Genomic DNA, 144,179 nt, shown 5'->3' with positions numbered 1-144,179 from the left:
AGTATATGGGACATAAAAAAAATTTACAATATGATAAAAAAAATATTAGTTCTTTTGGAAAACTTATTTGCGTCAATCTCCTAGATACAAATTAAATTTTTCAAAACATTCACACAATCTCTCCCACGAAAAAAAGACATGTTGCTTATAATAATCGTGCATGAAAATTATTTCCAAAGTCAAACATAAAAATAGTTCTAAATTAAATAAATAAATAAATAAAACATTAACCTAACATAAACACATTGCCAAATCTTCTTCTTCACTCAGGTGTTAATTTCTTCTGCAATATACTTCTGCCGCAGCTTACGTATCCATCCCGTTTCCTTCTTTTTCTCGATCAATTGGAGATTCGACATTAAATTTCATTATCTCAAAAGATATAATATTATTTTAAGTTTTAGATTAATATTAAAATAAAGAAAACATTGGTAGCTCAATATCAATTATCGAAATAAACTACAAAACTCAAACTTACATGAAATGATTTAAAATTTATGCTTAAACAATTACCTCCAACACCACATTCCACGTAGTGTATATAATTCCTGCATTTACATAAATAATGATAATTAATCAAATCTATCCAATTGAAAGATGAACCCAAAGAATAAAGTTTATCGAAAATTCAGTGACATGTAATAGAAAATAAAGAGTGAAAGAATTTATAACTACCACATGTCATATTTTTATAGTCCAAAAAAAGAATTCGGATCTTAATTTAAATGAAATAAATATCAAATAAGACGTTATAGATATAACTAATCACAAAATGTTATTTTATTTTTTGCTGATTACATTCTCCATCCAAGCTTCATTGAACTCAACGATGAACTACAACTGGGCAATTAGGGTCATCTACACACCCAAATACCACCATAATAATCTCACCATTTACATTTTACATACAAAATTCACTCTTCAACGTTAGGGGTGTGCATTTGGGTTCGGTTCGGTTTTTCACCCTAACCGAACCGAACCCGAAAAACCGAATTTCGCCTAAAACTAAAACCGAACCGAAACCGAAAACCGAAAAACCGAACTTAAAAACCCGAACTAAACCAAAAAACCGAAATTATATAAAAAACCGAAAAATCGAAAAACCTTAAACCGAAAACCGAATTAAAAAACCAAAAATCTGGAGAGAAAGAAAACAGTACAGAAACTTAGAAATTTTCAACCTACAAAACATAACATGATAAAAATGATAATATTCCTAATCCATCAAAGGCATCAACCAACAAATACAAATATGCAATCAACATTCCACAATAAAAAATATCAACCAAAATGTCTTCAATAGTTTCAACACATTACATCAAAATAAATCCAAAAATGAAGTTCCATGACAAGTCTTCAAAACTGAACCGAACCGAAAAATCAAAATAACCGAACCGAATTTCGGTTATAATTAAATAATAGTAACATATATATATATATATATATATAAAATAAATAATTAAATAAATTCGGTTATTCGGTTATTTGGTTTTTTCTTCGCCCGAACCGAAAAACCGAAATTTTTGAATTTTCAAAACCGAACCGAACCGAAAAACCGAAATAACCGAACCGAATTTTAAATTTTCGGTTTGGTTCGGTTCGGATATTCGGTTTCCGGTTTTTTTACTCACCCCTATCCAACGTATCAAAAAATATGAAATGAACAGGTTGTTTGAAAATTCTTGTCACACAATTACAATACTCAACTATTGCAATGAAGACAACTCTAACGGCCATTCTCTTTTCCCAAACTTGTAGTAAGAATTTTGCCGAATACAATATAGTATTTGCATCTATGGACCATATATTTATAGCCATGAATTTAAATAGGATAGGTTAATTCTCTAATTATGTAACGGTGCTAAATTTATATAATTCAATGCTAGTTAATTTCTACAATTAAACGCTAGTTATTTGTATGTAATTTAATATTTTAATTAGTGGAAAACCGTTACATTAATCATTGAGAATTTGAATGAAAATTAGTATTACTTTATTTTATGGTGATTACAATTACATTGATATCAAATTCATAAGAAACGTTCAATAACAATGAATATTTAAAATTTCACCCAAAACTTTTAAATGTTCAATATTTAACCCAAAACTCGTTTTTTAGATAGATAGATAGATTAGAGATCCTTAATTCTATATCCATTCCCCTATGTATATTTGGGTATTAAATATCATTAGAGACCCTTAATTCCCTATCTAATGGATATCAGGATATCTATGGGGGTGTAGGACTCTATCATTCCATATCTAGCAACCGCCCAATTTATTGGTAATACGAATATTTATTTTGTGTCATAACTAGCAAGAAATACATGTTGAAATTAAAAATAAAAATGTAATTAGTTGATATTGTTTTTCCTTTATTAGTTAGTCTTTAGCATTTTTTCCTAGGCTATAAAAGGCATTTTATTGTAATTTGTAAGTAATTTTGGCAAAATGTAGTCATTAATGAAAATTTTCCCACTCTCTCTTTTCCCTTTTGTCGATGGTTTCTCCCTATTTCCAGCAGCTTTCTCCATCACCTTCAATGGAGTTTTCTTCATCCATTCCACTTCCCCAATTTCAACAACACAAAAGTTTAGAATTAAAATTGATAGATTTATAAGTCCAAAAAATTATAGCCATAATAACCATAATTGAATAATTTAATATTATGTTAGAATTGACTCGATGGATATCCTTAATGACATAAATATGTAAGTGTCATAATTTATTTATATTTTTACAAAACGTATATGATACTACTAGAAACAAGATGCTCACACAATATATATATATATATATATATATATATATATATAGGGTTCCGTTAAAGATAGAACCATTCTTAAGTGTAGAACCTAGAACTCTACATATTTTATTCATTGGATGAGGAAAAAATGACGGTCAAGATTAAAAATCATACATATTAGACTATGTTTTCACGACATTCCGGACTCAACATGTGAAAAAACTCACATGTTGATGGAAGAATGAATGAAACGAAGAAGAGTCCATGCATGCTTTATTTTTTCACTTCTCTGCATTCACCTATTAATAATAGTTTTGGTTGTAATGGGAAGTTGCTGTGCAAATCAACACCATTGGATTAAAATGCCAAACGACCTCCGTTTGGCATTTGTTCTACGTTTAAGAATGGTTCTACGTTTAAGAATGATTCTATCTTGATCACAATCCTATATATATATATATATATATATATTCGAATTATATTCATATTTAATGCTATATTTAACTTTAAATGTTTTATACTCCATATTTATTTTAATTCTAACATATGAAATGGGATAGGTCTGATCCATAAGTCATGTTAGAAAGAAAGATTGGATTATATAAAGTTGACAAATAGAGTAAATTAATTAATAATGAACAAGCAAAAAAGTGTGCAATTTGAGGTAGCATTGTAGGTGAGAGTGTAGGGAAGAAATCACACCACTCTACACCTATTGCTACGCTACGCTCATATGCACATATTATCATTCTACCTTTATTTTATACGGAGTAAAATTATCAAACATGTCCTAGCTTCAACTGCAAATTAATTTGCTAAAGTTAAAAATTTTGGGCCACATTTGATTGTTAATACGAAATTTGTTTTTAATTTTATTTCAATTAGTCGTTACAGATATGATTTTATCGAATTTACCTTGAAGGTAAAATCAAATGTAATGAATTTACCCAAATTGAATATCTTTGTAGACGTCTAAATTCATACATTAATTAGCATTGACAATAGACATTCAATTCACGTAGAATTTCGTGGAATGCTCTCTTTGGCATAGGAAAAAATGATGAAGCTGTCACAATCGCGTGCGTGTACATTCCATTTTCAACAATATCTCGAAAGTAGTAGGAGCATATTCCAAATTTTCTTTATTCAGAAGCTTCGACAAAATCGGATGCGTGGTGGACTCTACTACTATAATAACAAAAATGTACCAATTTTGTTATTTCTTCCATCTATTTAAGTAAATACGCCAACCAATACGATGTTTCACGATTAATTTTTGATTTTATGTAAATACAATATTTATTGAAACACGCCAACCACGTTGGCGTGTTTAAGTAGAAAACGGAAGTCTTGTTGGCGTTTTTATAAGTAATTAAAAAAATAAAAATTTGAACACACGCCAATGAGGTTGGCGTGTTTCCCTCTTCACAGATTCAGGAGAGTATTTCTCCCCAAATCGCGAACCCTACCTCCATCTCTTCTCCCAAATCAAATTCTCCCCAAATCGCGAATCCTACCTCCATTTCTTCTCCCAAATCGAAAACCCTTTTTCCTGCCTGCGCGATAACCTTCTCCAGCCTATGCTCATCAATGGCGGATTCATTACCTATGTGGTGATTCCTTTCGCTGCATAGAAGAAGAGGGCCAATTTCCCAAGCCTTCCTTCCAATATCATTTTTGTAGTGAGTAGGATAAGCGGGCGGATTCGAGCTCGTTGAAGCTATTTACAACCTCTCTGTACGTCTTCTTCCAAGCCTCATTAATTTTGTCAAACATTTTGGGGAAGTCATTCGAGCTCGTTGAAGCTATTCGCAATTTCTTCAAGAAAAAAAAAGGGAAAAGCTGCGCGAATTCGAGCAGAAACTGAACCCTCGAAGTCGAAGTGCTACGGTTAGAGTAATTGAGAGGTATGATAAGGATTTGCATTCTACAATTTACTTATAATTAGTATAATTTTTGTTTTTGGTTAAATGGCCGCATACTTCTGAAAATGTATCGTTGTTGATTAATTCCTTACAAAATATTTGGACAGCATGTTGCAACATCTGTTTCCCTTCCCCTCTCTCTACTTGCAATGCAATTTTGAGTGTACAAAGTGATTTGACTGGTTTCTTGTTGAGGACTTTGAAACTTTAGATTACTTAGACTATCATTATCAATGAACTTTGGCTTAATTTATGAAATCCAGTATTCTTTTACTTAAATATAGTACACGCCAACCTGATTGGCGTTTTATACTTTTAAAAAACCGACGAGAAACATTCTGGAAAAAAACGCCTTCGAGGACAGCGTTTCAAGCGTTTAATGTTTTAATTTTTTTAATTTTTTTAAAAAACGCCGACGTAGATGGCGTGTTTAAGATATATTTTACATTTTTTATTTTTTTAGTAACACGCCAACCGGGATGGCATTTTACACTTGGTTTCGGTTTTTAAAAAATCGACGGGAAGAATCATTTTGTAAAGAAACGCCAACCGGGTTGGCGTTTTTAGGCATAATTTTTTTTCCTTATCCATTTTCGTGTCTAACAAGCCCTATGGCTTCCAATAAATATTACATTTACATAAAATCAAAAAATAAATTGGAAAACGCCTTCTTGGTTGGCGTTTTTACTTAATAAGACGCCAACTCGGATGACGTTTTTTCCATAGATGAAAGAAATAATAAAGTGAGTACATTTATGTTATTGTAGTAGTAGAGTGCCTCACGCATCCGAAAAACTCCAGAAGCTTCTACCTTCACTTAAATTAATTCTATATGTGCCTTACTTCCTAGAGTTTGTATTCCTATTAAATAAGAGAGTTTTTTTGTTATTAAAATCAACATTTTTAATTTTTAAAATCTTATTCTTTCTATATTTTTTCCTCAACGCCAAGAATAAATTTGGGGTTGGACTGCTCCAATGGTATGGGAAAGATACGATCCCATCAGCATCTACTTCTTCTTCATCATCGTCTAAATTCCAGCGAACAAGAATGGGATGCATTTATGTTGCTGCTGCATTCCTGAAATATTATAAATCAACTAATGGAATGGAGTATGATATTGTGTATATGTTAAGGGGGCGAGTTCCCTTAACAAGGATCCGGCGAACAAGAATGATCGTCGGTGGGAAATAAGGCAGTCACGGGCATTTCCCGTCGATTACGCCGATAAATTCTAATAAAGGAAAAGCATAAAAGATAAAATAGGGTTTTGATATTTCTTTATTATTTAATATGAAGGTTCCATAATATGTGGGATACGATAATACCCTAACATAATACATAAATCATGGAGTATTATCTAATAATATCCTAAGCAACAAATATGCTAGATCAAAACTAACTTAAATATTATGAGGGAATTCAAGGAGATATGCTCGTGTCAACTCTCCCGGTTGAAATCCACCTTGTCCTCAAGGCGGTCACCGGGTTAAAAATGTGATGTTGTTTTTTCAACACTTGATTTTATCTTTAAATACCTCCATTATGCTTCTATTAGTAGTATTCTATGTTATTTGTTTTTATATCAAAAATTAAAATAATAAAATATGAAAAATGATGAAATAAGGCGTAGAGGATTTTGGGATTGTCAAATTATGACTGAAATTAAAAACGCTCACAGAGGAAAAACTGGTTATAGCTAATTTTGGGGGGATTTTTGAGTCCACTAGCATCATCCTTCATCACCTGTCATCGAATCACTAATTTTACTATAATAAATTCAAATTTAAAAGAATTTTACTCTATCTAATCACTTGAGTACCCTCGCAATCTCAAAAAATAATTTGGTTATGTTACAGTGTAAACCCAAAAATTGGCAATTTGAGAAAAACCCAAAATGAGATGTATTTTGTGGTTTCCTTACTCTGATTTTGGGTTTCGGAGATGAGTAAATTATATATATATATGAGTCCCATTCATTATTCACAAATCCACTCTTAAAGACCGAACCACCGAACCATACCAAATTAGGGTTTTTAGATCTAGTTTTTTATGGATGAGATGCACAAATTTATCAATTATTTTCGCCTTCATCACGAGCCTATTTTAATTCATCCGAAGGTAAATAAGTCATACTTAGTGGCGGAGCCAGAGATTTCATAATGGGGGGTCCAAAATTAAACTTTAAAAAAAATTACATAAATTAAATTATAAGGTTCAAATGTAAAAGTCAAATGCAATCACATCATAACATTTGTCTTCTATTCTTCATCTTCTGAAACCGCTGCATAATAGTTTCATTGGTAACTTTAACAAACACATCCTTTTATGGTTTCCAACATGATCTCTTAATCTTTCTTTCTTGCGCCAGACCGTAAATCCCCCTGATACAAAAGCATCTTGTCCATTTCCGTGGAGTCTTGAAAAAAGATAGCAATATAAACAAAAAGCTGCTTCCTTTGTAACACTATATTCCAACCAATCCTTAAATTCATCAAACCAATGTGAGACAAATTTACGTTTTCGATTTCCATCTACTGTAGGACGAAAATCATGATTACGTGGTTGACACGGACCTTTAAGTAAGTAAGCTCTGCGAACTTGTTCTATTAAATTTGGTGGATAACTCATTATATCAGGTCGTTCTCCTGGATCACTTGGAAGATTCTTTAAATCAACCTTACTTTTATCTTCATTCGATAATTCTTGAGGTTGAAGAAGTGAAGGTTCAACTGATGAAGAATCAACGGAAGAAAGTTTCTTGAAATAACGATCCATATACCTACAAAAATAGTCAACACTGATTAAGTTCAAAATATTTGATATTTTCTGTATGCAAAACTATTAACACACACATCAAATAAAGAATTGGAGTTATAAAATTCCAACTACAGAACCACCGTAGTCCGTAGCCATTGAATTACATAAGCTATCTTCTTTCTCCCCCTTTGAATTATTATTGCAGCCAAACAAAAAAACAACCTATGTAGAAAAATTAATTGAATTATATTTGAGTTTTGAATATACCTAGTTCTAGTTTACCAGATTTCAGACTTTGAACGGCAGAATGAATACGTTAAATTCAGACTTGGAATACGCTAAATTAAGAGGCACGATTCATATATATTTTGCTGAAACCTATCTCTAATATTATATTTATTATAAATTATAATTATTGTGAAATTACTAAAATACCCCTAAGTTTTTTAAGAATTAGTGGGGTGACCATGGGCCCCCCTGGCCCCACCCTCCCTCCGCCCCTGGTCATACTAACATGTTACGAAGATTTAACTTCATTCCAGTAGGTTTTTACTTCATTCCAGTAGGTTGGTTTTTACTTCATTCCAGTAGGATTATTACTTCATTCTAGTACGTAAATGTGGTTTCGTCGTCGCGTGCCGTTCTTTCTCTCTACAATATCTATCACCACCACCACAATGCTGATATGGTGTAATAAACACATGGAATGATGTAATAAATTATTGGAATGAAGTATGTGTAGAAGCATTTGAAGTCCTACTTGAATAAAGTAAAAACCTTATCCAATGAAGTAATAACGTTTCTGAATGAAGTAATAAATGCCTTGAATAAATTGTATTTTTTAATGTAAATAAAGTAAAAACCCAGGTAAATGAATTCAAATGAAACATATGTTGAATAATTTCAAAACCTACTGGAAGAAAGTAAAAACATGTTTTAGTTTCAAGGTATTACGTACGGAATGAAGTAATAAACATATACAATGAAGTAAAATGGACAAGTAATGAAGATCGAAAAATTTACACAGCAGCACATCTCATCAAAAAAAACTAGATCTAATGGCCCAGATTTGATCTCTAGTTCGGTTTTTAAAATTGGTTCGACATTGATCACAACTATATATATATATATATATATATAGAGTCGTGATCATATGATAACCCCTAAATATCGTAATAACCCTATAACCAAATCTGGACCACACATATTTCTAATCATGCGGTTGAGATTCAAACTTAGATTTACTTCATAAAAAAAGCGCGGGGGTAAAACTGTCATTTCCCTCATTTAATTTCTGAATTTCGCCAAATATCACGTAAAATAATAAAATGATAGGTTTATTGCATAGAATGATAGTTTTGAGATTCAAACTTAGATTTACTTCATAAAAAAAAACGCGGGAGTAAAATTGTCATTTCCCTCATTTAATTTCTGAATTTCACCAAATTTCACGTAAAATGATAAAATGATATGTTTATTGCATAGAATGATAGTTTTGCCGGATAGAATGATACTCTGAATTGATAAAATGATACTTTTGACTGACTGATAAAATGATAGGTTTATTGCATAGAATGATAGTTTTGCCGGATAGAATGATACTCTGAGTTGATAAAATGATACTTTTGACTGACTGATAAAATGATAGGTTTATTGCATAGAATGATAGTTTTGCCAGATAGAATGATACTCTGAGTTGATAAAATGATACTTTTGACTGACTGATAAAATGATAAAATGATATATGTTAGGTTTATTGCATAGAATGATAGTTTTTCCGGATAGAATGATACTCTGAGTTGATAAAATGATACTTTTAGCTTATAAATGTTAGGTTTACTGCATAAAATGATAGTTTTGCCGGATAGAATGATACTTTCAGCCGATAGAATGATAGTTTTGCCGGGCAGAATGATACTTTCAGCCGATAGAATGATAGGTATTTTTGGTGTATAAAATGACATTTTTGTTTAATAAAATGATACTTTTACCTGATAAAATGATAATCTAAGCGGATAAAATGACAGTAACCTTATAAAAATGATACTCTGAGTTGATAAAATGATACGTTTACTGCTTTGTAGGTTTGTATATTATGTATTGTGTCGATTATATTAGGTTTATTGCATAGACTGATAGTTTTGCCGGATAGAATGATACTATGAGTTGATAAAATGATACTTTTTACTGACTGATAAAATGATATATGTTAGGTTTATTGCATAGAATGATAGTTTTGCCGGATAGAATGATATTCTGAGTTGATAAAATGATACTTTTGACTGACTGATAAAATGATAAAATGATAGGTTTATTGCATAGAATGATAGTTTTGCCGGATAGAATGATACTCTGAGTTGATAAAATGATACTTTTGACTGACTGATAAAATGGTAAAATGATATATGTTAGGTTTATTGCATAGAATGATAGTTTTGCCGGATAGAATGATACTCTGAGTTGATAAAATGATACTTTTGACTGACTGATAAAATTATATATGTTAGGTTTATTGCATAGAATGATAGTTTTGCCGGATAGAATGATACTCTGAGTTGATATAATGATACTTTTGACTGACTGATAAAATGATAAAATGAGCGAAACTCAGAAATTAAATGAGCGAAATTTGGATACGTAAATTTTATCATGAGCGAAATGACATATTTACCCCCGCGCTTTTTTTTATGAAGTAAATCTAAGTTTGAATCTACACCACGTGATTTTAAAAATGTGTGGTCCAGATTTAGTTATAGGGCTATTACGAAAATTGAGGTTATCATTATAATGCACCCATATATATATATATATATATAGGGTCATGATAATCTACAGACCCTCTATAATACAAACTATACAAACTTTAGGCATTGACATTGTTGACATTCCCCCAGTGACAGAATTTGTATTAGGCGTTGACATTGACATTCCCCCGGTGACAGAATTTGTATTAGGCGTTGACATTCCCCCATTGACATAATTTGTATTAGGCGTTGACATTGACATATGAATCTCATTGCTAACCGTTGATTACTTACAAGGAGTGTGTGGGATTAAAGTTTGTAGTTTGTATTTTAGATAGGAGTTTGTATTTGATCACACCTATATATATACTAGGGTGCTAACTATTTACAACAATAACTAATACCTATCAGTGCTATGCATTAAAACTATCAACACAAACACATAATTATATCAATACAACATGTAAATATAAATATCAATACAAAGACATAATTTATCAATACAAGAAAGATTGACAAATCTATATCTTTGTGTTGATATTTTTAACATACAATATTGATATTCAGGTATTAGTTATTACTATAAAAAGTTAGTATTTGATCACAAACATATATATGTATTAATGATGTGTTTTTGCTATAGTGATGTATTATTAACAACACTGTTGTTAATATAATGCATCACTATTAGAATACATCACTATTAGAGTGATGTGTTTTGTTAACAACAGTGAAGTAAACAACATGAAGTTCATTATAATGAACTAATAATAAACTTATAATGAACTTCAGATTTCTAAATTATGCATGATGATGTCTTTGTTTTTAAATCTCAAAATTCCCTATAATGAACTACAAATAAAGTTGTAATGAACTCCATATTATTATATAATGATGTGTTTGACGTTTAGTGTTTAAAACTAGTTTGGTATATAATACAACCATATATATATAAGGGTGTGTTAAGGTCCTTCACAACTTTTCAGTGCAATGTTCTTTTTAATCACAACCCTTGGATCATTGAATTGGATGGTTGTGATGATCTGCATTATTTGACGAAAAATCTGCATTATTGGTCGGTATACATTATTAGAACAAAAATTTGCATTATTAGTTGGTGTGCCAACTGAAAATCTGCATTATTCAACTGAAAATCTGCATTATTAAATGACATGTGACATCAATCCCGTCGGATGACAAAATCGTGGGGCTTAGATTAAAAAGAATAATAAAACAAAAGATAGAAAAATGATCTGAATATATCCCTATATATATATATAATCATATCAAAGTAATTTAATCTCGTCCGGCAGATACGGCGCTGAAGGCACAACGGCGTCGTACTGATGGGCATACTCTTCCACGGGTGGCGCCGAAGGCACAAAAGTCACAACTGGAGCAGCGGCGTAGTACTGCCTAGCATACTCTTCGATTGGTGGCGCCGAAGGCACAACAGCAGCGGCGCAGTACCGACGAGCGCACGGTGGCGCCGACGGATCGACAAACATGTAGGCCATATACAAAACTCCCCGCGGCTTCCCCGACTTGGACGATATCGGAAGCGCAATATCCAGCGGCATATTTCCCCGCGAATTCCGTCGATAATAATCCAGCAGCGCTCTCACCCCCAACTCAACCGACCCCACAGCCACACTTTTGCCGAATCCCATCCACACACTTCTCTTGCACTTGATGCATGCAACCAGGGTTTCCTCGCAACCTAATTGGCCGACCTCGAACTCCATCGGGGACCACAGTGGCGTTGCGGTGCGCATGTCCACCGTGATTCTCTGCCAAGAGGGGCCTCCCACGACGGCGTAGAGCTTCATCCTGGGGCTCTTGAAAATCTGCGCTGATCGCACCATGATTTTGAGCTTCATCTTTGGATTCAAAGATTCAGATTGGATATTTGCGCAAATATATACATTATTGAAACCCTTACCCTAATTCGATCGGGTCTCGACTTAACTCATCTCATATTTTTTAATTTTTAACTTAATTTCATGGGTTAATCAACCAATCTACCCATTTTATTATAATCAGAATTTCACTCTAAGGGTCAAACCGCAAAATGATATGTCAAAGATATTGTAATATTTGCTCCGGAAAATATGGTAGGCAACAAACTAGGTAATTTACAAACATCATAAATAATTGTAGTTTAAAAATCTATTTTCACATTCCTTTAAAAACATAATTTGGATTTTTTTTCATTTAGTTTACTGCATAGGGGAGTCGAACTATACATATTGCTGACAGTCTGACACAAACTTATGACATGCCATTTCCACAACCAACGTCTAACTCATTAGAAGTTATATTAGCCATCGATGACTAATGATGTATATATATATATATATGAAAATATATATATAAAGGAAATAGGAGAAAATATGGAAAAAGGATTTGAATACAATCCTCTATATATATATAAATCCGGAAGAAAAGTTGTAAACCACATTCACAACTCAGTCAATACTAAAACAAACTTAAGGACACAAGGGACGCATGCATTAGTGTTTGATTTTTTTTTAAATAATCATAATTTAGGAAAGAAAGCGTCCATAATTAAGGGCAAATTATCTTATATGATGTTTCTATTCGTGTCCCCTAATTTTAATTGGGACACCAACAATAAAAACACTTAATGAAGCATTGCTGGTATAATTAAATATGCAAATCAGCATCTATAATTAGGGATGGGGAAAATTATCGAAAAAATGATATATCGCTCGTATCGTATTAAAAAATATCGAAAAAATATCGGATTTTCGATATATCGTAATTTTCGATACGAAACAATACCGTATCGTAAGTTTTCGATACGATAACGATATGAATTTCCTTATATCGCGATATATCGTTTTATATCGAATATACGATATATATCGATATTTTCGATATATCGAATTTCGGTACGATATATCGTTTATATCGAATATACGATATATATCGATATTTTCGATATATCGAATTTTGATACGATATATCGAAATATCGATACGATAACGATATAGATATCCTCCATATCGAAAGTTCGATATATCGAAATTCGATATATCGAAACTTTCGATACGATAACGATATGAAATTCTTTCATATCGATATTTTCGATACGATATACGATACAACGTTTTCGATACGATATATCGTATCGACCCACCCCTATCTATAATAACATTAAAAAATATCGTTAGCCAATCTTTTTGTTGTAGCACAATGAACTTATTTCTCGTACCTAATTTTCATATCTTTTACTTTCATTCAAATGTCATTTAATATAATTTTATCCACCATATAATTCTGTAGTTCTACCTCCGTTAGGGGTGAGCATTTGGTCCTCTGTCCACGAAAAATAGATAAAATTATACTACATGACATGAGTTTAATGAGCAATTGGTAAAGTAAAAGAGAGGGTGGAAAGAGGCGATGAAAGTAGTGTTAGAGAATTATGGGTCCATATTTATAATATTTAGGGTTACTATTTGTTTAAAACTTTCTTGTCAACTGAATTGCTCTTTATGATCTTTTTATACATTTATTTATTTATTTATTTTTATTTGTGATTAGTTATTTCCTCGTATATTAACTTATTAGTATTTGTTTTGACATTAATAGCTTTGGATATATGTCATATTTAAAATGTAAAAGTTATACTTTATTGTAGTACTATCATTTAAATTTTAACGATTCACATCTAGTCAAATCATTCATATATCACTATAGTCATTACATGGTCCATTTGGAATAATTCGGAATAAGGTTCAAGGCTTGAATCCGAATTGAGATTTTGAAAAAAAGGAAACTTTTCTGGCAGCTTGGCTTGTGGACTCGGGGTTGGTGCTATGATTTTCCCTTCTCTTCAGAACAAGCTCTCGAAAAGTTAAATGATTTGAGAAGATGATCAGACAAAAGACAGGACCCATAGCTTGGACGAACTGGGGATGGTCTTTAGGTTTGGCAGCTTTATCGAATTGTCTGGTTTTGTGCTGGTGTTGGTTTGTTTTGTTACTTCTGTTAGTTTGTTGTTAGGACTTTTCGTGGGCGGCTTTTCTTTGTTTTTTGCTCTAGCTGTTTAGCTTTTGTTTTTTCATGTTCTCTGTAACACACTCGGGCTCACCTCCCTTTCAGGATTGAGCATTTTTATTTATATATAAAAAAATATATCACTATAGTGCATGCATGCATTTATCGTAGCTCATATAGAACATAGAATCATCAATTATCATCATATATATCACTCATATGATAGACAATTAAACAATAAAGCTCCACATTACTCCATCCTAGATAGACAGTTAATAATAAGATAATGACTCCTTATAGGTGTTAACATAACTTGTTCACTATCTAATCCCTCTACAAAAATAAGTGAACGAAAAACATGGATCGCTATCACATATACTAGACCACAGTCTGAAGCTTATGTGTCATTCACAACAAGTATAAGAAACACATGACATATAAAACAACAAAAAAAGACTCAATATTTGCATAAGGGTTGGATGTTTAAACGTCTTGCACCTCCTCTGATCTTGGGCTGAATTAGTGCCGTGTCACTTCTAGGTGCATGCCTTGGAGAGAGCATTAGTAGGGCCATCTCCAATCATACACCAAATTTGAATTTTTGGTATAGAAAACTTTTCCAAATCATAATGCAAAATTGCAAACTCAAACCTACTTTTCCTTTTTTCACGAAACTAACACCAAATATGAAGCTATTGCAAAAATATAGTTTATATACTAAATAGAGTAATATTTTGAGATGAATTTTTCTGCTATTTAATGTTGGTGCCACCGGCGGATCTAGGTGGGGTCGGCCCGGTGAATCGCCTGGAAACTAGGTGGGGTCGGCCTGGTGAATCGCCTGGAAACGCCTTCAATCAGCCGCCGACCCAAAGTTTGACATGGAAAAAAAGGAACCAACAATATTTGGCATGGTCTACCGACAAGAATATTTAAGAGTCAATCCAGAGTGATAGCATGATAAAAACGAAGTCAGTCATGACCAATGAAGTTGTCAGCCTTTATATGAGATGTTGGTTTATAGTTTACACCAAATGGGAGAGTTGAAGGTAACCTATTACCAACAATGTATCAAGCATCATAACCTCAAAAATGTACCGACCGGGAATCACATATGATCTATAGCATAGCAAGATACTATTGGTATTGGACCACTAGACCATGAATGCTTCTTGTTACCAATTCTAACATAGTACATATTTACTTCGTCCCACAAGAATATGCATTTTTTTACTAATAATACTTTAATTACTTTTTCTTTCTACTTTTCTCTTACTTTACCAATCGTGCATAAAAACCCGTGTCCAACCAAAAGTGCATATTCTTATGAGACGAAGTGAGTATAAATTATGACCGAACATTGGTTAACTTCATTTCTTCGTACAAGTTCAGCTTTTATTTATTGGCATGCAATTGGTCGCTAATATTAGAAACTTTGATCAAATGTTAATTTTTTTACAAACTTAAATTGATTGTAAAAGCCATGGATAATCACGCAAACTAAAAAATAAACATACCCTCTTGAAACCATGTACTTATACATAAGGCTATGCACATAAACACTGAATTATTTGGACGCACTATAGTGTAGATTAAGTCAATAAAAGCAAGTTTGGTGGAATCATATTCCACCCATTTCACTATCATTGAGTCGTATTCTTTTTTGAACTAGCTATTCCACGAGTATAAGTGAATCGTTTATTTTTTTTAGTAAAAAATAATACTTTTACTCAATCTTACTTTTATTCTCTTTTCACTTCTCTTACTAGTATCATTTTTTTTATAAATCTTGTGTCCAAAGAAATTAAAGTCCAATTTGAGAGAGTAAGTTTTTGTGAAATGCGTGGGATTGTGAACAGGAATATGTCACGACCGCCCTTTAGGGTTAGTAAAAGCGGCGATCGTGATTAAGGGACTTGATGAATAGACATAGTAAACTAGGGTTTCAATAACGGTTTGACCAAGAATTTAAGTTAAATAAATAAACGACCAAGGGTATTTATGTTTAATAAAGGAAAAGACTTAAAGGTTTGACATTATTCAAAAGATAACGAGTTTTCAACATCCAATTAAACAGTTTTAAAGTTTAACGCAAGTAAGTAAAGAAAACATCACAGCGGAAGCATCCAAGAGAAGAGTGAAGTCATGTGTGAGGACACAACGACACTCGGAGTTTCAAAACAACCATAGTAATTCATTTATTTCTGCTCAACACCACCAACCCCTCGTCGCCGCTCAACTTGCACAGAGGGAAAACACATGCAGGGCTGAGTACTATGAAAATACTCAGTGGCTCATGCCAGAAATATTTTTAAATAAGAGTATATGTTATCATGCCATATGTAAGTAACCATCGGGGTTTTAACTTTTAGAAAGGCCCGAGGCACCAAAATATTTTCCATTGTTCAAAATCTCGACTGCGCAGTCATTTTCCCATAGACGTCAACCATATCTGCTCATACATGATAAGGAATGCGGCCGCAAACCAGGTCACTAGACCGGTCAGCCCGTACGCTAGCACACGGTCTACCATAGGTGTACACTAATCCGAGTAGAGTTTGCGGCTCTACAAGGATCCGAATTCGATTTATATAAAAATGGCAAAAGCCATTTCAGATAGGCACGTAAAAATCAAAGCACGCATGATAAACATAATTTCATTTCCATTAATAAAATATTTAGGACGATGTCCTTATTTAAAAGAGAGCCCAACTCGACCTTTTAGATTTCAAGTACTGCTTTCCCTTTGTTATCACGCTTCGCGCACGAGTTATCACCTTTAGATAGTATGTATTACCAATCAGTCACAAACATTGACTCATAATTATGCATGTCCCCACGTTTTTCCCTTTTCCCCATCGACAAAAGGAAACACACCATAACATACATCCTTGAATAACACATCACTTCATCATAGAGTGGCTCTTTAACACATATATAAATCATGTATATCATTTCACATAATAACATAGTTGTTTTTTCGTAAAGACAGAAATCTGGCAGCACTGCGATATCATTTTGTAAAAATCATTAAAAATTCACCCGACTTCCGTTGGGGCTAAAATTTTACCACAAAGCAGTAGACTCATCAAATAACTTCCAGTTAAAAAGGTCACGTCAAAATAACCTTTTTAGGTTGGTCAAATCGAAAACGTCACCTACAGGTCGAGAAAACATTTTCGGGCAGAACTGCGCAGTTAACTTCAAAAATTTACCAAAAATTCATCCTTTGTCTAAAAGGGTTGAAACTCACACAAAACATAGAAGACACCATGAAGTTTACTCAGAAAAAGGAATCGAACAAAAAGGAGTTCATTTGGTCGGTCAAATACGCGTCAGAGCCTACTGTCCGAACTCGCCGTTTTTTCATGTTTCAAAATTCGAATTAGGGTTTTATCCCCATTCATTCAAACACGCCCTTTTCATGCTTCTAACACACAAACATGCTTAAAAGAGTCTTCACACTCATGTTTTCTTATAATCACACATCATTCACCAATGATCTATTTAGACTTCACGCAATTGTATTCAAACGCATACACACATACAAACACAAATTCCCCACCGATTAGATTCTTAGATTTGAAATCCCTACACTCACTATATGCATGAGGGAGTCAAAAGAATGCTTGAATGGAGAGGATGAAGAATAGAGGTTTGATTGTACCTTTCTTGATTAAAACGATCGGTAGAACAAATATAAATCTCGATTCTTCAACAACTCTTGGCAATGGAAGAGTGGAGTAGAAGAACAAGTGGAGAAGATTGGAGAGGGGAGGGGCGTATGTGAGGGAGAGAGAGACGTGAGATTTGGGGTTAGGGTTCTCCTTCCCCTCTTATTTATAGGATTAGAATAGGCTCTCAATTAATTAGGAAGATTTGGAGAATTAATTGCATGAATATTTGAAGGAGATTTGAGGGAGGGAAATCAAAGTGAATTTTGGGAGAAATAAGGAGAGATTTTCGAAAATCATAGCTAATTAATTAGCCTATCATTTTATTTGGTACTTCATGGAGTAGAATAAAATAATACGGAGTAGAAAAATAATAAAATCCTCCCAAATTAATAGGAAGTAGGCGTGTGATTTTTGGTTCCTCCCACAAGGAAAATTTCCAAATCTTTAATAGAATAAAGTAAGGCAAGACTTGCTAGGATATTCCAATTCATTCATGGAAAGAAATAAGTAAGGAATCAATTATAGAATAATTAATTTCTCCTCTCCCAAAATTAGGAGATTTCGAAAATCTCCATGAACAAGTCATAGGGGTTGAAATTTCCATGGAGGAAATAAAGAATAATTGGTTTTGGATTTAATTTGGATAATTATCCCAAACAAATAATTAAATCCAAGAAAATAGAATTCATCTCCATCAATTAACAGTGGTCGAAAATTTCTCAACAAAAGGGCAAGGTAATTATTGATGATCTTATTTAAATCTCACTCCCCAAAAAAATATAATTTACTGCAATATATATCTCATTTCGCATCAATTAATTAAAGTCACGTCATAAATCGACGAATTTGACTCGGTCAAATCAGAATTAGGTCACCAAGGCAAATACATAACAATTTGGCATTTAATTGCGGCAATCAAAGAAATAAGAGCAATCGTCTTATGGTTTAAAAATTAGGGTTCGAAAAGTGGGGCGTTACAGAATATAAGAGGAAATAGAATCGAATAAGAACAAAGGTCGCAAACACACCATGGACGGTTTGACCTGCCCAAACATGCCTGCAGTTTTTTTTATTAGTGAAAAATCGTATCTCCAATTTGAACACTACTCGTAGTATTTAATATTCTGAAAAGATAATAAATATTCTAAAGGGAGTTATGGTTGGGAATAGTCGGTATAGCTATAGCCTCTTTGAATTAGATTCTTACTTTCTTAATAAATTTGTCATAAATTTTCATTCGTTCTTTTGGGCGTTCGTTTGCATATAACATGAATGATTTTTATACTTATTCGTAAAACTATATATTCTGCATGGAATTACCTAAATATATCGATCTAATTGTGTTCATTGTATATTTAAGTAGAAAATAAGATTTCAGTAAAACTATTTTGTGCTCATGATAAAACTATTCATAAATAAGATGTTCACAAAACCAAATACTAAGACTTTTCTTTAATTAGAGTAACATCTTTTAAATCGAAAATAAGATTTTAAGATTTAATTTCTCCTTTTATTCATAAATAATATTTTAATTAAATATAAAAAGATTTTTAATCAAATGCAAATGGAGTAACACTTTCTTAATATTTAGCGTATAATTTTGCTTTTGTACATGAGAATTTTTTACATGTAAATAAGACTTTTGACAAAATCAAATACGGAGTAGTAAAACTTTTCTTTAGCACAATTAAGACTTCACAATTTAAAAACAAGACTACATAAAGACTTTATTCGTAAATAATACAGTTGCATAATTCTCTTAGGACAATTAAAACTTTGTTCCTTATAAATGATACTCCATTTATCTAAATATAAATGACTTTTTTAGAAAATCAAATACTCCTAAGACATTTATTAAGAGATATATTTAATTCTAAAAAATCTAATTTTATTTTTTGAAACTATTAATATTTACGTTCAAGCAAAGTATAATTATATTTCATCCTTTTCCATGAAAATATAAATTCTTTTCATTTTAGTTCATTACATAAAAATAGTCTATTTGTATTTTTTTAAAATATATTATTTACTGGCCATACTTTAATCACTTTTTCTTATTTAATTAATCATACATTAAAACTCATGTCATCTAAAAGATAAGATGATACTCATAAACTTATTTATTCTCTTACATTACATTTTTTAATACATCAAATGCAAAAAAAAGTGTGAAACATCTTTGCAAATATTTTGGGTTTATGACAAACTCATCTGAGATATTATGAACATAATTATTTCAATTGACACTTCATAACTAATAGTAGTAATATTTTAGAGCGCAAAAATAAAAAATGATGACGTTTTTAATGTGATATAATTTCTCCAATTAAATAAGAAAATATCAGTTCAGGTTCAATATACTCGTGTGTTTGATTCAATTAAAGGTGATGGTGAATTTTAATTTTAATTTTAATTTTAATTTTATGAAAGATAAGATGAGCATTTGTGTGGATTGCGGCGACTAAAGGTGATGGGTGAATTTTATTAATTTTATAGTATATGATAAATATCGTAAGTGGAAGATATCGTTATCAAAATTTATGACATAATTTAGACTAATCTGTAAAGGTGATGGATGAATTTTTTAATTATTTTCTGAGATATGATAATATCCAATGTGGAAGATATCATTTTCTCAATTTATGACACTGATCTCATTAAATAAGAATATATTTTTATTTTAGTATTAAAATTATCTAAACGATACTAATACAGTATGATTTTTATTTCAATATTTAGTTTTAAACTTCACAATTTTACCTCGACTATAATATCGGTTTTAATATGTTCCCACAGATCTGAAGAAACTTGCCAATGTTCCTTCCATACCATTGTTTTGGATTCATGTATAAAGAAAACTGGATATCATTATCAGATTTAATTCATATATACAATAGCTAAACATCCACTCTTATGCAGAAACAAATAAAGAAGAAAAGTAAGAAAGAAATGAATAACAAATCATCTAGAAATCAAAATCACCCATATCGCCCATGGCATCGCCGTAACCATCAGCATAAGCCGCCGATTCGCCAATATCTCCCACCAACAATCCTCCCAGCAATCCCGCCCCCAATCCCAACCCTAATCCACCGCCCATCCTATTCTTCTTCGGCTTCTGCGGCTGCGCGTACGCCGCATATCCCGCCGGCGGAGCAGCTGGGTACCCTTGCCCATACCCGCTCGTCGTTGGATACCCTCCGTACCCGTACCCAGGATGCTGCTGCGCGGGCGGGTAGGCATACTGCGGCGGCGGCGGATACGCCGTGACGGGCTCCTCCGCCGCGCGCTTGGGCTCCGCAACCTGGTGGGTGAATTTATCCCCAAATTTGTAGGCGAATTTTAGGGTTCCTTTGGATTTGCCGGAGGGCGTGATGACCTGATGGTCGACGGTGCGGTCAGCGGCGGCGGAGTCGGGGCGGAAGAGGTCGTGGACGGAGACGGTGACGGCGCCGATGTCCTTGTCGGGGCCGATGGTGCTCTGCGTGCGGAGCTGGAAGAGGAGGGAGAGGCCGGGCTTGGTGAGGTAGGGCTCGTCGACCACGAACTCCATGCGGTGGTTCCATTTGGGGGGAAGTGCCGGAGTTCTTGTCGACGAGGGTGCGCTGCATCGATTGGGGGTAGCCGGCGATGGAGACGTCGACGTAGACGTCCATTTTGGAGAAGTGGTTGACGTCCTTGAGGCCCTGCGCGGAGAGGAGGGTGATGTTCAAGCGGCGATACTCCATTTGTTGAGTTGATTAATTGGTTGGAATTAGGGATTTGAGAAAGTTTAGAATTGAGGATTTGGGAGTTGTGGGGGAGGCTATATATATAGGGAGAGGAAAGTGAGGCGGCTAAGGAAAACTACATGGCGAGGAAGGTGCATTACACCGCCTTTTAGTTTAGTTATTTCAGCCATTCAGCGTTTAGTCCGTGTTGACATCATGATTTCTGATATGCATGACGGGATATATTCAAATACTAATGTAACAATTTATATTCAATTTTTTATATAGAGTGTAGTACAAAAACAGTCCCGCCCTTAGAGCATCAACATCCGTGCTCTTGCCAACGAGCACGGATTACTCCCTACTCTTAGGTAAGAGCACAACACTCACATCCGTGCTATTCCGTAAGGACATGCTCAAGGGTTCCACCATTCTATTATTCAATTTAAATAAAAATATTTCCACAATATTAAAATGCATTAAAAATAACCGTAATATTACATAATTAAAACCCTAAAAATTAAAATTTTCTTCATTATTGTCTTAAATATTAAAAATTACATAATTAAATTCATAAAATTAAAAAAACCCACTACTCGTGGCCGAATTTTGCCCAAATGGATGATGAATGTGTGTATTTATAGATGATTTTGGGATTAATTTATTTTTAAAAAAATCAAAAAAATGGTAATAAAATCTGTATATTTTTGGGAATCCAAAAATATATTTTTTTAATTTTTGGTATTATTTTTGATTTTTTTTTAAAAAGAAAAAATATGTCAACGGCCAATAGAAACGCGCCACGTCGCCCTGCTCGCTGGCACTGACGTGCTCTTAGCTAAGAGCAGCGCCGTGCCAGCGCCAAGAGCGCAGCGGCGGACAGCGGTGTCGTGCCGCTGGCACGGACGGACGGACAGCGGTGTGCTCTCTGCTGTGGATACTCTTAGTTCCTGGACTTTCAAAATATCTCCAGATAATCCTGGACTAAGCGTTTATCTCGAAAATGGTCATTTTTTACTGTTTTGGATCGAAAAGACCCTTTTGGGGGTTTGGCCATTTTAGTCATTTTAATATTTTTACTTTTGAGTGTGGCAATGTGTAAGCTTATTATTTTATTTTGTGCAGGTTGTATCATAGATTTATCACTTTATAATTCTCTATCTTGCCTCTCTTTTAAACACCTTCTCTCTTCTATCTCTCTTCTCTTTATAAGTAAAAAATGCCCAATACTCTGCCAAGTACTACATCTGATATTTCTTTTAATACCCGATATGATATTATTTTTTGTATTACATCGTATATAGTAATCAGGGAGCCAATTTGATATTATTTTTTGAAGTTGATTTAACCGTATACTACATCTGATATTATTTCAACATCTTTTTCACTTGAGTAACATTTCTAACGAGATCCATTTAAGTACCCCACCCACTATATTACTCCTTACTAGGTACCATCAGTTTTTTTCTCGATTTCGGACTTTTCGAACGAATCATATATAGAATAATTTTGCAAATTACAAATTGGAAAACCAAGTTGATTTTATCGACAATCACCCAATTACAAATTGCTACTATTAAGGATAAGGTTTTTGTTAAACACATCTGCAAAAATACCCATCTTACCGTTATCCAATGACAACCCAAACTCCAATGAAGTAAAATCATAAAAATAAGAAGTCTTTTTCATAAAAAATGACAAAATAAATAAATTAATTAACATTGAAAATTAAATTTAATTCTAAAATCGTATTATCACTTCACATAACTAACTAAAGTTTTATGAAAATACTACACTATTAATTTTCAATATTTTGCAATAATCTATTTTATTATTTTCCATCAAAATAAGATATATCCATAGCTACGAATCCATTAGTATTTTTTTAAAATATGAATTACATTTATAATGATTAATTTAATACTACTAATATTAAATGCCTTATTTTTTCAGCCCACCAACTAAAAGTGGGTCCCGCAATAAACCTTTCTTCTTCTTCTCAACTCATCTTTTCACTTTCTGCAACTCATTTTTCGAATTTCTTCTCGGAAATGTTCAAGGTGTTACTCTCTCTCGATTTCTCGTCAAACTTATATAGACACCAAACACTGCATCTGCTATCTTCTCTGCCCCGACACACCGTGGGGTCGACGGCGATTTCAAAGATCGGAACTAATGGAGTTTCTCGGCCCGCGTTGGCCGGCGGTGGGGTCGCCGACCCCCTCCGACCCACCTAGATCCATCATTGCGGCTCGTCGTTGGCATCCGCATCCGCCGCCGCTACCACGAATAATCAAATAAAATTCACGCCAATTACAAATTTCCCCAAAACTCACAAACTGCAATGTATCTATCAAACCTACTTGCTCAAACCCATGATAATGGCTACAAATAAAACAAACAACGGAAACCAAGTCAAAATTTCCCCACCTTCGCGCCGAATATGCCCAATCAAGTCAAAATCCACACAATTCGGATAACACCACCAGAAATAAACCTTTTCTCGCAACAATCCATTTGATACCTATTTTGCGTCGACTTTTGCAGAAGGAAGAGGATGAAGAAGAAGGGAAGAGAGATGGAGGAGAGAAATATAAAAAATCAGACAACCTGTACAAATCAATAAATGTGCTGACAGTCTGAAAAAGTCAAATTTTGGAAATGAGGGAATTGCTCAAGCCCCTAAAAGGGTATTTTCGACCCAAAACAGTGAAAAATGACCATTTTCGAGATAAACGCTTAGCCCATGGTTGTCTGGGGATATTTTAAAAGTCCAGGGACTAAGGGCGAGATAAACGCATAGTCCAGAGACTGTTTTTGAAGTTCACTCTGATATATATTGAGTATTTCAATTCACTTAAGACAATCTTCACCGAATATTATTGTTATAAAACAAGTTTTACAATTTGTTATCAATTAATATATGCTTATTATTTTTATAAATCAAATCATACAATTTGTATCAATTTGACTTTTAAGGAATTAGCTCTCATAAAAAAGCTGATCACACCCCCTATGTATATTTGGGTATTAAATATCACTAGTATCATGCCCGTGCGATGCACAGCTCGATTTAATTTCATCACTGTAACTTCATATTTTAATCTCATGGTTAAAAATCACAGATGTGTAATACAATTTAAATGAACTAACCCTAAAATATATAATTAAACAACTTTATAAATCAACCAAGTGCTTTAAAAATCATAGATGTATAAAGCAATTTAAATGACCATTTTATTCTCTATCACAGAACAATAATCATAATTTTATATTATATTAATGTCTACCACAAAACAACAAACATATTTTATATTGTATTAATAGAAAATATAAATGCTTCAATACCATACACATCAATAAAAATAGAGATAATCATCAGTACTAAAGAGTCAATAAAATATAGAGATAAAGTAGTTAAGTATATGGGACATAAAAAAAATTTACAATATGATAAAAAAAATATTAGTTCTTTTGGAAAACTTATTTGCGTCAATCTCCTAGATACAAATTAAATTTTTCAAAACATTCACACAATCTCTCCCACGAAAAAAGACATGTTGCTTATAATAATCGTGCATGAAAATTATTTCCAAAGTCAAACATAAAAATAGTTCTAAATTAAATAAATAAATAAATAAAACATTAACCTAACATAAACACATTGCCAAATCTTCTTCTTCACTCAGGTGTTAATTTCTTCTGCAATATACTTCTGCCGCAGCTTACGTATCCATCCCGTTTCCTTCTTATTCTCGATCAATTGGAGATTCGACATTAAATTTCATTATCTCAAAAGATATAATATTATTTTAAGTTTTAGATTAATATTAAAATAAAGAAAACATTGGTAGCTCAATATCAATTATCGAAATAAACTACAAAACTCAAACTTACATGAAATGATTTAAAATTTATGCTTAAACAATTACCTCCAACACCACATTCCACGTAGTGTATATAATTCCTGCATTTACATAAATAATGATAATTAATCAAATCTATCCAATTGAAAGATGAACCCAAAGAATAAAGTTTATCGAAAATTCAGTGACATGTAATAGAAAATAAAGAGTGAAAGAATTTATAACTACCACATGTCATATTTTTATAGTCCAAAAAAGAATTCGGATCTTAATTTAAATGAAATAAATATCAAATAAGACGTTATAGATATAACTAATCACAAAATGTTATTTTATTTTTTGCTGATTACATTCTCCATCCAAGCTTCATTGAACTCAACGATGAACTACAACTGGGCAATTAGGGTCATCTACACACCCAAATACCACCATAATAATCTCACCATTTACATTTTACATACAAAATTCACTCTTCAACGTTAGGGGTGTGCATTTGGGTTCGGTTCGGTTTTTCACCCTAACCGAACCGAACCCGAAAAACCGAATTTCGCCTAAAACTAAAACCGAACCGAAACCGAAAACCGAAAAACCGAACTTAAAAACCCGAACTAAACCAAAAAACCGAAATTATATAAAAAACCGAAAAATCGAAAAACCTTAAACCGAAAACCGAATTAAAAAACCAAAAATCTGGAGAGAAAGAAAACAGTACAGAAACTTAGAAATTTTCAACCTACAAAACATAACATGATAAAAATGATAATATTCCTAATCCATCAAAGGCATCAACCAACAAATACAAATATGCAATCAACATTCCACAATAAAAAATATCAACCAAAATGTCTTCAATAGTTTCAACACATTACATCAAAATAAATCCAAAAATGAAGTTCCATGACAAGTCTTCAAAACTGAACCGAACCGAAAAATCAAAATAACCGAACCGAATTTCGGTTATAATTAAATAATAGTAACATATATATATATATATATATAAAATAAATAATTAAATAAATTCGGTTATTCGGTTATTTGGTTTTTTCTTCGCCCGAACCGAAAAAACCGAAATTTTTGAATTTTCAAAACCGAACCGAACCGAAAAACCGAAATAACCGAACCGAATTTTAAATTTTCGGTTTGGTTCGGTTCGGATATTCGGTTTCCGGTTTTTTTACTCACCCCTATCCAACGTATCAAAAAATATGAAATGAACAGGTTGTTTGAAAATTCTTGTCACACAATTACAATACTCAACTATTGCAATGAAGACAACTCTAACGGCCATTCTCTTTTCCCAAACTTGTAGTAAGAATTTTGCCGAATACAATATAGTATTTGCATCTATGGACCATATATTTATAGCCATGAATTTAAATAGGATAGGTTAATTCTCTAATTATGTAACGGTGCTAAATTTATATAATTCAATGCTAGTTAATTTCTACAATTAAACGCTAGTTATTTGTATGTAATTTAATATTTTAATTAGTGGAAAACCGTTACATTAATCATTGAGAATTTGAATGAAAATTAGTATTACTTTATTTTATGGTGATTACAATTACATTGATATCAAATTCATAAGAAACGTTCAATAACAATGAATATTTAAAATTTCACCCAAAACTTTTAAATGTTCAATATTTAACCCAAAACTCGTTTTTTAGATAGATAGATAGATTAGAGATCCTTAATTCTATATCCATTCCCCTATGTATATTTGGGTATTAAATATCATTAGAGACCCTTAATTCCCTATCTAATGGATATCAGGATATCTATGGGGGTGTAGGACTCTATCATTCCATATCTAGCAACCGCCCAATTTATTGGTAATACGAATATTTATTTTGTGTCATAACTAGCAAGAAATACATGTTGAAATTAAAAATAAAAATGTAATTAGTTGATATTGTTTTTCCTTTATTAGTTAGTCTTTAGCATTTTTTCCTAGGCTATAAAAGGCATTTTATTGTAATTTGTAAGTAATTTTGGCAAAATGTAGTCATTAATGAAAATTTTCCCACTCTCTCTTTTCCCTTTTGTCGATGGTTTCTCCCTATTTCCAGCAGCTTTCTCCATCACCTTCAATGGAGTTTTCTTCATCCATTCCACTTCCCCAATTTCAACAACACAAAAGTTTAGAATTAAAATTGATAGATTTATAAGTCCAAAAAATTATAGCCATAATAACCATAATTGAATAATTTAATATTATGTTAGAATTGACTCGATGGATATCCTTAATGACATAAATATGTAAGTGTCATAATTTATTTATATTTTTACAAAACGTATATGATACTACTAGAAACAAGATGCTCACACAATATATATATATATATATATATATATATATATATATATATATAGAGTCTTAATCCATCCAAAAACACCTCTTAGTACAAAAACCTAGGACAATTTCCTGCCATTGGATGTAGTAACTAACAGATATGATTGATTCTTATTTTAAACAACTTTGTGGCATAATTAAAAAGATTTCGGTCATTATAAGGGTATTTGGGTACTAACAATAAACGGGTCATTTGACCAACTTGATTTCATTCATTATGATCAATTAGCGGGATTTAATTAGACAAACTTTCCAAAAACTCTCTGTATTCCCGCTCTAAAGACAGAAGCTTTTGACGGACGATTCATCTCCTTCTCCGTGACACAAAACCCTACTTCGCCAACGCTACTCTCCAACGATTCGCCAACGCTACTCTCCGACGATTTGAATCTGGACATCGTCAGCAACAATGATTGAAACTCGGGGGTCTGCACCATCAAACAAAGAGGGGGAAGGTGAGTAATGGTGTTGTTTGGGTGTTTGCTTTTTCCAGAATCGGTACAATGCTGAAAACTGATTTCTGGTTGCCACGATTTTTACTAGTTTACGAAAGATCTACAGCAAAAAGGAAGACCGAAGCAAAAACGGAGCCCGCAAAAGGTTTTATTTGCTTCATATTGTTGAACCCTTGTGTCTACAAATTGCATGCTTTAAGCCAATGCGGATACAAACCAGTCATGATGCTATTGAATTGTTGGAAGTGTGAAATTGTTTGAAATTGTGGGTCATCGAGTGTTGTTAAAATAGAACATTACAAATTATACAAATGAGAAGAAATACTTTCTGCGTAAATCATGTTGAATTATACTCCACTATATTTGCTCTTTAGCTTTGTTTTAACCTATCAAGATGTTTCTATAAATACTCTGATTTTCTTATTGTCTGTAACATGATCTGTTTCTTGTGTCTGAATGACATATCTAGGTGTTTATGTAATAGTTTATGTTCTTGTTGTCTGGTTTATACAACAAGTTGATATATTTCCTAAATCAATTGTTGCAAAGAATCAATTTTTTAATTGGTTTAGCGATCTATTATTCCTTTAATTTGAGTTTTCTAACTACCAGATTAGGAAAAATGGCGAAATAAGAAAGCTTAATTTATGAAGGGCGGTACTCGAAGACAACATATGTAGTACTTGACATAAACTGCGATGCTATATGGCATGTTTATTTCCAAACATAATTCTGCTGCTGTAAACCTGGCTATACTATAAATGATTTGTTAGTCCAATGTGTTGATTATGCTCAAAAATGATTTTTTTGACGATTATGTGCTGTCAGGGAAAGCTGTGAAGGAGTTTTCTGGAAAGGTTCTAGCATTGGAAGGTGTAGATACTAGGAGCAAGTGTACAATACAAAATGTGAAGAAGCCACTGTCATTGAATGCGTTGCATGCAATTTCAATAAGTAAACAGGCAGAAGCAACAAAGACATCAAAACTATCCGGTGGTACAGTTGGATGCAAAGGTAATATATGAGGAGTTATGAGTTAGTTCCTGAAAACACCTGAATCACGTCTAAAAATCTGTGTTTTTCAGATGTGGACAAGGAAGCAAGTGCCAAGAATACTAAAGGTAGTGGTGTTGAGCACGAAAAGAATAGTTCTGATAGCATCCCTGAATCAAACAAGATTGCTAACAAAGAAGGTATTTAGGTTTTTAGCATGAAAAATAATTTACTGAATTTGTATACATTTGAAGCAATATAGTTTGAAATTTTTTTCTGTTGGTTATGTTGATTTGTAGATGTTTGTGGTAAACAAACCGTTGAAGATACAACTGTCAAGAACAGCAATAACAAGGGGTCCTCTTGTATGTCGGGTATGGTATAAGAATGATCTATCTATGACGTAATTAAATTTTTTTTGTATACTTTAAATTTATGTAGGTTGGGAAAAAATAAGTTAACAATAAAAAATGTGTCTTTAGAACAAGTTTCCGGCAGAGAGATGGTTGAACAGACCATCACAAAAGGTATTTTGGCGACATATAAATCTAGTTTGACCTATATGTTGATACTAATTGACATACTTCACTAGTCTCAATGATGGTTGTCGTTTCTTTGTTGGACCACTTTTTTTGTAGATGTTGTTGGTGAGAAAATAGATAGAGATATGGCTGCCGGTGAAGCTTCCGAGAAGGGGTCCTCTGGTGTGTCAGGTATGATATAGCAATGATTTACTTCTGACATATTCCAATATTATAACAACAACTAAAGGCAATGATTATTGTATTATAAAAAGGTACAAAGCGTCTACGTGAAGATGATCTAGATCGAACTGCTAGCCCAATGAGCAAGATCAGTGAAAAAAGAGGAAAAGGAAAGGTTGTTGTCCATAAAGACACAAGTGAGAATGTAGGTGGAGCAGAAGTCAAAAAGTGTAAAAAGAAAAAGGAGTTTGAAACAATGAAGTTGAAGATTAGTCCTACTTACATTATAAAGGTGATGCAGTCGTTAAACGAGCGACAACGTGCAGCAGTAGATGAAATGGGCTTTGGGCAGCTAATACATTTTGGTATAACTGAAATTCCCGAAAAAATGGCGTACGATCTTCTTTTGGCATTCAATAATGTCACATGTACACTCGCACTCTGCAGTCAGCCTTTACAAATGTTCCCAGAAGATGTATATGTCACATTAGGACTGCCTATAGGCGGGACCGTAATTAGAAGGGTACCTAGGCAGACTAAGCAGCCCTTTATGGATGAAGTAGCACGTAGAGTGTGTAAAGAAAGGACGCAAATGCTTCCAGATGACTTGATCACCGAGATGCATACGGATAAATCAGGGGGTCAATGGTTTAGAAAGTTGTTTGTCCTGATAGTTGATACCGTACTGATTGGTCCTTGTGGTGATGGTCGCTGCAGAACTCAGATAGCGCATATTTACGATGACATATCTATTGTCAAGGACTATAATTGGTGTGCCTATACACTCGACTCACTGGTTGTAGGTCACCAAAACTGGAGCAGGAACAAGAAAAATCCTTTTAGTGGACCAGCAGCTTTCTTAGTAGTGAGTATAGTCTTAACTTATGAAAAAATGTAAATATCTTCAAACTAATACCATATTGTTCAATGAATGCAGGCTTTCTATGTCGACCGTGTGTTCCACCAGACACTCCTAGTGTCTAGAGTCTTCCCAACTGTGTCAGGGTGGACCAGTGAGCTGCTACGCTTAAGACAGAAGATGGAGGTCCAAACTGGGTGTATTGGGCGGGGAAGTGTGATTGAAAGAGGAGATCCAGAAAAGTTGCCACGACCCACTAAAATTGTAGTTTTTGAAGTTGAGAACAAATCGGTTGAGAACCCTTTATCAAAGGCAATGGTGGCATTGGCTGAGGCGGAAGAGGAGGCAACTAAGGGGATTCAAAATCTTCTCAACAGGATAAACGATGTTGCTGCATTAAGTGAAAATATTGAATCTTTTCGTATTGCAGCAACCACTGCCTATAAGATGCTGGGTGTGGTTCCCAAAAAGGGCAATGAAGACGAGCACACCTTTGCAAATTTGACACAAGCATTGGCTGAAGAGGAACTAGACACTCCAGAAATTCTCGTTGCCGTGGAGAATATGATGAAGGTTACCAATATACTGAAGAAGCTGGCCGAGGTTGGGCCAACATTTGACCTTGGGTTCTCCTTTGGAGGAAGTAATGTAAGTTGCTATTATAATTTTACTTATAAGTTGCTATTATATGTCGTTGTTGATGTGTTTCTATTTTTGGTTAGGGTAATAGACTTAGTTTTGGAAAACATGGCCTAAACGATGCTGTTGTATGACCTTTAATGTCTGTTAGTAGTAGGTCTGGTAATATTATGATCTAAACGATGCTATTGTATGACCTTTAATGTCTGTAAGTAGTATTTCTGGTAATATTATAACCTAAACGATGCTGTTGTATGACCTTTAATGTCTGTTAGTATTATGGCTAGTAATATTATGACCTAAACGATGTTGTTGTATGACCTTTTAATGTCTGTTAGCATTATGTCTGGTAATATTATGTCCTAAACGATGCTCTTGTATGACCTTTAATGTATGTTAGTATTATGTCTGGTAATATTATGACCTAAACGATGTTGTTGTATGACCTTTTATACTTGTTAATATTATGTTTTGGAAAACACTATCGTCAAGACATATTTGATGTTCTAATATGATGTAAGATACGTGTCAGATTTTTTTACTAGCAAAATATGATGTCATCGCAGGAGCAGACTGGAAATAATATTGGAATGTACCAAGCACACGATACTGATAAAGAAGCTAATATCATCGATCATGACGCTATTGGAATGAATAAAAACCCGGATGATACAAAGTCATTTTTAAGTATTGGCTGTTCAGCAAGTCCTGGGGTTGGAATGAAGGTACATTTTGTGTACTGTAAAATCTTCTAGCAAAAGTGTTGTTTTTTGTTATTTTTCTGGGGATGTGATTTTGGGCTGAATTTAACATGAAATGAGTACTAGGAGGATGCTATCAATGTCGACGAAATTGTAAAATCAGCTATAGAAGCTTACATGGAATGTGGTGATGATGATGATGATGATGATGATGTAGTATGTTTGGCTTCTATGGTGAACAACTCAGGGACTAGGTCTGGGAACCAGATAGTGAGCACAATAATTGATGAGGTAAGTACTGAAATGATATTACAACTTATCCTCTTGATTTTTTATGTTAAGTGTGTGAAATGATCAGATTATAAATTTTGCTTAGGGTAAAGCAATACTAGTTGAACCTGAGGTGAAAAATCCAGTTGATGCACCCATGGATTTTGAGGACAACGAAGCCAATTTTGTGACGCCTTTTTCAAAGAAAGCGAAACCTAAAATGGGCAACGAATTAGGCATCTATGATACAGACAGTGTAAGTGACATATAATGAGTTGTTGTGCTGCTAGTCATGACGCATTTATGGCTTTATATGTTCTCTGAGATGACTGACCAAACCTACATTGTCTTATACTTACGTGGGTAGCCGAAAGATGATGTGGAGAATTGGAAGCTGAAAGTGAGAGGAAGAGCTGAGATGAAGTTAAGTAATGCAATGCGTTCCCCATACTATGAACGAGCAGTGAAGGTGTCAAACAAGCTTAATCAAGATGAAAGAATGATTTATTATTGGCTTATGACAACGTACAATACTAATGAGTAAGTTGCTCTAAAATCTGTTGAGGAACTCATTAATAGTTTCCAATAAAGTTGAGTCACTTGTTGCACAATTGTCTGTTAGGGACAAGCTTGTGTATGATGATGATGTTGTGGAAGTTCGGATTATAGAGTTCATGTCATTGTTCCCACATACTGAGATCTCAAGTGGTATAGTTAGTGCATGGTGCTCCGTGCTGAACAACAAGGAGGAGATGAAAGCTCATTCGTCACCGAAAAGACTGTTTTTCACAACTTACCCTGCAGTGAGTAAACAAAACATCTCTCTAATGCTACTGATTTATTATTGGTAAGACGTAATTTTGGTTACAAATTGAATCGCGTGCAACTACTGTCTTTTTGGTGTCACGATGCAGCTTTACACGGTTGTGAAGGTGTCTGCAGAGGTTGATGAAGAAAAAAGATTTAATACTTTTGCGATGAACCTTGATGAGGAGGTTAGAGAAATACCAAACTTCAAATGGGTAGACATAGATTTGGTATGGTCCTAAAATATCTAACACAACGTTTTTTCTTTTCTTGTATAACAATGTGACATATTGATAAGTTCACTGGTGTATTTTGGGAGACAGGTCTTCTTCCCTTTCTGCGTATTTAAAAGAGACTACACTGTGTGTTTTTGTTTCGCAAGAAAAGCAGTTGTTATCATTGATGGTTCGAAAGAAGGAGATGATCGTGACTTGAGATTGAATTATGGCGACATACCTGAAACACTGGTAGGTATCACAAACACTTACGTGCGTACGATTTGCTGTTTAATTTTTTGAATCGTGATTTTCAAATTGTGATTGGCAGAGAGCGTTCTTTTGTAAATATTTAACAAAAATTGGGTGCCACATTCAATGCAAGACTGTTTTGAACGTGCCTATACATAGGATGAAAATGAGTTGGAGAACAACCTATAATGTGGAGGACCGTGGTGTGTATTTGATGAGGCACCTGGAAGTCTACATGGGCGAGAGAGAAGGCCATTGGAATTGTGGTCTATCAAACAGAAATAGGGGTGCAATCCAGTATTTAAGAGCTAAATACTGTTGTGCGTTGATGTTGGCCGATAATAATCACAGTTCATTTTTTAATAAAACAACGGCATCCATACATTACGCAAATGACAGCAAGACAATGAAGATAGATGTTGAGAAGATGATTGCGGACTACAAAGCTTCAGTTTTGGATTTGTCTTAGAATTTTAGATTCATAGACGGCTATATCGACATTATTTATTTGTTTTGAAATTTCAGATTCTAGAATTTCCACGTATCACATAGGTTTGATGTTGGGATACGTCATTGGATTCTATGTCTCACATCTTGGTCTATGTAATTTACAAGAACTTGGTTTGATTCCGAATTGATTTTGAAGTCCTATCTTTACAATGCAGATGTGTTACGATAATGTAGTATGGGTTATTCGACGTGGTAAATGTTGGACATAATGTTTGACACTTTGACATAATAAGATTAAGAATAACACTGAATACATGTAATTCTGAAACATAAACGGGTCATTATAAGAAGTCAGGGCATTGTGATGATAAATAAGAGTCGGTATAAGAAAAAGGCTGAATACATGTCATACTGATAACATATACGAGTCATTATAAGAAATAGTATGAATACATGTCAGTCTAATAACATATACGAGTCATCATAAGGCTCTTAAAAAGCTTAGACAAAATACTTGATAGTTTCTACTAATTTTGACAGGTTTGAACTCATTCCAAGGATTTTTCAAATGGAGTGTCTTCTGAACTCACACCTGCCTAATGTATATTATACATTAACATCAAAGTAATTACTAAAATCATATTACATGAACAAAAAAACAAGAAGTGTTACTGGAAAGGTTTCTTCAAGAATGGGGTCATTCTTTTATTTTTTGTCAAAATGTTTGTATTCGATTCATCTCTTCAATCGAGAAATTTAAATCTCAAGTTCAATTGAGATAGAAGAAACCAAATTAACAAAAAGCATATAAAACTAAACAAAGCTGCTCCTGCAATGTGAAAAGCCCAAAAGCTTCAAGATCGAATTGAACCATAATCCTTCCAAAGCTTAGCAATTCTATAATCCAATTCAGAATTAGATCTGAAATAACAAAAGATGCTGAAGAATTCACGCATATACAAGGCCGCAACGAGTCTCAAAACAGTTATTAGCCCCCGAAACGAATATGGCTCACAAAACAATCAATCTAAAAATGATAATTAGTACGTAATTAAGTCATAGTAGCTGATGTCTGGTTCAAATTACAAAAAAGTCTGAAACGGTTAAAAACAAACATCAAATTGTTCCATAAAGAGTGATAACAGATAGTTTGATAAGAAAAAAAAAACTATAAAAATATGCAAAAGCATAAAATCAAATTTCAGACTCCCTTCTTGATCTCTGAAGTTCTTTCTCTTTAATTTTGTCGCAATTCCTTGAATCGTGGTGACCCCACTCATGGCATTTCTTGCATTGGCGCACAGGTTTGTTCTTTAGCCGCATAGCTTTTTCTAACCTTGGTTGGAGCCTACTTGCATGCCCCTTCGTCTTTACAACTTCAGGAGGATGAACATCAACAACAAGGGGTTTCTCCCCACCATAAAAAGACTCAATACGCTGCTTCTTTTGTGCAGCTGACAATACCACACCATCGGCAAAAATTTGCTGCCTTACATCACGAAGTATAGAAGTCAATTCATGGGTTTGATCAATATCGATAGAAACAGCTTGGTACAAAGACAACATTTCACCCAACAAGATAGACGAAGCCTTCTTCTTCTCATCCACATAGATATGAGTACTCACATCTTCACAGTCAACACCATGAGCTGACTTTACTAGTGGGGACTTTAACCATCGACCTCCAATCAAATTGTCAGGAATCAACTTAAAGTTTTTGTGTTTCAACACAAGGAAGATGTGACAGCATACAAGACCAGTTCTCAGAAACATTTTGCAACCACAATGAAAGGCAAAATCCAATTCTGAGTATGTAACATTCCATGTGTTTGAGAAATGATCTAATACCTTGTAGATGTCATGAGTGGATTCATTTGATATCGCCAAAATACTGCAATGATTGTATGCCTCCAATATTTGTTCTTGAATTTCCTTGAATGCACTGTCAGTAAATATTGTAGAAGCATACTTTTCAATAGGCCACTGTGTCTTCAATGTCGATGTGGTATTAGCATCCATATAATCAAGCTTTGCCGTTTGGTACCTTTGAGCCTCCAAAGCATTGTTGAAGTTCATTAAGAACACAACAAGGTTAGCTTTGGACTTGCTATACCTCTTAAAAAAACTATTCTGCGACTCAGAAACAGAGGTTGTCTTTATCAAAGAACTAGCAGGAAAGTCTCTAAAGTATGCTGGAACCCAATACTGTCTTGATCGAAACATTGTAGAAAACCAATCCGTGTCTTCAAGTCCATATTCCTCCATAATCTTATGCCAAGTGTCTTCAAACTCGGTGGATTCAATCAACTCGGACCAGACACATGAGTTTAACTCCTTCTTAAAATCTGTATTACCAAGCAATGATTTTGGGACCTTCTCAGCAACTTTTGCCATGATGTGCCACATACACCATCTATGACGTGTGTTCACAAGGACCTCCTCGACAGCAACCTTCATTCCCAGGTCTTGGTCAGTAATGATCAATTTCGGAGCTACACCCATGCATTTCACAAACTGCCGGAATAGCCAGGAGAAAGAGTCTGCACTCTCACTACAAAGTAGACCTGCACCAAATGTCACAGCTCTTCCATGATTGTCCTTACCAGTGAACGGAGCAAATATCATAGAGTACCTGCAAAAAAATAGTCTTTCTAAAATCAGACATGGGAGCTGGAGTTTGACAAGCTAGAATATCAAACAATGGGTCAATACAAAAACAATGAATGTCATACCACGAAATGTAAAACTAAATGTGAAAACAAATAAGCTTAAAACATGTACCTGTTGGTTGAGTAAGTAGTGTCAAATGAAACAATGTCACCGAATAGCAAAAAATTCTTCTTTGATAGCGGATCACACCAAAATAAATGTGACATTCTATCACTAGAATCGACCTTATATTCATACGTGAAGGCATCACAACTTTTCTTCTTCTTCCTTAGCTCATCTAATATCATCTGAGCATCATGCCCTTCAGCATATCTCCTAATGTCTCGGGTGTAATTGCGAACGTCCAATACAGTACACCCGACTGACTCATATCCACCCATCAATTCAGTCAACAATTTAAATGTTAGTGATGGACCAATATTGACACCAGCACAATCGGTAATAAATTTTTGGTGGACATCGTCAAGAACGCGATTGAGTCTCATGAATTTCTGGTGGTTTGGAAGCACCATAGGATGATTATGTTCTTCATTCAAATTCTTGATTACGTAGCCTCTGTCGGAGTCAAACTTGAAGGCAACCCTAGCTTTACAGCCGCATTTCTTGGATTTACGTCTGCGTCTAGCTTGCTTGTCTTGCACTCTTTTTTCACCTTCTCTACTACACGCCATATAAAACCATATGGTGAGTTGACCAATTTTTTTAGACCCGCACTTGAGGGTATCAAAACCAACATGTCGACCATAATTTTCATAAAACTGAATTGCTTTCTCCAATGTGGGAAAGTTACGACCAACAAAGGGTTTCACTTTGTTAGGGCAATCAGGGGTATGTAAATCTGAAATAAACAAAAATAGAGCATAAGAACACATCATAATAACAAAAGTGAGATGTGAAATCCGTTATGTGAAAAAATGCAGCGAATGTATGCATAAAAACACATGCAACCAGTTAAACATGAAGACATATTGCGTGCAATGAAGAGCATAACTACGGTATATTAAAGTCATAACATAAAAATAAAATATAAAACTTATGGCATAATCAAGGTTTAATAATGAAATTAAAACAAATCAATATATTTAACCTCCACAATTTGTATTATCAACACTTTCATCAGATGAAGAATGATTGTCACAGTTCGGCGGTGGGGGTGATCCAATTTCCATTAATGTGAGGCTCGATATAAACAAATCTGCAAACAATTTATGCATTCACAATCATATATCAAATGATAAAAAAAATTAACAAAAGAGAGAGAAGCTATGAAACGGGATATATAAGAATATTTCAATCTCTGGATGATAATTCCTAAAATTAAGATTTTAGGTGAATACAAATCTTACATTGGAGTGATGAATGAGGAGATGTAAAATGGCAATCTGGTAGAAAAATTAAAAAAGATTACGAAACAATCGCTGAAGATGATGAACACACATTCTGAAATCGAGAGTTAACAAATATTCATATTTTATGGAAGAAGGTGAAAAAATCTGCATTTACTTAATTTGTTGTTGATTTTGCATTTGGTTGTGCCATAGCATCTACTCGTGAGATTGTAAGAGGCTGTCCCAAAAATCGCTGGAGAAGAGGATGAATAACTTGACAGAATGATTCGAGAAATATGGAATCAACTGAAGAAATAAAGTGAAGGAGTGAATCGTGGTTGGAAAATTTCACGCAGATATGAAGTGAGAGAAAGAGGAGATCATGGAGTAATCATACTGCATGATTAATGGAAATTCCATAACAACACAAATGTATAAGTTCCATACTAGCCTTATACGATTATTTTTATTTAAAAATGAGAAAGAAATGAAAATAGGACAGCCTTCAGATCTTGTCCTAAGATTAAAATAACGGCAAATCTCATGGACAATAATTAGCTTATGTTTGGTATTAGGATTGATTTTTGTATTGATCAAAAATCTATATATATATATATATATATATATATATATATATATATATATAGGGTTTTGATCTATGCAAACTCATTCTTAATACAAAAATGCAGAACTAAGCATACAAAAGTTATTTTTAGGTCATTGTAAGCTTATTTTTACGTCATTATAGTAAGGATGACATGAAATGATCTTAACATGACCTCAAACTCAAAATTTATAATATGACCTAAAACTGCTTTACAATGACCCTCCGTGTTTTTGTTTAATTATTGACCATTGGATTGTCAAATCTCATGGTCAAGATTTGGTCTGGATTTTGTATTAAGATCAAGTTTTGTATTGATCATTTTCCTATATATATATATATATATATATATAGGGTTCCGTTAAAGATAGAACCATTCTTAAGTGTAGAACCTAGAACTCTACATATTTTATTCATTGGATGAGGAAAAAATGACGGTCAAGATTAAAAATCATACATATTAGACTATGTTTTCACGACATTCCGGACTCAACATGTGAAAAAACTCACATGTTGATGGAAGAATGAATGAAACGAAGAAGAGTCCATGCATGCTTTATTTTTTCACTTCTCTGCATTCACCTATTAATAATAGTTTTGGTTGTAATGGGAAGTTGCTGTGCAAATCAACACCATTGGATTAAAATGCCAAACGACCTCCGTTTGGCATTTGTTCTACGTTTAAGAATGGTTCTACGTTTAAGAATGATTCTATCTTGATCACAATCCTATATATATATATATATATATATATATATATATTCGAATTATATTCATATTTAATGCTATATTTAACTTTAAATGTTTTATACTCCATATTTATTTTAATTCTAACATATGAAATGGGATAGGTCTGATCCATAAGTCATGTTAGAAAGAAAGATTGGATTATATAAAGTTGACAAATAGAGTAAATTAATTAATAATGAACAAGCAAAAAAGTGTGCAATTTGAGGTAGCATTGTAGGTGAGAGTGTAGGGAAGAAATCACACCACTCTACACCTATTGCTACGCTACGCTCATATGCACATATTATCATTCTACCTTTATTTTATACGGAGTAAAATTATCAAACATGTCCTAGCTTCAACTGCAAATTAATTTGCTAAAGTTAAAAATTTTGGGCCACATTTGATTGTTAATACGAAATTTGTTTTTAATTTTATTTCAATTAGTCGTTACAGATATGATTTTATCGAATTTACCTTGAAGGTAAAATCAAATGTAATGAATTTACCCAAATTGAATATCTTTGTAGACGTCTAAATTCATACATTAATTAGCATTGACAATAGACATTCAATTCACGTAGAATTTCGTGGAATGCTCTCTTTGGCATAGGAAAAAATGATGAAGCTGTCACAATCGCGTGCGTGTACATTCCATTTTCAACAATATCTCGAAAGTAGTAGGAGCATATTCCAAATTTTCTTTATTCAGAAGCTTCGACAAAATCGGATGCGTGGTGGACTCTACTACTATAATAACAAAAATGTACCAATTTTGTTATTTCTTCCATCTATTTAAGTAAATACGCCAACCAATACGATGTTTCACGATTAATTTTTGATTTTATGTAAATACAATATTTATTGAAACACGCCAACCACGTTGGCGTGTTTAAGTAGAAAACGGAAGTCTTGTTGGCGTTTTTATAAGTAATTAAAAAAATAAAAATTTGAACACACGCCAATGAGGTTGGCGTGTTTCCCTCTTCACAGATTCAGGAGAGTATTTCTCCCCAAATCGCGAACCCTACCTCCATCTCTTCTCCCAAATCAAATTCTCCCCAAATCGCGAATCCTACCTCCATTTCTTCTCCCAAATCGAAAACCCTTTTTCCTGCCTGCGCGATAACCTTCTCCAGCCTATGCTCATCAATGGCGGATTCATTACCTATGTGGTGATTCCTTTCGCTGCATAGAAGAAGAGGGCCAATTTCCCAAGCCTTCCTTCCAATATCATTTTTGTAGTGAGTAGGATAAGCGGGCGGATTCGAGCTCGTTGAAGCTATTTACAACCTCTCTGTACGTCTTCTTCCAAGCCTCATTAATTTTGTCAAACATTTTGGGGAAGTCATTCGAGCTCGTTGAAGCTATTCGCAATTTCTTCAAGAAAAAAAAAGGGAAAAGCTGCGCGAATTCGAGCAGAAACTGAACCCTCGAAGTCGAAGTGCTACGGTTAGAGTAATTGAGAGGTATGATAAGGATTTGCATTCTACAATTTACTTATAATTAGTATAATTTTTGTTTTTGGTTAAATGGCCGCATACTTCTGAAAATGTATCGTTGTTGATTAATTCCTTACAAAATATTTGGACAGCATGTTGCAACATCTGTTTCCCTTCCCCTCTCTCTACTTGCAATGCAATTTTGAGTGTACAAAGTGATTTGACTGGTTTCTTGTTGAGGACTTTGAAACTTTAGATTACTTAGACTATCATTATCAATGAACTTTGGCTTAATTTATGAAATCCAGTATTCTTTTACTTAAATATAGTACACGCCAACCTGATTGGCGTTTTATACTTTTAAAAAACCGACGAGAAACATTCTGGAAAAAAACGCCTTCGAGGACAGCGTTTCAAGCGTTTAATGTTTTAATTTTTTTAATTTTTTTAAAAAACGCCGACGTAGATGGCGTGTTTAAGATATATTTTACATTTTTTATTTTTTTAGTAACACGCCAACCGGGATGGCATTTTACACTTGGTTTCGGTTTTTAAAAAATCGACGGGAAGAATCATTTTGTAAAGAAACGCCAACCGGGTTGGCGTTTTTAGGCATAATTTTTTTCCTTATCCATTTTCGTGTCTAACAAGCCCTATGGCTTCCAATAAATATTACATTTACATAAAATCAAAAAATAAATTGGAAAACGCCTTCTTGGTTGGCGTTTTTACTTAATAAGACGCCAACTCGGATGACGTTTTTTCCATAGATGAAAGAAATAATAAAGTGAGTACATTTATGTTATTGTAGTAGTAGAGTGCCTCACGCATCCGAAAAACTCCAGAAGCTTCTACCTTCACTTAAATTAATTCTATATGTGCCTTACTTCCTAGAGTTTGTATTCCTATTAAATAAGAGAGTTTTTTTGTTATTAAAATCAACATTTTTAATTTTTAAAATCTTATTCTTTCTATATTTTTTCCTCAACGCCAAGAATAAATTTGGGGTTGGACTGCTCCAATGGTATGGGAAAGATACGATCCCACCCTTGCGCGTTGCAAGTGGGGGAGGGGTACGGCTTTTTTTAAATTGTCGGACCGAGCCTGGAGAAGGGCCCGACAATGGAGCAGTATGCGTCGTGGGGCTCCGAGCTGGACCGCAAGGCTTTTTTTTTATTTCCTTTTTAAAAAATTTGAAAATTGTATTTTAAATTAATTATTTTATTAACTTTTCAATTTCAAACTAATTTACCAATACTCCATCAGTCCACCAATAGAAGGCCAATTTAACTGGGCACGAGTTTGAAGTGGGAAGTGGGTAAAAAAGGTTAGTGGGATTGTGAGTCCTACTTTTTTATATTAGTTTTATAGTGATGTGAGTGAGATAAAGGCAGTGGAATATTGGGTCAATTACCAAAAGTAGTAAAAAAATAAATGAGACATTTATTGGTGGATAAACGAAAATGACAAAATGAGACACTTATTGGTGGACGGAGTAAATATTCATCCAAGAGAAGTGAGGAAGAGATAAGACATTCTTGTTTGAGAAACACAAATTTATCGTCAAGTTTCAGTCTATAGTCTGTAATCAGTTTACGATTGCATGGTCAAATCATCTCATATCGGACCAATATTTTTCAGAGAGTTCCCAAACTCATTGTAGTTCCTGACAATCCACATTGTAAGATAGTAGTACATATTTTAAAGTTCCAGCCACTATTTTGGTTGAGATTTATCCCAAAAAAAAATTCTTTTATATATCAATAACATCTCATTCTTGATATCTTGTATTTTATGATACTCCATAGTCTTGATCGATAGTATCCCCGTTATATTTCTATAGTAAAAAAAATTTCAAAGTTGGTCCCTTAGTTTTTCCCCATATAAGAAATTTTCACGTAAATCTTAGTACCTTTATTTTTTTTGTTGCATCACTTGGACTTGGTATTCTCTAGTCGGTTCCTTCACTTTAATTGGGGCAAATATTCCCTTCGTCTATAATCCCTTAAATTGGTTGATATAATTAATCCCTTCCCTTAAATTTGGGCATAAGATGCATGTATCTGTAAGAAGCGGGCATTCTAACTCAACTTTTGGCATTTTCACCTATTAACACAATTAGTTAGTTACCTACCATGTCAATAAAAGCATTATAACTAATACAAGTCATCAGTAAGTACTAAATGAAATTACAAGTCATCAGTAAGTACTTAAATGTGGCATGAAAATGAAATTCAGCATGTATAAAAAACGAAGCAAATGATTCACATCATAGTACTAATACAAACAAGAGAGAGAATCTCTATTGATATTATACCGGGAGCGCTACATCGACAACAAAACATAACTACATTGATTCCGGCCATTTGAGTGAGGTGCATTAACTAGGATAAATTCTGCTGCTTTTTTTTTCCGATTGATCTAAAGAGGATGGTAGGGCACACAGCCCAACGCAGCGCTCAAATTGTTAACCACATCGTTGCATCTCGTTAGAAGACTAAGCATCTGTTGCGAGATATCACCCGGCGCCGTTTTCAGAGCCGGCGGTCTGATCCCTTCCTCCGGAGCAGGGAGCTGTTGGAATGGAGGTGCAAAAGTATTGCTGGACTGAGGATTAATCTTTGGCAAATCCTTACTAGTTGAATGTATAGAACCACCCGCCCCAAAACTAGCGATCTTGTTTATATTATTTTCATTTAAAGGGAGACTGCTATCGTCCCCTCCCAACACAAACTTAACTCGGGCGCTTTTACCAGCGCCTCCATTCCCAGCCTCCTCTCCGCTGGGCCTCTTCAGGCATGACCTGAGCTGCTCAGAGGCCGTTTTGGCCACTACCGGCATTGGCTCAGTATCTTCTTTGTTTTGATGAGGCGCCTTGACCAGTTCTGACACTGCCCCCTCACCTTCCACTTCACGGATGTGGCATCTGACATTCGCGCTTCCAAACAAGTTGCTACTTCCAACAGCAAACTTCAAAGCAGCCTGTGCGTCTATCTTGTGTTGGTAGACCAAGCGGCACACGTACGACTTCCAGAAAACTCTTGTGGCCGACTGGTCCAGAGGCCCGAAACGGGCGAATTTCGCCTTCAGCTGGGGAATGGATGGAAGAGCCGCATCAGCAGGAAACTTCATCATGAGCATAGTTGGAGTCGCGGATCTAGTCATCTGCCCTGCTGCTGACCTTTTGCTCGATTCTTGTTTCACGGCTCTTATTTGCGGAGCAGAATCTTTCGCATCCCCATACTGGGATTCAGAAGACCTCTGGATAATAACCTTTTTTTCCACTGTCGATGATTTGGAGCTATTTATCTTTTTTCTCTTAGACTCCAAAGACTCATCCAACTCCTTTTTCTCCACTGTCAATGATTTAGAGCTATCCATCTTCTTTCTCTTAGACTCCAAACACTCGTCCATCTCCTTTTTCTCAACCGTAAATGATTTGGAGCTATCCATCTTCTTTTTCTTAGACTCCAAAGACTCATTCCACTCCTTTTTCCCCACTGTCAATGATTTTGAGCTATCCATCTTCTTTCTCTTAAACTCCAAAGACTCATTCAACCTCTTTCTTTTTACGCCTTCTGAGACATCGAGCTTCATTTTCTGGACATCATCCGGACGAACGCGTTTCTTTCCACCTTTGGTTGGGTCATCGAGTCTTACTGGAGAAGGTCTCACAATTTTGTCAGCAATAACAGGCGTGAGCATAGGTAATCCACTTGCCTCAATCTGTACTGGTGGCACTACAACCAAGCTCTTCTGATACACAAGGGATCGGTATTTTAAGAAAACCTGCTTGATGACAGATTGGCAACTCTTCTGCTCCCCATGAAAGGGATTGCAGGCAACAGCACGTAGATCCCTCACAAACATTTGAAGCTCTATTTTCACAAAGTCATCTGCTTGCTGTGATTGAGATGATGAAAAACCCACAGCTGCATCTATTTTCTGATCTTCTGGTCCACTGTTTTCAGAGGGATGAACACGGGCTAGCATTCCAGAGACATTCTCTGTAATGTTACGGACTGCGAGAGGTAACTCCCGACGTTCCCCACCAGTATCAGGGTTAATTACTTTCCTTTTCTCTTTCTTTACGCGGATTGCATTGACATCTGTGGAATTCCCAGCAGGACGTTTTAGAAACCTAACTTTTTTGGTGCCACCTTCAACATGTTTCCTGGAGCCATCAGAAGGTTTCATATAAATTGATGCCTGCTGACTTATAGGTTGATGTTGACCCTCAGTTGAACAAGACTCGGATGGCTGGTGCATGTGGTCTCTCACGCCAGAGTACTCTCTATTTACCGAGAATTGACGAGGGAAGTGACCCACCTGGCTTGAACTTGCTTTCTTGCTCTTCAATGGAATAGATTCCTCCTGTCGTCTAGAAAGATACTTGTCTTTCTCCACTTGACCTTTTGCTTTTGCAGGCTCTACAGAGATTTCCTTCTTACCAAGTGTTTCAGCAAACACCAGTCGGCCACTCAAAGGAGCTGCAATATTGATCCAACAAGATTAATGAGAAGGAGAAGACAACTGGAAACACTTGAAAAAGAAAATGATCAGACAAAAGGACAGAAGTATAAGATGGTTTTATATATGTCGAACAAGGGCATCAACAAACTTCTACACTGAAATTGTATACATAAGGCAAGCAAAATTGGGAGAGAAAAACGGTAGCAAACTAGCAACCAATAACAAAGCTAAGGATAGTACACAATAATAATCAAATCTCTTTAAGAATGTCAACTAGCATATCCCTCTACTGAGCACAATCAGTGATACAGTGATAATAGAATGGGTTAGGTCAAACGTTCAGAACATGTACAGACTTGCTGAATTACATTTCTAGAGGCAATTGGTCAAATTGCTGGTACAAGAGGACAGCTATGATTAAATGATACAAAAATAACCATACAATCGGAGAATGGTTTCACAAGGTTAATATTGTCTTTAGTTCAGATTTCCATGGTATATATCCATTCATACATACAATGCTTCTTTAATTTCCAATTCTTGGGCCAGCTTCAGTAGTTTCCTTTTAATGAAATAAAGCTGGCTAAAAATGCATAGTACCTCTGATAATTTCTCTTACACAAATTCAGGATATTAACGAATTTCCAGCAGTTACAATTACATATACCCTTATTTTATTAGTGTTATCCTTCTCCTTAGTCATTGCTGCTGTTTCCACCACTGGCACTGCCATACCCTGATTTTTTACACTAATATTAGTGCAACTACTATCACTTTCATCATCTTTTCATTATAAATTACATCTATAATGTTTTTATATAAGTAATGAAAATTAAATGACAACTCCAAAAGCTTATGACGTCATATACTACAATGCCTTTAACACTTCAATTCCTTCTGTTCATAAAAAAGTGGTTCAAGTGCTAAGCATGGGCACACACAGAATATTCATTAGTCTTAGCATGTTACACATCATTTCAGTAGACTTAGCCCTCTGCTTCTAGATTATAAAACTAAAGACACCAGCTTAGCTTGAAAGGCCCCTAACCACCTCTAGGACAAAGCATCCAAATAATGTGCGGATTTGGCTGAGGTCATATCAGACATACTGGAGCAATTAAGAAGTAAAAGCTATGTAATTACTATTATGAAATAAGATGCTGCTATACCAAACCAAAGCCTAGGATCAGTTTGTTTAATAATTAGCACACACTTTTTTGTACTGCGATTCAGTAAGGTATATTTAAATCAAACCCCAAAAACGGAGGGAGGGTGTGTAAGGAGGACAGTTGAAGAAGAATGAAGGAATATGCTGCATTTCAGATCCACCGTCATTAAAAACAATCCATCAAACAAACAATTATTATAATATAAAAGGAGAAAGACTTGAAGAAATAGAAAAATATTTTGGGGGAATTTTTTCAATATTCTTACTCCATTCACAAACAATCATATGGGCGATCATGGCCTAACTGAAGGCTTCACCTATTTGGTGGTGGCATATGACAGTTTTGGTTATTACCGAGTATGCTCTTTCTGTTGTTCAGTGAGATGAAGAGGCAAAATGTAATGAACCGGACAAAGGGGGCAGCACATTTAGTAAATGAGAGAGTGGTAACTAATTTATTCAGTAGAGGAAAACAATTAACAATCAAGGAAAGTTCAATATTCAGTTAGTACAGTTTACAATGTCCAAAAACACTAAACTATGCTAAAAACCAAAATCATACAACATAAGTACACCAAATGTAGAAACCTAATCATACAAGTGATGACTACCATGAAAGTTTAATATATTACCTAGTCGGCCTAACAAAATGCTTCATCTAGCACTTCCAGTTCAAGTTACTTTCACTTGAGAAGAAATGGCACATTTTCCCAAGTAGCTATTAATTTAAGTTCTCTATTTACAGAGAAACTTCAACAAAAAAAAGTACTCTCTCCGTCCCAAGATATTAGACTCGTATACCACTTTGGGGTGTCCCAACATACTTGAGCCATTTCTATTTATGGTAAAAATCTACTTTATTACCAACTCCACTTACAACACTAAACAACACCTCCTAAATTCTTGTGCCAAAATAAATGAGTCTAATATCTTGGGACGGAGGGAGTACTAGTATTATACAAAGCATAACCCACTTTGAAGTTTGGACCCTAAAAGATAAAGGTTTCTCTATTTAAGCATGCCCACGATAAAAAAGGAAGTATTCATTAATATTTTTTGGTTAGACAGCTGCAATCATTTTCTCATATTATCATATCATGACATGAGAAATCAACATTTTTATTAGTATTCTGCACCACAAGTGAAAAATATTAGAAACTAAGATAATAGAACAAACTTCTTTAATGCAACAATCAAGTTTGTCTAAGTGTCCAACTGAAACTCAAATGCATTTGCGCAAGTTCTTTTTGGTCTAAAAGTACACCTTATTTATCTCCTTAGGTGGAGGAAAATTCATCTCATCCACAGGCAAAGGATAAGAAAATTATACAACTAGTTCTGTGAACAATTGCCAGTCACCCTTAAAGCTAGTAGCTACAAACACAAAGCAAAACACCTCATGCCTCTGAACTATAAGTAGACTCATTAGATAGTATGAACTATTTCCATTTAGTCCGCCCCTTACTTTCTAATTTAGAAAAACAAAATCTTTCTAATGAGATGGAAGTCATTCTCCACTAACAATTATCAATCACTTTCTCTTTCTATCTCTCTCTTACTTTACCAATTGTGCATTAAAACCCGTGCCCCTCCAGAAGTTCAAATTTTTAAGAGAGGGGGAGTACTTGTCAAACAAAGGAAAGCAATGCTCAAATTACCAGCCCATGTAATATGATCACAAAGGTTTTCCAGTATATAGATTAATGTAACATTATATAATTGATGAGAACAATATGAGGATAGATGAAGAACCTATTCAGTTGAATAAATTATTTAATGAAACATATGAGCATGGTGGCATAAAAATCAATATTTAGAGAGAAAAGTGCAACTTCAATACTAGCAAGATAGAGTAGATGGAGTCCAGAGCCTTTGTCCTAGCGGCAAGGAGCTTAGACATTATTGTATGAGGTGCCGAGTTCGAACCCTTTTAACATCATTTGTAATTTCCTCCTTTATATAGGAGTATATTTAAAAAAAAGATAAGTAGATGGAAAAGGCATCCTGCAAATGATTGTGCAAAGTACTAGGCAAAGGAGATATTTCCTATTTTATACTCCCTCCGTCCCGGCCTAAGCGAGACGTTTCTATTTTGGCACAAGAATTAGGTAGTGGTGTTTAGTGAATTAAATTATTGATAGTAAAGTAAGAGAGAGAGTAAAGTAAGAAAGAGAAAGAGAGAAAAAAGTAAGAAAGAGAATAAAGTAAGAAAGAAAAGGAGAGAATAAAGTAAGAGAGGGGATAAAGTAGGAGAGATGAGAGGATAAAGTAGGAGAGAGGAGAGAGTTGATTGTTGCCAAAAAAAGGAAACGTCTCACTTAGGTTGGGACATACCAAAAAGGAATACGTCTCACTTAGACTGCGACGGAGGGAGTATCTCATTGTCACTTCTATTACTCCCTATATACCGTTGTTACTTCTAATACCTGGATGTGGAAAAAAACATGAAACCTACAGGATGAAAACATTTTGCAGCATGCTAACTAATTCAAAAAAAAATGTCTCTGTTCAAAACATTTTACTTTGTATCTTCAGAAAGCAAACGAAACTACAAATAAAACTGAGGAATTTCTCTAAGCTCATTCACAAAAAAACTGTGGAGACCAAAAACAAAGTCATTACAATGTTTTGCTTATGTGCCATGCCGGGAAGCAGCAGAGAGCCAAAAGCATGTATGTGACACATCAGACTGTATTTGTTTTCACCATTACCATTAGCTACCTTCTTCAGTGAACATGAATGGGATTCTATTAATATTTTTTATTCTTTGTAGCATGTCATTATTTATGTTTGAAAGCGTATCAATTCTGTTCTACTTCATGAGATCAATAACTGTTGATAACACAAAATTATCTCTACAATTTTTTTGAGATCTTTAGTAGCAGGCATGATAGTAACATAGACAAAGAATGGGTCAGGACATATAGCACCACAAATATATAAATGACATCACACCATGGCATATTCTAAAAAGTTCACCACAAACACTACCTGTAGACGGATCCACAGTCGCAGGGGCAGTGGGACGAGAAGGGCGCAACGGTTGAGTTCCAAAAGCCTGAGCATATGTCTCATCAAAATCCTCAAAACGCATCTTTCTAACAGCAAGAGCCACTGCCTTCTGCTTGATAAAATCAACGGAAAAGCACTCATCACTCATGGGATTCAAGGCTACATGATGCACGAAAGAAACTATGTCACTGGGTCGAAAACTATCATGCGCTTTACTTATCTGGCTCAAGCTATAAACCCCTGCTTCAGAATCGCCATCATCCACAACAACATATCCCTCTACACTAGATGGCGAGAACTGATTTTTGCAGCGGCAGGCTAAACCCAAACTACTTCTTCTGGCTATCTCATCTGCAGCTTCCTCCACCGCCTTTAAGAATGACCGGGATGTAGTTTGCATCGACTTCTCGGCGAAATTCTCCTCAAATGGAATCAACTCCGCCGGATCGAACCACCCATAGCTGCTGTCCCCAAAAAACGCCACCAAGACGTAGCCTTCTTGCTTGCCTCTCCGGACAGAACGTGGAACAAGTACCTCATTATATATGTGGCCCGGCCACCACGGGTGGGATTTTACCTTCCCCCACACCATATCACCGATTTGGAACCCATGTCCAACCGCTTCGTCATTTCCTTTAGCAGCGAACTTGTCGAATGCGGATAAAATAGAGTCGTAATCCTCAGCTGCACTCGTATTCTTCTTATGTTCCAGTTTCCCGCTCTGCGGAATGCTTCCTTCACTGCCCCCGAGCAATCTACAAACGGAAGAACTAGGTTTATTTTCACCTCCTCCGCTACCGTGGAACCTGAATTCTTCATTCTCAATCGCAACTCTAGAATCACTCACATTACTGATAAACCTAGTTTCATCTGATTCATCGCCGCCAACTCGACCAACTTCCACATTCGAAACCAATGTGCCAAATTCGAAAGCTCCAGGGGAAGAAATTTCGCTCGCTGAACCGGAGATTTTATCTTCTTCGACGGTGTCTCTTCCCCGTTGTAGCGGCGGTACCACCCGGGCGTCGTTGCTGGAACTCATGAGCGACATCATCTCAGCCGCCTGCAAACGCTTCGAAGCCGAAACACTGAATAATAAGGAGAAATTACTAAAAACATGTCTCAATCCGGAGAAAATGGCAAGTGACTACAAATTGGCGAGAAGCATGAACCCTAGAGAAGAAGATGAGGAGTTGAGCGTCCCCTTCTACTGAATCTGATACTGTGGGTTTTGAGCGCGTGGTTGCGCGCGTACAACTATGTGCTTTTTACGGTTTCGTGAGTTTTGGAAATGGATGTATACACGTTTTCACGTTTTAGGGAAAATATAAGTAGTAGTAGTATGATAATCCCCCTATGGCTATGGGCTATGACCATATGCAATGCCACACAAAAATTTAAAATACACTAAGATACTACTCTTAAATTAATTCCATTTTTTGTTTTTGGGTAAAATATGATGTTACACTAAAATAAACATAAATCACTTTTTCAAAATTTATGAAAAAAAAGATATAATATAGAAAATATATTTTTAAGTTTGAGTTTAAACATAAATCACTTTTTCAAAATTTATGAAAAAAAATATAATATAGAAAATATATTTTTAAGTTTGAGTTTAGTATAAATAGATGGAAATCTCATAATCCAATACTCCGGTTTTTTCGTTTTAGCTCATAAAAATTAATCCATATCAATTTTTGATAAAAGTATTTTGACACATTTGTCCATTTTTCTCTTTGTATTGTACTCCTGTTTATTCATTATAAATTGCTCCCTCCATCATGAAATATTGTCCAAGTTTGACTCAACACGAGCTTTAATAAATGTGAAGAAGTGTGAGTTGAAAAAGTCAGTAGAGTGAGAGTCTCACATTTATATATTAGTTTTATAATAGAATGTGAGTGTAAAGAGATGATGAAAAGTGAGATCTAATTATCAAAAATAGAAAAAAAAACATAGTGGACAATTTTTCACAGACGGACCAAAATGACAAAACTAGACAACATTTCACAGAGTACTATGTACGTATTATATTTTCTTGAGTTATTTGCATATAAACATATAAACTTTAAATAATTTTTAATTTTCCCTCAAAGTCTATTATATTTAAATATCTAAATACACCATCTTCAGTTTTTTTTTCCTCCAAAATTAATTTTCTCTAAATTGAATAGCAAAAGTAATATTAAACGACATCATTTGAATACAAAATATAACTTGTGACAAACTTGAAAAAAAACTAGAATTTCCAAAAGTTTTGAGATTTTGTGAGTTTTACCAAGTTAAGTTGGGAGTAATACAAGTGACAAGATTTCATGTTGTTTACGGTAGTAGCCCAACTATTGCACCAAAAAGATCAGTTACATTACAATAGCTATCTTGAAATAATGTTTCAGAACAGGCTCCATTAGCCACATCCTCGTGATATACTCAGCATCGACCCACTTGCAACGCCCGGATAAATGTTCTAAGCTAATAAACAAAGTGGTGTCTCACGTTTTCTAGGGTAGTTATCGAGCAAATGAGCCCCCCAGATTTTTAAACTCTAGGAGCTGCACCAAATGCAAAGCAAAAAAGACAAACAAGATATGAAAAACTTTAAAGACGAGTACGGAAAACGTGTTGATAACAAATGGTTTATCCTACCTCCACCAATTGTAGCCTCAGGTAGCCGTTCAATGGAATATTGATGCTTTGTAATGTACATAATTGGCACACCAGGGATCTGAAAATCGACCAATCTCATCACCAAATCGCTAATATACGAGGCATGTGTAAATGGAATATTATAATTCTAAGTCCTGCACGTGAGTTGATCATACCTTACGGATTCTTCTCTTCAGGTCCCGATCACAGGTTGCAACAATGTAGCACTTATGCTGTTTCGTTGGCCATGATGGCAACCTATTAGTTTGTTTGCCATAAAAAAAAACTCACAAAAACATTAAATACAATTTGACAACAGCAAAATTCAGAAAAGATCATTTTGGCAATTTTTCCAATGCACATAGTGTCAAAACAAATCCCATGGAATATTCCCACCGAGAATAAGTAATTGATTGAGTAGAATAAGTAATTGATTCAATTGTATATAGTCAGGAAATAGATTGATTACACATTTACACTTTACCATAGATAGGAATGATGTTATCCTATATAATGTAGAATGTGTACATCGATCAAAGACACTGCAATACAAAACTATTCTACTCTCAAATAACCTATATCTTCCCTTTGCCAATATGAGTATCACCTCTCTCGATTACCATCGTTAAGATGGTATCAGAGCAGGCTAAATCGGGATTGAGACTCAGAACGATATCATCAGTCTCGTATACCTTTCCCGGCCTTTCGTAACCTGCAAAAGAAACCAACCAAGAAGATGTCAGAATCTGATTCCAAACCACCCCAAAACACAAACCAACCCGTGATTCTTTCTGCCGAACAATTCGCAGAACTAATGAGACTCAGTATGTCTCAAAACTCCCAAAAATCGCAACCCAGAACCGATCACCAACCAGAGTCGTTGGGTGAGGTTCATGTTCAAACCAAGCTTAATGGGGAGAACTATCCCCTGTGGGCGAAACTGATGCAAAAGGCCATCGGAGGGAAAGGCCTGATATCTCACATCTCTGGAGTGTCAGAGCCTCCCGCTCCGAAGGATCCAGAATACACACGATGGATCCAGCGAGACCACTGCTGTTTCAATTGGATTATCAACCACATCGAAGCCAGCCTGGTGAACGAGGTATCACAATACGAGACGGCTCAAGATCTGTGGGAGAACTTGGCCATCACGTATGGAAGCGGTACCGATCCGTTCCAAATCTCAGACCTGCACAGGCAAACATACGGGATGAGACAAGGAAACATGACTCTAGAAAACTTATGGCAGAAGTTCCAAGACTTATGGATTTCAATCGATAGCCGAGACCCGAATCCAATGGACACACCGTCCACCATCGAGAAGTACAACCAGATCGTTCAACGACACCGGTTATACCAATTCATATGGGCACTCGACGACAGATACGACAAAATCAAGCGAGAGATCCTAAATATGGATCCCCTCCCAACGGCCAGAAAAGCCTATGGAATGGTCAGACGTGAAGCTGTCAACGAGAAACTAATGAACTCCGAAACCAAGGACTCCGGAGTAGGAATTGGACTAGCCACTGTCGACCGAAGCCGAACGTTTTCCACCCAGAACCAGCCGCCGTCATCGAAACCCTATCGACGGGATGAGGACAAAAGCAAGCTTGTGTGTTCTCATTGTGGGGGGAAGAAGCACACAAAGGAAACGTGCTTTCACCTCCACGGGTTCCCGGATTGGTGGGACGAGATGAAGAAGGCTCGACAACAAAGGAATCGGAATAATGGCGGAGGAGGTGGAAGAGCAGCGGCAGCCGTAACAATCGACCGGGCCACCTACGCCGACGTATCGACGGGCGGCATCGGTCCAATTGCGGCCAATGGAAGGAACAACCGAGATCAGTCGACGACAGAGGAGGGAGCAGTTGCATCAGCAACGGTTGCTAGAGTATGGTCGGAAGGTAAAGAAATCGGGATGGGCCTCACCGGCGACAGGGAGATGGCGGCGGCTGGGACCCCACTGGAGAGGATGCAACGGCGGGGGCTAGGGTTTCGGAGTCGGCTCCGGAAGAAAGGAAGGAGGATCGAGCCCTAAAGGCCCAATTAAACCCAAAATCGCACCCTAAGCCCCAAGCCGAAAATACCTCTCAAATTACTCCCCCATACTCTCCTAAATCGCACCCTGGCCCCCGAATCCAAAAAACCTCCCAGATTCTACCCCAAAAATCCCATAAATTACCAAATAACCCCAGAAAAGTCAAACCACCAGATATTAGCCCCCTCAATTATCCAAAATCTCAATCTGAACCCCACACAGGAAAACCCTTACAGAATACACCCCAAAATTCTGAGAAATTCGAAAATTTGCCCTCCATACCATGTAAAAATTCCTTTGATGCCTTAGCTTGTTCCATATCCCAAACAGGCCCTAAAAATACCCACTGGATTTTTGATTGCGGAGCAACGGACACAATGTCTTTCGACGAGTCTGATTTTCTGACCATCTCAAAATCCACGAAGTCCTACGTCCAAACAGCCAGTGGGGATCTAGCCCGGGTCCAAGGGGCCGGCACAATCACTATCTCGCCCACTTTACGCCTTTCTAATTGTCTTTTTGTCCCTTCATTATCGCACAAGCTCCTATCAATTAGTCATGTCACTAAAGAGCTTCATTGTAAATTACTAATGCAGCCAAAATCTTGCATGTTACAGGATATCAAGACGGGGACGATAGTTGGGCGTGGCACTGAGCGACGAGGCCTGTACTATGTGGACGAGATAGCCCAACAGAGTGCCGCGATGCTGACTCACGGACCGACAGACAGACAGGCTTGGCTTTGGCATCGTCGGCTAGGACATCCGTCCATAGGATATCTTCGCATGCTTTATCCTAAGTTAGTTAATTCTATGAACTCCTTTCATTGTGAAACTTGTTTGTTAGCCAAAAGCCACAGGCACACATTTAAATTGAACAATACGAGAATGAAAAAACCTTTTGCTTTAATACATTCTGGTGTGTGGGGTCCTGCACCTATTATTGGGGGTCAAGGCTTTCGATATTTTGTGTTATTCATTGATGATTATTCCCGTATGACTTGGATATATTTCTTAAAAAATAAGTCTGACGTTTTTGACAAATTTACCCAGTTCTATACCCTAGTCCAAACTCAGTATAACCAAACGATCCAAATCTTAAGATCAGATAACGGGGGGGAATTTGTCAACACAAAAATGCAAGACTTTTTCCGGGAAAAGGGATTAGTTCACCAGACATCGTGTGCCTACACTCCAGAACAAAATAGGGTAGCCGAAAGGAAAAATAGGTATATTCTTGAAATCACCAGAGCCCTTTTAATAGAATCCAAAATACCCAAATCCTTTTGGCCTGAAGCCGTTGCGACTGCAGTCTACCTTATGAACCGATTACCAACAGGGATTCTAGAATTCAAGTCACCACTAGACCTTTTTTCCCAACATTTCGAGCTACCGTCGTCCCTGTCTCTGGAACCTAGGGTGTTTGGGTGTACTGTCTTCGTACATATCCCTAAGCAAGACCGTACCAAATTTTCCCCCTGTGCCCTCAAGTGTGTCTTCCTAGGCTACGGAAAAAACCAAAAGGGATATAGATGTTACGACCCAAACACTAAGACCGTGCATACCACTTTGAATTGTGATTTTGTAGAGGGGGAATATTTCTACAGCCAATCTAGTAGTCAGGGGGAGACTCAACCTTCAGATAATCATCCGAACAGTGACCTACTAAATTGGCTGCCTACACCCATGACTATCACTAGCCCAAGGGAAATCCAATCAGGGGGAGAACCACAACCACTGTCAAGTCCTGTCACAGACGTTGGTCCAACAGAGGAGGTTAGCGACACCGCCGGGCCGTCACGTCCTGTAGTTCAGAACGAGGAGCAAAGTGGCATCAACCAAACATCAACCCCGTCATCGATTCCTGAGGTAACTGGTCCAGATAATAATAGTGCATCTCCGAGAAACACTAATCTTGACAGGAACAGTGGAGCTGAATGTGAAACTATTGAAGGGTGCACTGATCAAGTGACTTACGAGCTACCTGCTAGAAGTACAAGAGGAGTTGCACCTCGAAGATACTCACCGGAATGGAAAGGAAGAAAAGCTAGGTATGCAGTAGCAAATATTGCCCAACGACAGCTGTCAGAAATGGCCCGAGCATTCGAAGCTGCCTTATATGAGGAGGAAGAAATCCCACAGTCTTTCGAAGAGGCGTCAAAACATAAACATTGGAGAGAAGCCATGAAGAAGGAGATAGATGCCCTCGTCACAAACGGAACATGGGAGAAGTGCACTCTACCTGATGGGAAGAAACCGGTTGGATGTCGATGGATCTTCACTATTAAAAGAAAAGCGGATGGTTCAATCGAGAGGTATAAGGCGAGACTCGTGGCAAAAGGATACACTCAAGTATATGGCATAGATTATGAAGAGACCTTCTCCCCTGTTGCAAAGTTGAACACTGTCCGAGCTTTGCTATCTATAGCTGCGTGTAAAGACTGGCCTTTGCATCAGTTCGACGTCACCAATGCCTTCCTCCATGGAGAATTGGGAGAAAATAAGGAAGTCTATATGGAAGTTCCTCCTGGTTTTTCGGCAGAATTTGGAACAGGCCAAGTGTGTCGACTGAGGAAAACACTATACGGACTAAAGCAATCACCAAGAGTCTGGTTTGGAAGGTTTTGCCAGGCCATGGTTAAACAAGGGTTCAAACAGAGTCAGTCAGATCACACGCTCTTCACGAAGAAACGGGGAGACAAGATAACCTGCCTAATTATCTATGTGGACGACATGATAATCACGGGAGATGACAGCGAAGAGATTCAAAGCCTGAGAGAGAACCTATTCAAGGAGTTTGCAATGAAAGATCTCGGAGCGTTGAAATATTTCCTTGGAATCGAAGTATTAAGATCAAGACACGGGATATTCCTGAGGCAGAAAAAATATGTCCTAGATCTGTTAGCGGAAACCGGCTTATTGGAGTGCAAACCGGCAGAAACTCCCATGATCACTAATCACGGGTTGAAGATAGTAGAAGGAGCCGACCTTGCAGATCGAGAACGATATCAACGACTGGTAGGAAAACTTATCTACTTGTCACACACCCGGCCAGACATCACTTATGCAGTCGGCATAGTCAGTCAGTTCATGCACCGACCACAAACCGACCACATGGAAGCAGCCTTAAGAATCGTTCGATACCTAAAAGGGACGGTGGGCTATGGAGTTTTCTTAGCCAAAAACGAAGACCTCGAGATTGACGGATACACCGACGCTGATTGGGCAAGTAACCCCGTCGATAGAAAGTCCACAGGAGGCTACTTCACCTTTGTTGGAGGAAATCTTGTTACGTGGAGGAGCAAGAAGCAGAAAGTTGTAGCCTTATCAAGTGCCGAGGCAGAGTTCAGAGGGATTAGGAGTGGACTTATGGAGATCCTATGGTTAAGGAGGCTATTAACAGAAATTGGCTACCCACCTACACGGAAAAGCCAATTATTCTGCGACAATAAGGCAGCGATCAGTATCTCAGAGACTCCGGTGCAACACGATAGAACAAAACATGTAGAAGTCGATCGGCATTTCATCAAAGAAAATCTCGAGGCCGGCACCATTGAGTTCCCATTTGTACGATCTGAAGAACAGCTGGCAGACATCTTGACCAAAGCAGTACATCCAAAGGCCTTCAAGGAGATTTTGGGCAAGTTGAGTATCGGGGATACCGTTTCTCAACTTGAGGGGGAGTGTCAAAACAAATCCCATGGAATATTCCCACCGAGAATAAGTAATTGATTGAGTAGAATAAGTAATTGATTCAATTGTATATAGTCAGGAAATAGATTGATTACACATTTACACTTTACCATAGATAGGAATGATGTTATCCTATATAATGTAGAATGTGTACATCGATCAAAGACACTGCAATACAAAACTATTCTACTCTCAAATAACCTATATCTTCCCTTTGCCAATATGAGTATCACCTCTCTCGATTACCATCGTTAAGACATAGTAGAAAAGGTTGGAACAAGAAAGACCTTCAAGTCTAAATATCAGATGATCATATTTTTTACCTGTGTAACCCTGTCAACAAGACAGTCATCAGCATAAGTTCCTTTGTGTATGCAGGGAAGCCTTTCAAATGGAGGATCCTTTGCAATTCTGTTGATACAAGAAAGAAAAACAAACATTTACCAAACTTAGTATAGGAAACAAGCTAATTCCAGCATACATGATATTCATCATACTGTAACACACTTGCCACAAAATAGATATTGGGTATTTTTGGGGGAGACCCTTGGGGAGAAGTAAAAAGTAAATGCTTTGAGCACTTGCATTATTACTAATACTCATATTGCATTAATGTAGACTATCAGCTAAGGCTCACCAGCACTCTAGCACTCTCAACATCAGTGTAATAGCAGCATGAACCAGTGTTGTCAAAAACGCGCCCGGGGTGCGCTCGGGACGCGGGTCGCCATGATCGAGGCCGGCTTCGCCCCAACATGGGTGAGCCGAGCGAAATATGTGGGGCGCCGTCGGGGCGCGCTCTGGGCGAGAGACGGAACTAGCGGCGGGGGCTTACCTGTTACCGTCCGCCTTGCAGATTTTTAGTTTTACACAGAAAAAAGAAGAGGGAGGGGAGACGGAGACAGGATAGAGAGAGAGAGTTTACATTGGGAAACGAAATTGCTTTTTGACTTATTCATGTAGTACTCCATCAATTATTGTTTATTTTTATTATTTGTATAAGTAACATATTTTATTAATTCCTTATATTTATAATTTAATTTTAGGTTTATATAAAGCTAATTTAGTAATGTTTAGAACATCACAATCTCTATTTATGGAGCTTTTCATTTTACCTAATTTGTTTTATGAATTAAATGAAGAGAAATAAAATAATAATTATATGTTTATTTGATAATTTGTTTTATGATTAAATGAAGAGATTTAAAATAATAATTATGTTTATTTAAATGAAGATAAATAAAATAATAATTTATTATTTCTTCCAATCTTTCATCTTTTTCCGAAATGACTCTATTATAAAATCCATTAATTAAATATTATAATAAGTAAATTGATTATAATTCCTCCAATAATTCTTTTCTACCCAATGTCAAAATTGAACTTTAAAAATATTTTTTTCCTGTTATGTAAATATAAGTATTTATATTATAGTGAATTATCTTTAATCATTATTATTACTAATATATAAATAATAAATAATTTTGCGCCCCGATTCGTGGGTCCCTCGCCCCGGCGCCCCATAGCCCCGCGACCCGAGGTACAGCCTCATCGCCCCGGACCGACCCGCGACCCTAACAACACTGGCATGAACTTAAAACTTCGAATAGAAGTTATATAACTTATACTATCCAAGATAAAGAAACTTAAATTGGGTGAAAGAACGTGCCTCAAAGCAACTCGGTATTTCTGACCTAACTTCTCAAGCTCGGCCATAACACAATCCGTAATGCAAGGAGTGCCTACAGCGAGAAAGATGAGACCAAGTCATTAATACAAATAAGTGTACAAATAAGTTGTGTAAAGAATGCTAGCATAACCTACATTTTGCATACAAGCAGTCCATCATTGCTTTCTCCAAATCTAACTGCAACATATTTGGACAATCAATAAGAATAAGGTAATAAACAGTCAGAACCTATAGTTTATATATATTTAAAGAATTGATAAACTAATATCCCTATATATAACCTAAGACGATTTAGGTAGATTTTATTCTTTTTTCCAGCACAGTAATGATAAATGGAAAGGAGATGAGCAGAGAAGGATCGAGAAGGTTAAACGAATGAAGGCGGAATAAGATTCTGTTAGAGAAGGTAGTTAAACTGTTGTGCAGCAAGGTTGTTAAATGCTGATCATATTTGTATTTTGTAGTTAGATAGTTTTATATCAACTCCATAAAAGAGATCATGTACACTCATTAACATGTTTTCTTCTTCTACAATCCTTCATTCTCATTTTCCCAAATCTGCAGTTACTTCTTCTTTTCCATGTTAAGTCTCGAACAGAAGCTCTCTGGCAACCATATATCACTTAACTTCTCCATCCCAATCAAAATTCAAGAACCAGATAAAGGAACATCACAGAATTTCAAACTCCATAAATATCTCACAATAATTGTAACCTTGTTTTCATCCCACTTCTTTAACGAAGTGTATCATTCATGCAGGCGAAAATAAAAAATTAAAAAACAATGAAATGTAGAAACTGGCAGCACTCACTTTATTTTGGATGGAGAAATTAATGAAGTTAGTATCCACCAATACTCGGTAAGGCTGCCCTAAAGCAGTATTGTGTTTGAAGTAAAGCGCCGATGAAACTTGCGGCCTGCATCAAATACCAATTTGAAATCAAATTCAATACGAAGATCTAAACTGGACTAACGAACCCAGTATAATATGTGTAAATACGGTTACAACACAATAGTAAGATTCAAAATATGAAATTTAGGCTAAGAAATACTCCCTCCGTCCCATGCTACTCGCATTTTTCATTTTAGGCCGTAAATTTGGGATTGATTTTTTTTGTAATTAAAAAAGAATTTTAGGTGTAATGAGACATCACTTAATAAAAGAGCTCTTAGCTTAAACTAACATATTAATTAAATGCATTAATTCTAACTTAAATTATAAATAGTGTAAGGACTTTGTGACGAGCCGAAAAGCAAACGTGCGAGTAGCACGGGCCGGAGGGAGTATGAAACTCACACATTGCGGGGAAGTTTCTCCTTAGTCAAGTCTTTCCTGTTAGGGTTCAAGACATCCTCCTTGTACCTGCAATAGCAAGTAGAGGAATTGAAAATTAACAAAAACATGAATTCACGAAAATATAGCTTTAACTGTGAATCGACGAGGGGGGGGGTTTACTGTTTAATTGCTTTATGGGTGACGATTTTCTTCATGACAGCAAACTTAGGAGATTTCTTCGCTTTTCCCATCTTCAGTTGTGATTTGCAGGCGCTGGCTGGAGATAAATTTGTCGTCGTAGTTTCCCCAAAAAAACCCTAAACCCCTAAACTGCAACTCATGGGCCGAATGATTTTTTTTTTAAATTAGGTGCCCATTAAGAGTGTTTATCCATGAATATGATTGTAATACCTCATTACTAGTATTCTATTGATTTAATGACAAAGTAAAGGGGTATTGATTTATAAAATCACAAAGTTTGTAATTATATAAATTCATGATTTTGTTATTCAATTTAAGTTCATGAAAAATACAAAATTAAGTTAAAAAAGTTAATGATTTTGTGGTATTATGAATAAACTAGTATTAACACCCGAGCTATGCACGGGACATAAGAGTTTCAAATAATGAATATTAAATATAATAAATATATAGAAAATAAGAATTGAAAGCAATATGGAGATTTAAAAAAACAGAAATGTATTTATCTTGTCTCACTCAAAATGAAGAATTTACTACCCCCAGTGAATGAAACATTTATGCAATTTTAATTTATAATCTAAGTAAAGTAAAAATAATAAAATTAATGACAAAAATAAGATGTGTGACTAATGATCAAAGAGTATGAATTAATTAGAATAAGATATACAAATAAAGAAAATATGAGTGAGTAAAGATGTTTATTGAAAGTGTCATGCAAGTCATTAATCCAAATATAAGGTAAATTAATATATAAATTTAATAGCTTAATTTATAAAAAATTAATTTGAAAAAATATATGGAATATTAAGCATATCCACATTAAATATATGAATAATTTAAATCATATAAATTTAAAACTTCTTTGAGAAGTCAAGTTAGAAAATTTGTATTATCTAATAATCACATTTTAGTTGACTGTTTATTTTTTTTAATTTCAGACCATAGCATAACTTGATATACATTTCCAAAGGCTAAATGAATTTTTTATATTGGAAAGAATAAATTTCTTACTTCCCGCCACATATACGTATAAAAAGTAAATTACTAATGTCACTTAAAATAACGATAATATTTTATGCATCTTGTTTGTTTTGAATAATGTGAGAATTTACACTACTCTTTATATTAAGAAGTTATACTAAGTTAGATTTAATTTTAAATATATATAATGTCATCTTATTCCTTAGTTTAATCTATAAACTTAGTAGTATTGTTTAATTAGAGGCGAATTAAAATATAAGAACTAAAAACTTTAATTGAGTAAATATAGGATGGAAATTGTAAGCATTACATACATGTGTTGTCGTTTAGCTTGTGAATTAATTAGGAGAAAAGGTATTACAATAAATGATTAAATCTCAATTTTAACATAAATAAATGGAAGGCAAACTAAACTCTCTAGCACAATTCCAATTTAACTCAAATATAAGGCTAATTAATATATAAATTTAATAACTTAATTATAAAAAAAATTTAATGGTAGTGCACTATTTAAATGTGTTTTAACACTTCTTCAAGAAGTTAGCATTTTATTGGGCTATTATTTGTCCAATTGTTTTTGCCTTAAAAAATTATTTTTGAGTAGAAGACACCTCATCCTTCCATATTCCCTCCAAAAGTGCATTAAGGACTTTTAATCAAACTTGCACTTTAAATTAGTATAGATTCATAATTTTTGTTATTTAATTTTATGTTCATGAAAAATACTCTCTCTATCACATTGATTTACTTTGCCACATCGATTTTGACATCTCATCTAATCAATATGAGTTGTGTCGACAACATCAAATACTAGTAGACACATGTGGTTGATCACCTTGTTTTTGTAGTTGTCAATTAAAAAGAAAAGAGATAAATTCAAGAAAAGGAAGTCTTCTTCTCCCAACATACAATACTCTCATTCGATACATACACATACTCTAACCACCGAAATCTCGGTCGTTCCCCCTAGCCGCCGCGGCACTTGCATCCGTCGTGGGGTCTAACCGGCCATCATCACCATCTTCCCCCTTGTCTCATATCTTCTTCGTCATTTTTAGATCAAAGATTGAACACCCAATTTCCCCTTCTTCAATTCTTGTGGAAACAAGTAGGTAAGAATTTTATCTCTACATGGTTGGTGGGTATATGAATTGTGGGAATTTCAACATAGGATTGAATATGTGCATGTCTCTTTTTGTTTTGCCAATTTCACTTTGCCAAACTCACGTTACTATAATATTATACGCTTTAGGCTAAGCCCTCACGGTTTTGTTTTAAAGAGACTCCCCAAAAGACTTCATGTTAATGGAGTTGGAACAACCCATATATATTGTTTGCAACTCTACTAATTCTCCGATATGGGATGTGGTTTGCCCACCTCATCGATATATTGCTTTACTTATTCAAAGTAATAGTAGAAAAATAGTATTCTATGGTGTTTTTTTAATTAAGTGGACTCTTATTTCTTCAAGAAGTAAACTTTTATATTAATAATTTTGGAAATTTAAAATAGAAACTTGCAACACAACCATGAAACATATTAGCTGGATTTGGTTCTGCACATGCTATTTATTTCAAAAATAAGAGTGGCTATTGGGAGTAAATGTGATCAAGCTAGAAAACAAATATTAATAATTGTAACAAGCCCGTCTAGCTTAGTTGGTAGAGCGCAAGGCTCTTAACCTTGTGTCGTGGGTTCGAGGCCCCACGGTGGGCGCGAATTGGTTTTTTTTTCGCGAATTGTTTAAAAAAAAAAAACTTTTTGGGCGCGAATTGGTTTTTTTTTTCGCGAATTGTTTTTTTAAAAAAAACTTTTTATAACCTTTTGAATTGTTATTTTTTAAAAAAAAACGTTTTCTAAGCTTTTGGAAAGTAGCATGTTTGGTGGTTTTTTTCCCCGCGAATTGTTTTTTTTTTTAAAGAAATTTATAAGCTTTTGAATTGTTTTTTTAAAAAACTTTTTATAAGCTTATGGAAAGTAGCATGTTTGGTTCTTTTTATAGTTTCTTTAAGCTTTTGGAATGTGGTATGTTATGGTATGAGTGTAGAGAACATTTAGCATCTTGTTTTGTCTTGTTGATAGTAAGTGAAATATGTTAAAAAAATAAAGAGTAATTTACAATTGTCAATAACTATATAACATTGGTAATTAAATTATGAAAAATGATGTTCAAGGTGATCATGGTCCAAATGATAGCCGAGGACAGGAGAAGTTGTGAAAGTTAGACTTTCATTATAATTGAGACATTTAGACATACAAAGTAGGGTGTTCTGTGAAAGTTAGACGTTCATTATAATTGAGACATTTAGACGTACAAAGTAGGGTGTTCTGTGAAAGTTAGACGTTCATATAATTGAGACATTTAGACGTACAAAGTAGGGTGTTTTGCACTCAAAATCGATTTCTTAATTGAGTATTGCTTATAATAATGTGCATATTGGTATGACTGAGAATTAAAGGTTAGTATATGTATTATATGTTAATAATAAATATCATTATTTAAAGAGTGAACTGTAAAATAAGGACATGTGTATGTGTATGTGTATGTATGCCCATTCGAACTCCACGGGTATTTGTGTTTAGAAAATATCCTCGATGTATGAGTATAATATCATTTCAAATAAATTTTTTTACTATTTCAAGTCTTTTTATGCCTTTTTCATTCTCTTTTAGCCATTACGTCACCCAAGGCAATTTTAGTCTAATTTAGGGGTGAGCAAAAAAATCGGAAACCGAATATCCGAACCGAACCAAACCGAAATTTTGAAATTCGGTTCGGTTATTTCGGTTTTTCGGTTCTGTTTTGAAAATACAAAAATTTCAGTTTTTCGGTTCGGTTCGATTCGGTTCGGGGGAAGAAAATAACCGAATAACCGAATTTATTTAATTATTTATTATATATATATATATATATATATATATTAGTACTATTATTTAATACTCCAGCCCACTTAATTCATCAACAACTTGGCCCAAATAAAAATACTTGGTACAGTAGCCCAATTATCAAAAGAGTCAACTTATTTTGAATAAAAGTAAGCAACAGCTCCCTATCTCTCTTCTACCCCAAATTCAAGTCACCACTTTCTCTCTCTATTCTCAATTTTCACTTCTCATTTGAAATTCCCAGAAACAATCTCTCCCTTTCACGTTCTAAAACTCCTCTCCGGCAAAACTCGGCATCGCCGCTGCCACCGTTCTCCGCCGACGCTGCTGTCTGCCGCCGTTCACTGATGCATCAAGCACCGCCACCGCGTAGCCGAGTAGCCGTGCCTGCTGCTGCTGAGTTCAGCCCGGTGCTGTCCGCCGCCGCCATCGCCGCACAGCCCTCTGCTTTGAGCAACCGCTGTTGTTCACACACCGGATTCCAGCTCCGCTGCTCCCTCGGTTCTCTAACCTTGACACCATATGGCTCCAGGCGATTATGTATTGTTAAGTTGCAAATTGATTGCTAAGTATCTCTGAATATTTCTTATTATAGACGGTTTTTCGGTTTAAGGTTTTTCGATATTTCGGTTTTTTATATAATTTCGGTTTTTCGGTTTAGTTTGGGTTTTTAAGCTCGGGTTTTTAAGTTCGGTTTTCAGTTTTTCGGTTTTCGGTTTCGGTTCGGTTTTGCTTTTAGGCGAAATTCGGTTTTTCGGGTTCGGTTCGGTTCGGTTATGGTGAAAAACCGAACCGAAACCCGAATGCACACTTCTAATTCTTGCAGACTCCTGTCACTTATTTACTTTTTTAATTCTTATGTCTCTCTTCTTCAATTGAAAAGAAGAGCAGTTGGTCATTAGTATCAAAGCTGATGCAGAAGAGAAAATAATAAGGATCGAATGTAATGTAATCTTCATCACTTCAGGGCGATTTTGACATTTCGTTTAAATTTGAGGATCGAAATGCAAAGATAGACGTGTTGCATTCAACGAGGGAGAAGTGTAAAAGATTGAAATGCAAAAGATTGTAGTATAATTAAACAATCTTTAATGGAGAAGTGCAAGTGGTGTAACAACAAGAGAAAAAAAGACATGAATTTTATTAATCCGTATTCGGGATTCCAGGAATATTATCTCCTCCCAGAATTACAACCAAGATAAGATTCACTCACATTTAGCTATCTTCCACGATAAACTGAAATACAGATTGGAAAATCATAAAAACAAGTAGCACCCATTTTCTCATCTTTATTATACGACGTCACGCACAACTGCATGCTCAAGATTGGCTTCGTCCTTTGCCCTTACTGCTAAGCGTGATATGTATTCTTGGGTCCTTATGACAGATGTTAGAGCACCAGCAATGGGGGGCCGATCGCAAGGGCCGAGGCGATCCCCCCCCCCCCCCCAATCGGCTGTCATAGGTCACCATTGTGGGGAGGGAGCCCATCTCCACCCCCCAACGCCTCCGCTCCTGCGCCAAGTGATCGCCCCGGCCGATGGCATATCGGCCCTGCGATGGGCCTCCATTGCGGGGGCTCGGGCCGATAATGGAGCTGATATCCCTTTTTCTATTTTTTAAAAAATTTAATACTACAATTTTTAATCCATTATATATACTTCATTCTCCATCAATTCACATTCATTCCTTTCCAATATCAATTTCAATTTTATTACTTCTCTCCACGGTGATATGAACTTTAGCAACAAGGTGCCTGACATGAAGGGTTAGAAGAAGGAGACAGTCGGGGAGGCGTCTGAAGCTGTGCGGACGATGAGTACCTACTCTGAGGACCCGATTGTAGCCAACAATCGCGAGGGCGATTTCTGGGGCGTATCACGAAAAGATACGAACGAGTAAAGCCCGCAGGGCCCCGACACACCAGTCTGACGATCTACGCAAGCATTGGAAACGCCTGGTGTATGAGTGTGCTAAATTTCACGATTTATACGATGGCAATGCGAGAGGGTTCAAGTACTGAGAAATATATCTGCAACTGAAGGATTGCCCAAAATTCATAGAGTTAATGGGTCGTGTCGAGGAGGACGAGCCGGAACCCGAGTGCTTCTGAGGATGTGCTTCCGTTGTTTTTTATTATGTTTTCTATCTTTATCTCTTTTTTTTTTAATGTATGATGTTTTATTTTGTTTTTAAATGATTTTTTTTTCTGTATATACGTTGTCTTCTAATTACACAAACAATTTAAAGAGAAATATTAAAAATAATGATGACGTGGAAATGAGTTGGGCTCTGAGATAGGCTATGGGATGGACCTGCTAACGTGGCAGGAAAAAATGGAGATAGGCTTTGAGACGGGCTCCGGAGATAGGCCACCATTGCTGGTGCTCTTAGAGTTGTAAAGAATGAAGTTGGTCAATCCATGCACTGCTGCACATTGAAGTTGAAGTATCTCGACATCAAATACTGCAGAGACCATGTATATGGGAAAGTGGATGTATATGTTGGGTGGAAAGGAAGTTGCATAGACTGTATTTGGGAAAAAGAAGAAAAAAGAAAGAAGAAAAGAGAATGAGAAAAATACAAATACAAAGACTAAAATGCAATGCCCTCTAAAAAGGACAAGAAGGCATAAAAGACTCAAAATAGTGAAAACTTACTTGAAAGGACAAGAAGGCATAAAAGACTCAAAATAGTGAAAACTTACTTGAAATGTGATTATGCCCATGCACAAATCCTTGTGAGGATATTTTTATGATAATTTTATTTATTTATTTATATTTTTTATAATTGGTTTGATTTTTTTGGTATATTTATTTAGCAATTTAGAAATTTAGTCTATTTAATTTTATAAAGTTAAATTATGTAATTTAGAAATTTAAATTATGAATATTTTAGCTATTTTATTTTGAAATGAGGCTATTTTTATTGCATGCAACCGAGATTCATTTTTTTGTGTGACACTGATTAGAAGGCCCACTTAGGCCCACTTAATTTCAATGGCCTAAAACTTGGCACCAAGATTTTTATGATAGTGTGCACCACCCTAAATATCTTCCATTCATTCAACTAGCAATATTGGCCAAGGTTTATTACTTAAATCCTTTTTTTATATATTAAAGTGGCGTTCGATTGCCATGACTAATATCATGAGACTATTCATTTGTGATTAAGTTATGAGATTATTTTAGTTGGAGGGGGGAGGCCATGACTAATTATCATGAGACTATTCATCTAGGATTAAGTTGTAGGATTCAATCTTATTAAGCAAACATGATACATATTTAATCATGAGATTTAATCTTGACAACCGAACACCCCTAAAATTACAGATATTTAGTACTCCTATATTTTAGAACAAATTTATAGAATCTGATCCAAATAGGCCAATATTAAAGAAGTTGACTAATCACGTGAATGTTGAGATTAGAGGAATCGTGATTTTTCTCGTTTATAACCACTGGGCCATTGGCCAAGAAATGTGGTGAAAACAAGGCCTTTATATTTGCTATCAACCTATCACTATGTATGTTGAAACAATCAATTTTCAATTCATAATCATAATCTACTGTGCTAATAAATTTCAAATTATCCGAAATCACAATACCTATCCAATAATTATTCTTCTTCCTCCTTTTCCAGCAATGAATCTCCAATTTTCTCCACTTCAATCCAACAAATTCTCTCTCTCGTATATACGCAACGCATAAATGCCAGCTTTAAACCATAAATAAATTTCAAACTTCAATCCATTGATTCTCAACCCTCAAATTTCCTCCCAATTCCGCGGTATGACGCTCCTCATTCACTCGCCGGGAATTTCATTGTTCACCGGAAGTGGACAGCCTGGCAGAATCACTCCGGCTATCAGAAGAAGAAACCTCAATTTTTCGGTCTGTTCTGGCGTTAAGGATTTAGAGAAGAAAGAGGCTTCGGAATTAAGGAGGGGCGGCAATGGATACGAGGATTGTTTGCTGTGGCTGTACGGGCAGGTGAAGCAGGACGAGACGGTGTCGTTCTCGGTGAGCGAGACCAAGGATGAGGAAGGGAGGAAGCAGGACTATTATGTGAATGCGGGTTACGCGATTCGAACTATCCGAGAAGAGTTTCCGGAGCTTTTCTACCGAGAGCTAAGCTTTGATATATACAGGTATATATGAGTTTATTGATTTTCCCTTTTTCAGTGTAATATTATAGTTATAGCATTTGGATGGATTTGTGGTCGATCATTTTGCGGATTACTATGCGTTATAGTTTATGATTGCGGTGCAAGTGTAGTGTGAATGATTGTGTTAATGCAATAGTTTGTGAATAATAATTTACTGATTCAGTTGTTGCTAGTTTTGAATTACAATGAATTGATCATGTAGCTCAGCTCTCCACGAAATATTTGTGATTTGAGATGATTCTTGCTGAGAAACAATGAAAGAGAGGATTAGAATTGTTTTTGATGTATTCTTCCTGCAAAATTTATAAGCAGGGTTGAGTGCTGTAGTGATGTTGGATTCGGTTGATTCAGCAACCTAAATAAAGAGTTTGATGTTATACTATAACTTATATTGAGTGAAGGGTTGAGTCTTGTACACTCATTAAAATAACATGCATACTTGTAGGTGTTTGTTTTTTGGACAATGCTAAGCTAGTAATTATCAACATCTTCTATTGATTATATTCATTCGCAATTGTTATATGCTATTGAAAAGAGATAGCTCTTTTGGCACTTCCCGGTACTGATCCATCAAATAGATAATATTAATTTGTTAGCAAAATAATATAAGGTCATGAAACGTTTATGCTTTTACTGTACCATTGCTGTAGTTCAAATTGTTCAATATGCAATTTCTCCCAACAAAGTGTTTGGAAGACTACTTTTTGCACATTAGTTTAAGTTTGAGTGTGTGATTTATGTTCAACATGGTTGTTTCTGTGGTGACATAATCATTTGAAAATAAACAACATAGGGAAAACTTGATGTTCAATATCTTTTGGTTTGTCTCCTTTGAGGAATGAAGATTTTTCCACAGATGGCAGATGGAATTCTTTAATCTTTGGTTTCTAATTACAGTATGTCTTAATATAGGGATGACATTGTCTTCAAGGATCCCCTCAACACCTTTTCTGGCATTGAGAATTACAAGTCGATCTTCTGGGCTCTAAGACTTAACGGAAGGATTTTCTTCAAGGCCCTGTGGGTCGACATTGTAAGCGTATGGCAGCCTGTGGAGAACCTGATAATGGTCCGTTGGACTGTCCATGGCATCCCACGAGTACCGTGGGAGAGCCATAGCAGATTTGATGGTACCTCAGAGTACAAGCTTGATAAGGACGGGAAGATTTATAAGCACAAAGTTCACAACATTGCCTTGAATGGACCTCAGAAGTTTCAAGTAATTGGTGTGGAGCAGTTGATTCAATCAATAGGTTGCCCCTCCACCCCAAAGCCTACTTATTTTAAACTCCTATCTCCTTCAGAGACAAATATTGTGCCCCATGTGAAATTGTCTGCTGTTAAATGCTACTTAGCTTCTCTTCTAACCAGACTTAAATCTGAGGTCAAGTCATGATGTACACTACACAGTACCCTCTGGTCCGAGCATTGCAACCGGGGGGTGCTTGTTTGATGTGTGCTCTTCAAGATTTTCTCCTCGTCAATATTGAATTTTGTGGAACTGCACATTGTTAATAGGGACTCGAGTTAGTGCAGTGTAATTGTATTATCTGTATAGCTTCACCCTCAAGTATATAATGACTACCTACCAGTGTGTTTTGCCAAAGTTTGTACATAGTTTCCGAGCTTGGATAATTGTATCTCAGGGTACTATCATTTTCCTCAGCTGAATTCTGGATATAAGCTTGTTTGCACGTTGTTTTTTTTCACTTCCAGAGTTCATACATGATCAACTGAAATGGTGAAGAAGAATACGATATTGGTAATTTTAAAATTGGATACACATTTACAAGCAGACTGCCAACCGAGAAATCCGATATTGCGATTTTGATCTGGTGACATTTTAAAAAAAATGTTTTTTCTATGCATATCTTGAAGATTGGCATAGTTTGCAAAGTTAAAAGTCTCCCTGTGTCCCGTAAGAGTTTAAGAGTTCCACTTTTTGTTGTTAAATGATAAAGAGTGTGGGGAGAATTAAGCATTAATCTTATAAACCTTAATTTTATCCTACTAATTGAGAACAGATGGTGCAGTAGATTTATTAGTGGTTTATCTGTACAATCTTTACGAACTCATAAAACTTTAAGCTTTTAGTACTTGCCAAAACTGTAGGCAAAGATTTGCATCTGGGAATGCAACTTCCATAATAGGTTGACAGAAAACAGACAAACACATAAACATCTATTGTGAAAGCTAGAAAACAGACAAAGACAAAACAGTCACAATTTATGGCTAAGATAGGTTATATCAGATAGTCATCAAACTCATTCTTGTAAAGCACGTTCAAACATGCAAATTCAGAAACACAAAACAATAAAATTGGCCATGAACGCAAAATGTAAGACAACCATCAACTCAATCAGATACTGAACTTTACACTGAGTTGCATACTAACGTTGAGTATATTAGTTTATACTATATGTAAACTGGAATACTACCCATGTGAAGTGTGGGAGTTTATAATTGTCGTCTCCACAACAGACATTACAAAATCTGCCAATATGAGAAATAAAAAAAGCATTAGGCTTTTGGTAACTGCCAAAACTATAGTCGAAGATTTGATAGAACTTCCAGAATAGCTGACATGACAGAGAGCAGACAAAAATCTGAAATACATGCACAAATATATATTGTCAAAACTTAAAAAGGACAACACAGATACAGTCACAATTCATGTCAGCAACTACAGTTTCACCGTTCAGCTACGTTCATCGATATAGCAACAATATCTCTCACAAAATTGACTCCACCAAAAATTCCTATAAAATGATGCAAAAGCTAATCTCATTTCACAAACAACACATTGTTTTCTTTAGTAAATTATGGATTTCAAGAAAACCGTTTCACTATTAGTGGTGCTGGTGGTGCTAGTGGTGGGATCCGAAGCTGGAGGAATTTCAATATACTGGGGGCAGAACGGAAACGAAGGCACACTAGTTGCCACATGCGCCAAAGGCAACTTCGAATACGTGATCATAGCCTTCCTCTCCTCCTTTGGCAACAACCAGAAGCCGATGCTCAACCTAGCTGGCCACTGCGACCCTTACACCCCAGGCAGCTGCACCGTGCTCACCTCCAACATCACCTCGTGCCAGAGGATGGGCGTCAAAGTGCTCCTCTCCATAGGAGGCGGCGCAGGTGGCTACACCCTCACCTCATCCCAGGAGGCGATCCAGCTCGCCTCCTACCTATGGGACAACTTCCTGGGCGGGAGCTCACCCTCCCGCCCACTAGGTCCCGCCGTCCTGGATGGGGTGGACTTTGACATTGAGGGCGGGACGAGCCGGCACTGGGATGAGCTGGCACGGGCACTTTACAGCCATGGAAAGGGGAGCAAGAAGAAGGTCTACTTGACCGCTGCTCCTCAATGCCCGTATCCGGATGCTTGGGTCGGGGGAGCCTTGCGGACGGGTTTATTCGACTGCGTGTGGGTGCAGTTCTACAACAATCCACCCTGCCAGTACAGTGGTGGAGGGGTTGCGGATCTTGAGGGATCATGGAAGGTTTGGACTTCGTCTATCCATGCAACGAAGATATTCTTGGGGCTGCCGGCTGCACCGGCTGCGGCTGGGAGTGGCTTCATTCCGGTGGCGGATCTGAAAGCGAAGGTGCTCCCTGCAATCAAGGGCTCTACCAAGTATGGAGGGGTTATGCTGTGGTCTAAATACTATGATGATCAAACTGGCTACAGCTCTGCCATTAAAAGCTATGTTTAGAATTACAAACCTCTGTTTTCATGTAATAAAATGAGACTCGGATCTCTGCGTGTGTTTTATCATGTGAATTTACTATATTTTCGGAAAACAAAAGCATCTGAAACAGAATAGAACGTACACATTATACACATCAAGAACAAGAATATCACCTTCTTTCATTAATCATGGAGTACAATATATATCAGTAACAGATTCAAGATTTTTGATTCAGGGGTGCGAGTCGTGCGTACAAATAATTACATGAACTTGCTATTGTATTTATCTGATTTTTCTTTCTCAACTGGTAACCAGAGTATTTATTTTAACGTACACTAATTCGATCATGTTGATTTGTTATAATTTCATTCCTTGTAAGTTGTAGATGTAGATTGCAGTATGATCATATGAGTAACGAATAGACTCCACTTGATTAGGTAAAATATATTTGTGAGTTTGAGAAATTATGGGTGTGATAGTAAATAAGTTGAGAAAGTGTGGATGAAAGATAAGATAATTATACACCATAAAAAATGACAAATACATTTTGTGATTGAACTGGCAGCTTGAACTCCCATTACACTTAAGATCGCATTTATGTCTAATCGACCCCAACTTTTCCAAATATTGTGCAAGTAGACTTTCACATAATTGAAAGTTTAATATATAGTAGCACAAGTGAAATTCGATCAAGAATATGCCATTTTACCACTTCTATATCATTTTATAGTTGGAGAAACTAACAAAAGGGTAACAAAGCAAACACTAAATTAAAAAGTGTCTCCATTTGACTATTTTGATAAAGTGAATCCATGCACTAACATTGCTTACTACTTTAGAATGCAAATTTGTACACCTAAAAAGAAATGAAAATTCTTAAAGTCGACATCATTAAAAGGCACAAATGTCTGGAAAATAATTAAGGAAATGAGATGAGCACACAGCCTTTAGTTTATGTTGGTGAAAATAAAAAATTGGGATCTCTACCATGTCCAATTTTTTTTTACTTTTTGTCTTGTATATTTAAACTTTTTTGGCTCTCCTTTGCGTTACGTCCCCACATATTGGGATACTTGTCTGCTACTTTTGCTCTTTTTATATACACTTGTTTAGTTTTTGATAAATTTGTCAATCTAGTGAAAACAACAGAACAATCACAAGTATTGGAAGTGTATGTGCGTCGGTTCCAACTAAAAAAAATCGTCGTCGATGCTAGATTTTATTCGTTTTAATAAAACTTAAAGCAATAGCACACAAAATAAAATGAATTCGGACTTGAGTGTCTCCAACTATTTACACCAAACTCAAGTTTATTTTAGTGTAAATGTTAAATCAAATAGTGATAATTTTATTTCAACTATATACACCAAACTCAAATTTGAAAGTATATTCTCTATTCACCTTATATTGACAAAATATGAAAAAGTGATTTAGATTTATTTTAGTGTAAATGCAAAAATGGTAGTACTATCTTGTTCAAAAACCCAACTTATGGTGATGGTGTTATACAACTTAGTTAACATTTCACTCAACCATTCTAAGTCTGGGGCCTCAGCCCACCCCTCGGTCTTAACATGCTCTAAAAAGATTTTTTTTAAGAGGATCAATAATGATTCCACGTCTATTTTAAGGTGACCTTAAACACTTTACCTATTAGTTAGATGGAAAGCGTCTTATCCACTGAGTTGTGCTTTATCGTCACTTTTTAAAAGTACTATAGTAGAAAATAATGATCTGCTCTCACTAGGGTCATTTTTAAAATTCAATTTCACATCGACTTTTTGTATATAATCAAATAAAAACTTATACAAAATGTTTTTATATTCTTTTAACATAGAACTAAAATTAAAATGGGCAAAGTGCTTGAGATTAATAACATTTGAATGACATAACTAATTTAAATTGATCAAATTAATTTATTATCAAAAGAATATATACAATATGCTATTATTATTAATAAATCACAATATAAATGATTTATCATCGAATTTCAAGAGTTGACATGCCAACGAAAGATATACTACTACTATATTATCATCACTAATATATGACGTGTACCAAGATAAGTTTTGTGATGGATATCAAAAGCTTGTTTAAATGTTTGAAGACGATGAATGTCACTGTCTCCAGCATGGTCCATGCCTTATTCATCTGGCAACTAACCTTCTTAAAAATAAATACTGAATTAATAATGAGTTTGTCCTTACAGTATAATATACTAGTGACAAATATCAAGTACTTCCTTCGCCCCAAAAAATATTAGGATATTTTGGATGACATGAGAACTAATTGGTAAAGTAAGAGCGATGAGAAGAATGGTAGTTAAAATAATATTAGTGGATAGTGATACCTATATTAATTGCAGCAAAAGGCGATTCCGTCGCCTTGGCGGCCCCCACACTCCGGCCCGACATCATGTGAGGGGGTTCAATCAGGGTACGCAGTAGCCTGTTAAGGGGGAGGCCCAAACCCACTGGCTGCCAGAAGCCCATCTCCCAAGGAAAAGCTCATTGCAGCAAGATCTGCCCCTCCGTTGCCAACTGCGTTACGCCCCTGCGGGCTAGAGACCTATATTAATGTTAGTGTTTAATGGTGGGTCATAATGGACAATGGTATAAGTTGTAAATAAATTGATATATATGTAATAAGTTTGGGGAACTTTCCATAAATGGAAATGAGATAATTTTGTGGGGCGGATAAAAAAGGAAAATTTCATTATTTTTATGGGAAGTAGGGAGTACTATTTAATTATTTTGTCGAGATTAAGATATTATGTGGAGGACCCATACATGTTTATAATCAATTTTAGGCCTTCCAGGCTTGTTATAACGATTATCATTTTTCAAGTTGTTCTCTATCAATATTCCAAATGCATTAATTCGACAGAATTATATACTACTCCATTTTTACACTGCTGCAACTACTACTTTATATTGTTAATTACATCCAACATATGCTTTCTATGGTCCACTCACTAAGGTTGCCTCTTTCAATCATATCATAAGCTTTACCATATGTTCTTAGGACAAACTCATGTCAAAAGAAAAAAAAATCTGTTAGAAAGGAAAATATGTAAGTAAGGAAAATAGGTAAGCAACGAAAAAAAATTAATTATGGAATGAGTATTATGGTAAATCTTGCCAATTTTATGTAACCCTTGGCCTATTTAAAGGAGGCGTACCTATTGTAATGCTCTGATACCATGTTGAAAGATATGAGTATTATTCATTCAACTTGTTCAGAGAATTACAATAGGTACGCCCCCTTTAAATAGGCCAAGGGTTACATAAAATTGGCAAGATTTGCCATAATACTCATTCCCTAATTAATTTTTTATTTGACTTAATTGTGTGATATTGTTCGTTGCGGGCCACTTTCAGAAAACCTAATACTCCTACTACAGTAATTAGATTAGAGGTAACCTATAATATCACGAAATTTGAACAATTTGTCTCACAGAACTTTCAAAATTTGAAAAAAAATTCGCAATTGTTCCATTTGACCAAATTTGTGCTGCTATAATTTTTGTATTTTAAACTGAAAACAACTTCGTCGTCTATGTTGTTATATTAATACACATTTATGTCCATATCCTTTGACAACACCAAAAAATTTACATGCGTGCACCATTTAGCATCGAATTTGTATTTAACAAAATTATCATGGGACAATTGAGAAAGTTTTGAAACTACGTGATTTATCGTTTAAAATTTTAAAGTTGCGAGACAGAACAAAATTTGGCAAAATATCATAAATTTTGAGGCAATTAACCTAAAAAGAATGAGGAACATGAAAGTGGAGCATCTAATCCAAAATCTTTGTCGAGAATTGAATATTACGTGCACGGTTGCATAATTGCATTTCTTGAGAAATTCCATCTACATCGAGGAGACAAGAAATAAAAATTAGTTGGACGAAACTCAAACATCTAAGTCAAAGAGAAAAAAAAAGGGAAAACGAGAAGCTAGAGTGCCAAACAATTATTCTCAAAAGCAACAACATATGGTATAGATGAGGGACAAATCAAGAAAATATGTTCGAACATTGATATATTCTTCAAACATGTTAGATAATCAAAATTGCAATTTACCAAACTAGTGTTACACTGATTTGTGACAAGCCATCTGTTGTTGATGAAAAATCCATTCATTCCCCATATAGTATATAAAATACCATAGTTGCAAAGTTTCCAATATTAAGAATTCCCACATTTTTCCACTCAAAAATTATAGTTTAAAAACCACTACTTTCTCCATTCCTCTTCCCGAAACTCTTGGTAAATAAGTTCCCATTTCACCATGGAAAACTCCAAGCCATTAGCCACAGAGAGTTTTTCATACAGTTGGTTAGTAGACAGAAAACAACACTCTCTCGATGTCCTAACTGAGATCACCATACCCCAAAAACCATGTGAAAAAGATCAAAACTTCAACTTTGATGTTTCTTTCACAGCATTCCAAGCTTCACTTGTTCATGCTGATGAAATATTTGCAGATGGGAAGCTCATGCCGGGCTATGCCTTGGAAAAAACTCCGGATCATGTCCCTCCGTCGCCTCTTTCCTCGTGTAAGTTTGATCATGGAGTCAAGAAGCAGTCTTGCTTGGTTGAGAAATGGAGGAGATCATCAAAGAGGATCTTGCACAAGTGTTTTGGATTCATTAGGCCATTGTACAAAAGCTCGAGGAACAACAGTAGAGTCGATGATCTCGAGAGAAAGGTTTGTGAGGTTGAGAGGTGGACTAACTCTCTGCAGGCATCTCCAAGGCCTAGCTATGCCCCTGCTCTCATGAAGGCAAGGAGTTGGGCCGCTTCCCCACAAGCTTCGCCTAGATTGATCCCGTCTCGTGCTAGTAGTGCTTGGAGCGGTGATGAAAGCTCCATCCACGAAGCAATTCTCTACTGTAAAAGATCAATAGGTAGTTGAGCTATTAAGTCCAACTGATTTTTAGTTTTCTTGGTTTTTTTTTTGTTTTTTTTTAATGTAGAAGTTCTTATAGTCTTGAACTAGGACTAATGATTTGTATATTTTAAAAAATATCAGAAAAGTAGAGGGAATTGTCATCTGCACAGATAAGAAATTAGGAATCAAACTCAAGAAATGCAGCCCTTTTCCTTTAGCCTCATGGTGTATTATTTAGTTTTTTTTTCTATCTTTAGTAGGAAAAAAGAAAAGGGTGTGACAATTTTTGGAATTCCACTCAGGGCATTGTGCAATCTGTCAATCCTTGTGTTGTAAAATGAAAAATTCTCTACACTGTACATATGATATGCTATCTGTCATGGAGAAAAACAGGCATGTAGACACTTATCTGATGATCATATTAATGATTAATTTTTGCCTCTGTAGTTTCATCTGTTCGTTGTGATGAATGATTCATCGGAGAAAGAAACCAAACGGGTTCGTTGTTGCAGAAGAAGATACCTTTGGCATCTTGTTAGCAAGATGCTTGATTTTGTTAGGATGAGGTTACAAAGGGGGGCCTCACATGATTCCATTGCTCCCTTTTTTTGTTCCTTTTTGGTAAATTATTTATTAATTTTTTGAGGTGTTTCAAAACAAAATTGATGCTTGGTCCACAACTATTTTGAATTTGATCCTTTACAGTAAAAGACATTATCACATATTATTACATTAGCTCTACCAGATTAAGATTTGTCTTAAATACTTCTGTTCCTATTATTACAAAATCAAACACATGCTGCCCATTTTTATCAGTGTAGGGAGAACTTCACCAATCATCAGAAAACACCAAACATTTACTCAAGAATATTCATTGCCAACATATCCACATCATTCAAAACAGCACTATTACATCATCAACATAACAAAAACAAACAAAACCTCACTATTTGCATTAACCTGCTATGATCAATTACAGGGGTGATGCCTAATTCCTGTCAAGTTTGAACATTGCATGAACCATGAACTAAAGGATCTCAAATTGTACAAGTAACCGAAACCTAACACTTTTGTTGGGGAACAGCCGGGACATGGAGGCTCCACCGGGGCAACATACTGCTAAAGATAGCCCATAAAACAACAACATATTCTTGTTTCTATCTGCCCTTTTTTCTGTGTTTGCATATCCATTCCCTTTATTTGTGAAACAGTGCAATCTTGATTCGCTAACGTCTAAAACTTCAAGTTTCAAACACATCTCAATACCATCCCAAGATTGTGGGGGACCAGCCCCTTAAGACATCTTCCTATTCTTGTCTTAACTCTTAACCAACCACGTGTATTTGGCGTTACTCCCAATTGAATTCACCAGAAGAACATGAAGTGAAAAGGGCAAGGCTTGTGAATTGGTTGAAAGTTGAAACCATGTAAGACATCAACTTGCCATAGACTTCTGGTAAGTTATTATTGTTGTCACCAGTTTTTAGATCAAATAATGAAATTTAAAGGCAAATAAATTGTGGTAAAGGATGATTATTATTGGAAATATGTTAAGGAAACATAACAGAAATCCATGTAAATATAGATGAACAGACAAAATCAGGACAAGAATGCAAGTTTTTAAGAGTTCATCCTTGGGAAAAGCAAAGTGTGTTGGCAGGACTAGAAGGTGTAGAAACATCGCTATATGTAGCATCAAGCATGTCGGAGAAGTCGGCTTTTAGCTTTTGTTTTTGCCTTGAAAGGACAATACATTAAAGAGGAAGTCCTGCTTTTGCCGTTATGCAGCACATGAAGGTTCTGATTGTTAGGCCCAATGCTTTATCATCCTATATTCAAAAGAGAAATGAGGAGCGTTCAAAATGAAGTGAACAGCTTTGTAACAATGATCTGAAAAGGATGCATGAGAGAGTTGAGTAAAACTAATAACATCCCTCTCTCTCTCACACTAATACACACACACAAACAAAAGGATGATTTATAATGGAAAATCTTCATGCCAGGTGAAATTGTGGTTCCAGTTTTAATGTTTGTGTAATGATGTTGTCAGCATTCAAGAAGTTGGTTGAATGTTTGTGACTGGGAAAGATAAGATAATTTCTGAAAGAACAATAAATAGTTGAAGAGTGTTTGTTGTGACTGGGAAAATAAGATTATAGTAGTGTATATAAAACAGCAAAACATACTTACTAAAAAAAAAATAAATTGTCAGAAGTGGGATTTGAACCCACGCCCTCTCACGAAGACCAGAACTTGAGTCTGGCGCCTTAGACCACTCGGCCATCCTGACCTTTTGTTCTATTTCTTGTTAGTTGTCACATACATAAAACATAAGGTTCAATTATTTGTAAGTTTTAAACCTCAAGTTGATTTTGAAATCTATGCTTCTTAATCCTATTAAGTGTTATTTGATGCAACTCATACAACCAACTTTATTGGTAGGATAAAACGGCAACTGATAGAAATTCAATTTGGGATGGTTAAACTATAAAAGATTGTCCTCCAACAAATAATAATCATACAATGACCTAGTTTCACAAATGTTTAGTCTGTTTTTTTTTATGATAGTGAAGGATATGACCAATGTTGATTTTAGATTGGTTGATTTATTAACTAAATGGTTTAATTGCACATAGCTTGTTACGTTGTATAATCATGGAGTTTTTATTTAGTAAGTGATTTGATATGCTTTTTAGATTGAATTTTTTTATGTGTTTGGGAAATTTAAATTTGAAATTTAATTTGGAGACTACAAATTATAGTTATAAATTAGTATAATTGCTTATTTTTATGAATAAATTAATTAAATAAAACAAAGATATATGGAAACGCGGCCATGTTGCTCCACCTCCGCTCATAAAACTGCAATGATCCTAGAACATTGACGTTGTTGTCTTCCACGCTCTGCGCACATCTCAAGCCAGAAAATGCAAGGGTCCTCCATTGCTTATTTGTTTATAGGGTAAATTGACAAATAAATCACAAAAAATAATTTATTTTGCAATTATTCATCCGTCTGAAAATTAAATTATGAAAGATAATTTTTTTGTAATTATGTATCCGTCTATTTTCCGGTGAAATAGAAAATAATGTGAAATAGAAAATTAATTAGTATGAATAGAAAATCAATTAGATCGTGCATTGCACGAGTGTGATACTAGTAGAAAATAATATGACACTTGATCTTGGACACGTGGATAAAACAGCGGTCGACAAAACAAACAATAACGATCTAGTGTAGAATCATACGGTGAATTTGGAACATCTTAGGCATGTCAACTTGGATCTTATTTAGAGGGCCTTATTGAAAGCCCATTCTAGAAATAAACCCAGCAAAGAAATGTCCCGCATATCTATTTTTATATTTATTTTTATTTTTATTTTTATTTTTATTACATCACCCAACGAATACAGAGATGTGTAAATTCCAGGTCAGATAAAACTTTTTATTAATTTATTTCCGCTCTCTCAGATCTACCAGCGTGCCTCAAAACCCCTTAAATCAAATCGAAAATTCAATTCAATTCAATCTTGTCAAATTCCCCCCTAAGAATTTTCTCCTCAATTTTTGCCAAATTCCAAATCTAGGTGAAGGGGAAAGAGGGAAATCGAGATTTTGGCGCGTAAATCTCGATGCCGATGTGGAGCTCGGTGGCGAATTTGAAGGAAAGTCTGAGTAAAATCGCGCTGGATGTCCACGATGACGACGACGATGAAGAGCTGTCTATGTACACTCCTCCGCCGGCCGATCATTCCGACAAGGCCAGTTCAGGTTCGGAGCGGAGAGCTTCGCACATTTCCAGTGCTCCGACTCATTCACCGATCGTCAATGGATTCGATTCCCCGTCTAATCACGAGGTATCTATCGATTCATTTTGTGATTTATTAGTTTGATCTCACTTTGGATGCTTTCGTGTGTGTGTACGGGGATGGTTGATGTGTATCTACTTCTCAATTTCATCTATAAGGATGTTTCTCTATCACCTGAAGTTACTAATGCATGCGCTTAGTATACCGGCTTTAACGGGATTTTTTGTTAATTGAATAGAAATGCATGTACTGGATCCGTTCTAGACTTTATGGTGAAAGCAGCAATGTTGTCTAACGTAGTCAGTTTTTGGTACCGAGTAATTTGTATTTATCTGAACATATTTATGTTTTCCTGAAAGATGCAGGGAGTGTCCTCATTGGTCTTGATCAAATGATACAAGTCATTTATTTGGGCACCTTGGACTTCTTTTTCTAATAAGCGTCCGCTATTTTATCAGATCGAGCTGTACAAAACAAAAATTAAGAAGCTTCAGGAATCTGAGTCAGAAATAAAGGCTCTATCAGTTAATTATGCAGCTTTATTAAAGGAAAAAGAGGTACCGTCATCTTCTGCTATCAAATTATCTTCAAATTTATTTCTCTAGATAAGTATTGTTGAGAGATATTTAGAGTTCTATACGACGGGGCCTGATTTTATGTGCTATTGCTGTCAAAAGTTTGATGGTTATTGATGGATGAATTGTAGTTTTTTTTTAACGTCATAATAAAAGTGAGTTGTTGCCAGTTTTAGGCTTCTATTGATCTTGTTATTATCACATACATCCTGATATTAGAAAATTCAGTACTCTTCTTGTCACTTTTCTCACAAATGAACTCATATAATAAGTCAAGGTATGTCACGAGTGGTTGGATTCTTTTGTCGCTATGTCCAGGGCTTTCAAGTTTGATTGCCTCTTATGCAGTTTCTGGATTTTGTTCTTGGCAGGATCAGATTTTGAGATTGGCTGAAGAAAATGGCTCACTAAAACAGAATCTCCTTAGTGCAAATGCTACTCATGGTACACCTAGAACTGTTCTTAAGGTGAGGAGTCTACTTGAAGCTGATCATATCAGTTTATGAATTTTAGCATAATATCTGGATCCAATAGGACATGGTTGTGCTTTTATGTCTTTTTTGTTCAGTTATTATTTATGATCTCATTGGCTCATTTGAATAAGTCTGGATCCTGCTTCTGTCTAGAAACATATCCTTTACTCGTGGAGATAAAAACCAATGCTGATATGATAAGTAGGCATTCTGAAAGCTGTTCTGGATACTAAAAACACTGCCTACCTTGTATATATATACTATATAGTTAGCTATAGGAGTTGAGCTGTGTGAAGAAAGACAATGTGACGACAGCTTAGATTGTGTAAATTTCCATCAAACTTCTTTGAGAGAAATTTTTACTTGAATATTGTTTGTTATTTGATTGTCTACTTTAACATCTCAGGGTAATGGTGATATTTCCCCTAATCGGTTTAAAGCTGCAACAAAAAGTCGTGGTAATGGTATTGTGGCAAAGCATGATGGATTAAATAATGGGACAACTTCATCCAATTCAAAGGTAGTAGAATCATTCTTTTTCCGCAGTTAAGGAGGCTACTTTCCTTTCCCTGATGCTTGGCATTTGTTTGCTTCATAACTCCCAGTTTCGTACTCAATGTTAGGAATTAGTGTCAATCTACTACACTTGCTTCATAACTCCCAGTTTCTTGTGACTTTTGTGATTGGAGTCTCTTGTTGTTTCTAGAAGTGTTGAATTGTAATGTGTTGCTCTTCCTAAATCAGTGCAGCAAGTGAAAGCTTTTCTATTGCCTTGTAGGAACTCTCAGATGCAATGGAAGACAAAATTAGATCCTTGACCGGGATGCAAGCAACTCATGAATCTCAAATGAAACAAATGATGTTGGAACTTAATAAAGAACGTGGCAAGCTGGCAAGTGTCCAGCTGAGTTTACAAGGTAACATCTACTACTGGAGGATCTTGTTTTGGAGCAATGCATCTTTGGAATATTTGATTGAGTTATTTATTCTATTTCTAGAGGAGCAAAAGTTGAATGGATCGTTTCAGCAGGACTTGAGCTCGTTAAAAGATGAAAAAGATAAAGTGAGTGTTTATAGTTACCTTTTTTGCTATTGTGGTGCAGCTGGGCACCGGGCATCACTTAAAATAGTTGACAAAGTTAATATATCGAAGTCATTTGAATGCTCTTCATAATATTATGTATAATATTGTTTTTTATTTTATCAAGAAGTACTGTTTGATTATTGTTTTTTTTTTGGTGTGGTTTTGGTATGTACGGAAAATTGAAACTTCTTAGTCATGTATTACTGTTAATGAAAGTTATCGACATTTTCAAAATTCTTAGATGTATTTTTAGATTTTGGATAATATGGTATTAGTAATAACCTATTTTATTCCACTGGTTATCTTGTTTCTGCCCTATAGATCGTAATCTTACCCATTTCTACCTTTTTCCTTTATATATTTCAGATGTTGAGAGAGATAAACAGAACACAAGACGAGTTAAATCAGAAGATATCAGAGATAGGAAGGTTACAAATGGAGTTGCAGAGAAGAGAACCAAACAACAGTGTAGAGAAGTTGAAAAACGTTATTGCTTCTTTGGAGGAAGATAACAGAAATATTAAGGTCTGTATCTTCCTACGGTTTCCAATAATTCTTTTCAGTAATTGTTTTGCGTGCTTCATGTGTGTTTTAAATTGTCCTTTTGTGTGGGTTTGTTTAGTGTAGTTATATATGTGTGGTTGTGTACACATTCACAAGCATTTTCACACAGACATTGAACCTTACCAATTTTTCATGGTAGAAAGAAAAAGAAGAATGTGAGACTGCGTTAAATGCAATTCGTTCTTCTCCTGTTCGCGAAGAGAAACCTGATGGCCTGCATCTTTCAAATAAGCATTCAAGTAGCATGAATGAGATATTCAGCATTGTATTGTCCGATCAACATCCCTTTTCCGTATATTGATTCATTGCTTCCTTGCTCAGTTATCTTTCTTCCTAATAACACTTATTTATGAACATTTATCCCACACATTGCAGTTTACTCATGCATGCTGATTAGTTGAATATTCATGCAATATGGCTTTACATGGATATCCATGTAATTTTTAAACTATACAAGTTACAGTGCCTTAGTCTAACCAATAAAGTCTCTGCAGGGATTGCTGGAGAATGAGAAAATGCAGAAGTCTTTGCGTAAATTAGAAAATGACCTTAAGGAAGCACGGATGCAAAAGGACAAAGCCTTGCACGAATTGACTCGTCTCAAGCAACATTTGTTGGAAAAGGTTTTCCCATCTTCAACTTCTCTATAGGCTGACCATTATAAATAATGATTTAGTACCACTAATGAAATTGTTATTTTGTTATAAAAAATGTCTGCTACAATCTCTCTGACTTAACCCACTTGCAGGAATCCGAGGAATCAGAGAAAATGGATGAGGACAGTAAGATTATTGAGGAACTGCGAGGAATCAATGAACAACAAAGGGTTCAAATTTCACGTTTGGAGAATACTCTGAAACAAGCAATCTCAAGACAAGAAGAAGTAAAACTGTCCAACAATAGTGAACTTATGAAGGCCAAAGAAGTTATAGACGATCTTAATAGAAAATTGACCAACTGTTACAACACAATAGATGCCAAGAATGTGGAAGTTCTAAATCTGCAAACTGCTCTTGGGCAATATTATGCTGAAATTGAGGCCAAGGTAAAGCTCTTTCTCATTGGTGATAGAATATGAGTAAGGGGAACATCATACATGATTCATATTTTATGGATATCTGTTTTCCAGGAACGTCTTGGTGAAGAGTTGTCAGTCACAAAAGAGGAATCAGCTAGACTTATCATGCAGTTAAAGGTTTAGTTTCTTAGCTTTATTGTAATATTAACATTTGTGTTTGAAACTCATTTTCTGGAATGCTTCAACTTTTAGTTATAATAAATGTTTATGCACTAGTCTTTTCTGGATTTATAATTCAGGCTGCCCTTGTAAATTCTTAAGCCTTCCTATTGATATGATTCCAGGAAGCACACCAACTAGCAGAAGCATCAAAGAGGGAGAGGGAGGAACTTTTGAGAAAGCTTTCACAAGCTGATATTGTGATTGCTGAAGGAAAGAACAGAGTTAAGAAGCTTGAGGAAGATAATGAAAAACTCCGCAGAGCTCTTGAGCAAAGCATGACAAGATTAAATAGGATGTCTGTGGACTCCGATTTTCTTGTTGACAGGTGAAACTCTCATTTCCAGAGGATGCTCGATACTAGATTTTTTGCTCTATTACTGTTACGCTAGCTTTTAAGAGTGGTAATAATATACTGTTACAACTGATGGTGTCATCTGCAGGCGCATTGTAATCAAATTACTTGTGACATACTTCCAGAGAAACCACAGTAAAGAGGTGCGTCTGCTTCATAAACTCCTGCCTTTCCAAAATATTAAGTGGGGCTCACTGTGAGAGAGTAAAGTTGTCCCAATGATAGCTTTAAAATTCCCTCGAGAAATCCTAGTTTGTCCCCCTATTTATTGAGGTGTATTTCATGCTAAAACAGAAGCAAACTGCTGTCAAATAAATCTTGATTTATAGTATTTGATTGATCTTCTCCAGGTTCTTGATCTAATGTGTCGCATGCTGGGATTTTCTGATGAAGAAAAACAAAGAATCGGTGTTGCTCAGCAAGGGCCTGGCAAAAGTGTAGTTCGGGGTGTATTTGGCCTTCCAGGTCGGCTTGTTGGGGGCATCCTTGGCGGCGGTGCCCCTGAACCTCAATCAGCTATGACATCTGATGACCAGGTCTTTCTTATCCTCTGCGTTTACACCCCCTTCCCCCCCAAACCCCCCTTCTCAAGCTGTCAAGCATGCCTGTGCATGTACTCATACACATACATATCATTTAATGTGCCTAAGATATTCGTGATCTCTTCCCCTTATGTACCTAGTTGATATGCGAACATAGACAGTTTTCTGATGATGTAAATCTCTGATAATAGTTTCTTTATAAAATATTGCTGGAAAAATCTCTCTTCCAGTCATTTGCAGATTTGTGGGTGGACTTTCTTCTCACGGAGACGGAAAGGGAAAAGAGGGAGTCCGCCAATAATTCAAATCAAGATCAAAACTCTACAGGAACCACACCCCCTTACCTCAACCCAAACCAAGTTCCCACATTATCTCGCAGCAACTTGGGACGGGAACTTTCAGATTCGGAATTTTCAACAGTTCCTCTCACTTCATCAGAAAACAGTTTGCAAGGTTCGAGACTACCACCGAGATACTGATTATTTATGTAAGTTCGACTGTAAATACCCTAAAATTTTCCAGCCGTGATATGCCTAAATGTTCTTTCGATTCTTTGTCTAACTTGTGAAAACAAAGAGAAGCAGCAGCCCTTTGGAGCGTGTATGTACGTGCATTGTAATAATCCCTGTATGAAGAAAGCTACACACACTTGAAACTTTTTGTAGACGAGATGGCACATATTTAGATAGATTTGCTAAAGAATATTACAATTTGCGTGAATTGTATATAAACGCTATACAGTAACGTAACACATCATTGTTCACTCTGCAACCCTTTTTTGTTCCATGTAACAGCTCATTTATTGGATTCCAAGGTTCTACTCGTGAATTTTTACACCAAATAGCTTTTTCATCTCATTGACAAATCCATTAACGAAAGAAACATTAAATTAAATACTTATAGGCCATGTTTGGTTGTCAGAATTATGTTTTGGAAAGTAATATGATTCTTTAAATTTTAAATTCCTGTGTTTGTTTCAATTTTTAATCAAAATGGGAAAGTAATCAGAATCTCAAGAACAAGGAAAGTTAGTACAACTTTCTAGGATTCGAAAGTTAGTATATAACTTTCTAGGATTTTGAATCATAACTTTTCTTAGGTATTCTTTTTAATAGTTTTAGGATTCTTACATATTTAATTATTATTATTATTATTATTATTATTATTATTATTATTATTATTATTATTATTATTATTATTATTATTATTATTATTATTATTATTATTATTATTTATTAACTACAAAGTTTTAAAAATAATTTTAAATTACAAATCATATTAAATTTCAGAATAATAAATAACTATAATTAAAATGATCATAATTATAACTTTGTATTATAATATTTATATATAATTGTTATTATCATAATAATAATTAATAACTTATTAAATTATTAAAATATAATTATATAATATAAATTATATTGTAATAAATACTAATTATTATTTTATAAATTAATAATTAATTAATAAAATCGTAGTGAAATTCTAAATTATAAAATTTATTTAATTATAATATCCTTAAATATTATAATAATAATACCAATTATTATTATTATTATAATCATTTATGATTATAATACTCCATATAACTATAATTATACTTTTATTATTATATATTGTGATGGATGAATCATATTTAAACTATCCATCATAATAATAAATATATAATAGTATAATTGTTATCATTTGTAATTAATAATTTATTAAAATTTTTATTATTTTTTTATAAATAAAATAATAATAAGTCTATTTTTAGTTTGGTGTTTAAATGAAATACAAAATTTAAAATCTTAATATTCTCCAAACAAAGGAAAGTAAAGTTATTAGGAATCATATTCTAGGGATTCATTTTCCTAGGAATCATATTCCTTGCCAACTTTACTTTCCCGCCAATCAAACATGACCATAAGAGCATCCACAACGGTGGACGGACGGCGTCCGTCCGTCCGTGCCGCTGGCAAGGACGAGCTCCGCCGCCGCTGCGCTCTTGCCGCTGGCACGGACGTGCTCTTAGCTAAGAGCACGTCCGTGCCAACGGCAAGAGCACGAGGCGTCGACCTGACATGCTCTGATTGACCCATTGATTTATCATTTTTTTATTATTTTTTTAAAAAATCGAAAAAATCTGAAAAATTCAAAATTAATAAAAAAAATATTTTTCCACTTCCTAATAAAATATATCCATTTTTCCACACTTTAATTTATTTTTTTTCATTATTTTTACCCCAAAATTCATACTTTCATCTATAAATAGTCTCATTTCAAACACAAAAAATGACACTATATCAAACAACTCTCTCAATCTGAAATTTTAGGATTTTAATTATGTAATTTTTAGGAGTCTAATTATGTAATTTTTAATTTTTAGTATTTTAGTTTTTTAATATTTTAATTATGTAATTTTTAATTTTTAGGATTTTAATTATGTTGTTTTTATTTTATTTGTTATTTGTAATATTATTTAGGTTTTTTTAATGAATTTTAATATTATGGAAATGTTTTTGTTTAATTGAATTTTGCGGAAGAGCACGGCTGTGGGTGTTGTGCTCTTCCCAGAGAGCAGACAGAAAAAGTGGGTCCGGGCCAACAACTGTGCTCGCTGGCAAGAGCACGGTTGTGGATGCTCTAATGTTGTACACAAAATTCAACAATTTTGGTTCAAACGAACCTCAACTTTTGAAGAATGCGAATGCAAATGCAAATTGAGACGGAAGCCATAAGGAAAAGCAAAAACCATATGCTCTAATTTCACCATGTTACTATGTCACGAATCTCCCTAAGCTCGTTTCTTGGCTAGTGCTCTCTTGGGCATCTTGCTCAAGATTTTGCTGTCGAACACAGCATATGGCTTTCGGATCCCGTACATTGCTTTCTGACTATATGGATCAATCATATCACCGTACTTCTCGTACAAAACAGGCACAGTGTGCAACGAAACAAATACTATGAAAAATAAGAGAAGACAAGGAAGTCAGGGTGGACGACTCAATACCCTAACAACCTGTTTATTATTAGATAAATAAAGGTGAAAGAGTTCTTACTTATGTAAGACAATGTCAAGAAGCTGCAGCAGCTGCCAACAATCGAGAAAAACCAAAGACCAAATACAACCTGAAGATGAATTCAGGCCACAGACTCAACTAAGTAAACAGGGGAAAGAAATGCAGCAGTGTGGAAACCAAAGAGAACTCAATTACACATTTTGAGGCACAAACAATGATCCTTTAAAAGGCTAACTAAATTAAAATCTAAAATTTAATGGCAAGATTCATCATCACAAGTTTGCAATTAAGTTTCTACACTAATTTCATTATAATTTACTTATCCATAGCAAATGATATATGACGAATACTAAAGATTAGTGCCCATGCCGGGGAAGATAATTCCTAAGGGAACAAGGTTCGATCACCAGCACAGGGGTAATGTATAGCCATGAGAAAGTTATTTCACTCTAGGACTAGGAGATGCACAAAGAGAGAGGTCCAATATCCAATTAATATTACCTTAAGGAATTTCTTAAGATTTCTGCCAGATGAGATTTCTCTCAACTCTGCGAATACATGATTGATCTCAGAAACGAGACCTGAGGCAATCTCTACAAACGGTTCCTGGGGGAGGCGCACTTCTGGAATATGGGGAGACACAGCCTGCAGACACATAAGAGATAAATCCATATAACTGAGCACGTCATTTTCAGAGTATGAACTAACAACAAAACTGTTTTATGAGCTCACTTGTTGATGAAAACTGATGCATTAGACCATAAGAACGAAAGAGACAGCACAAGGATTTCAATGTGACAGACCAGAGTGAGTAAATGGTATTCAAGTAACTCGAAAAACACCCAGACTAGGCAGATATGTTCTTGTTCCTCCACAAGAACACATCAGCAGCTACAAAATAAATCACCATAAATTTGTTAGGTTTTATAAAAACACTAATCAAAATTTTATACTCCTGCCATTTAAGCTACAGAATTACACCAACATGAAAGGTCAAAAAATAACTCCGAAAGAATAACATTACCCTAAGTAGTTTAGCAAAACGATGAACCTAAATTAAACTCTACACAATTATCAGAAAGTAATTTTCTAAATCAATCCAATCTCTACTTTGCACCAGAAGTATATCATTAACAGCCATGGTGAAAGGCAAATCATAGAAATGCAACATCGATCTCAAATTCACCAAATAAAACCTAGCAAATTTTTGAAGCCTGATTGCAAATACACCTCAACATTTCATCAAACTCTAAAGGCTAATTGTGAACTCTCATAATCAACACAACACCTAAGCTCATATACAATCGCAGCATAACTCGTCATATGCACATAAAGAAAATCAGCGAAAACATAAAACAAATCAAAAAAATTGACAGGAAATAAACTACAATAGAAAAAGGCAAGCAGATAAACGTACACATGCCAACACCAAAAACCTTGTGGACCGGCTTTTCACGGCGGAACTCACGATTCTCCTTGGCGGAAGATTCCGATGCTCTGTTGTCATTGTCGTGCTCCGAGTCAGATGACGATGAAGAAGAACTCGTGTGGACGTCGCCGTCGCCGTCGCCGTGAACCCTATCGGTGATTTTGTCAGTGAACGACTCAGTTCTAGGATCCGATATCTCCTCCTGTTCCGCCATCGCCGATCCAAATTCCGAAATCAAGCAAATAACTACTGAATATCGAAAATCCGAACAGTAGCAATGCGAGAATGATTATTGATCGTGTGGATTTCAATTTATGTATGAATGGTCGTGTTCGGAGTTGGACCAAATGGAAGAACTAATCATGAGTTTAACTCATTCAACTTCTTTAATTTGTATTTTAATTTATTCGTTTTTAATTAGTAGTATTTTTTTTTGGCAAATAGTAAAAAATAAAGCACTAAAGGGTGAGTAAATTCTGGTATATTCTATAACTTTCAAACATTGCCAATTAAATCATAATTTTGATGATTTTTTGAACTTTTACGTGGATGCCATGAACGTATGATAGTAGAATAAATTATTAAACAATGTCGTATCTGATAGACCCTTGATCTATCGGACTAGAGCACTATTGGTTTTTTTTTAGAGATTTTGGGGAAGATTTTGGCATGAGATTTGAGGGAATTTGAGATTAGGAATGGGATGGAGGAAGAGTAAACAATGGAAGCACCAGTTGATAGACCCTTGATCTATCGGACTAGAGCACTAACGAGTTGTAGCAAAACGAAGAACAAGATAAATCCTAGTTGAGGTGCTAGGGGGCGATTTCCGCCAGAACCGAGAATGAGAATAAGTTTATACTTTATTTCTCAATGAATAAAAGAGTACATAGACCTCTAATTTATAGAATAATAACTAGACTCAATAAAGATAAAGATTGCATAAAAATAACCAACTAAAATAGAAGATACTGAATCAAATAAAATAAAAGATACTGGAGATAATCTTCGGCGAGATTCACTAAATCGAAGATAGTGGAGATAATCATTAGCGAGATTCACTAAATCGAGGACCCTATCAGTCTCACCCTAGATTTACGTCTTATAAAAAAAAGGCTGAAATTGTGTTCCTTCCTTCAATTAGCTCAATCATGTTCCCTGCAAAAGAATATATAGTTGAAAACACATTCTCATTGATCATGTCATATTCAAATTTCTCCAAAGTCAAATCCACGAGACAATCCAAAAGAATCATCAGAGTTGGGATTTAATTTTCCCATTTAAATACTTCTTCCGTCCCATAATAGATGTCACACTTTTTTTTTTAGTTTGTCCCACAAAAGATGTCACATTTCTTTTTTTTTAGAAAAAGCTCCCTCTCACATTAATATAAATATACTATTTTCTCTCTCCACCTAACATACAAAACAACATCACCTAAAATCTCATGTCAATCCCCAAGTGTGTCATCTATTATAAGGCGGAGGGAGTAATAAATAGGAGTCATAGGACTAACATTCAACCAAATAGTTTCATTTTTATCCATTTTTTATATTTAAAATTCCAGTGTCAAACAAACTAGAATTTCCAATCGTGTAGTATTTATATTCATTGGAATGGGTTGGGAATATTTGTGGTTTAGATGGTTGGATCGCTGGCTGGGCTAGCTATATACTCCCCCCGTCCCCAATTAGGAGTCACTCTTTGACTGGGGACGAGTTTTAAGGAAGTGTTTGAATGTGTGGTGTAATAAATGGAGTTAGGTAGTGGAATGTGGGACCTCTTTGACTTTTAGGGTATTTTTTATGTCCAAATATAATAAGTAGGAAGAGTGACTCTTAATCGGGGACGGACTGAAATGGAAAAGAGTGACTCTTAGTCGGGGACGGAAGAAGTATCAATCTATAACAAATTTTAATCGGCCTACCATGTTTTGGGCTAGGATTGACGATACTAAGTTCAATAGATATGTACAACTTGAAGATAGCAGTCAAGGATTATTACACTAGTATATTTATGTAAACCGTTTTCTATTCAGAATAGGAAGAATTATAGAACAAGAAAAGATACCTTGCCCTCATTATATATATACTACCAGTCCTTGTAAACGACGGCTGCATTGCTTACTTGTCTCGGTTGAAGATGGCAGTAGTAAACAATATAGATTTGTTTGCAAATATCCCACGAGAAATCACCATAGATATTCTCTCAAGACTCCCCATAGGAAGCATCATCAACGCCAAATTCGTGAGCAAGGAATTCCGTGACGTCATCGAGAGCCCCGACTTCCATCTCTCCGAACCCCAACCGCACCTCCTCGTGATTCCATACACCACCACTTCTTCATCCACATCTTGGCACGCTAAATTCTTGAAGTTGAAGGGTGATAGAATCGCCCCTAACACGGTGGCCTTCGAGTTGGCCGTCCCCGGCTACACACCCCTCCTACTTAGCTCCATCAACGGTTTGATCTTGCTATCGGAGTACCACGATGATCTCCCCCTTCATCATCTATCCATATGCAATCCCATCACCCGCGAATATGTCACACTTCCTAATCCTCCTCCTCCAGAGTATCACTACTCGCGAAACAGTAGTTTTGGACTTGGGGTGAGTAGAAGAACCGGCCAATATAAGGTGGTTCGGATTGTCCAACTTGATGGTAAAGAGCACGAATGTCAAGTATACACTTTGGGAACGGGGAAATGGAGGACCATTATTGAGGGGACCCCACCTGTGAAGTCAAGGGCCGTGTGTTCGTTCGTCGGTGGGAATCTTCATTGGCTAGTATGGAGTGAGGACGAGGACGAGGACGAGGCGGAGGTTTCTAGGTTTGATCTCGAAACAGAGGTCTTTACTACTTTGCCTGTTCCTCCTCGTTGTCACGACCTTACTAGTCATAGGAGCCTTTATGTTATTGATGATTGCTTGTGTTTGTGCGATGATTCGTGGTCGACATCAAATGGTCAAATTGTGATTTGGTTGATGAGGGATGGCAAATCTTGGACTAAGGATTTTTTCATATATAAAACTTGCCACTATAGGCGTTTATTTGGTTACCTTACCCCATTCAAAGTGTTGGAAAATGGTGACTTAATTATGTGGGACCGTACAACGGCGTGTATATTTTGCTACTCCAGCAAAACAACATATATCAAAGACTACACTAATTTTTTTGATCCATCCTTTGATTTCCAAAGCATTGCGCTTCTTTATACCCCAAGTTTGATTCCGCTCAAGACATTGTTCATGGAGGAGGATGTTCGCTCCTTTTAATTTTCTGTTACATATTTCGATTTGTAATTTTTTTTATTACTACTATAGTACTAGTTAACTTTATTTGCCACTTATATTCATTTGATTAATGTTCTCATTTCAACAAATCTTGACATCTTGCAATGAATATATGTTTATGATTGTTGTTTCAAACTTGCTATTGTCTGTCTATTCGAACAAGCTTATGTTTCACAAGATTGAATATAATGAGCTACTTATATGATTAATCAATTATATGTCCACAAAAGTAAAACCATTAAATACCAATATCATATAATCATTCGAAAAGATGAAAATTATGAAAAGATAAATCCCCCCCATCATCTAAATGGCCTGGATGGTTTCTCCAAGACAGCAGAAAAGAAGACCTCTCTGTCATCATTCTTATCAAACTTAGGCACCACAATCCACTCATGTCTCTTGTACCTCATCATCCCAAACACCCCCAAATAGTCATCCAAATCCTCCTTCAAACAAAAGAAGCTATCAATCCACAGCAGCCCAGCCCCCCTGGCCTCAGCACTCTATCCCAATCATACACCACAAACTCCAGCAGCACCAGATCAATCCACCCATCCAGAAATCTCGTGGTGTGGATCACATCCAGCGTGTTGTCGAAGAACGGAAGCCGCTGGTTCACCGTTACGTACAACGGGACCAGCCCCCGCAGCGCGATCATCTCATTGAACGGAGCGCCAAGATTGACCGCAGCAGTCACTATAGTCACATTGTGCTCCCTCATCCGCGCTGCGAACGTCCCCGTCCCCACGCTGAAATCTAGCCCTATCCTTATCTCGCCGCGCTTTAAATCAAGAACATCGGAGATCATGAAATCCGAAGTCAGACTAATGTTAGGATTCTGGTACACTGGCTTGATCCACCTTGGAGATTCATGATCAACCAAATTGAAACACTCTGCACATTTGAAGAAGCCCTTTTTTGTGACATTGCTAGCCAAGCATGTGAAGTTCTTGCACCGGTACCCGCCCCATTGCACGTTCCGGTCGTCTGGAAGCTTCCAGAGGGACTCGTTGATGGGGAGAGGCCGCGTGTAGATCTGAGGAGCAAGGGCGTAGCAGCGCCTCCGGGGCAGGGGATCGCAGCCGTGGATCATGAGTTTTTGAGCTAGTTTCCAGTCACACGTCGCCTATGTCGTAATCCATGTAGGATTCCAGCTCATCTCTCAGAGCGAAGCACCCGTGGCCGATGGCCCATGAAGTTCTGTTTCCCGAGCCTGTTGGGCTTGACCCGGATGTATTTCCTGATCTCCTCTGTCAGGAAATGCTCAGCAGATCCTGATCCCCATCCAGGGAGTCGCGGACGGAGTCAATTAGGCCAAGCACGTCGGCCAAAAGAGGCGCGTGCTTGGAGCGCAGGGGCGTGTCGACGCGTATTTGGTCGAGCTCGTGCTGGAGCTTGTGGATGACTAGGTTGAGAGTCTGCGTGATCTCTTGCTCGTTGACGTGGGACGGGAAGAAGGCGGCGTGGGTGCTGGAGGCGTCGGGGCGGAGGAAGGATTTGAGAGAGTAGGCTTTGGAGAAGGTGGCAATGCAGACTGCGGCGGCGAGGATTGATAAATACAGGATCAGTTTGTTGATTGATTTGAATAGTTTTGGAGCCATCTTGGTTTGTAGGAGAGACTGAGAATCTTGGTATGGTACAATCAACACATAGAGACTCAAGGATCAAGCAAAGCTACAACTATGATATGATTGCAAACAAGAGACATTCATGAAATTAACACAGTTAACACAATCTGGGAAATGTATTAGACTACTTGTTGATATGGTCACTGAAAAGATGGTTAAAGTTGTGGAAAGAATCATCAAGTGTTAACTACTAAGAAATAGATGGGACCAGAGTATGAATGAAGTAACTTGACATTAAGGCCACGTTCGGTTTACATGACAAATTAATATTGAGATTGAGTATGGGATAGATCTAGATTGAATATTAGATAAATAAAAAGTGTTCGGTTAATCTCACAATCTTCCTATGCTTTTAAAATATATTTAATTTATATAATTACACATATTTACCTATATATCCTTGATATCCTTCCGTCCTCAAATTACTTTCACCGCACCAGCTTCTCCCTCACCGCCGGCTCAGCACGGCGGCACCACCAGCAAAAAAACCATCCAAACCCCCCTCGCCTCATCTTTCTGTCCTCGTCAGCCACCATTCCGGAAAACAACTCCATAACGTCGTCGTGCCGCCAGATTTGATTGGAGAACCCTCGCTCATCATCCCCAATTTGATTGGCGATCGAACATCGATCTCAACCACTCCATCACCTCAGTTTCTCTGCCGGTGAAAATCACCAATTTGCTGGTGTAGCACCGCCGTTTCGGCCTGAGACATGGGCATCGATAGAGTAACAACGTTTGCTGAGGCGGCGAAATCTAGATCTGCCTGGTGTGGTTGACGATGGGGGGCAAAAATGGAACTAAAGGTTAATCATTCCCCATATTGTTTTTGTCGCAGGGGTACGGGTGCGACTCATAATTGGGAGATTATCCATCTAAGATAGTATCATGGATTAATTAGTCGTCCAATTTTACTAACCGAACATAGGATTAAACAGTACACGTGCTTTAGTTGCGCCAACCGAACGCCCACTAAAATTATAAAGTAGTAGTAGTAGTAATACTAGTAGTATTTAAAATCTTGGGATTAGACTCGCTACAGAGAAGGAGTTGATACCAAGCAATTCAAATGGTAAAGTAGTCTACATTTTCCGATCTATACTTCTGCCTAAAAAATATAGATATTTTAGAATTGTCAGTTGTTATTGAATACTACTCCCTACGTCACCTAGTGTTGCCCACGGTTCACGAACTGGCGGTTCCGGTTCAGTCGAAGGCGGAACCGGAACCGAACCGTGAGGCTATTTCACAGTTCCGGTTCCGGTTCGGAACCGCCGGTTTTTCCGGCGGTTTAGGCGGTTCCGGTTTGGAACCGGCGGTTTCGCGGCTCGGTTGTATTTTTTTTTTAATTTGAAATTTGGATTTTTACAACAAATTGGAACAAGACAATGTATAATTCAAATAGAAATACGGCGAATAAGGAGAAAATGATATCAATTTTATTGAGTTTGAGTTGTAACGGACAACGATACATTACAAATTACAATATATATACATCTACAACTACAAGTATACAACATACAACAATGTAATATAATTTACATTGAAAAAAACATGAAATGGGGGAAAAAATTAAATTGAAAAGGGCTTGAGCTCAACTTAAACTTTCAAAGTTAAACTTTTCAAATTTAAGTTGAGTTGCCTACGTATCCACAATTTTATTGAGGAATCAAAGCACACGTAGTTCCCTTACCTTACTTACCTATTTGGTCGGTCGTGCTCGCCGTTCACCGCCCCTCGTCATTGCTATTGTTGAGTGCTCTCGCTTTTGACCTCGTCATCGCCATCGGAGGAAAATTCTTCACCATCACTCTCTACACGGAAGTCGAAATCCGGCTCTTGTGCTCTCATGTCCGCCTTTGCCCAATCATCAAGTAGCATAGTGGCTTCCATGTTCTTGGCGGAGAGATTGCTCCTTTTATCGTCTAGGACACAACCGACGACACTAAAAGCTTGCTCAACGGCGACGGTGGAAGCGGGAATTGGGAGATTGAAGAGAGAAACTCTTATTAACACAAGAGTGGGGTGAATGTAAATGAGGATAGAGGGGGGTATTTATAGATAAAAATGGGGAGGAAAATGGAAGAATTCGAATTTGAAATTAAAAAAAAAATTGAATTTTCGGAAAACCGGCGGTTTTTGGCGGAAAACCGCCTGAACCGCCGGTTTCCGGGACAAAACCGCCGGTTCGGTCAACGAAACCGTCTGCAAAAGCTGCGCCATGTCTCCTCGTGTCTCGCGCTGCAACCGGATACCACTGAACCGTCGGTTAACCGCCGGTTTTCACGGTTAACCGCCGGTTTTCACGGTTAACCGTCGGTTAACCGCCGGTTCAAGTCCCAAAAACCGCCAGAACCGGCCGGTTTTTCAGCTAAAAAGCTGCCGCCGTCGGCCCCATCACCCATGCCTTGATATACGCGCCCGAACCGGCGGTTCCGCCGGTTAACCGCCGGTTCCGAATCGTCCGGAACCGCCGGTTCGGTGACGGTTCCGGTTCGAAATACCTTGAACCTGAACCGGACCGCGACACGAATTCCGTCGGTTCCGGTTCGGGAAAATGGCCACGGTTCCGGTTCGGAACCGGAACCGGTGGGCATCTCTAACGTCACCAATTGTCCAAGTTTGACTCGGCAGAGATTTTAATAAATATGAAGTAAAATGAATGGAAAAAGTTAATAGAATGTAGATCCTACGTATTTATATATTAGTTTTATAATAAAATGTGAGTGTAATGAGTTAGTGAAAGTGAGTTCCATTTACCACAAATAAAAAAAAATTGGACAACATTTTGCGGATGGATCAAAATGACAAAATTGGACAATATTTCAAGGACGGAAGGAGTACGATAGTACGACGTTGGTCATTACATATTCGAAAAATAGCATTATAACAATAATCGATTTCATTATGTAAATTGAATCCACAACAGTATAAAAAAATTACTCGTATACATTAAACCAAATTGTTGACTTACCATACCACTCAAAGAAAATGATGGTAGTAATGTGAATTTACATACACGGTGAATTTTAATGTTTATTATTATAATAATAATAATAATAATAATAATTATTATTATTATTATTATTATTATTATTATTATTGTACCGGCAGCAATAATAATGATAAATTGCATATACGGTGATTTTTAACATAAAATAGAAAAACTAGTACACAATTTGAAATATCAATAATACTATTATGCAGGTAAATATTATGCACATGCTGAGTAGGACAATGTGAGTATGGTCAAAAGTTGCTTTTATATGAAGTTAATTCAAGTTGACCACCCATTTTTTTCAGTCTATATAGATTCACATTAATTGTCATAACCATTTGAATTCTCATTTCTCGTTATTAACAAAGATTAAATAAAAAAAATTCAACCTACATATAAAGCCTCGTTTGATGGAGTAGATCACATAAAAAATAAGATTAATCAAATAACTTATTTAATCAAGATTATCTAATAAATTTAAGTTGTGAAAAATTACGTTTATTTGTTTCTCCTTCACGTGCCTGTCTTTCCCAGTGTTGGCAAAATTCTTCACAATCAACTGACAACCAGTGGCGGACCCACTAAGGAACAAGGGGTACAACTGTACCCCAAATTATGATATTATTATTATACAATGAATAGAATATTGAGTTGATTCCTTAGCCCAGTGGTAAATTCTTTCATTATCAACGTAGTATCCCAAGTTTGATTCCCTCGCATCCCCTAATGCGTCTTATATTGTACTACTATTTCTATTTCAAATTTATGTATGCACTTTGTTTTTAAAACAATTCCTTATTTTATAAAGATTATGCATTTCAATTATTTTCTAATGTATTTTAGTATTATCTTTTTTTTTGTTTTAAATTCTTCCATCATATTTTGTTTTTTTATCTTTTATTTTTTTAAATAATTGAAACACTAAAGATTTATGAGTAAAAATAACACGAAAAAGTTGATTTATTAGTAAAGATAACCCAATCTGTTAAAACAATTTATTTATAATATTCAAATCTAAGAACATTAATTTAGAATAATGAAAGTCATTTAAGTAGTAACACCAATATTAAAAATAATTCACATTTATATACAATGAATAACCTTAGTTTAAAATACAGTTAAAAATTTTGATTGAGAGAATAAATTAAAGCGAAGAAAAAAGATTGGTATTTTAAAATTTTAAATCACTACAATTATTTTCGTACCCCCAAACTGATAATCCTGGATACGCCACTGCTGACAACAAAGGAAAATCGATGATCCAAAGCAATTATACTGAAACTCATCTCTATAACAACGAGCCTTCAAGATTTAGGCCACCCGCAACGCGTCACGCGAGTGGCCTGTATTCCGTCACGAAGGGACGGGATGGCGGCGTGACGCGTTGCAGCGCCCCGTCTCGTCCCCAGCCCATTCCGCGTACCGTCACGCTGTGACGGTTGGCGAGACGTCTCGCCACGCGCCGAGGCGACGCCATGCGTGACACCTACTCGCCGGCCCGCGAGTAGGCATCGTCACGCTGACGTAATAATTCATTTTTTTAAAAAATTCGAATTAAATAAAAAAAATTAAAAATGAAAAACGATAATTTTACCGTTTTTTTAATTTTTTAAATTTTTTTAACTTTATAAATACTCCTAATTCATCATCATTTCACACATAAATACACATCTATTCTTCCCAAATCATCTCCATTTCCTCTCCAATTTTCATCTAACCTCTCATCACAAAATGTCCGGCGACGGAAACTCTGGCGGTGGCGGCTCCGGCGGGTTCGACATCAACGCGTTCGGCGACTGGGGGGCATGTACAATGTCCTCGGTGGTGGTTCCGGTTCGTCGACGCCGGGCACCCAGAGTTCGTCTACGCCGGGGGTACCAACCACCCCATTTTGATGTGGATGCATACGCTCGTCCTTCCGCCCCGAGGTATTCGCAGGGATTATCCCAGATTCGTGAGAATTATTCCGTTGATCCCACTCCAGAAGAAGGCCGAGGCGGTGGAGGAGGCAGAGGCGGTGGAAGCTCTAGGGCGGAGGCGGACGAGGAGGAGGAGGATCTAGGCCGGCATCCGTACGGCCCCAAAGAAATGTTGGCGGTGTACAACGCCTAGATCAGCGTCTCGTACGATCCCATCGTCGGAATCAACAACCCCAAAAGTGCTTCGGGAATCAAACAATTAAAATATGTCGATGTTTGGGAGGTCGTCAAGGACAAGGAAAGGTGGGTCGACGATGTCCGGTCCAGCTCGGGCTCGACCTCGAAGCGCACGAAGCACACGGAGGGTGGAAAATACTCGTCCGGTGAGGGCGGTTCGGGCAGCGGGCCACAAGAGTTTGCCTCGCAGGAGGTTGAGGCCCCGGCAGACGATGCCGGTGGGTCCTTCCGTGGGCGTCGTCGGCCGCAAGGGAGAAATGCGGCGAAGGCGGCTAGAGGGAGGAGGAGTCGAGCCGAATCAAGCTAGACGGGCTCGGGGGGACCCTCGAACTCCCTTATGTCCATGTACATGACCGCCACAATAGCGGACACTTCCCGCATGACGCCTCCCTAATACCAAGCTTATTTTAACGGAATTGCGTTTATGGCACCACAACTTGGCATTCCGCCTCCTCACGGCTTCAGTGCACCTCCACCGCCTCCGGGGGATGATTCGCCGGCGGAGTAGTTTTTTTTATTTTCTATAAAATTGTATTTTAAATTATATCATTTATATTTTTTTAGGATTTTAATTATGATTTTTTTTTTAATTTTAGGTTGTATTTTTATTTTATGTTGTAATTTTATTTTATTTTTAATGAAGTGTGTTTTTTTTAATTGAATTTGGTTGGAAATAAAAATAAAAAATGAAATTGAATTAATAGTAATTTAAGGGACGGAGGGTTACAAGTTTCGTCCCTTAGTTAAGAGATGGAGTAAAAAAGTACAGTGGAGCCCATGAATAGTAATTTAAGGGATGGTTAAGTGACAACATAGCGGATTTATAAACTAGGTTTACCTCTCTCTTATCATGATTAAAATTCGTTTTATTTAATGGACATTCATGAATCTACATATATTAACAAAAAAAGTACTTTAAACGTTTTAACAACTCGACTAAGGGCATCCGCAGTGGTGTGGATGTCCCGGCGGAATTCCCCGTTGAATTCCCACAGCCACATCATAAGGACTTCTCACTGCTCTGCCACGTCATACGGAATTCCCTTTGCACAGTGGCGAAATTTCCCTGCGAAATTCCCGACGGAATTCCTCCATAAAAAAAATCACAAATTCACAAATTAACCAATTCTCGAAAGTAAATAATTTACGGAATTAAATTTTCGACACGAATATGGAGAAAACGAACACACGTTATTTTTAAAAAAACATACTTCATTAAAAAAAATACATAATTAATTTAAAAAAAAGTACATTATTTTTAAAATAAAAACCGGCTCCTCACTCCTCGGATTCCTCGCCGCCGGCTCCTCACTCCTCGGATACCACTATGGGTGGCAAATACTCGTCCGGTGAGGGCGGTTCGGGCAGCGGGCCACAAGAGTTTGCCTCGCAGGAGGTTGAGGCCCCGGCAGACGATGCCGGTGGGTCCTTCCGTGGGCGTCGTCGGCCGCAAGGGAGAAATGCGGCGAAGGCGGCTAGAGGGAGGAGGAGTCGAGCCGAATCAAGCTAGACGGGCTCGGGGGGACCCTCGAACTCCCTTATGTCCATGTACATGACCGCCACAATAGCGGACACTTCCCGCATGACGCCTCCCTAATACCAAGCTTATTTTAACGGAATTGCGTTTATGGCACCACAACTTGGCATTCCGCCTCCTCACGGCTTCAGTGCACCTCCACCGCCTCCGGGGGATGATTCGCCGGCGGAGTAGTTTTTTTTATTTTCTATAAAATTGTATTTTAAATTATATCATTTATATTTTTTTAGGATTTTAATTATGATTTTTTTTTTTAATTTTAGGTTGTATTTTTATTTTATGTTGTAATTTTATTTTATTTTTAATGAAGTGTGTTTTTTTTAATTGAATTTGGTTGGAAATAAAAATAAAAAATGAAATTGAATTAATAGTAATTTAAGGGACGGAGGGTTACAAGTTTCGTCCCTTAGTTAAGAGATGGAGTAAAAAAGTACAGTGGAGCCCATGAATAGTAATTTAAGGGATGGTTAAGTGACAACATAGCGGATTTATAAACTAGGTTTACCTCTCTCTTATCATGATTAAAATTCGTTTTATTTAATGGACATTCATGAATCTACATATATTAACAAAAAAAGTACTTTAAACGTTTTAACAACTCGACTAAGGGCATCCGCAGTGGTGTGGATGTCCCGGCGGAATTCCCCGTTGAATTCCCACAGCCACATCATAAGGACTTCTCACTGCTCTGCCACGTCATACGGAATTCCCTTTGCACAGTGGCGAAATTTCCCTGCGAAATTCCCGACGGAATTCCTCCATAAAAAAAATCACAAATTCACAAATTAACCAATTCTCGAAAGTAAATAATTTACGGAATTAAATTTTCGACACGAATATGGAGAAAACGAACACACGTTATTTTAAAAAAAACATACTTCATTAAAAAAAATACATAATTAATTTAAAAAAAAGTACATTATTTTTAAAATAAAAACCGGCTCCTCACTCCTCGGATTCCTCGCCGCCGGCTCCTCACTCCTCGGATACCACTATGGGTACATGTTGTAGTACCCCGACATCATGTCCAATGGCATTTGTGATTGGGGCAGCATCCCCGGAATTTGGGACATCGACTGGGAAAATTGCGTACTCCTGCCGATGGGTAAATGCGGCACCGGTGAATCGCTCGAGGCGGGAGGAGAATCTCTATCGTGGTGCTCCATTGATGATTTGAAAGAAAGGTATTTAGAGAGAGATACTCGTTAGAACAAGTGGTGCGAATAAAATGAAGTTCAACGGGATGTAGTTATAGAAAATCAAAAAAATAAATTTAATGCAAAGATCAGAATTCCGTGACAGTTCACGCAATGGCGGACGTCAGGACGGAATTCCGTGCTGAATTCCGCGGAAGGCCGCGGACCTGCGACGTCCTCTTCCGAATTTCATATCCACGCGTGTGTGGCCTAATGGCGGACGTCCGCCACGGAATTCCGCCACGTCCGTGGGAATTTCGCGTCGAAGTCCGCCATTGCGGATGCTCTTATATAACAAGGAGTATATTTTCATATTTTGTAATTGGAGAACACAAATAAAATTACAATCCATTAATTCACGACTAAAAATAAAATTTACGAAAAAAGTAACCCCAAATATATGAAATTAGAAACCGACCGATTAACGCCAAAATACCTAAATCAACCCCTCCGCCGCGTCACTGCCGCCTCCGCCCGTCGGAGTAGAGCGACAGCGGCACCACCTCCTGCAGCGGCGTCGAAAGCGGCGTCGGCAGCGGCGAACTCCGGCACACGGGGCACGACGCGTTGAGCTTCAGCCACGCATCCACGCACATCACGTGGAAGCAGTGGCGGCAATCCGGCAGCATCCGCAGCATCTCCGATTCCCTGTACTCCGACAAGCAAATCGAGCACACGCCGTCGTCCGCGGCGGCGCCGCTCTTCTTCGTGAAGACGAATTTCGGATAGGAGTTGATGACGACCTGATCGAGGCCGACGACGGCGTTCTGGCCCTCGTTCTCGTCTTCCTCGCCGACGAAGATGATCCGCGGCAGGTAGACGCTGTTATCGGCGGAGCGGCTGCGGCGGCGGGCGGCGACGGAGCGGTAGCAGATGTAGGAGGCGAGGAGGAAGGTGGAGAAGAGGACGAGGAAGCCGAGGGCGAGGGCAATGGCGTAGCCGATGCCGATGGATGTGAGGTTCTGAGAAAAGGAGAGCTTGGCGTTGGCGTTGGCGGCGGCTAGGGGCGGAGGAGGGGCGGTGGACATTGGGAGAGGCGGAGGGTGGAGGCGGAGGCGATGGCCATTTGAATGAAGGGGAAATTGTAGAGAGAGAGGTGGGTGAGGGTGCTGAGCTGCACCATTTAATACACAGAGCAACTCACATTTAATTACGGATGAACGAATTGATGGCGATGCTCTTCTAACATTTTTTTAATAATTCATTTTTAAGGTCGTTTATTTAATAATAATTAAAGGAATTTGGAAATTTTGGAGCAATTTAATTAGTAAGGGTTGACAAAAGGTCGTTTGAGATACTATAGTATTAAATTAAATTAATTTGCCTAACGTTTTAATTTGTACTATATGACGAATGGAATACATAAATAATTAGAGATCTATCTCCAAGCTATTAATATATCAATTCTTAAAAGTTTATTCCCGAAAAAATATACGAGCATATATTTCATCATGTAGAAAAATCGGGTTCTGGATTGGGATGTGACACGATTCGAAATTTGTAGCTAAAATAGACATTTTGATTGTAATGTTATAGGACTATATATGAAAAGATTAGCAGAACGCCAGTGTGACATTTAAATTTCGGACAGCCTGTTTGTGTGAGCATATGCATCGATGGATCATACAATGATATAAGGAAGTCCCTATTGGCTATCTAAATGTGAATTTTCAGTAAATTGTGTGCATTAATCTCATGTCTAATAGTAATATGCAGGTCATACAAGCATATAAAGGTATATATGTGTAAATAATCACTGCAAATCATTGAAATATTTCCTCCGTAAGCCATTAAATGTCTCATTTTTCCTTTTTTTGTCCGTCCGTCAATAAATATCTCATTTCACTTTTACTGTATGCAGTAAGTGGACTCTACATTCCACTAACTCATTCCACTCACATTTTATTATAAAATCAATATATAAAAGTAGGCCCTAAATTCTACTAACTTTTCTACTCATTCTACTATATAAAGTTAAACAATTTCTTAAAATACGTGCATGTCATATATGAGATATTTATTCACGGACAAAGGAGAATATTCTTAACAAGTTCATTTAATTGCAATACTTTCTCGACAAATCCAATCTAATATGTATTTTTGTCCTGATTTCATTAAGTCAAACACGTCTACATTTAATTATAACTACTCCAATCGATGCTCATTTAACTTTTAAATTATTTCTATTAGTACAATTTACGCTTCACATATACTCCAACCATTTATACTATTGTATTAAAAGCATCTTCAGTTATTTATACTAAATTTACATTCATTTTACTGAAAAGGTAGTAATTTTATTTCAATCATTTACACTACCTTTTTTACTCATAAAATTTTAAAAAAAATATTTAGATTTATTTTAGTATAAATGTAAAGATATGGAGTAGTATTTTACTCTAAAATCAAAATTGAACTTAATTTTAGAGAACCATTATATTGGAGATGATCTATGAGCATCCACAATGGCGGATGTCTCGGCGGACGTAGGACCGGCGTGCCAGACGTCCGCGCGGGACGTCCGCCATTAGGCAGCATGCATACGGATACGAACGTCCGCTGCAGACACCGGAGTTCCGAGGCTTTCCAGGACGTCCGTCGGGACGTCCACCATTGCGTTGACACGGCGGACGTTCCGATTTTTTTATTGTTTTTTGTGGATGTCCTTGGGGATGTCCGTCATTGTATAGTGGGATGTCCTTATGATGTGACAGTGCAGTGGGATGTCCTTATGACGTAGCAGGAAGTGTTTTTGGAAAGTCCGTCGAGATGTCCGCCCGGGACATCCGTCCCATTGTGGATGCCCTAATGTTGAAGACTTGGGTCAATATTTAAAAGAGAACAAATTGTCGAATAAATAACGAAGGTTGATTATAATTTTGGTCGGTCACATATTTTAAAAAATAGAACTACAAATACCAAATTTGAAAATTTGTAATTATTCCATATTTTGTAATTATGGTGAAATCAACATTGATATCTCAACCAGATTATCTACGTGCATAAAACGACAAGAAGACAAAGCAGCATTCTCCAATAATATTCTACCAAACAAATCACTAAGTTTGATTAAATTTTGGTTGACTCCACATTCTTAGAGCATCGTTAACTGGGGAGGCCGGGCCACAAAACGCAGAGTCCCAGCCCGTCCCACGCGTTGAATGGGTGGAGGTTCCGGCCCAGGCTGGTCCCGGAGCCGCAGTTGCAGCCCGGTGACGCTCCCGCAGTCCGGCCAGGCCGGCGTTGGATGGTTCGAGGCCGTGACGGAGGAAGCAATTTTCACCAAAAATTGGAAGAGGAAGAAGAGGGAGGAAGAGGAAGAAGAGGGAGAGGGAGATGGGTGTCAGAGCCCAATTTTCTGATTTCTTTTGCATTTGGAAGAGGTAGAAGAGGGAGGAAGATGAAGAAGAGGGGCGGATCCAATTTGCTAGTTTGTTTATGTTATAGTTTTTAGTTTTTTTTTTGCATTTTTTATGTTATAATTTTTAGTTTTTTTGCATTTGTATTTTTTTTCTAGGATTTGTAATTTCTTTTTTCGAATGAACAATTTATTTTTCCGATTTGAATTGTTCAACGAATTGCATTTACGAGTCAAATATGTTGAAGTTGTGAATAATGTCATTTATTAGTTGCGGCCCGGGTTATGGCCTGCAGGGTTAGAGCAATTGGGGCCTGGGCAGCAACTGTAGAGAAATGATGACGTGGAGGGGACTTGGGGCCTGAAATCGGGGCCGGGGTTAATGATGCCCTTAAAACCGGAATTATCAATTTTTTTTATTTGGGAAAAATCGAAACTATGTTAGTCGGAATTATCTGCGTAGACAAAACAACGACGTTCCGTGACACACTAACGCTAAAAAGCACACTCACACTCACACTCACACTCGCTTCTCTTTCTTCTATGTCGATATTGTCTATAGGTATTGAACATAGTGTTTTGAGGTAAAAGAGACAAGTGATGTAGAAAAAAAAATTCAATTTGATTTGGAATAATAGTATAATAGAAAAAAATATTAATCCATCTGTCTCACTTTAGCAGTCTCAGTTTTCATATTAGTCTATCACATATTAGGAGTACCAGTTAGAATCTTCCTTAAATGGTAGACCTCACATTTCACTAACTTCATTTCACTCACATTTTATTATTCATTACGACCCTCATTTTTTTTTCCACTTTTGTCATTTTGGTGTGTCCATCATTTATTGTCCACTTTCACTTTTTTTAACATAAATGGTAAGTATACCTCACATTCCACTAATATTTTATTATACAACTAAAATATAAAAATGAGATCAACATTCCACTACTTTTCTACTAATTTTTCTTTATTTTCCTTAAAACTCATGCCTAACACAAAGTGGACTTAAAATGGGCGACAAAGGGAGTATAAAACTAGTACGTATATAAAAATGAGACTCACATTCCACTATCTTTTTACACCAACTTTCTTTTACATTTCTTAAAATTTATGTAAAACTCAACTAAGACTGTTAAAGTGGGACGGAGTGAGTACTACTTATTTTAAACACAATAGTATTATTTTGATGATCTCTAAAATACATTACTCCTCTCTCCTCATTAAAATATTCAATCATTAAAATAAATCACTCCCTTCTTTTTAATTTGCCTCATTTAAGATGTCAATTTTCTATATATGAAAATAAATCACTCTCCCCTCCCTCCAGAGGCGGACGACCTACTAAGGGGTTTGGGGTCCCATGGAACCCCCAACAATTTCACTATTTATACTACATATAGTCATACTTTACTAAAACTCGCTCACTAGCTCAAATGGCTAATGACCAGGCATAGCAGTTTCCCCACCCGAGTTCGAATCCTTTTTTGGCTTTTTATATTTTTATTTGTCTTTTTGCTATTTTTTGTATTTCCTTTTATTTTTCTTACCGCTATTAGGCACAAAAAAGTCCCTTTTTGGCTTTTTATATTTTTATTTGTCTTTTTGCTATTTTTTGTATTTCCTTTTATTTTTATTACCGCTATTAGGCACAAAAAAGTCCCTTTTTGGCTTTTTATATTTTTATTTGTTTTTTTGCTATTTTTTGTATTTCCTTTTATTTTTCTTACCGCTATTAGGCACAAAAAAGTTTATGTTTTATACTCCTCCTTCACGACTAACTTATTTTAAAAAATTATTCATAATTAATAATAATAAATGCATAAATTTCTCTAGTTTCCATATCATTTAATTATGTTTATCTCATTATTCACCTCCTTCGCATCTTTATAATGTCGAAACTTTTGGTGGCAATACCGACATTAAAAAAATATCTTAGAGTTGGACCCCCCAGCGTCAAAATTTTGCGTCTGCCACTGCCTCTCTCCCCATTAAAATATTCAATCACGTTTTACACTATGCTTGATCACAAATAATTACTCCACCTAAAACTTTGTGTTATTAAAGAATGTGGACATCTTGATTGTGACGGAGAGAGTATGCGACTAAGACAAATGAGAAAAACTGAAAATTCATTCATATTTATTATTCTATTTTAAAATCTTACACCTTACACCTGAATTTGACAAAATATGATAATTTAAATAACCTATACTCACATCATTTAAATAAGTACATGTGTCCGTCATGCAATCAAAATTTGTAGACATGATCGAAAAAATGTAGAAGAGATCATTGTGAAAATTTCAAACTTCATAATCTATTGTTTCGTTTATGAAAAGTATTACTATATCAATCTGAACTTAAACTTCATAATTTATTTGACAATTTGACCTTTAAAATAGACACAGGCCAAACAAAAAAAAGCACGAAGCCAAGAATGCAATCGCGTACATAATTTTGTGTTGAGATTACTAAAGTTTGATCTTCCTTTTGCATTTATGGTGCTGAATCTCTCTGCTCGTAACGTTGATGCTCACATTGCAGCTCATCCTCATCGTCACATGCTTCTCAAAAATCGCCCAATCGATTTTCCCGCCAACCCGCGTATCGCTGCTTACATTCACCAGACCCGACCCGATATCCGCATCCAGATCCGGCTGCGACATGATCTGATCCGCCATGATCACCACCGTCGCGCTGATCATCTCCGACCGCCGCGCCCTCGCCGTCCCCGGCGGCGCGCGCGACTCCCCGACCGCCACGCCGCGGTAGAACAGCGTCGTCGTCACGTTCCCGTAGTCGATCGACGCGAAGTTCGGATTCTTCACCCACACGTCGGCGATCAGAGTCACGTTGCTGATCAGCCGGGAGCTTCCGACGGTGACGTTTCCGATTCGGAGGATCGGGCCGCGGAGCCTGAACACGGTCGAGGCTAGGATCACGGCGACGGTGGCTAGAACGAGGACGGCCGCGGAGGCGAAGACGGAGCATTTGATGAGGCGGAATTTGGCTGCTGCGGCGGTGATTCTCTTCTGTTCGTCATCGGTGGCAGCGAGTGCTTGCGATTGCTCGGAATTCATCATCTTTGCTTGAAATTAGAGGTATTTTCTGTGAAATTGAATCGATCTGTGTGCCTCTGTTTATGGTGGAATTGCTTGCAAACAATGTTTTAATCACACATTTTTATCACTGTTTGGAAGTATGGTGTGATTCAAAAAATTGCTTAATTTGTGCAAAAAAGGGCATACATCGCACTTTCTGTTATTTAATGGGGAACGAACTTGTAACTAAAGGCAGACTGAATTTAGATTAGAAAAAAAAATAAAAAATGTTGAACATTCAACTCATCTACTCGGCTGTTGCATAAGATATTCTTTCAGTTTTATGTATGGTTTGCAGTTAAGGTTGTGGAAATTGTTTGGTTTTCACTTTTCTGCCAAACGCTGCAATATTAATGCCATGATACATGTTTTCGTTCCTTAAATAACTGGCAACTTTACCGATTTTCTATGCTTATTTAGTTTTATATGGAGTATTTATTTTGGATTGGGTGAAAGAGTATAAACGAGGAGATTTGCCAGTTCAGTTGTGAAATTGTAAATGTGTGGAATTTTAAATCTAACAATTTTAGGTCACAATGAGCTATTTATTTTCACATGATGGTTACATATGCAAATAAAGGTGTATATACTAATACATTGCCATGTAGGTTAGGAACGTGTATTTTTACTGACGCATCAACATTTTGTGCACCAAAATTTTTTGTGGGATACTCCAATTTTATTATCAAAATTAAAATGGATATTGACATCTAATATCATGAAACTTTCAAAATGTTGGGTTTATCTCATGAACTTTAAAATTGACAAATAATATCACAAACTTTACCCCGGATTTGTTTTTCCCCACGAATGAAAAAATTCCCACAAATAATATTATGATACGGATTTTTTTTCGTAATTTCTCGACAACAATTTTGAGAGCTTCAAGTTTTTCAATCTTTGAAGATAGTTTTTTCTTGAAGCACACCCTCCAAAATTGTTCTTCAATCTATTAAAATAACATGAATTTTTTCATTCGTGGGAAAAAATAAACCCGGGGTAAAGTTCGCGATATTATTTACCAATTTTAAAGTTCGTGGGAAAAACCCAATTTTTTTGAAGTTTCATGATATTAGATGCCAATATCCCAAATTAAAACGATTGATATAAATGACAATGGTAGAACAATTTTGGATAAACGCTTCAAATAATGACATTTTTGACCTTATATCTTATACTTTTAAACATTTGGTCTTTAGTTTCATTTTCGACATTTTACCTAGAGGTCCCCAAACCGAACCGAACCGGCCCGGAACCGTCACCGGTGGTTCCAAACCGGAACCGGAACTGTCGGCGGCGGTTCGAACCGTGACCGGAACCGCCGGTTCCACCGGGCCGGTTCAGGTTCCAATTTTTCAAAAACCGTAACCGGCGGTTCAAAACCGTCGGTTTCGCTGGAACCGCCGGTTCCCGACACCTTTTCAGGCCTATTTCCGACCTAACCCTAGGCTTTTCAGAAACCGGTCAGGAACCGCCGGTTTTCGTCAGAAAACCGTTGACGAAACCGGCGGTTCCGCCGGTTTTCAAAATTTTGAAATTTTGAATTTTTTTATTTTATTTAATCACAATTTTCCCCTATAAATACCCCCATCCTCTTCATTTCTACTCACCCCAGTCTTGTGTTAATAAGAATTTCTCTTCTCAATCTCAATTTCTCTATTCTCCATCCTCATTCTCTCAAGTTGTTTACGTTATTTGCGCTCATAATTTACTCACGTTGTTCACGTTATCATATTCACACAATCACACTACTCTCTATTCTCCACTTTCAATTTCCATAAATATCATGTCTTCATCTCGTCGTGGTGATGATCGGGGCAAGAGAATTGTCCAAGATCAAAGTGATACTCGTCGTCGACGTGCCCCTACTAGAGCACAAGTTGCGGAGGAGGTGGGAAGGCGAGCCACTCTTCGAGCGCAAGTAAGTTCTAATATGTTTATATTTTTTGTTAATTCATTTTTATTAAATTCATAATTTCATTTTTAAACATCTATGTGTCTATGTGTTTTATTTTTGTGTTAGTATTTTTACTTAGTTGTATAATTTTCGTAGGAGGAAGAGGATCGAAATGCGGGCTTGTTACTTTCCCTCGCCGACGACGACCAACAAGGGGGGCATTCACATTCGGCTTCGCAATTCGAATACGATGTGAATCTATCATCGGACGAAGGCGATGATGGATCGCATCAATTCCCCCCTTCTAGCGCTGGCCAAGTTGGCGAAAATGATGAGGAGGCCGATGCTCCTCCTCCTTCAGGACAACAAAAAAAGAAGATGCCTCCAAAGTTGAAATCCAATATTTTCACCAAACATTACAAGAAGGTCCCGGTGGTAATTTCAAATCCTAATGATCCGATCACTACCGTGGAGACAAATGAGTTCAAAGCATATTGCAACTATTGCGAGAAAGTCTATCCATTTGGAACCGGTGGGGGATATGGTACTCTCCATCGCCATTTGAAGACAAAACACCCCGTGGAATATGGGCATACTAAGTCCCAAAGCCAAATAAACTTCCCCGCCGGCTCATCGTCTCAAACAGGTACACATCTATTTAAATATGATCCCAAAAATGTTACCGATGCTATGGTAAGATGGGCGGCAATGAAACATTTGCCGTTTAATTTTTTTAATGACAAAAAAAATATGAAGTTACAATGCAAACCGCTTTTAATGCTGGTACAAAAAGAATTCCACCCTCAACTGCTCAAAGATCTAACAACCGACAGTTTTTTGATAAAAAAAAAAGAGAAGTTGGAAAATTTCTATCCAACTTGGGGCACAAAGTTAATATTTGCTCTGATGTGTGGACGGATTCTTTCCAAAGAAATTCTTACATGGAAATTTCATGTCATTTTATAGATAATAGTTGGTCTTTAAATAAACGTTTAATTGGTTTTAGACAATTTCCTTCATCGCACACCGCACAAGCAATTGCATCTTTAATTATTCAAGTTTTGAATGATTATGATTTATGCAACAAAATATTTTCGGTTGGTTTTGATAACGCAACCGCTAACACTGCAAGTATACTCGATTTAATTGCGGCTTGCTCCCCGGTGATAAGTGGTAAGTATTTTCACCAACGATGTATTTGTCATATTTTAAATTTATGTGTACAAGATGCTTTGTCTTTATGGCAAAGACATATTCAACCTATTACAACAGTTGTATCCTTGATCCACTGGAAGCCTCAAATTGGCAAGGCGTGGAAGAAGTATTGTCATTCGAAGAAAATAAGGTACACAACTTTTACTTTAGACGTGTCTACTAGATGGAACTCTACATATGATATGTTGCATTCTACATTAGAGCATATAGAATATTTGGTTTATTTTTATAGAACTTTCCCTGTAGATGATTTATATCTAACCTCTTCTTGTTGGGATCAAAGCATGAGTTTATTTAAATTATTCAAAGGTTTTAGAAATGCCACCGTTGAGTTATCGGGTGTGTATTATTGCACATCCGTTCTTGTTTTAGAACATTGCATGTGCATATCACTTTGTTTTAAAACTGCAATGAAAAATTCCGCAAATAATCTTGAATTAATGTGTGTTTTATATTACATGGTTGAAAAATGGCTCAAATATTTCAACGAGATTCCAACGGTTTTCTTGCTTGCAAAAGTTTTAGATCCAAAATGGAGACTAGTTGGTACTTTAAAAATTTTAGAATTTTATTACAACAATTTGGCTTCTATTGATCTTGAACCACTCCGAGCTTTGCAATCGAATGACGAGGACGACGACAACTACATAAACCTAGCCCAAACATTCCAAATAAACCTCCCCCACCTCCCAACCCTCCAAAGAAATTTTGAGTTCGACTTGCTGGCTCTCTTTCACGATTACGAAGCCAAGTACAACAGTACCCACCAAGTGAGACCTAGACCCCCCCATCAAACACATAACTTTGGCTTCTTCCAAGTTGATGACCCCGACGCCCAATCCCAATTGGCGGACCTATACGACTATAGCATCGGAGGAAGGAAGGACGGCAAATTCGGCAAGTGAGTTAGATTTATATTTTGACTCACACATTTCATTCAGTGATGAAGAAGGAGGTCTCGTTCCCCAACAAATCGACGTCCTAGATTGGTGGGGATCATACGAGAAAGATTTTCCCATCCTTGCATCAATGGCCAAGGAGATCTTTTCGGTTCCGGCTTCCACTATCGCCGTCGAGTCCGCCTTTAGTGTTGGAGGCAACGTCTTGGACGACAGAAGAAGTAGACTCACCGGGCAAAACTTGGAAGCCACCATGTTACTTGATGATTGGTGCTCCGCCGAAATTAGAGACCAAGAACCGGATTGGGACAATCAAGTAGTACAACTCCACCAAGACTACTTCCCTGACGAAGAAGAATATGCCAATTCCTCCGATCAAGCCAAATAGGTAAGCAAGGTAAGAGAACTACGTGGACTTTGATTCCAAAATGCAATTGAACATTGAGGATACGTAGGCATCTCAACCTAAATTTTAAATTTAAGTTGAGCTCAAGTCCTTTTCCTTTATTTCTTTTTTCTCCCATTTGTTTTGAATATGTAATTTGTAAATTGTAATCAAGACTTTAAGTTTTTTGTAATTTATAATTTTTAAGTTGTAATTTGTAAATTTTAAGTTGTAATTTGTAATTTTGAAGTTGTAATTTGTATCAATAAAATTGCATTTGTACATCGCATTCACATTATTCTAATTTTATTTATGCAAGTATATTTACATTTTTTACTTGAATTACAATGTTAAAAAAAATTAACATGAACCGCCGAACCGGCCCGGAACCGGATAGGAACCGGCGGTTCTGGCTGTTTAGATGAACCGCCGGTTCACGGTTCAGGAACTGGAACCGTCGAACCTAGGACGAGCCGGTTCAGGTTCATGATTTTCTTGAACCGGAACCGGCGGTTCCGAACCGTGGTGACGTCTAGTAAAGTAAGAGAGATGAGGAGAATGATAGTTAAAGTAGTGTTAGTGAATAGTGTGACCTATATTAGTATTAAATTGATAGTATAACTTTTCAAAAATGGAATACATATTATTTTGTGGGACTAATGAAATTGGAAAATGCGCATATTTTTATGGGGCGGAGGAAGTATAATTTTTCATATTCGTTCTAATAATCTAAAGCAGATAAGACTACTAATTTGAGACGGGAGAGTAACAACAAGTAGGGAGTGGTTAGGAATACTACGAGTACTTGTTTTAGTAGAATAAGAAATGCCATATTTGTTAGTACATCAAGTTCGTAATTTGTTAATATGGTAAAAAAGATGATTTATAGTAATATTTTGGTCTTAAACATATGACCGGTTTAAAATTTTGGTCCAAAATATTCACTTTTTGAAAATCAAATCCAAATCATACGAAAATGCTACTGTTTACATCCTTTTTTGACGGCTTCATTAATTTTGACGATCAACCGTCAATTAGCCCAATTTTAACCCGATTAGACTTAATCTGAGATTATTAGTAGGTTAATCTTATATTAATTATTTTGCTAAATAATTTAATTTTTTAATATTTTGAATTTGAAAAATTAATCTTCCAAATATCACCTAACATATCACTAAGTGTTCATTTGGAACAATGAACCACCACTCTCTCTCTTTTATATCTTCTCTCTTGTCACTCTCCTAAGAAGAAGAACCATAGTTCCGATTCCGACCGATTATTGTTGGTTTCCATGAGTTGGAAGTCGCCTTACCCTAACTTATGTTCCAGCGACGGTCTTGTCGACGTGAAAAAAACATATGCGAGGAAGAGGAAGTCCACACATGGACATCCGCCTGACACCGAAGATGGTCCGTCGGCTACTGTTAGTTCTGAAAAGAACGATTCCTCGAAGGTAAACGAACAAGACCCGTCGGTGGCGTCGCAATTTGTGGATTCTAGCCCTAGCTCTCATGTGGAAGTTCATTCTTCTCCAATTCCAGAAGTTGAAGACGAGGGTGAACTCCGTCACGACGAAGAGGAAGCAAGGCGGACAACAAACCCTAGTTCTTCAGACCGTGACCGTCGAGCTTCCCAGAAAGCGACCCTGATTTTGAGAGGAGGAAGAAGTCCCGATATGCCCGTCTGGTTCCACCAGATGGTGACCTTGATGGAAGTGTGTTTGATGTTGTCATGTTGCTTTAAAAATTGTGTGTCATGTTGTGTACATAATACAATTAATACTTGGTTTCACTGATTTTTGGGGTTTGATGGTTTTTGGGTTTTGATGGTGTTAAGAGCATACATAACACGAAGGAAAAATTGGGGTCTAACAGCACCTGGGGTCCAACCTAGGCTCGGCGGTGTTGGAGCATGGTTCGTTGCGGCCTGGGCCCGGCGATGGAGCTTCAGGTGCCGTGACCAGTTGCATCCTGGCCCGGCGTTGGAGGGGGTTCGGGCCGGTCCCGAGCCCTAATTTCTGATATTTGTGCATTTGGAAGAGGAAGAAAATGGATGTGGAGAGGAAGAAGATGGAGGAAGAGGAAGACGAAGAGGAAGAAGAGGGAGAGGGGCGCCAGATGATTTTCTAATTTTTATTATTTTTTTATTTTTTTATTTTCTAATTTTTAACTTTTTTAGTTTATAGTTTATTATTTTTGAATTAAAAATGAATTTCTTGTGTTATAATTGTTCAATGTTTTTAATTTTTACTAGTAAAATAGGTTGAAGTTGTGAATAATGCAATTTAATAGTTGTGGCCTGGGATGAGGCCTGCAGGGTTAGAGGAATTGTGGCATGAGACTCGAATTTAGGGGAATGATGACGTGGAGGGGCTTGGGGCCTGAATCCGGGTCAGGGTTGTGGATGCTCTAAGGTTGATGTAGTGCGTTATGACAATATTTTTTTGATGGTGTAAATGTTCATGACCAATTCAAAGTAGAAAATGAATATGAAGGACCACTTTGTATTGTATTTTGTTGTTCATTGTTCATGACCAATTCAAAGTAGAAAATGAATATGAAGGACCACTTTGTATTGTATTTTGTTGTTCATTTATTGGTTCAATTTGATGTCAGTTTATTGACATAGATTATTGCTCATTGTAGACGAAGAAACAATCACATATCTACAATCACATACGAAGAAGCAATCACATAATGTATGAAACCAACAACAACTACAAAATTTTTTGGTTGTAAGTCTGCAATGGACGTGGTTAAAAGTTCAGGACCAATTGGAAGTAGATAAGTTTTATGAAGGACTACTTTGTCTTGTAATTTAGGGTTGTCCAATTATTAAATCAATTTGATTTCTGCCGCATTGTCTAAGAAGAAGAAGCATTCACTTGATTAATTAGGTAACTTTTTTCAGATTCAAATAGGAACAAAAAATTAGGATTTTCAAACACTCATCTTACTTGAACATACAAAAAAAGTGTTACAACAACAACAAAACAAAGGCCAAAACTCAAAACATTCACTAATTTCTGAAATTTATCCTTAATTTTTGATAAAATAGTTGATTCAATGATTGTCACATATCCTCTTTAATCTAATGATTCAAGAAATTCTAATACCATATATAAACATATCAATAGCACCATTCACATATCTATTGCATCAATCACATATCCATGTCATATTCCACCATCAATATCAAATAACACAACTATATCAGATTTGTATCATATAATCCAAATATTCACTCCAAGTCAACACATAGCAATTAACTACATAACACGTGTAAAATTAAAAGTGTGATTTATACACACCTGATCACGAATGTAACTTAACCGAACATTACACTTTCCGTTCTCCATCTACAACTCTTGATCCTATTTGTCCGTAAAATTTAGAGCTACAGTCAAGGAATCTCACCCTTTCTCCCTCAACACCATTTCTTCACAACTATTTTATTCCCCTTCCCTATTCTAAGTCTCAATCTAAAACAAAATCGGCACCACCGAAGGAGGTTTACGAAGAACACGCACGTGCTTCGACTTCATGATTTGGCTCGCACCACTTGAAGAAACTGCATTCCTTTCTCTCACATTCAAAGTAAAGCTTCCCCCTCGACGGTTTGCCTTGGCCGGTGACAATACGGAGCGCCGCCGTCTTCTTACAATAGCTTAAAGCGTAGCTAAATCGGAGGTCTCCGAAGTCACTACCGCCGTCGCTGTCGACGGAGTCCCGACTGCACGTCGAACGCCCCATGTTCGAAGGTGTTGGATTGTTGCAGAGATGGAGAAAAAAAATTAGGGTTCTTCAGGGAAGAAAGAGTGGAAGAAATAAAGATGAAATGGAGTATTGAATGAGAGAAATCGATTAATATTACTCATTTTCAGTATTTCATTTAACATTTACATGTAATATCCGATTTTTTTTAATTAAAATTAGTTATAGTAATGAAAATCAGCTAATCATGTCAAAATTGGGCTAATTGACGGTTGACTGTCAAGAATTAATAGAATCATCATAAAAGATGTAAACGATAGCGTCTTCGTATGTTTTGTATTCGATTTTAAAAAAGTGAATGTTTTGAACCAAAATCATAAATCGGTAATATGTTTTAGAATAAAATAGTACTATACCCTAAAAAAGATTTAAGCAAATGTCGAGCTCGTATTCCAGATAAGAATACATGGTATTAGGGTATCCACTATGGAGTGGACGCGGCTATAGCCGCGTCCACGGGCGGGCGGCGGGCGGGTTATAGTGGGAAGGTTGTCCGCCCCGGGGGTGGACGTGGCGGGCGTGGCTATGGGGGGCGGACGGGCGATCGCCGGGTGCGGGGCGTGGACGCGGCGGGGGGGCATAGCCGCGCCTATAGGCGCGGCGACCTTAGTGGCGGAACCCGCCGCGGCGCATGCGGCGCCAATTTCATTTTTTTTCCTCTATAAATACCACTCCCCACCACCTATTTTTCATCATTTTCACAAAATCCCTCCACTCACTATCTACACAACCACTCTCTAAAAAATGCACCGAGAAGAAGAAGAAGAGGAAGACGAGGAAGCTGACTCCGACACCGAGTAGACGGTGGCGGAGTTTTGTAGTTGTATTTTATTTTAATTATTCGTTGTATAATTTTACCGGTTTGCAATACAACGAATATTCGGCCCTAATTACCTCGTATTCTAGTTATTTACACTGCAATTATTTAAATTACACTTAATTGAAACTAAAAAATATTTAAAAATGAAAATTGATTATAAAATTTGGAGGCTATTGGAGGTGTCCACTATAGTGGCGGAAATAGAATTTTGGGGCTATAGACAATAAAATTGGGGCTATAAACAAAAATTGGGGCCGAGCTATTGGGCGGGTCCGCCTTATAATGGACACCCTTACGCCGAATTGGACAACAAATCCAAATAAAAAATACTACTATTCGCAAACAATCCAAATAAAGAATTTACGAAAATTCAAAGTTGTGCCTCAGTTCATTTCTTCTCCTCCAACTACCCAATCACTTCCTCTTTCCCGGCTCCGCCGCTCCCTCCCACCGCTTCCATCCGCCGCCAGCAAGGATGTTTTCTTCCCTCTGTAAAACCCGCCGCAGCTCCTCCGTCACCAAACGCCGCGATTCTCCGCACTCCATTCTCCGCTGGCTGAGCAACGTCATGGAAAACACCGTCTACGGCGGCCCGAAGCCACAGAACCCTAGCCATCGCGTCACGCTCACTAACATCCGGCAGAAGCACAGGAGGGGCGAGCCCATAACCATGGTCACGGCCTACGACTACCCCTCGGCGGTGCATTTGGACACCGCCGGCATCGACGTTTGCTTGGTCGGCGACTCCGCTTCCATGGTCGTTCACGGCCACGACACCACCCTCCCCATCACGCTCGATGAGATGCTCGTCCACTGCCGCGCCGTGGCGCGTGGCGCCAAGCGCCCGCTTCTCGTCGGGGACTTGCCGTTTGGAACCTACGAGTCCAACACTCAACAGGTCATGGTTGATTATGAACACTAGGTGTTTGTAAAAATGTCACTGAAAATTAAGTATGGGATCGTTGAAACTAGGTTCATCATCGCTTTTGTGTTCAATTCCATGAACATATGCCTAGATTTATGTGCATAGTTACTATATTTCAGGGTTGTAAAATGTGAATGTATGGTTGGTGATTTGCAGTTTGAATTATGCGCAGGCAGTTGATACGGCTGTGAGGGTACTGAAGGAGGGAGGAATGGATGCAATCAAATTGGAAGGTGGCGCGCCTTCAAGGATCACAGCAGCTAAAGGTATTGTTGAAGCTGGTATTGCGGTGATCGGCCACGTGGGGCTCACACCGCAGGCGATCAGTGTTCTTGGAGGGTTCAGACCTCAAGGCAGAAACATCGATAGTGCAGTCAGGGTAGGGATTTTGAAGATTTAGCGAGGGTAGCATGTGACATTCTCCAACTGGTTATCTTGATTTTGCAGGTTGTGGAGACTTCAATGGCATTGCAAGAAGCAGGATGCTTTGCAGTAGTGTTGGAATGTGTTCCTCCACCGGTGGCGGCTGCAGCAACATCGGCGCTTCAGATTCCCACCATCGGCATTGGGGCTGGACCATTTTGTAGTGGCCAAGTTAGTATAAGCTTCCTTCATTTTTATCGGAAGGCGTTGTTGGCCTTTTTCTTGAAATCATAGTTACCCATGTTAATGTTAGATCAAATTGATCCCAGTACGTGTATAGATAAATTGAGACTTGTAATTGCATATAAATTCCAGATTGTTTATACTATCAAATACTCATAAAAGTAACAATTGTCATCTAATGTCAAACTCAATTTGGTGGGAAGCAGGGGATGGATGGGAAGCTGTTGAATAACTGGTTTGTTCTTGCCAGCTGACCAGCATTCGAGTTATCTACTTTCACACATTTCCTTTTCACGCTTATGCTTCCAAATACATTTAGGCGTGGATAGACATTCTGTTGTGCTAGTTAGACCAGACAAGCTTCTTCTCCTAGCCATGCCTCGGGTTCTTGTTCAGTGACTAGCTTGCTGTTTCACGTCTCATTATTCAATAATAGATAGCTTGTTGAACCATAATGCGTTCTTGTTATATACATAGTGATGAACTAATCCTGTATTTCAGATACAAGACTATTATGCCATTTATATTAGTTGCTTGTGACAGATATACAATTTTAACTTTTTGTGCAGGTTCTAGTGTACCATGATCTGCTTGGAATGCTACAACACCCTCATCATGCCAAGGTTAATTCCTCAAAATTTGTTTTAAGTCTTCTCATTACAACTACTTATTTTTGCTGAGGTCTAACGGACTTCATTTCTTCTGCATAGGTCACTCCCAAGTTCTGTAAACATTATGCCCATGTAGGAGAAGCCATCAACAAGGCTCTTTCAGAATACCGGGATGAAGTTGCGAGTGGGGCTTTCCCTGGTGCAGCTCACAGCCCTTACAAGATTGGAGCTGCTGACACTGAAGGCTTCCTACAACTATTGGAGAAGCTAGGTTTGAGTGAGGCAGCATCTGCAGCAGCTGATGCGGCTTCAAAGATGGAAGCCCAAATGAAGTGATGGAAGACATGCCAAACTGTACCAAGGCTGCTTTCCTTCTTCGAGTAAGTAGTATGGGTTTCCTCTAGAGTTGAATTAATAAACAGAAGTTTTGGAAGACGAGCATCGTCATATCTCACGATTGGAGTAGAAGATTACTGTAGTATAGTGTTGGAAATGCTTCAAGGGTAGCGTTCTTGTCCTAAAATGAAGGTGATGCTCGCTTAGTGACATTCAAAGGTCTCGGGTTTTGAGTCACCGTAACACGGTCTTTATATTTGAACGTTACCACCCACAATTTGATATTTCTTGACCTATATAGATGCTACTTTTAATGAAATAATGCACACCATCTGAGTGCGTGGATATGAGAATGGCTTTTCAGTACAAAAAGAAAGGCACTAGCAATTATTTCGGTCAATTTCCTTAGCGATTGTCGTTATGTTGATTGTAGACTTGTAGTAGCATTCTTTGTGGATGTGGAGAAAATGAGTCCTCTGTTTTATGAATGGCTTGATAAACTGCATTTGCTCATACAATTTGAGTTCGTTGAATCACTCTAAAAAATCTTAATATACGAATCTTGATTTTCTATTGGTAGTTCGCTACTTAGATTAATATCATAATGCTTCTAGAAATTTCCGAAGCCTCGGCATATTCCAATTTGGTGTAGGAATAATTGGGTGACAGACCCACCAAAACCCAAACCAGAAATCATCGAAACCCCATTAAAAAGGAATGTGATAAGGTACCGAATTAAGCATAATCATAAAATTCTTAATCATGATTTCATTACGCATAACAATAAATAACACCTTTTCTCATATAAAAGAAGAAATAAAAGGTGTTATAAAGAATCTAGAGATGACATTGTGTGTTTTATTTCTTCTTTTCTTAATCATGAGAAAAGGTGTTATTTCACTAACTAATTTTATCTAAAAAAAAGAAGAAATAAAACACACAATGTACTAATTTTATCCAAAAAAAAGAAGAAATAAAACACACAATGTCATCTCTAGATTCTTTACAACTCTGCCCACACCAGAAAAATAAAGAAAATACTGTAGTATAAAAAATGTTGACTTCTACACAATACTAAAATAAGAAGAAAAGCATCTAACTATCTAATCATTTCTGCTCCCCGGTCAACGGCCGCCGGCGGTGGTGGTGGTTTTTGCGCTAGTGGATAGCCACGGGAACTGCAAGGGGCCGGAGCCAGGCTCCGGCGCCGTGAAATCCTCCAAACCGGCGAAGAAATCGTCATTCAAAGCCATGTCCGCAACGCTAAAAACGCCATCGTCGTCGTCGTCGGCTAAATCCTCCTCTCTGCTGCTCTCCAACTTCTCCGGCACCGGCGAGAGGCTCTCGGACGGTGAGAGAGAGGGATTCTTGGAGGCGGGAGGCTCAGCCGGCTTGTGGCGGGTGCTGCCGGCGAGGGAGTTGCGGTGGGTGGGCATGGGGTGGTTGTGCTCCGCCGTGTAGGTCACGATGAACATTCCCGGGTCGGATTTATTCTGCTCCACTTGCTTCCTCGCCATACAGCCTTTTGAGGTGCTGCATCTGTAATAACCCCTGAAAAATCAATCAAAAACACACATCTTTATCATCCAATTTTCACAGTAAATAAAATTGAAAAAAATACTAGTAAATCCTTCTCTTTCTCTATAAAAGTAAAAACACACACCTTGGATATGGAGAGCCTTTAATTGGTTTCTGGCCGTATTTTCTCCACGACCACACGTCGGAAGATAGATTCTCGGCTGCCACGTGGCAAACCTTCTTGCTGTAGCACTTTCTGTAAAATATTTAGTAAGAAAACTGCAAAAAAAAAATCCAATCTTGAAATTCAAATCCAAACTAAAATATACCTTCTTTTGGGCCTTGAGGTGGGAGTGTGAGAAGCAGTGATTTTTGGGCCATTCGAAACAGAGAAAGGCTGCTGCGTTTGCGGTAGCGGCGGCGGCGGCGGATCTTGCGATACTAGGCGGGTGGTCGAAATCGGCAAAGAAAAAGGGATTTCGGATTTGGGGAAAAAGGGTTTGTAGAGATCTTCTCGAACGACGTCGTTTCGTATGGGCTGGAGCAGATCTTGGAAGGAAGACACCGAGAAGTTGCAAGGCGCCTTCTTATGAGCATGGAGAGATTCAAAGGATCTGGGGTTGTTGTTCGTTGCTGCGGCGGGGGAGGGGGGGGCGGCGCAGCCTCTGACGATGGCGTGGAGATCCCAGTCATCCTCCATTTCTTTGCTACTGGTTTATGGTTGAGGGACAAAAGGAGGCGCTGACTTTTTAGAGAAAGAGGGGGGGGGGGGGGGAATATGTAAATGAGTGGAAAAGAATAGCAAATTCATTATTTAAAGAAATAAAGTGGGTGAGCAGAAGAGGATGAGAGAGGAGGGAATTTGGAGGCTAGTGGTGGCTCACGGAAGTTTTCTTGCCTTTCTTCATTTGGGTGTTAAATAAATAAATATATTAATATTTGGTGGGTTGACATTGGCGATTGTCAAAGGGGAGGTCCACGCGGTTTTGTATTCACTCAGTTGGCACGTGAGAGAGGGCACCTGCCGACGGAAACAAGGCACGTGGTGGAGGCCACCACCTCGTTTCTCTCTTCCTTTTTTTTTGTCACTGTAGCTTGCCGGCGAGCACAGCAGCAGCGGCACTGTCTCCAATCCACGCTTCACATTCACACACTCAACACCATCTCTCATCGCTTTCTTGACAACAGATGCATCAATCGTGGTGGCCGCCACCACCTAGGCACTGGGATGGGTTCGGATAAAGATAAAACAGATGATGGAGTAGTTTGTTGTCTCCACTCTGTAAAAGGAGCTATATTAAAAAATTAGTGTAGAAACAGGGAGGGAGATCCCCTACGGTGCCATCAAACACAGCGCCAGCTGCTGTGCTGTGAAACTACGTCGTTTCACTCATTTTTAGCTTAATTAAAAACAAATTAAGATGAATAGAAAAGTGGTTCCTAAAAATGTGCAATTCATTTCAAAACTCCATTTCTCCTTGATCAACATATGGTGTTACTAGAATTCAATAAAGCTCAGTTTTAACCTCCAAGCTTGCACTCTTCAAGAACTCCTTGATATTTCGAGAACTCCCAAGGTAACTGCCAAAAATTTTGTGTTAATATAGTTTCTAAACACAATGAATTTTATGTTGCTTTCTGCTTTTGCTTGTGCAATTTGATTTATAACTTTATTACTTGAGCAAGTTGAGGACAAAGAACTAATTTCTAGACAATTATTCACTGAAATTTTATGAAAAATGGTCATGTATATGAATCTGAATCCTTACTTGAAAATCTATCAATTCATCAATTTAAGTATGTGAATTTCGATTTGCTTATGTTTCTTTAATGTATATAAAATGTGTTTTAAACAAGTTTGCTGTTAGTTATAAAATCATATTGTGTTTGTTTGTTTTTCAGTTTTGCATTTGATATACTCCAATGGATTTGAGTTCGGATTCTGATTACAAGCCTAGAATTGGTATGGAATTTAGCAGCTTAGACGACGCTTGGATGTATTGGGTTCAATATGGAGGGAAAGTTGGATTCGGAGTAAGGAAGCATTATTTTAACAAAAATAAAAAAAACCGGGCAAACAACATCCTATAAATATGTTTGTTGTAAGGAAGGCGTGCGTAAAGAAGACAAAAGAGATTGCTTGGTGCTCAATTCCCGACATGAGACTCGAACAAATTGTAAAGTACGATTGGGGGTCACTTATGTGAAGGCGTATATAAAGTAAATGAGTTTATGGAAGAGCATAACCATCCTCTCCATCTTCCTGATACAGTGCACATGTTATCTTCTCAACGTAATATTACAGACGTTCAAGCACATGAGATTGATTTGGCAGATGATGTTGGAATTATGCAGAAATCAACTTTTAATTTGATGACTAGACAAGCTGGAGGAAGAGATGAGATTGGTTACACTATATTGGATGCTAAGAATTATCTTCGATCTAAGAGACAAAGAAGCATGGCATATGGCGAAGCCGGTTGTCTAATGAGATACTTTCAAGATCAGTTATCTAAAAATCCATCATTTTATCATGCGAGCCAAATGGATATGGATGAACAGATAACTAATGTCTTTTGGGTAGATGCAAGAATGTTGATTGATTATGAGTATTTTGGTGATGTTGTGTCATTGGATACCACATATTGTACGAATCGTGATAATAGACCACTTGTTTTGTTCTCAGGTTTTAATCATCACAGGAAGGCTATGATTTTTGGTGCATCACTTTTATATGACGAAACATCGGCGTCATTTAATAGGTTATTTGAAACTTTTTTGGAGGCACACAAACATAAAAGGCCTCTTACTGTCTTCACCAATCAGGATCAAGCAATGGCAAAAGCGTTGAATGAGGTAATGTCTGATACATTTCATGGATTGTGTACATGGCACTTAATGCAAAATGGAATCAAGCACCTAGGAAACCTTATGAAGGAAGGATCATGTTTCTTGACAGATTTTAAGAGGTGTATGTATGGTTTTGAGGATGAGACTCAATTCGAGGAGGCTTGGGGTACTTTATTGAGTGAATTTAAGCTTAGAGACAACACATGGTTGAAACATGTATACAATGTGAAGGAAAAATGGGCATGTTGCTACATGAATAATGCCTTCACGCTTGGTATGAGAAGCACACAACTTAGTGAGAGTGTCAATTCAAGTATAAAGAATTGTACGAAGCCCAACTTAAACATTGAGCAATTTTTCAAGAATTTCGAGCAAGTTGTGGAGGAGAAGCGGTACAATGAACTAAAATGTGATTTTTAGGCATGCCAAAAACTACCTAGATTGAGGTTAGAGAGCTCTCCTATGTTACAACAGCTTTCTAATATCTATACTCCATCTATCTTTGATCTATTTCAGAAGGAGTTTCTCTTGTTTGCTGCTGCATATATAAAGTATAAAGAGGAAATAGGATCAGTATGTGAATATGTTGTTGGACTAATCAACCATGATAGGGAATGGAGGGTGATATATGATCCTAACACGAAGTTGATTTGTTGTAGTTGTCGAAGGTTTGAGATGATTGGGTTGATATGTTGTCATTGTGTGAAAGTGTTTGATGTGTTAGACGTGAAATTACACTTTTGCATATGTGGAAAATATGTGGAAAATATGTTTTAATTGTTTGCATATGTGGAAAATATGTTTTAATTGTTTGCATATTTTTTTATAATTGTAGGATGTTGGAGCACAAAATGCATTGCCTACTTCTAGTTCAGCACTTTCGACATCTCATGGGTGCCCGAAAAGGACTCCAAATCATTTAAGTTTCACCGAAATGTTAATGGTGCGATTCTTTATGCCATAATATTTATTTTGGTGTGATTAGTTACGATTTATCCTTTTCTTTTAAATGTAGGCACCATTTAATCAAACCATGTTTTCTGCTGATCGAGCATATTTCAGTGGAGATGCATCTAATGCTGACAATCGAGGTCGAGATTATTGAAATTATTAGTCTTTTTGATTAAATAGACATTCCATGCGTGTCTCTATTGTATTTTTTGATTTAGGAACATGATCTCTATTGTATATTTTATTTAGGAACATGATGAAACATTGACATATGTTTGTTATCTAATGTTAGTTTGTGTATTTTGTTTTTATATGAGTACCAAATTTTAATTTCCTAAATTTAGTCTATTTCTCCACAAATTGGCAGGTGCTTTCTAAATTAATGTACTACTACTTTATTTTATACACTAACAATTAATAAATGAATTAAGTATAAAAGTATACAACGAAATTACTAATTATTTCCATAGATATATTGTTTATAGATTTTATACAGTTTGAAGATTTGATATGATACGTATAGATTATAGGTAAGAAAAGAAAATTTTTGAGAGATTTAGTATGATATGCACAAGGGAATGGAACCGTACTAGTTTAGGAATAAAATTAAACGCATACCCGATTTTGCAGGAGTTAGTTCTTATTCATCTTGTTTATTATAATAGTAATAAATTAATAAGAATGAGGGGAAGGAAAATTGAGTGAAACAATTTGTTTTTAATTAAGCTAAAAATGAGGGGAAGGAAAAATGAGTGAAACGACGTAGTTTCACAGCACAGCAGCTGGTGCTGTGTTTGATGGCACCGTAGGGGATCTCTGTCCATAAAACAGATGGAGTAGTTTGTTGTCTCCACTCTGTAAAAGGAGCTATATTAAAAAAATAAGTGTAGAATAGCTATAAAATAGAGAATAAATTATCAAAAAAAATCAAATTCTTGTCAATCCATTTCACTCTTTAAAAAAATAGTCAATTATATAATACTCTCGCATCCCATAAAAATATGTGCAATGGATATGACACGAGAATTAAGACAAAATTGATTAAGTAAAAGAGATGAGGAGAATATTATGGTAAAGTAAGAGAGAGAAGGAGAACGGTAGTTAAATAGTGTTAGTGGATAGTGAGACCTGCATTATTAAATTAATATAACTTTTCAAAAATGAAATGCACATATTTTTGTGGGACGGATGAAAATGGAAAGTGCACATATTTTTATGGGACGGGGGAGTATAACTATGATATTTTTTCTCAAATTATCTAATTAATTTTGATTTGAGAGAAAATCATTACTCATATTATTAAAAAGTTGAAATTAATGATTTTTACGAATTTATATATAAATTTAGGCTTATGTATTTTGGGGAATATGATCAAATGCAAACACTATATATTGTACAAACTCCAAACTATAATCTGAATCATTAGAAAATATCAACCGATTGTATTTTATCACTACCTTGTATTTTGGCTTCCAAATTACATATACTACATAATTTTTTCTCAAATTTAAATTAAAGTGAAAATTGAGAAAAATGTCAAATTTATAATATAGGTAATTGGCTATTGTTTTAAGTTGCGGGATTAACCATAATTTGATTAACTTTATGAATTTTTGGCAATTTTTTGGGGTATTACATTTTCTTTTCTTTTCTTTTTAATTTCCCACAAAAGAGAATATATCTATAAAATTAATTAATTAACTTCAAACAAATTATTAAATATATTTTTTACCAATTCATTGACCCAGTTTTAGATATGAGCTTGAAATTTTGATACTCCGTAGGAATGAATTAAAATTGACATTTATAAATAAAAAGTGAATTTTCAAAAAATTAAAATTGGTGTGGCCACTGCCTGCATCTAGTTCGTGAAAGCGGCTCTATTAAGTATGGACATGGTACTACTATGCGTCAATTTTCATAATTACTAGTCTTTTGGACATGTTTATATTATATTATATTATTAAGTTGGCAGATTTTGATTGTGAACATTTAATAGAATAATATTGTATTATTGTTATTGAAGTTGTTTTGCGGTTGTATAACTATAAATTGGACTTTTCTTTAGAATCTTGAGATAAGGATATTATCATGGTATCTCGATTAATTGTATTGGTAGTTATTGACTTATTACGAAACTAATTGATAAATTTGCCAAAAAAGGTGAAAGTTCATGATTTTTTCCATCAACATTTGAGACGTGAGAAATGTTAGAATTCGTAAAAAATTGGTGACTATTTTTCTTTTATAATTTTGTATTTTATATTGGTGATGAGAATTTGTAACGACTTTTAAATGTATTGCAAGATTCATGTGGACTTACAACAAAGCCGTTGCTTCTATGTGTCATGCGTTTTAATTAAGTATATCTTTATTTTCTTTTGGAAGCTTGTTTTGCCACATTGCATTTATTTTATGCATGAGTGTAATCCACAAATAAATCATTAATACAAATGAGAATGATTGTGGTGGAAACGGAGCTGTCGTGGGATTGAAGATGGGGGAATGCACAACACAAAATATTTATTTTAAATTAAATTGGATGGAAAAAAAACTAAAAATGTAAAGGGAAAAAAAGTAGAGTAGTGAAATTGCTATCCAATCCATCAATATAATATAATGCTACTAAAAAAATGGGTCAGCCCAAGGAAGTATAGCAAAAATTAGAAATGCGAAATATGATTGATTAGAAGACCTAAATCAATATGATTATGGAGAATTGGAGATAGACTGGACAGTTAGGTAAAGCATTGTCATTGTTATCGACCTTTTGGTTAGATGGATTATAGATAACTACCATTTCACTCCACTATTAGAGGCACTCTTGAATTATTCAATCAAATCAATCCCATCAATTTCTTATCTTTATATAATGCATTATTAATCTAACATGCTACTAGATAGTACTGGGTAAATATGCATCTCCAATATTTCTCCATTACAAGCTTACTTCTCCTTTTGTCATTCAAAAAAAGCCTTAGATTTCGCTCTACTTCATCATGCTAATGGCTTCGTGTCGAAAGAGGGATCTTTCGTGCAGATTGTCGCTTACATACTATTTAGAATTAAATTAAATTAAATTACAATTGTGAAGTGGAGGAGTATTACTTTATAATTATGAATTACAAAATTTTACTTTACATTAAAACAGAATCCAAATTGTATTAGGAGTGTATTTTTAAGTGGATCACAATATGTTACATAGGCTCAATATATAATTTCTTTAACTAAAATCACGTGATACTAGTTATTAATATGGCCCAAAATTAAGTTCAACTTAAATTGGGCCAACGTCTTAAGCTCATTTACCTTATCCATAAAATTTCAACAATTTTCCAAAAACAATAAATCAAACAAAGTGAACTTCAAATTTTATCTTTTTAAATGTATTTTGTACCTTTTCGGTCCCTGAACTGAGAATTCACATGAATATTGCCCTATGTCTCTGAGAGATGCAAACTATAACTTAATGTCATTTTGTTTTTCCTTTTTTACTACGAGCCTTAGGTCATCCGCATCCCTGTCTCAATACCGTCTCTTAATCGTCTCATATCTTCACTATTCATGGGTCACACTGCACTTTTTACCCCATCTCTTAACTAAGAGACAACACATGCATCTCTCCATCTCTTAATCATCTCATCCCTTAACTATTCATTCAATTTCATTTTTTATTTTTATTTCCAACAAATTCAATTAATAAAAACACACTTCATTAAATAAAAGAAAATTACGATTTAAAATCCTAAAAAAATAAAAAAACACACATAATTAAAATCTAAAAAATAAAATAAAAAAGACATAATTTAAAATACTAGAAATTAAAAATTACACACTTAAAAACTACCCCGCCGGCGAATCATCCCCCGAAGGCGGTGGCGGTGCACCGAATGGAGGCGGAATACCAAGTTGTCCTGCCAGATACGCAATGGCAGCATGATGGGCTTGATGTTGGGCAGGCATCATGCGGGAAGTGTCTGCCATCGTGGCGGTGAAGTACATGGACATTAGGGAGGACGGCGGCCCTTGGGAGCCCGTCGGGCTTGATTCGCCTCGGCCCCTCTCCCTCCCTCTAGGCGCCTTCGCTGCCTTGTTCCCTTGCGGCCGACGTCGTGTATCGGTGGAGCCCCCTGCATCGGATGTCGGGAACTCAACCTCTTGTGAGGAGTTACCTTCCCCGCCATCACTAGACGAGTATTGGCCACCCGTCGTGTGCTTCGTGCGTTTCGAGCTCGAGCCAGTGCTGGACTGGACACCACCAGCCCACCTTTCAACGTCTTTGACCGACTCCCAAATATCGACATGTTTGAATTCTTTTTTGGTGTCAGATTTAAAGACTGGCAAAGCCACTCTCAGAATGTCGGCTCCACTATCTCCGCTTTGGTAATTCGCTGCATCATTCTTGTAGATCCCACAAATTTTTTTGACATCTCTGTCGGTTCGGTCAAAATGACTGCGAAGCATCTTCAAGTTGCGGCGGCGGGCCCCTTCAGCTTTTCATTGTTGTATACGTCGGTGACCTTTTCCCAAAAACACTTGCTGGTTTGTTGATTCCCGACAATGGGATCGTACGAGATTTTGACCCAAGCGTTGAACAAGCCATCGTTTCCTTGGAGTTGTATGGATGACGGCTTAGGTCCTCCTCCTCGACATCGAATCCGCGACTGGCGGAGCTTCCACCGCCTCGTCCTCCTTCGTCTCCTCCTCATCTAGCTCTGGTCGGAAGGTTTTCTGGAGTGTGTTCCGCCGGAAAATTCTCTCTAATTTGGGATAATCCCTGTATTTGCCCCGCCCTCGGGGCGGAGGGACGATACCTCAACTGGAAAAGATGGTGTTTGGTACGCCGACGTCGACGAGCCTTGGGTGCCCGGTGACGAACCGGAACCGGAAGCACCCAAAATATTGTACATGCCCCCCAGTCGACAAACGAGTTCAAGTCGAAGCCGCCCTTACAGGCCGGAGTTTCCGTCACCGGACATTTTTGCATAAATTGGAGAGGAAAGAGAGATGATATGATAGTGATGAGAAGGAAAAAAGATGAGAGATGTGTGTTTGTGTGTAAAATGAAAGAGATAATGAGAGTATTTATATAATAAAAAAAGAAAAATAAATAAATTCTTTTTTACCGTTACAAACGGTAATATTACCTTTAAAATTTTTAATATAAGTTTTTTTCAGAAAATAGAATTAAAAAAATTATTTATTACGCCAACATGACGACGCCCACTCGCTATAGAGGTCGCCAGCTTCATCTCCACGGCGGGACGGGATGGGAGTGTTGCATCGCCGTCTCGATGCGGTCTCGTCTCGCCGAGACGAGATCGAGCCCGCATCGAGGACGCTCTTAAAAATGAACTTACGTCAGTGAGGTGCTGAATGCTACAAAAGTTAAGCGGCGGGAGAAGGAGCTTGTAAGGTGGAAGTCTTTGGTGAAACTGTGAAAGCATTAAGTTGTGTGGTGAGATTGAAATTCGTATGCATTTCATCCTACTAGTTTTTATCCAAACTAGAAGACTTCGGTTGTTACTTGTTAGCGTAGCTTATAAGTTATAACTAAGGGCCAAATTAAGTTTGAGTTACCAATGAGTTTGACAGTACTTGGCTCGTCAAACTTAATGCCTAATCTAAATTAGATGAGCTCCAATATGATGAAATAAAAGTAGATTTTGGATTTCATGGGGTCTAAATCCAAAGCAAATTGCACTATTATTTGTATCACTAAAACGACCGAACATTCTGTCATCCATTTTAATCTCTTTAAACAACGGCTATGCTTGTCAATATAAATTAGTTTTATTTTGGTTGATTAATTTCAGTGTCACCCATTTTAATCTCTTTAAAAACTGTTATGTTTGTCAATATAAATTAGTTATGTTTTGGTTAATTAATTTCTGTGGCAAAGCGTAAAGGTGGTTGGATAGTAGATGGGCTTGTCTTGCCGTTCTGCCACAAACTGGCCTGTTTATGGGCTGCATAAAATCTTATTTATTGGGCTGGCCTCAAATATATTCTCAAATAAGTATTTTCTAATACCTAGTAATATTACCAATAACCCCTCAAACAGCAAAAAAAAAAACTAATAAAAATCCAGCTAAAAGTCCGAATTATTAGTGGAAATGTATTTTTAAATTATTTTCTCTATTGAGCTCAAAGGTATGTCGCAAGCCAAATAAAGTGAGTAAGAGAACAATCAAGTTAGTACATTGGAATATAGAGAGTACGTGATTATAGAAAAAATTACAAGGGGATAGAACTTTTTCCTAGCAATTGAATCTCAATTACCGATTAATTAAACAATTCGAATAATTTGTTTTGTAAACTATCCTCGTAATTTGCTAGTACTATATTTCAGTCATCTGTATAAATTAATAATATATTATTGTTGGTGTATATGTGTGGTGAAATCAAATGTACATGATAACATAATAAATTATACTACTATGTTCTCTCTTAACTAATTCAGAGGCGTGCGGGTTTGTCTTCATCATTATTAAAGAAGAAAATGTGGCAATTATTTTGTTTACCCTTCGTTAATCTTTTGCATTTGAAGCTACATGATAAAAAAAATATTAATATAAATTTGGTATTGCTTGCCACGTCAATTATCATGATTACTATAAACAATAACTCGGTTAATTAATGGAGTAATGTATATCAGTATAAATCATATTATAGTTAGTTGCGTGGTGTGACGATATGTTATATTATACCTATATGATATGCAATATCATAATCTATATTAGTGGGTGAAAATAATGTAAGCATATTTTAAGTTGTTTTTCGTTCGTTTTTAGAGGTATGGCTGCATAATTGGTGGAATAAGTGATATGAATGTGAAGAATTAAAATTTATATTTGTATTTTGTATGTTGAATTACCAACAAAAATGTACTTGTAATTATCATATAGGAGATGATTAGATTATAATTTCAAAAAAATTATAACACTACAGAATATGATGAATTCTCTATGAATATTAAAAATGTCACACTTTAGTAAACAAATCTATAACCACTTATTCGTTAAACAAGTGATGCATCTATTTTATACTACTGTACAAATCTCTACCGAAGGGGCACACCTTCCTAATTGCGTAATCGAAACAAACGTTGCTTCAGGAGCAACTTGTTGGTTAGAGACTTCGTCATGTAAAGGCTGTCCAACTTCGTCCAAAGGGCAGCAACAGTCTCCTGCTCAGCAACTTCAATGATAACATCGTCAGACAGGCACAACATGATGGTCGAGTGGGCCTTTTCGTCTAAGGTTGTCCACTCATCATCCTCCATTGCCTTCTTTGTTTTGAGCAGCGCCCACAAACTCTGCCGCTTCAGCAAGGATCGCATCTTGATCTGTCTTAAGCCAAAATTATTTCTCCCGGTGAATTTGTCGACCTTCACGTTCAGAGCAGACATCTTGATCGATTAACACAGAAACCCTAACAGATGCGGAATTCAAAACCCTAGTCCGAAAACCAGGCTCTGATACCAGTTTGTTGTGACAAAATAGAGTAATTTTGTAATCGACAAATGAAAGAATGTAAAGAAGACACAGAATTTACGTGGTTCGCCAATTGGCTACGTCCACGGGCAAGAACAGAGAACAAATTGTATTATGACCGCTGTTACAGATTTTAGATCTAAGATTACGATCACGATCACGATCACGATCACGATCACGATCACGGAATTATGTGCTCTACTAATATATAAATAGGCACACATGAGATCCTATCCCAAGTAGGAAACATAATCATATCCCAATTATGAGACAAATTCAAGGGATACTAACACAACCAATATCACTCAATTTAAAACCAATAGTTTTTGTAATTATAATTTTTAAAAAATGTGTACTTGGCATGTCACAATCTTGAAGAGTAAATGAGAACTTCTCAACAGTGATGTATGTGTCGGTGACCTGGCAAGATGCCAATTCGAGTTTTTGAAAGGCCATTATTCTATTGATGAACAATTTTACATTGATAAATTAATCAAATGGAATACTTGCAGTGATAAGTAGACATGCCCACGGTTCACGAACCGGCGGTTCCGGTTCGGCACCGTCGGTTCCGGTTCGGCGGTTGGCGGAACCGGAACCGAACCGTGAGGCTATTTCACGGTTCCGGTTCCGGTTCGAAAACCGGCGGTTCCGGTTCCGGTTTTCAAACCGGCGGTTTCGCCGGTTCAATAATTTTTTTTTTTTAAATTTGAAATTTGGCTTTATACAATAAATCGGAACAAGACAATGCATAATTCAAGCACAAATAAGACGGATATGGAGAAAATGAAATAAATTTTATTGATTTTGAGTTGTAACGGACAACGAGTCAACGATACATTACAATTTACAATACATAAGTATACAATACAACAACATACAACAATATAATATAATTTACAAGTGTCGTCGCCTCGTGGGACTCGGAAGGTAAATAAAAAAAACATGAAATGGGGGGAAAAAGGAAAAATTGAAAAGGGCTTGGGATCAACTTAAACTTTTCAAATTTAAGTTGAGTTGCCTACGTATCCACAATTTTATTGAGGAATCAAAGCCCACGTAGTTCTCTTACCTTATGATCAACCATTTTTTCTTGCAAAATGTTGCTCATTTTCTAAGCAAACACATATCAGCACGCCATATACACATTGCTGCATTTCTAAAAGGGGCAATTTGATCTTCCAATGCAGCAATGTGTATATGGCGTGCTGATACGTGTTTGCTTAGAAAATGGGCAACATTTTGCAAGAAAAAATGGTTGATTCCGAGAATAATTGTACTTGAAGATCATTAAAATATATTCCCCATTTGATAAATATCTTATTGGTGAAAAAGTGGGTATCTTTGAGGCAGATGGTACTGGAACACAAATTTATATATGGAATCTGGATGATACTTCAAGATCATATATAAATTTGTGTTCCAGTACCATTTGCCCCAAAGATATCCACTTTTTCACCAATAAGATACTTATCAAATGGGGAATATATTTTAATAATCTTCAAGTACAACTTAGCCGCAACAACGATACATTATATTTACAGATAAAAAAACATGAAATGAGGGGGAAAAAATAATTGAAAAGGGCTTGAGCTCAACTTAAACTTTCGAAGTTAAACTTTTCAAATTTAAGTTGAGGTGCCTACGTATCCACAATTTTATTGAGGAATCAAAGCCCACGTAGTTCTCTTACCTTGCTTACCTTTTTGGTCGGCTGTGCTCGCCGTTCACCGCCCCCCGTCGACTCATTGCTAATGTTGAGTGCTCTCGCTTCTGACCTCGTCATCGCCATCGGAAGAAAATTCTTCACCATCACTCTCTACACGGAAGTCGAAATCCGGCTCTTGTGCTCTCATGTCCGCCTTTGCCCAATCGTCAAGTAACATAGTTGCTTCCATGTTCTTGGCGGAGAGATTGCTCCTTTTGTCGTCTAGGACACAACCGCCGACACTAAAAGCTTGTTCAACGGCGACGGTGGAAGCGGGAACGGCGAATATCTCCTTAGCCATGATGGAGAGTATCGGAAACTCTTTGTCATGTGTTCCCCACCAATTAAGGACGTCAATTTGTTGAGTAGGAGGACCTGCATCTTGAAAAATAGAGTGCGATTCCAAATATATATCTAATTCACTAGTCGCTCTAGTCCTATTGGTTGTAGTACCGTATAGATCTTGCAATTGTGATACTACGTCGGGATCAATCATGATATTGGTAAAATCCCCTCCACCAAAATCAAATGTAGACGGACTAGGAGGAGCACGTACCTGGTGAGCGGTGTTATACCGCATTTCATATTCCGCGTAGAGAGAACGAAGTGCACTATCTAACCTTAGTTTGATTTCATCAACATCTGGAATACTTAGTTCGAAGCATTCTCCTCTTGTCAAGCCCATTTCGCGGAGTTGAGAAAAATCCAAAGTGTGCAAACAACCATAGTACATGTCTAAAATTTTATAAACACCATGCAACTTCCACTTTGGATCCAAGCATTTTGCAATCAAAAACACATTTGGAATACGTGAAAAATATTTTAACCATTTTTCAACCATGTAAAACAAAATAGCCTTCAACTCAATGAATTGAGTATTTTTCACACAAGTTTTAAAACCAATTGCCACATACATGCAATGCTCCAAAACGCGCACAGAAGTAGGATAATAAACACCGGATAACTCAACAGTGGCATTTTTGAAAGCGCGGAATAATCGAAATAAATCCATGTTGTGGTCCCAACAAGCAGGTATCAAAATCAAATCAGAAGGAACATGAGGACAACTTCTAAAAAAATCACATAAATACTCAATGTGGTTCAAAGTCGACTCCAACATATCATATGTCGAGTTCCAACGAGTTGAAACATCCAAGCGAAAGTTGGTGTACCTGCATTGCTTACTATGACAATATCTCTTCCAAGCTCTACCAATAGGAGCTTTGTTATGAATCAACTTCACAGCAGTTCTAATAGGATCAACATACTTTTGCCACAAATCGATCGCATCTTGAACACACAAATTCAAAATATGGGCAATACATCGCACATGAAAATATTTGCCATCAATAACAGGAGAACATGCACTGATTAGTTCATCTATGCTAGCAGTGTTAGCGCTAGCATTGTCAAAACCAATTGAAAAAATTTTATTGATCAATTGAAATTCATTCAAAACTTGAATGATCAATTGAGCAATTGCTTGTGCAGTGTGTGGTGCGGGAAATTCCCGAAATGCAATCAAACGTTTGTTTAAAGTCCAACTGTGATCAACGAAATGCACAGTGATGCCCATATACGAATTTTTACAAAAACAATCAGTCCACACATCAGAACAAATAGAAACTTTATGCCCTAAGTTAATAATAAACGTACCTAATTGCGTCTTCTTTTCCATGCATTGTCGAACAACGGCCCGAGTCATTGAAGTTCGACTCAATTTTCTTGCAGCGGCATTATAAACTTGCCGCATACTCGACTCAAAAGCATCGTTATCAAAAGCATTGAATGGAAAATGTTTCATAACGGCAAATCTAGACATCACATTAAGAGCATTTTTATGATCATATTTCAAAAGAGTATTGCTACACGTACCTGATGTTTGGGATGAACCCGTCCCACTCCCGGTCCCGACTCCATGTTGAAAGTTGAGTTGAGTTTGGGTTGGAGCGATACCAAACTCGACCGGATGCGCTTTCTCCATGTGACGGGTAAATGTACCGTATCCTCCACCCCTTCGGAATGTGTATACGTTTTCGCAATAGTTGCAATACACATTATAAGTGTTAGGATCGTTACTATCTTGTACCTTCTTGAAATGTTTCACCATGATGTTTGAGGTTAAAGACCTTTCAGCTGGTCTAGGAGGTTGAGGAGGTTGTCCACGACCACGCCGACTCCTTGGTGGTGGTGGGGGTGGCATTTCTTGAACCTCTTCTACCTCCTCCCCCTCCTCCTCGTCGTCATCATCATCATCGTCTTCATCAACATTCACAGGGGTTGGACTTTGTTGGGAATAGGCACCGCGACCGGGAGCACCACTACCGGTACCAACATAAGCATCGCCTTGGGATTGAGAGCGAGAGAGAGCAATAGCATGTGCCACATCTTGCTCTTCTCGAGCCTACAAAATAATATTTGTATTGTAAATACAAAATAAAATTATGAACAATAATGTAATGTAATTCAAAATTAATTAAATTAGTAGATAATAAATATTAACCTGCCACTCATCCATGTTCATTTGAGAAATTTCATCAATAACGGATCTCCGAGATGGCCTCTTGGCCTTTCCCTTTCCCTTATCAACACGACCTTCTCGGGATGAAGACATATTGCTATGTAGAAATGTAGAAATATGGAATAATTTTTTTTTTGTTTTAGCAATTGAGAAAGGAAGACAACTTATAGAACTACGGGAACAAGTATAAGTGTATAACAATGCGTAAAGCGTAATAAGAGTAGCACTTGCGTAATTAAATGGAAGCACAATAGCACAAATGAGAAATTGGAGACAAAGAGAGAGAATTGGGAGATTGAAGAGAGAAACTCTTATTAACACAAGAGTGGGGTGAATGTAAATGTGGATAGAGGGGGGTATTTATAGATAAAAATGGGGGGGAAAATGGAAGAATTCGAATTTGAAATTTGAAAAAAAAAATAATTTGAAAAATCGGCAAAACCGGCGGTTTTTGGCGGAAAACCGCTGGAACCGCCGGTTTTCGGGCAAAACCGCCGGTTTCCGGGATGAAACCGCCGGTTCGGTCAACGAAACCGTCTGCAAAAGCTGCGTCATGTCGCCTCGTTTCTCGCGCCGCATCCGGAACCCCCCTGAACCGGCGGTTAACCGCCGGTTTTCACGGTTAACCGCCGGTTAACCGGCGGTTCACGACCCAAAAACCGCCTGAACCGGCCGGTTTTTCAGCTGAAAAGCTGCCGCCGGTCTGCCCCATCCACATGCCTTGAAAAACGCACCCGAACCGGCTATTCGGCCGGTTAACCGCCGGTTCCGAACCGTCCGGAACCGCCGGTTCGGTTACGGTTCCGGTTCGAAATATCTTGAACCGGAACCGGACCGCGACCCAAATTCCGACGGTTCCGGTTCGGGAAAAAGGCCACGGTTCCGGTTCGGAACCGGAACGGCGGTTAACCGCCGGAACCGGAACCGGTGGGCATGTCTAGTGATAAGTCTAAACTCGACTACATACGAATAACGATATAGTCAGAGAAATAATTAAACTGTAATTGTGTCATGCCATTATTAATTTGTCGAAAATAATAATAATATCAATAATAAATTAATAATCCATGTGAATGCAGATTTCATTCTTTCTGTATCTGACGGCGACGCAACAATTCCATACCGACTCCGCGGCAATAAATTGATCACAGCTACATTTGCCAAACTAGCCTTACCGCCTTCTTTTACTAAATTATTTAATTATCCAAAAATATCATAATAAAATGTTATGACTTTTTTTGCAATAATACCATTTTGGTCGTTGAATTGATACTCGACATCTCAATATTTAGGTAAGTTTCTTTTGGATTGGTACATAACTTATAAACATTTTTTCAATTTCGAAACAATTCATTTTACCTTATTATGAGTAGTATAGATGTGACCATATAAATATGACATGGAACGTCTATCCTTATGTCATTGAAATGCAATGTCAAATGGTCATGTAGACTTACATGCTAGTAATTGCTAGAGTATTGACCTCTAGGAAAAATTATTGAACACTGTCTATCATTTTTTCAATAAAAAATAAAAACCGGTAACATTATTAAAGAAAAAAAGCGTTGCAAAATTTTCTAATGTCTAAAATTAATTATGATGAGATAATTGAGAAATAAGAGTGTATCAGAAAAAGCATATAGTTGTGATCATTTATACCCACACAACACGCATTGGTTTGAGTTTGATTTATAAAGGGAGTCGTGTCAGAGCTGACGAGGTAACACTAAATGCAGAGCATGCTTGTTGGGGAAATGAATGAAAGAATGAATCTTGTGTCATTTTCTATTTTATATGAAATGAAATGACACATGCCCTACTAAACCGACCATTTTTTGTACTCTTATATGTGCACCCATCCACCGTTAAAATTTATTGACACGATCATTTTAAAATTTATGCCCAATTTTGAGAACAAATAGTTAGGGGCGAGATACAAAAATGTTACACTATAGTGTAGGTGTTACAGACGTCCTCCGCAACATGTCTGATTAACTAACTTCTCGTGAATTGTTGCAATCAATCCTCCGACGATGCTCGAAGAAAAGATCGCGATCTGGCTGTTCACAGACGTTTTCCGTGAGACAGTGAGAGAGAGAACGTGAAAATATTCTTGTCGCACAAGTTAAGTTTAGGGAAAATATTTCATTAATTTCTTGTGGTCAATGAAATCCCCTATTTATATGACTAAGGACCCTAGGGTGGTTCGACCTAACCTAGACATTCGGGAAAGAACCATAAAGAAAACCCGAATGGGCCTTATAGTTTTGGCCCGACACAACAATACTAAAATAAAGTCTCAAAACATTATATCCAAAATAATTAAACATACAAAAGGAAATAACTAAGAGATCAGCTCTCATCAGTGCTTGTATTTGTTTGGTGGCTTCAAAGTATTCCTCGGCCTTAATGATCGCGTAGCAGTTGCGGTGTTGCCCGTCTTGGGTTCTTCCGCCGCCTCACTCGTATCTGGTATCTCCTCCAAACTGTTGTCAATATCCTTCTCACCTGCAGAGTTATCAGATGATGTAGAGGGGCTCGTATCAACCCCCCCTCCGTTAAGAATCACCTTATCCTCAAGGTGAACATCTGGGAACTGAGCAGAAATGACATCACACGGCTCCCAGGAAGGCGTGACTCCCTCCGACCAGCGGACTAGCAGCTGCTTCTCCGGCTTCCCATTTCGCCAAATGATCTTCGAATCAACAAAAGCCACCGGCTTCACTATCGGACGATCCCCTATAAACTCCTCTGGCAATTTCACTCCATCCACATCTCCTTCCCCTGCCACAAACTCACGAAGAAGACTCACGTGGAACACATTGTGAATTCGACTCCCCTCCGGCATACGTAGGCGATAAGCCACTGGGCCTATGCGTTGTGTGATTTCGAAAGGGCCATAGTATCGCTTTGACAACTTGGCCAATTGCGGTCGCGTGACAGAGTGCTGACGGTAAGGCTGAAGCTTCAACCAAACCAAATCGCCCACTTCGAACTCAACATGGCGGCGATGCTTATTTGCCTCCGCCGTCATCCTCTGCTGGGCACGCTCCAGGTTACGCCGAAGCTCCACCAATAACTCTCTCATTTGATGGATAAGATCGGCCACTAGAGGTGGTGTCTTCGCTGATGGTGGCGACGCCACCAACGATGGGGTATCCCTACCATAGAGCGCCTTGTACGGTGACATTCCCAACCCATAATGATGAAAGCAATTAAAGGCCAATTCCGCTCAAGGGAGAAAGTTTGTCCACTTGGACGGCCTCTCAGCAGTGAAAGCCCGCAAATACTACTCCAAGCCCCTATTCCTCACCTCCGTCTGGCCATCAGATTGCGGGTGATAGGCGGTTGTGAAATGGAGTTTCGTGTCGCTCAACCGCATAATCTCTTCCCATACTGCATTTAAGAAAACTGAGTCTCTGTCAGAGACCAACGTCTTAGGGAACCCATGATGACGAACCACTATATTCACAAATAATTGCGCCACCCGTAAGGCGTCAAAACGAGTGGGTAAAGGAGAAAAATGTGCATACTTAGACAACCGGTCCACTACCACCATGATAGAGGTGTATCCCCGAGATTGGGGAGCCCAGTGATGAAATCCATAGACACGTCTTCCCAAACCTGCGAAGGAACTGGCAATGGCTGTAACAGACCAGCGGGTTTCTGGGTCGAATACTTAGTGGATTGGCACACGATGCACTCATTAACAAATCGCTTCACATCCTTACGCATTTTAGGTCAGAAGAATCCTGCAGCCAACATGCGAAACGAGCGTTCGTGACCCGGATGACCCGCCGCGGGGAACTATGGTGTTCCTCCAATAAAGATCGTTTAGCTGCTGACTCCGTGCTAACCAAAACACGACGGTTATAATAGATGAGGCCATCCACCAACATTAGATGATGCGGCGCTTCCCAGCTCTAATTTTTGTTGCAAGCTCAATCAGATCCGGGAGTGTAACCACCTCGTCACGTAAAACCTGTAACACTGACGGAATCGGGCGTGCAACAGCGATAAATGCCTGGGACTCACCGCTGCCAAGATCATCGGGCATGGTGCCCGGCGCTGATACCGCTCCCGTCTCTGTTGGCGGCTGGCCACCGTCGAACTCCTCTCTCCGGGACAAAGCGTCCGCAACTTTATTCGAAATGCCTCGCTTGTACTCGATTCTAAATTTGTACCCCATCAACTTTCTGACATAAAGCTGCTGGTCTGGTGTCTGCACTACCTGCAAGAGGAGCTCCTTCAAGCTCTTCTGATCACTACGGATAACGAATTCCCGACCCAATAGATATTGTCTCCACTTTTGAACGGCCTCTACAATTGCATACAACTCTTTATGATAGGTTGAGGCCACTCTTCTACGAGGTCCAAGCTTCTTGCTGAAAAAAACAATTGGGTGATTATCTTGTAAGTGCACGGCACCAATCCCCACATCCGATGCGTCCATCTCCACACAAAACGGCAGCTCAAAATTGGGCAAACGTAAAACTGGAGCTGATGTCATTGTGGTTTTTAAGGCAGCAAATGCAGCCCCTACCTCTGAATTCCACAAAAATGCCTCCTTCTTAAAAAATTAGTCAAAGGAGTCGCGATCATGGCATAATGCTCCACAAATCTGCGATAATAGCCCGTTAGCCCCAAAAATCCCCGCAATTGTTTAACATTCTTGGGCGCGGGCCACGCTATCATGGCCTCGAGTTTAGACGGATCCGCCTTGAGTAGGCCATCCGAAATAAGGTGACCTAAGTACTCCACCGTCGTACTACAAAAAGAGCATTTAGAGAGCTTTAAAAAAACTGGTGGGCCACGAGGATCGACAACACAGCAGTCAAATGCTCTGAGTGGGTCTCCAAAGTTGGGCTATATACGAGTATGTCATCAAAGAAAACTATTACACACTGCCGGAGTAATGGCTGAAAAATAGCATTCATTGCGGCTTGAAAGGTGGAGGGTGCATTCGTTAGACCAAATGGCATCACCAAGAACTCAAAGTGCCCATCGTGGGTCCTGAAGGCCGCCTTAAATATGTCGCCCTCATGCATCCGTATCTGGTGATAACCGGAATGAAGATCCAGCTTAGTAAAGAACTTTGCACTCCCCAATTCGTCAAATAATTCATCCGCCGTAGGAATAGGGAAATGATCCGGAGTCGTGGCCGTGTTAAGGGCGCGATAATCAATACAAAATCTGAACGTGCCGTCCTTCTTACGAATGAGCAAGACGGGTGACGAAAAAGGGCTCTGGCTACGCTGTATGATCCCTTGCTCCAACATATCCCGAACCTGCTTCTCAATCTCAGCTTTCTGAAAATACGGATAACGATACGGACGCACATTAATCGCCCTCGTATTGGGCAATAGGTGTATCCGATGATCAAATTGGCGTTGTGGTGGCATGCCCCGAGGCTGACTGAAAACTGACATGTACTGCTTCAACACTCGGGTAATGATGTCTGGCAGGTCCGTTGGGAAGTTCTCCTCCGAACTCCCTGACCCGGCTGGCGAGTCCCCCTCAATAGGATGATTTCATATAGCTCGATGGTGGCAGTATGCGCTGT

At 37.0% G+C, this 144,179-nt stretch overlaps 13 protein-coding genes, 1 long non-coding RNA gene, 2 other non-coding genes and 3 pseudogenes across 19 annotated transcripts; 9 read left to right on the top strand and 10 right to left on the bottom strand.

Annotated features, from left to right (window-relative positions):
• Positions 1-20,575: 20,575 nt before the first annotated feature.
• LOC121800222 lies at positions 20,576-21,669 on the bottom strand (annotated as a pseudogene).
• Positions 21,670-35,349: 13,680 nt separating this feature from the next.
• Positions 35,350-38,007, bottom strand: LOC121789353 (protein FAR1-RELATED SEQUENCE 5-like). Its single transcript, XM_042187866.1, has 3 exons — positions 37,913-38,007; positions 36,937-37,663; positions 35,350-36,787 (listed from the first exon to the last, which is right to left on the bottom strand). Exons 1-3 carry the CDS (start codon positions 37,992-37,994, stop codon positions 35,350-35,352), a joined length of 2,247 nt encoding a protein of 748 aa, XP_042043800.1. The 5' UTR covers positions 37,995-38,007.
• Positions 38,008-43,145: 5,138 nt separating this feature from the next.
• On the bottom strand, positions 43,146-50,864 carry LOC121751435. The gene is made up of 2 exons (XM_042146183.1): positions 49,561-50,864; positions 43,146-45,418 (listed from the first exon to the last, which is right to left on the bottom strand). Exons 1-2 carry the CDS (start codon positions 50,633-50,635, stop codon positions 43,350-43,352), a joined length of 3,144 nt encoding a protein of 1,047 aa, XP_042002117.1. The 5' UTR covers positions 50,636-50,864; the 3' UTR covers positions 43,146-43,349.
• Positions 50,865-51,829: 965 nt separating this feature from the next.
• LOC121751415 (rRNA-processing protein FCF1 homolog) lies at positions 51,830-61,289 on the bottom strand. 3 transcript variants are annotated; one of them, XM_042146155.1, is made up of 9 exons: positions 61,110-61,287; positions 60,951-61,016; positions 60,465-60,570; positions 59,788-59,830; positions 59,633-59,705; positions 58,287-58,374; positions 52,407-52,463; positions 52,231-52,309; positions 51,830-52,136 (listed from the first exon to the last, which is right to left on the bottom strand). In XM_042146155.1, the coding sequence occupies exons 1-9, from the start codon at positions 61,178-61,180 to the stop codon at positions 52,123-52,125; spliced, it is 597 nt and encodes a 198-aa protein (XP_042002089.1). In that variant the 5' UTR covers positions 61,181-61,287; the 3' UTR covers positions 51,830-52,122. The 3 variants fall into 3 exon arrangements, with proteins under 3 accessions (XP_042002089.1, XP_042002097.1, XP_042002105.1); XM_042146163.1 differs by lacking the exons at positions 51,830-52,136; positions 52,231-52,309; positions 52,407-52,463 and adding an exon at positions 52,601-52,942 and having other exon boundaries at positions 61,110-61,285; XM_042146171.1 differs by lacking the exons at positions 51,830-52,136; positions 52,231-52,309; positions 52,407-52,463; positions 58,287-58,374 and adding an exon at positions 59,239-59,537 and having other exon boundaries at positions 61,110-61,289.
• A 1,691-nt stretch (positions 61,290-62,980) lies between these two features.
• Positions 62,981-65,658, top strand: LOC121800207. Its single transcript, XR_006050453.1, has 2 exons — positions 62,981-63,223; positions 65,243-65,658. It is a non-coding gene; the product is annotated as an uncharacterized LOC121800207 (long non-coding RNA).
• Positions 63,756-63,828, top strand: TRNAK-CUU. The gene has a single exon. It is a non-coding gene; the product is annotated as a tRNA-Lys (tRNA).
• A 2,873-nt stretch (positions 65,659-68,531) lies between the features above and the next one.
• Positions 68,532-70,849, top strand: LOC121800198. The gene is made up of 2 exons (XM_042199789.1): positions 68,532-69,148; positions 70,079-70,849. The coding sequence occupies exons 1-2, from the start codon at positions 68,790-68,792 to the stop codon at positions 70,560-70,562; spliced, it is 843 nt and encodes a 280-aa protein (XP_042055723.1). The 5' UTR covers positions 68,532-68,789; the 3' UTR covers positions 70,563-70,849.
• A 1,034-nt stretch (positions 70,850-71,883) lies between these two features.
• LOC121803852 (acidic endochitinase-like) lies at positions 71,884-72,970 on the top strand. Its single transcript, XM_042203444.1, has one exon. It carries the CDS (start codon positions 71,989-71,991, stop codon positions 72,880-72,882), a length of 894 nt encoding a protein of 297 aa, XP_042059378.1. The 5' UTR covers positions 71,884-71,988; the 3' UTR covers positions 72,883-72,970.
• Positions 72,971-77,035: 4,065 nt separating this feature from the next.
• Positions 77,036-77,976, top strand: LOC121803115 (probable membrane-associated kinase regulator 6). Its single transcript, XM_042202821.1, has one exon. It carries the CDS (start codon positions 77,157-77,159, stop codon positions 77,781-77,783), a length of 627 nt encoding a protein of 208 aa, XP_042058755.1. The 5' UTR covers positions 77,036-77,156; the 3' UTR covers positions 77,784-77,976.
• Positions 77,977-79,965: 1,989 nt separating this feature from the next.
• Positions 79,966-80,049, bottom strand: TRNAL-CAA. Its single transcript has one exon. It is a non-coding gene; the product is annotated as a tRNA-Leu (tRNA).
• A 1,163-nt stretch (positions 80,050-81,212) lies between these two features.
• On the top strand, positions 81,213-87,172 carry LOC121751399 (golgin candidate 4-like). Of its 2 annotated transcripts, XM_042146145.1 has the most exons (15): positions 81,213-81,617; positions 82,028-82,126; positions 82,516-82,611; positions 83,024-83,137; positions 83,396-83,534; positions 83,616-83,680; positions 84,068-84,226; positions 84,760-84,888; positions 85,014-85,310; positions 85,395-85,460; positions 85,628-85,830; positions 85,946-86,000; positions 86,208-86,393; positions 86,630-86,886; positions 86,976-87,172. In XM_042146145.1, the coding sequence occupies exons 1-14, from the start codon at positions 81,393-81,395 to the stop codon at positions 86,876-86,878; spliced, it is 2,082 nt and encodes a 693-aa protein (XP_042002079.1). In that variant the 5' UTR covers positions 81,213-81,392; the 3' UTR covers positions 86,879-86,886; positions 86,976-87,172. The 2 variants fall into 2 exon arrangements, with proteins under 2 accessions (XP_042002079.1, XP_042002071.1); XM_042146137.1 differs by having other exon boundaries at positions 81,214-81,617; positions 86,630-87,172.
• A 1,814-nt stretch (positions 87,173-88,986) lies between these two features.
• LOC121800213 lies at positions 88,987-91,185 on the bottom strand (annotated as a pseudogene).
• A 1,790-nt stretch (positions 91,186-92,975) lies between these two features.
• Positions 92,976-94,109, top strand: LOC121789260 (putative F-box protein At5g15660). Its single transcript, XM_042187775.1, has one exon. The coding sequence runs from the start codon at positions 92,976-92,978 to the stop codon at positions 94,107-94,109; it is 1,134 nt and encodes a 377-aa protein (XP_042043709.1).
• A 320-nt stretch (positions 94,110-94,429) lies between these two features.
• On the bottom strand, positions 94,430-95,731 carry LOC121789176 (annotated as a pseudogene).
• Positions 95,732-103,288: 7,557 nt separating this feature from the next.
• On the bottom strand, positions 103,289-104,773 carry LOC121800188 (RING-H2 finger protein ATL67-like). The gene has a single exon (XM_042199779.1). The coding sequence runs from the start codon at positions 104,671-104,673 to the stop codon at positions 104,104-104,106; it is 570 nt and encodes a 189-aa protein (XP_042055713.1). The 5' UTR covers positions 104,674-104,773; the 3' UTR covers positions 103,289-104,103.
• A 4,702-nt stretch (positions 104,774-109,475) lies between these two features.
• Positions 109,476-110,087, bottom strand: LOC121789076 (late embryogenesis abundant protein At1g64065-like). The gene has a single exon (XM_042187633.1). The coding sequence runs from the start codon at positions 110,085-110,087 to the stop codon at positions 109,476-109,478; it is 612 nt and encodes a 203-aa protein (XP_042043567.1).
• Positions 110,088-119,438: 9,351 nt separating this feature from the next.
• On the top strand, positions 119,439-121,795 carry LOC121800178 (3-methyl-2-oxobutanoate hydroxymethyltransferase 1, mitochondrial-like). Its single transcript, XM_042199770.1, has 5 exons — positions 119,439-119,992; positions 120,192-120,398; positions 120,467-120,613; positions 121,195-121,248; positions 121,336-121,795. The coding sequence occupies exons 1-5, from the start codon at positions 119,570-119,572 to the stop codon at positions 121,570-121,572; spliced, it is 1,068 nt and encodes a 355-aa protein (XP_042055704.1). The 5' UTR covers positions 119,439-119,569; the 3' UTR covers positions 121,573-121,795.
• A 708-nt stretch (positions 121,796-122,503) lies between these two features.
• LOC121800168 (WRKY transcription factor 22-like) lies at positions 122,504-123,934 on the bottom strand. The gene is made up of 3 exons (XM_042199761.1): positions 123,420-123,934; positions 123,236-123,346; positions 122,504-123,123 (listed from the first exon to the last, which is right to left on the bottom strand). Exons 1-3 carry the CDS (start codon positions 123,788-123,790, stop codon positions 122,697-122,699), a joined length of 909 nt encoding a protein of 302 aa, XP_042055695.1. The 5' UTR covers positions 123,791-123,934; the 3' UTR covers positions 122,504-122,696.
• Positions 123,935-125,322: 1,388 nt separating this feature from the next.
• On the top strand, positions 125,323-126,360 carry LOC121788977 (protein FAR1-RELATED SEQUENCE 5-like). Its single transcript, XM_042187565.1, has one exon. The coding sequence runs from the start codon at positions 125,323-125,325 to the stop codon at positions 126,358-126,360; it is 1,038 nt and encodes a 345-aa protein (XP_042043499.1).
• Positions 126,361-144,179: the final 17,819 nt, after the last annotated feature.

The sequence above is a fragment of the Salvia splendens genome, chromosome 1, assembly GCF_004379255.2.
Source record: "Salvia splendens isolate huo1 chromosome 1, SspV2, whole genome shotgun sequence".
NCBI lineage: Eukaryota > Viridiplantae > Streptophyta > Magnoliopsida > Lamiales > Lamiaceae > Salvia > Salvia splendens.
The sequence above is the reverse complement of the archived record's forward strand: the minus strand, read 5'-3'. Positions and strand labels throughout refer to the sequence as shown.

Excerpts from the sequence above, each read along its gene's own strand:
- LOC121789353 (XM_042187866.1), bottom strand. The coding sequence starts at position 37,994 with ATGGAAATTGGATCACCCCCACCGCCGAACTGTGACAATCATTCTTCA. Across the intron at positions 37,664-37,912 it reads TGATAATACAAATTGTGGAG|ATTTACATACCCCTGATTGC; the intron begins GTTAAATATATT and ends TGTTTATTTCAG. Across the intron at positions 36,788-36,936 it reads ACTACTTACTCAACCAACAG|GTACTCTATGATATTTGCTC; the intron begins GTACATGTTTTA and ends ATTTTTTTGCAG.
- LOC121800168 (XM_042199761.1), bottom strand. The coding sequence starts at position 123,790 with ATGGAGGATGACTGGGATCTCCACGCCATCGTCAGAGGCTGCGCCGCC. Across the intron at positions 123,347-123,419 it reads ACCTCAAGGCCCAAAAGAAG|AAAGTGCTACAGCAAGAAGG; the intron begins GTATATTTTAGT and ends AATATTTTACAG. Across the intron at positions 123,124-123,235 it reads AAAGGCTCTCCATATCCAAG|GGGTTATTACAGATGCAGCA; the intron begins GTGTGTGTTTTT and ends TTGATTTTTCAG.
- LOC121751399 (XM_042146145.1), top strand. The coding sequence starts at position 81,393 with ATGCCGATGTGGAGCTCGGTGGCGAATTTGAAGGAAAGTCTGAGTAAA. Across the intron at positions 82,127-82,515 it reads CTTTATTAAAGGAAAAAGAG|GATCAGATTTTGAGATTGGC; the intron begins GTACCGTCATCT and ends TGTTCTTGGCAG. Across the intron at positions 82,612-83,023 it reads CACCTAGAACTGTTCTTAAG|GGTAATGGTGATATTTCCCC; the intron begins GTGAGGAGTCTA and ends TTAACATCTCAG.
- LOC121800178 (XM_042199770.1), top strand. The coding sequence starts at position 119,570 with ATGTTTTCTTCCCTCTGTAAAACCCGCCGCAGCTCCTCCGTCACCAAA. Across the intron at positions 120,399-120,466 it reads ACATCGATAGTGCAGTCAGG|GTTGTGGAGACTTCAATGGC; the intron begins GTAGGGATTTTG and ends TTGATTTTGCAG. Across the intron at positions 121,249-121,335 it reads AACACCCTCATCATGCCAAG|GTCACTCCCAAGTTCTGTAA; the intron begins GTTAATTCCTCA and ends TCTTCTGCATAG.
- LOC121789076 (XM_042187633.1), bottom strand. The coding sequence starts at position 110,087 with ATGATGAATTCCGAGCAATCGCAAGCACTCGCTGCCACCGATGACGAA.
- LOC121800188 (XM_042199779.1), bottom strand. The coding sequence starts at position 104,673 with ATGTCCACCGCCCCTCCTCCGCCCCTAGCCGCCGCCAACGCCAACGCC.
- LOC121789260 (XM_042187775.1), top strand. The coding sequence starts at position 92,976 with ATGGCAGTAGTAAACAATATAGATTTGTTTGCAAATATCCCACGAGAA.
- LOC121800198 (XM_042199789.1), top strand. The coding sequence starts at position 68,790 with ATGACGCTCCTCATTCACTCGCCGGGAATTTCATTGTTCACCGGAAGT. Across the intron at positions 69,149-70,078 it reads CTAAGCTTTGATATATACAG|GGATGACATTGTCTTCAAGG; the intron begins GTATATATGAGT and ends GTCTTAATATAG.
- LOC121803852 (XM_042203444.1), top strand. The coding sequence starts at position 71,989 with ATGGATTTCAAGAAAACCGTTTCACTATTAGTGGTGCTGGTGGTGCTA.
- LOC121788977 (XM_042187565.1), top strand. The coding sequence starts at position 125,323 with ATGGAAGAGCATAACCATCCTCTCCATCTTCCTGATACAGTGCACATG.
- LOC121751435 (XM_042146183.1), bottom strand. The coding sequence starts at position 50,635 with ATGATGTCGCTCATGAGTTCCAGCAACGACGCCCGGGTGGTACCGCCG. Across the intron at positions 45,419-49,560 it reads GACTGTGGATCCGTCTACAG|CTCCTTTGAGTGGCCGACTG; the intron begins GTAGTGTTTGTG and ends TCAATATTGCAG.
- LOC121803115 (XM_042202821.1), top strand. The coding sequence starts at position 77,157 with ATGGAAAACTCCAAGCCATTAGCCACAGAGAGTTTTTCATACAGTTGG.
- LOC121751415 (XM_042146155.1), bottom strand. The coding sequence starts at position 61,180 with ATGGGAAAAGCGAAGAAATCTCCTAAGTTTGCTGTCATGAAGAAAATC. Across the intron at positions 59,706-59,787 it reads GGACTGCTTGTATGCAAAAT|GCACTCCTTGCATTACGGAT; the intron begins GTAGGTTATGCT and ends TTCTCGCTGTAG. Across the intron at positions 58,375-59,632 it reads AAATACCGAGTTGCTTTGAG|AATTGCAAAGGATCCTCCAT; the intron begins GCACGTTCTTTC and ends TTGTATCAACAG.